General features: G+C 40.4%; 1 protein-coding gene across 5 annotated transcripts; it reads right to left on the bottom strand.

The window, feature by feature from the left end:
- Nucleotides 1-1,706: 1,706 nt before the first annotated feature.
- BDNF (brain derived neurotrophic factor) lies at nucleotides 1,707-54,367 on the bottom strand. Of its 5 annotated transcripts, none has more exons than XR_011969278.1 (2): nucleotides 46,612-46,724; nucleotides 1,707-2,125 (listed from the first exon to the last, which is right to left on the bottom strand). XR_011969278.1 is itself a non-coding variant. In XM_072619290.1 (2 exons), exon 2 carries the CDS (start codon nucleotides 6,086-6,088, stop codon nucleotides 5,348-5,350), a length of 741 nt encoding a protein of 246 aa, XP_072475391.1. In that variant the 5' UTR covers nucleotides 6,089-6,109; nucleotides 54,062-54,367; the 3' UTR covers nucleotides 5,026-5,347. The 5 variants fall into 5 exon arrangements, 4 of the variants coding, with proteins under 4 accessions (XP_072475391.1, XP_072475389.1, XP_072475388.1 ...); XM_072619290.1 differs by lacking the exons at nucleotides 1,707-2,125; nucleotides 46,612-46,724 and adding exons at nucleotides 5,026-6,109; nucleotides 54,062-54,367; XM_072619288.1 differs by lacking the exons at nucleotides 1,707-2,125; nucleotides 46,612-46,724 and adding exons at nucleotides 5,026-6,109; nucleotides 52,571-53,092.
- Between the last annotated feature and the right edge of the window lie 67,529 nt (nucleotides 54,368-121,896).

The following is a 121,896-nucleotide window of genomic DNA, read 5'->3' as shown; positions in this document are numbered from 1 at the left end:
GATAGAGTCTTTTGAAAATGCACCAGTGTAAGGTGGGCATCCTCCAAATGCTTTTGAGAAAACCAGTCATGAGTAAATCGGAGAAGGCTAAACACAGGAGTTGGTAGAATCATTTGGAGACAAGGGATATTCATGTTTATTTATGAGTCACTTTAGCCATCTTTGGTTACTTTTGATCTGTCCTTGCTCTGGAAGTGGGAGAAAGGGCTTGGTCTAACCCACCTGCATCATCAGGCACACATGGCTCTAAATTAAACCCTGCACTTTAGGAATATTTACTTCATGTTCTCTCCCCAAACTGAATTACTGGTCCAAGTGTCTCTCAAGTTAAACACTTCACTGAATCAGTCTATCTATTTCTAGAACCACAGGTTAAGAACCAACTTAACTTTAGTAGAAGACTACTCTGAAGTGGCCAGTAGCCACAGGGAACGTAGATCATCATGACAAAACCCACCAGATTCAAACAAATATCCAGGCACCACTAGATTGCTGGCAGAACTCAGAAATCGTGCAGAAATTGATCATGAAAAGCGGCCCCGCATTGGTGGATTCAGCGGCTACTTGAAAACACTTTTCTTTCTCTGACTTCATCTTCTGAAGAAAACGTCCTTGGATACCTCCCAAGCATTCTTAGTCTCAAGCAATTTGGACATCATGTTTCATTCTTTCTCCTCATTTCATTCTTTCAAAATACCTGTCTTCCTCTGCTGAGAGAAATAATCAACCTTGGCAAAAGTTTAGTGAAGATATGACTCACAAACTGGGCTGATATTATGATCAACTACTCAGAGACTTTCCTTTGTTTATAATATGTGGTAAATTTCTCATATGGATTAGAACCTAGTGATTAAGCTCTCTACTCTTCCATCTATATATAACACAATTTCAATGTTTGTTTTGACTTTCTCTATCCTTATTTATAAGACAATACAAGAGGGAACCATGTGTCTATATTTGAAGTAGAAATGATACATTGAACAGATATCTTTCACCATATTCTGGGAATAGATGGTTGGTATTCTAATGGGAAGTCCAAAGAGCAGGAACAAATTACTTTTTTTAATGGCCCTTTCTCTAATTTAAAACACTTCCATTTATTTCTCTAAGATTTAGTGATAACTGTAAACACTGACTAATTGCCCAGAGGCTTGGCAGCACTCACAGGGGCCCATCTTTTTAGAAATACTAGCAGTCTGTTAGATCATGGCTACTCCTGCCTTGGAGCCCTGCTCTACAGCACACAAATTAAATCACCATAATGGATATAAATAAATAAAGTCAATGGCACTGCTTTCAAACGAAGGGCACATGACTTGGTTCTAAATATTGAATTTGCGTCTCCATCTTTTAGCTATAGACTCTCCAAATACGCAGCAATTTGCTCTCATTACCTTCAAGTAAACCGACTTTGATTTTAACAGTTACTTTCTAATTGAATCGAGCCAGCCATGTTTGATTCATGAGTCTTATTGTTGCTAGGATACACGGTTTGGAATTAGATGAAAAGCCCTCACTCTAAAGGGGAAACTTTCAAAGCGTCAGTGGAAAATGACACTTGGTCTTCCATTCCTGATGACAGGTTTGATCTTAGGTCCTTACTGGAACCCTGAAGCTGAATGACCGCATTCCCCATTGCCTTCCCCTTGAAACAAAGCTTTTGCTGGGAGGGGATGTTTTATCCCTGAAACAAGTCAGATTGGTCGTAAAGCAATGGATACACCTCTTTATGTAAAATGTTTTCATGTTCGCTTTACAGTGAAGAGAAAAAAACCCACAACCCCCAGATTTTATGTATTTTGAAAATATATTTAAAAACATTAAAAATTTCTATATTTAAACATATATTATATGTTAATTAGTACACTTAAATAGAACTTGTATTTACAATAGGATTCTGATGCTTTTAAGTTTTAATGCCAATTTTTTCAATAACAGAATTATATAAATAGACTAAAAATACAATAAATATTTGTGTTTTACATGGTGAATAATATCTCTTTACCATAGAGAGAACAAGGCCACAGACATTTACTTACATTTTCAATGAGTATCACCATAACAAAGCTTTAGGCCCACTGCCTGCCATGCATGAAACACTTCTGCCACAAAGACCACGGCAAGACTTAAAAAAAAAAAAGCAAAAAGCAAAATGAAGAACAACACAGAGAGATCTTTTTTCCTTTTTAAAACAAAAATCTTTAACCAATTAAGACCACCAAGCCTGTGAGTATGATGCTTTAGCTTGGGGATGGGAAAGCCAGTCTGAACAAGGGTTGAATTTCTCCTGGCACTTTACAGAGAGGGTCAGTATCAATATGGTGAAAAATCCCAGGAGATTCTGCTGCCGAATATAAAGTGTGTTCCTTTGTTTTGTTCTCCCCGAGAGGAATTAGGAGGGAATTTCATGGACATCACAAAGTCTGAACAACAGTGTCAAAACGTCACGACAAAGATGCATTAAAAGGAAACCCACAAAGCAAATCTATGGTAAATAGGGTCTTGCAGAGACTTTGGAAGACCATTAACTTTCTTCTTTGAGGGCAGGTGTTTAGAAATATTATTCCTTATGACAAGTTATATTGAGATGAAGGAGAAAATGTATGTATGTGTGAAAAGATGGATGAGTGAATAGATAGACAGATGGATGAAAAGAAGGACGGATGGATGGATGGATAGATGGATGGATGGATGGATGGATGGATGGATGGATGGATGGGTGGATGGATGGATGGATGGATGGATGGATGGGTGGGTGGGTGGATGGGTGGATGGATGGATGGGTGGGTGGGTGGATGGGTGGATGGGTGGATGGGTGGATGGGTGGATGGGTGGATGGGTAGATGGATGGACATTTTCTTTGCGGGTATTCTTTCCATCTTTAAATTTGGACCTTAATTCCCAGTGCAGCTCCCTTTCTTGTCTATTTCTTACCACTACTAAAACAGAATAATACTTAGGTCTTTCTTGCAGGCAAGGATATCTTTTACACTATTATTCTCCTCCATGTCAGAGAATAGGATTTAGGGTCAGAAGATGGAAATGGATCCTAGCATTAAGTTTTATAGGATTTGGTTATTTAAAAGGCTAATGAGACACTAGCCTGAATTCCCAGTTCCTGAATTGGCTGTTGTATTAACTCACACTGAGTTAAGTAGGCTGAGTAGGCAGTGCTGATCTAGGGAATCCTCACTATTGACAGGAAAGTAGTAGGAACTGAGGGAGAGAAGCAGCATTAGTGGAGTAGAGCTCTAAGAACCTCTTTGAACCACTAGGAAGTATCAAAGTGTCAAAGTCATGTCAAAGTCTCTGGCTTCCTTTTGGAGGAGGCAGTGTTGTACAATGGGAAAAAGCACTGAACTTGGGGTCAGAACTGCATGTGAGGTCCTGGCTCTGCAACTTATTATCTGTATAGCCTTCAGCAACACAGTTTACCTTATAAACCTCAGTTTCTTTATCTAAAGAATGGGAAGGGGGCGGGGTTGAATAATATATTTGTACTCCTAATCTCACAGAGCTGTTTTAACAATCAAATGACGAGTGTAGTGTATTTGGTAAACCCTAAACTGCTACAGAAAAGTCAGTTATTGAGAGCCAAGCCCTTGGGCAACTGTCATTATTTGGGTCCCAGGTAGTTCTGCCTGAGTCTTCCTTGAGCAAACACATTGGAGAGCTATTATAAATATGGACTAGTGTTTTTTGCTGAATGAACCTGTTTTTAGAGGTGATCAGCCTCTCCTTGTAGCAAAACATTGTGTCTCTCTTTGCATCTAGTGAATTACAACACTACAACCAGATCTCAGAGTGAACGTCAGGCTCTCTGGGTTTTCCCAGAATAAAATTGATATTTGAGTGGTGGGGTGGGGGTGGGGAAGGAAGGGGGTGAAACTGCCTGAGCAAGGCCCTGTTGAGTAGGGACCTCTTAAACATAGTTAGATAATGTAGGCACTTGAAGCATGAGGTACAAACAACTCTGCCCGTTTTGTTCCAGAGGCATTCCTGGGGAGTTCTGGTTCTGCTCCTTTCTGAATGTCTCAAATGCCACATCTCCACCCTTGCCTAAATCCAAGTGACTGCTGCTGCATGCAGCTTGGGAATTCTTGCCTTACCAGCGGATCAACAACCTATCTGTTGGATGTATTTTCTCCACAGGTGAGATCATTCCCTTTATGGGGAACCTCTGATTGTACTGTTTTAATCACTAGGATTCCTGAATGTGTATCTCAAGAAGTACACTCCTTCTTTGGGCATTTTCTACTCCTACACCTGATCCTGAAAAAGTCTCCCAGTGTCCCACACATATAAGTCTTAGATTCCATTGGTTAGTTGTTTGTGTTGGAAAAGTTGTGCTTCTCCTTTCTTTGTGTGATGGACTTGGTCTGACAAGATACTGTCTTCACTTACATGCTTGCAACAGATTTTTCTTCTTTGGGAGGAAAAGACCAAGAGGTAATCCAAAAACTGGGTAAGGGTGATGGGAAGGTAACCAGGAAACCAGAAGTAAAAATGAATGTGCTGTAAGCAAACTTAGGCCTTTTGGAAAGAACTGGGCCCAGAGTATGAGAAGGATTTCCCAGAGGCCTATAAGGGGAAGATGAATATTCTCTTGCTGGGTTGCCTCTAGCTTTTTTTTCCCAATAGGGTGGTCTCTATAGCAAATACCTTTACAACATAGCACACAGAGTGGGGATTGCTCCTCTCCCCATTCCCTCCCCCAGTTCCCTCTGTGAGAACTTGAAAAAAACAAAAGAAACCCAATCCCTTCCCCCCCACCCCTGCCACCCTCCCCCCCCCCCCAAAAGCCAGGAAAGCTATGACAAACAGCACCTTGACATTGTTTTAATTCCAACGCTATCAGAAGTCAAAAGCATTAAAACAGAGAGGATACTAACAGGACTGAAGATACTTTACTGTCTAAAATGGAAACGGAATGTTCAGGTTCAAATTTCTGTGTCTGTATATGTGTGTGTGCATGTGTGTGCTTGTGTGTGCATTTTTTTCTGAAAGAGGACAGTTTATTATCAATTCACAATTAAAGCAGCATGCAATTTATTTATTTTTTTTCAACTTTTTTTTTAAACGTTTTCAATTCTTGGCAACGGCAACAAACCACAATGTTATCGAGGAATGGAATGCAGACTTTTTTTCAGTTGTGCGCAAATGACTCTGTTTCCCTTCAGGTCATGGATATGTTCAATAAATAGATTGTAGAACCACTGAACTGTATAAACTTCATTTATACATGCAGTCCATAAAATTATTTTTTCTTACTGAATAATTTACCCTGTTATGTATATATACAAATAGATAATTTTTGTCTCAATATAATCTATACAACATAAATCCACTATCTTCCCCTTTTAATGGTCAGTGTACATACACAAGAAGTGTCTATTCTGATGAACCTCCAGCCAACTCTCTTTTTATTATCCATGGTGAGAGCCCGTACGTAAGACTGGGTAGTTCGACACTGGGAATTCCAGTGCCTTTTGTCTATGCCTCTGCAACCCTCTTTTGTATAACCCATGGGATTACACTTGGTCTCGTAGAAGTATTGCTTCAGTTGGCCTTTCGGGACTGGGACCTTTTCAAGGACTGTGACCGTCCCGCCTGACATGTCCACTGCGGTCTTTTTATCTGCTGCCGTGACCCACTCGCTAATACTGTCACACACACTCAGCTCCCCCCGACGGGCAGGGTCAGAGTGGCGACGGACCCTCATGGACATGTTCGCCGCATCCAGGTAATTTTTGTATTCCTCAAGAAGAAAGAGCAGTGGGGGTTCCAAAGGCACTTGGCTGCTGAGCATGACCCTAGATGTGTACAAGTCGGCATCTTTATTTTCTTCCCTTGGCTGAACATTCTGGTCCCCATCTAGAAGCTCCTCTATCACATGTTCAAAAGTGTCAGCCAAGGATGTCAGTCCCCTTGAAGCAGCCTTGGGACCATTCAGACTCTCCAGAGTTCCATGGGTCCGCATACCCGGGTAGGCCAAGCTGCCTTGTCCTCGGACACTGGTTTCTTTCATGGGGGCAGCCTTCATGCAACCAAAGTATGAAATAACCATAGTAAGGAAAAGGATGGTCATCACTCTTCTCACCTGGTGGAACTGTGGGAACGAGACAGAAAAAAAAGGAAACGAGACGAGTTAAGGTTTTTGCTGGGACCCAATGTGGACGCATGGCCCTCGGCTGGCTCATGATTCAATGATGCTCTGCAGGGTCAGGGTTTATTTATGCCTTGGCGATAAACTCCAGCTGCTCACAGACACAAATTAATGTCAGTGGCCCATTATATTTAGTTTAATATAAAACAGAAACATGCAGTGTTTTCCCCAGGATTAGATCCTTGGCTGAAGGATAAACCCAAGATTGGACGGCTGCTAAGTAAGTAAAAAATGGGGTAAATGACGGTTCTCCCTTTCCCACCCTCTTATCCAGGGAGTGTCACTTTGTAGGCTCAATATTTAATGATCCCTCCTGGTGTTTCCGCTATAATAGGGATATCAGAAGTTACTAAGCAACAACTGTAAGTGTACTAGCGATGTTTTACTGCCTCTTGCTTTCAAGTCAGTGATATGCTGCTATCCTGGGGATATGAGATGGAAATAGCAGCGAGCCTCAGGGTCTTTCTGAGGGCTCTTCTAGAGACAATTCAGGCAGGCACAACAGGTAAATGGAGAGCTGTGAATTGGCTTCCCTGTTCCCAAACTTACTCTCTCATATGCCAGTTACCTTGAATTCTGGTCATTTAGCACTGGAAAACAAAACACAACAAAACTTTTAAAGACCACCTAGTCCATCTCCTTCATTTTAAGTGGTGAGAAAACTGGGATCCAAAGGTATGTGACACACCCAGGGTCACACAGCAGAACTGGATCTAGAACCCAAGTTGCCTGACCCCTCCTCCAAGGCTCTTCAATAGTCATAGAAATAGAAATCGATGTCTAGGTGGTGCTCTCCTTGCACCATCTCATTTGATCCTCACATCAATCTTGCTAGGTAACCATTTTACAGAAAAGAAAACCAAGGCTTAGACGGCATAAGTGGCCAGTCCAAAGTTACACCACCAATAGGTGTCAGAAGAGGGATTTGAAACTAGGGTCTTCCTGACTCTTAAGTCCAGCTCTCTATTGTCTCGACTGACTCATGCTGTTTCTCAAAGGGTTGCCTTGGTCATGATTTGGAATGCTGTGATGTATTCTACCCGAGGATTCTGATGAAACATCCCTTACACAGGCTGATATCACAATAGCAGTGTGTCTATGTCTGTGAGCCTGGAAGGAGCAGGATTCAGTAGAGATGCCTGATTTAGGAGTGGCCCAGGCTCTGCCTGGTATCCTCGAGGGGCCTGCTACCCATGGGAACTTGGGCCAGGAAGAAAGTTTCCTGCCTCTTGCTTTAAAGTTATAGTCTCTCTGCATCTTGGTTTTCTTATCTGTAAAGTAAGGGGGTGGATTGGAAGACCGCTTCCAGCCCTATAGTCCTATTCTATAGAACTTAGTGCCTTCTGAGGCAGCTCATACCCCTTGTGCTTAGCTAAAATGAGCAAATTTTTCTCAGACTAAGCTGAACTCTGCCTCTCTGAAACTTCTAATCATTGTTCCTACTGAGTCAAGAATAAGTCAAACTTGCTCCTCAATATGAAAACCCTTCTAATATTTGAACAAATGGTCACCACTAAGTCTTCTCAAGTTTTACATTCAAAGTTCAAGAATCTGATCTCAAATCTCATCTTTCCTTCTTATTGGCTGTGTTGTGTATTATGACCCTGGCCCCTTAATTTTCCTGGGTCTTAGTTCTCTCACCTGTAAAATGAGGGGTGAAGGAAACAAGCATTTAATGAAGCACCTACTATGCTACGTGCCTGAACCTCATACCTCATACCAATCCAGGTTTGACTCTCTGGGACCCCATTTAGGGTTTTCTTGGCAAAGACACTGGAATAACTTGCCATTTCCTTCTCCAGCTCATTTTACAGATGATGAAAATGAAGCAATTGGAGCTGAGTGACTTGTCTAAGGTCACACTAGTGTCTGAGATCAGATTTGAGTTCAGATCCTCCTGACTCTACTGCACCACCTAGCTACCCTCATCAACACTGCTAGACAGGTGCTATTATGACCATCCTCATTTTATAGTTGTGGGAACTGAGGTTAAGTGCCACTTGGCCAGGATCATACAGTTAACAAGTGTCTGAAGCTAGATTTGAACCCAAGTCTTTCTGACTATAGGCCCAGTATCCTGTCCACTGTACCAGCTCTTAGACTAGTTGACTCCTGAGATCTCTTCCAAATTCTAGATATAGATCTCTTCTAAAGCCATGATTCTGAAATATTTTTCTCTAAGGCTAAAACTCCCAGGACTTTCTACACCTTCTCATGTGGTATGCCCTCTAGAAAATCTCACCATCCTAGTCATACTTGTTTAGAGTGGATCTAGCTTGTCAAGGTATCTCCTACAATGCAGGACTCAAAACTTGACCCAGTGCTTCACAAAGAACTATCATTAAGAACAGACTTATCAACTTTCATACTCTGGACACCAGACGAATGCTAACACAGCTGGTTGCATTAGCTGCATGGTCAGGCTTAACATACTGTTGATGAACACTGCATGTATCGTGATACCCACAAATAAGTGGTCATTTTCATATATGCCATTGAGCTGTGACTCCCTCATCATCAGTTACTTCCTAATATTTTGCACCAATAAAGGCAAAAAAAGGTCAGGAACACCTTAGCAATGGTGTTTTTTGTTTGTAACTGATTTAATTAGGAAATCAGGGCTGGATAGGAACTCTTAGGTCATCTGGTCCATCTCCAACTGCCATTTTACAGATGGAAGGGACCTTGGAACCTTTCTAGTCCAACACTTTAACTTTACAGATGAGGAAACCAAAGCCCAAAGGGTTGGAATGACCCATTCAAGGTCTCCCATAAATGGTGAACAGGGCAGGATTTGAACCTGTTTTCTCTGACTGCAAAGGCAGTTCCACCCTCTGTGAATTTCTAAATTTCAACCACAGCTTCTAAAAAGCAGCAACATTTTGCTCATTTCTGCACAGCCAGCTAAGATTTATTTATATGCCTTTGAAGTTTTGGGGGAAGTCCCTTAGCAGCACACAACATTGCTTGTCCTTTCCCAGCTTGCCAGAGGGCTGCTCTAAGTTTGGATCCATGTCCTACAATCGTACTCTGGGAAGCCAATTAGACAAAAAGAGCGAGTGAAGAAAAAATAATTCTGCAAGACGGATACCAGATTAGCATCCTGCAGGGAAGGACATCAGACTTGCTGACCTGAAACACTGCGTCCATTAGTCATATTTAGAAGAGGCTTCCCTGGGTCCTGCCCTTTGACAGCATCATTCCTGCTTTTCACATCCACTGACAGATGACTTGAATAAAGTTGCATCCCAAGAGTTCACGGTAGCATAGGTCTGGAGCCAAATGAGATCTTTAAGGCCACCTAGGTCAAGCTTCTCATTTTGCAGGTGAGAAAGCTAAGATTCCCAAAGAGGATGAGTGATTTGCCTAAGAATTACATAGATTTATCAGATATAGCATTTGAATCTAGGGCTGCCACTTCCACAGCCAGATGAATCTTTTCCACTATTACCACGTTGCCTCCTCAGCATCTTATAAACTGATGGGAAATAAGATATAATCTGAGGATAATTCAAAGGATGCTAGCATTGGAAAACACCTTGGGCATCTGTCCAACCTCTTCATTGAACAGAAAGGGACCTGAGGCATGACTTATTTAACTTCATAGGGCAAATTAGTGGCAGAGCAGAGACTAGAAGCCAGGTTTCCTGACTCTTAGTTACCTCTCACCCCAGTTATAATAATAGCTTACTCACTGGTCTCCCCACTTCCAATCTTTTCACTTTCCAATCCATCCTCCACATAGCAGCCAAACTGACATCACTAAAGCACCATTACTTCCAGGTGAAGAAACTCCAGTGACACTCACCTTTAGGGTCAAAATCAAACTACTCAGTTTGGCACTTAAAGCCCTGTACCAGGAGTTGCCAAACAATGGCCTGCCACTTATTTTTTCACGGCCCATGAGCTAAAACCATTCTAAGCTTCTGGGACATATGAAAATAGGTGGTGGACTGAATTTGGCCCATTAATTGTGATTTGTTGATCCCAGACACATAGCACGTACTTGAACACTTGCTGATTGTCTAAATGATACAGCTAGTAGTGGTAGGGCTTCAACCTAGGTGTTTCTTACTCCAAGGCTCTAATAAAACCTTTACAGGCTTATTGAACAAAACTCTATTTCCTATATTCTATTCCAGCCAAGTCAGGCTTTTTTGGTTTTCTCTATATACAACATTCTGCCTCCTGTCTCCATGGGCGTTTGCATAAACTGTCTTCTGTGCTAGGGATGTACTCCCTTCTCACCTTTGCCTTGGAGAATCCCCCAAATTCTTCCAAGGCTCAGTTGGAGTGCCACCTCCTATAGAAAGCCTATCCTTCCCCTGGCAATTACTTTCTTTTGATTTTATATTTAATTTTCTGTATCTAAACTGTTTCCTTTCCTCACCCTTATCCTCTAATAAAATATAAGGTTCTTGTGGGGAAGGGTTATTTCATTTTTTTCTTTGGTTCCCTCATGTTTGGCACATAGTCTACAATTAAAGAATGCCTGCCCAATTGAACTGAATTGAATGAATCCAGTTCTCTTTCCATCAAATCTGCCATCCCATCCCTGAAACCTCATGGACCAACATGGTATAGTACCTCTAGTCAATGGGGGATGACGAAAAGTGGGAGACTCAGGCTAAGGATTGCTCTTCCCCCTTTCACAAATGACGACATCATGTCTTCAACCTTTAGGAAAACCACCTTATCATTACTAAGCATGCACCAATCTTCCCGTACATGTTGGTCTAACCTTGCACTGAGAATATGCTTGCACGGACTCCCTTGGATTTCACCATGGCCCAGTACTGCCATGTCCCTGGGAGGGGTGAATAGGTTTGGATGAAACAGGTCATCCCATATCCTGAGGGTCAGCCTTTGGGAAAGTGCTGCTACAGCTTGAGAAGGGCAGATTGATTTTTTTTAGGATGGAGGAATATTATGAACATTTTTTTCTCATTTTCTTGGCCTGAGGGCTAATTCACATTCAGATCGGTGTGAATATAAGAACATTTGGGTGAAGTTAAGGCTTCTGCTCCCAGTTAGTTTCCATTGGAGAACTTCACATCAATTGGAAACCCTTTTATGTTTGCATTCCATTTATTCTGTCTTCCAATTTAGTTGTCTTTTCTTTTATACCTCTCTCAAGGAATCAGTAAACACCCAATTAAGGATTTCTCTATCAGTTGCAATGTTTTAATCCAATCTGACAGATCAAGTACCTTTTATTTCCTTGAAAGTAATTTTGGACAGAGAGCCAGCCTTAGCCCCACTATTACTAGTTGTATCTGTCAGCCAGTCAACAAGTATTACAAAATGCTAACTACACGCCAAGCACTAAGCTAAATGCCAGGGATATATACCCTCAAGAAGTGTAATGGGAGAGACCACATGTTAATAATTAGGTGCATACAAAATATATTCAGAGTAGATGGAGGTAATCTAAAAAGAGGAGCCATTAGCAGCTGAGGGATTGAGAAGGACCTCCTGCAGAAGGTGGGTTTTGAAGGAAGTCAAGAAGTTGAAGAGCTAGATGTGAGCGGCCTGAGCATTCTGGATTTGGGGAACAACCAGTGCAAAATCAAGAAGGTGGCAAATGAAGTGACTAGTTTAAGGAACTGAATGTAGGCCAGTGCAGAGTGTATGGAAGGAGTTAAGGTGTAGGAGACCTGGCCAGTTAGGAAGGGGCCAGGTTATGAAAACTTTACATGCCAAACAAAGGACTCTTGATTTTTGATATTTGATGTTGGAGGTGATCAAAAAACACTGGAGTTTGAGTAAGAAGGTGCGTGCGTGTGTGTGTGTGTGTGTGTGTCTGTGTGTATCTGTGTGTGTCTGTGTGTGACAATGTCCTAGGCAACTGCTTTAAAAATGTAAGTTGCGAAACAGTTCCTGATTTGCTTTGCTAGAAAGACTTTCTTCACTAAGAGTCCCCTTCATTGATGGCATCACAGGTTTGTACCAAAATACAGAGACTTCTGAGCAAGATAGCTCTCAACCTTAGTTTGTTAAATTTATACTTTGACCGATCTGAGGGTTCTCTGTGTGGCTACACCTTCTTATCCAATGTGATTCTTGTCCATGTCTTTCCACAAATACTTCCTGGACACATTGAAAACCTTCCTCTTAGTCTTTTAATATAATGGGTCATACCAACATAGAAACTGGATTATCCATTTAAAGTCTCTAGTTCTCAATAGATGATTGGCCTGCATCCTTTTTGAGTCACACATATCTTTTACATGACTTCTCACATACTTGTCATTGCAGGTAACATGCTACAGTAAACCATAAATATTTATTTTGCCTGCCATTTTAATTCTTCCAATATCCAGCTGCTTCAAAATTTGTAACTGGAGAGTATAACCAGGGGGCAAACATTATTAAAGAAATGTATTAAAGAAAAGATAGGGGACAGTTTGGGATCATCAAAATCTTCCTGCTCAAATCTGGCCACAGTTTACTCTCCATTTGTAGTACCTATGCAAGATGCCCATGCTTATTAAAAAATACCAGATAAATTGCCCATTCAGTGATATCATAGTCTAGGCCAGGGGTTGACCAAATTGGTCCCATCTCTTGTTTTTATTTCTGAGCTTGTCTTTGAGCTAAGAATGGTTTACTTCCGGGTCATACAAAAACCAGGCACCGGGCCCAATCTGACCCATTGGACATGCTTTGCTGTTCCCTGGTCTTTTCTAGCATGGATGGTTAGACTAATCTTTTGCACATTTCTATGAATTTCATGGAGGAGTCTTTAAAGTGTTCTGGAACAGGAACCAGACCTGTGATTTCACTGCTTTGGGGCACCCTATCTTCCAATGTAAGTCAGCAGTTTCTCTGTATTTTGTAGTTTTTCCTTAAACAATGAGGAATTAAGTGACTTGTACAGGATCATCTAGAATATGTGAGAAGCAGGACTTGAATACAGGTTTTCCTGGTTCCAAAGATGACTCTCTATCCACTATGCCACACTACTTTCAAACACTGTGAACAGAAACATTTGTAGAATTTTGCTACCAACTGAAAAACCCTTCCTTTGTTTGGATTCTATTTTTTATATCCTCTATAATACTCAATTTTCTTTCTGTTTTACATATTTCCTAATGATAAGACTCAAAGAATCAATACATAAAATTTTTCATAGTTACATTTGACGTGATTTTAATGTATATGTTGAAGATACTTTGAGAAAAACCCTTGAGGTTCCATTTCATTGTGCCAAGTCAAATAATTTTCAAAGATAAATAAAAAACACAGAGGGATCTTTCTCTTCACCTCATAGTTGGACTATGTGGTTATAAAGATGTGATCTGTGGTAGAAAATTGTCTGTGAAATCCTGACTCCTCAAGTTTTCATCGAGGATACCATCAAAGCGTCCATAGACGCTTTTCAGAGTCCAAGTACAGAGGTAAGAAAGCAGGCATACAGGCTGGTAGATATGAATGCCTTCAAGCACATATCAATCATTTCTTTTTGATTAAAGTTGTCTACAATATTTTTCATTTTGAAAAATCATCTCTTCAAAATAGGCTAAACATTAGATTCCTTAGTAACTTTAAAATTATGTTGCCTCTAGCATGGATTTCCTCCTTTGGAAATTGGTTTCAAATCCAGTCAGTCTTTTGCATGTTTCAGGGATGGAGAACCTGTAGCTTCAAGGCCATATGTGGCCCTCTAGGTCCTCAAGAGCAGCCCTTTGACTGAATCCAGACTTCGCAGAACAAATCCTTTTATGAAGGATTTTATTAAGGACTCACTAATAGTGGATCAAACTCTTGCTCTGGTGTCAAAAAACCCCAGTTCTGTTCCTTATTACCTATGTTACCTTGAACAAGTCAACTAACCTCTTGGATCTCAGTGCCATCATCAGCTATAGAGGAAGGAGGCTACATTAGATGATCTCCACACCATGACCCTATGGTTCCTGACATCTTCTTCTTAAGTGCTAGGGCTATTTCCTCACATAATGAATCAGGTTCTGAGGTCCACCATTAAGGTTTTAAGTAATCTGGAAATCTGGATTAAAGATGGCATCCAGATGTAATTCGTATTTCTTCCCACTGCCCACCCTTAAATATGGATATTTTATAAGACTTTCTCCTTTTCTCTTTTTGAATGCTCTCCATTAGAGATCTCATCCATTTTCATAGTTTGGGCAATCACTTCCGTGTTGATAATTCCCAATTTTACATCTTCAGTCCTGGCCAGCCTCCCTCTCAAGCTCCAGTTCTGAATCTCTAATTGCCTACTAAACATTTCTAGCTAGAGATTTCACAGTCACCTTAGACTCAACATGTCTAAAATTAAGCTCATCATATTTCTCCAAAACTATTCTTCCTCTCAGCTCTCCTGTCTCTGCCAATGGAACCATCCAGTAACTCCCAGTAGCTAGCTGAGAACCTCTGACTCATTTCTCTCCTGTATCTTTGAGTCATTTCCTCTTCTCTCTCCATCTTTCTGCTACTGACCTTTTTCAGGCTCTCCTTTACCTCACATCATGAACACTGTAGGCATCTAATGAATGCTTGTTGACTGAATGATGCTTGGTTCTTTTAAACCATTTATTAGGCACTCAATATGATACAAAATCTTTTGCTAAAAGTTGGGATAACAAATCCTTTCAACCTCTTAAACATGAATAGTTTTTTTTTAAATCTTAGTTTAGAAAAGGACCAAAAAAACCCTGCAGACACACAATACTCCTAGGCCTTCATGAATCCATCTTCTGTATAGAAGCTGTCTTTATGACACAACACAGTACTGCTCACAGCAGCCCAATGGGAGTTTCAGAGAGTCGTCGAGAAAAGTGCTTACAGCCAAATGTGAAATTTCAAATCCTCTGACTTCCTTTTCCTTCCTTCCCTACTCTTTTCGATTAGTAAGCAGCCAATTCCCAAGAAAGTATGACCAATTAACTAACAGCCTCCATGACAACATCTGTCATATTCCCAAGTTCTACAGCAGGCTTCTTTGGCCTTCTGGATGGCCTACTTCACTACATCAAAAGAGATGAAAAAGATAAAGAAGAAAATCAGTATTATTAAATATATTATGAGTTAGTGGGATTTATCTATATCCATAGATTTATAATACTTTTATGTACATATAACTATCATTAGATACATGTAAGGGCAGAATTGACTCTTGAATTCTTTTAAAGTTGAAGGTGGCGCAATGGATAGAGTTTTGGGCCTAGAGTCTGGGAGACTCATCTTCATGAGTTCAAATCTGGCCTCAGATACTTATTAGCTGTGTGACCCTGGGCAAATCACTTAACCCTGTTTGCCTCAGTTTCCTCATCTGTAAAATAAGCAAGAGAAGGAAACAGTAAGCCACTCCAATACCTTTGCCAAGAAAACTCCGAAAAGGGTCACAAAGAATTGGACATGGTTGAACAATATCTAATCCATGAAGCCTTTCTTATCCCCTTGGTTGGTAATGAATGATCTCCCCTTACCCATCAGGTAGCATTTTGTTCTGTCAATCTCAAATGTACTTTTCCTCTAATGTTATACATTGTGTAGTACTGTGTTTATGTTCTACCTTCTTAATAGACTTTAAGTTTACTCCATTAAGAATTATTGGTTTAATTTTAACTTATTATCCCTCTGGTTCAATAACACTTTTTAAATACCTACTATGTGGAAGGCTTATACTGTGTCAGATGCTGAGGATGTAAAGACAGAGAACAAAATTGTTCCTGCCCTCCAGGAGCTGTGGTTTTACTAAAATATCTTACTAAATGACTTAACTGCCCCATACTTCGGTTTCTTCACCTCTAAAAGCTCTGCACACGGTAAGATTTTAACCTTTGGTTTAATATGGTCATTCAACTGATGACAGGCAGTCTGGATAGAAAGCTGGCCTGAGTCCAGGAAGACCTGGGTTCAAGTCCCCCCTCTGATATATCATGGCTGTGTGATTCTGGCTAAATCGCTTACTCTTTCCACGCCTTAGGAAACTCTTAAGACTCTGCAGGTGCTGAGTAGGTGTCAGCTTGCATCACCAGAGGAAGTTCCCTCATCTACAAGGTCCCTATGTCAAGGAAACTACAGATACAATCCAGATCCCCACTGAACAAATATTGAATTGAATCACAGAATTTCGGGGAGTTGGATGCAAGCTGAGAAGTCATCTAATTTAACTTGATCATTACTTCTCCTTCATTCTGTTCTACAAATAAAGAGACAACAATCTTGCCTACCATATACTATGGAGTTTCCATCCTTGGCTTATGCCACACTGAAAAAGGAAAAAAGGGGGGTATTATATAGAACTAAAACTAAAATCCAATGAAAGCTCCAAGAAAAGCTTAGCAGGAGACATCTGCACACCTCAGAGGATTCGCTGAAAACCTCCACTTGATAAGCAATCAGCCATATGTTGGTGTTCAAACTTTGGTACCTTAGGAATGCTCCCTTCCATGCATGCCTCACAGAATGAATTTCTACCACTGTCCTGCCACCTGATTTTCCCAGTCATTCTATGAGGTTGTCAGGGCAAGGATTGTTTTCTTCAAGATGAAGAAAGTAAAGGTCAAAGAGATGAGGCAATTTGCCCAAGATTACACAGTTAGGAAGAGGCCAGATGCTGCCTACATGAGAATGTGAGCTCATACGTGAAGGAACAATATGACTTTAACGGGCATGTGGGGTAGTGGATAGAGTGCTGGACTTGGGTTTGAGAAGAATTCCTTTTGACGCTTAGGAGTGCTGTGACTTAGGGTAAATGACTTAACTGCTCCAAGCCTCAGTTTCTTTATGTCTAAAGTAGAGGGGATAATTCTCGTGCTGCCTCTCCAGTATTGTTATGAGGTTCAGACTAAGTGATGCGTGTCAAGTGTTTCAAAGCATTAAAGCACTAAATATAGTTGCTATCATCACCATCATCATTATTCACTAGTCAGAGGACCTGGGTTCGACTCCTGATTCTGCCATTTACTCCTGTGCGACCTCAGGCCAGTCCCTTACTTCTCTAGGCCAGGGAAGGGTTTGGAATAGAGAAGTGCTATGGTCCTTGGTATAATAATAAAAAACCCCCCCCATCACTTTCATGTGTAAGAATCTTACCTCTCATGTTGATTATCTGCATGACCTTAGGTAATAATTAACCTTGCTAGGTCTCAGTTTCTTGATCTGTAAAAGAGGGCTCTAAGATCCTTAATCCATAAGCCACCTGGGGTAGTGGTCAGGGCAAGGGCTTGCATTAACTTGTCTCTCAGGATTGGGAAAGGGACTTGAATGGATTTCATTAACACAGAGAACTCTGAAATGAGAAAATCCCCAATGCGGGTTGGCACCTTTTCTGGAATGTGAAGTCTCAGTGAGTTGTCTTGAGCAGTGACTTGACTTGCCCAAGGTCAGATGTCTTAATCTTAGAACTTTCTTTGGGTTTTTGTTTTAGCTCTATGTAATTATATACATGTGTGTGTATATATATATGTGTGTGTATACACATACATACACCTGTATGTACATATGCATCTATATGTATGTGTGTGTTTACTGTGGTGTCGGCCAAGAATGGAAATCTCCATAGAGCTAGCATGGGTAGGTAGGATCTGAACTCCTATTTTGCAATCCTTGTCTGCCTCTCTCTCCACTATTCCCAGGAATAAATGACTGTAAAAACAGACAAGAGATTTAAAAAGCCCCCAAGCGAACCTCTCTCTCAAATGAAGCACATCATGTAAAATACAATTTAATGCAAGAAACGTAAAGACTCTTACTCAAAATAGGCTATAGATAGGTAGGTAGGTAGATGAATAGATAGATATACACACCTATATTTCCTATTTAAGAAGCCAGGTCCCCAATTAGTGAGAATAATGAATCCCTGAAACCGTAAGATTATTCGAATCTGTACTGTATATTTCCATCAATAGAACGAATCACTAGATTTTTCGTAATTACAATTTTGAAGAATGAAAATTTGAATACATGCAGCCACTTCACTGGGATTTATTATTTAATCGGGACCTCACTGAAGCATCATTATACTTCTGTATTACTCTGCAAATAGGCTACATGATTCAGAGACAAAGTGCCATGGCCAAAACCAAGAGTTTGAACAAAGCAGTAATCCATGTAATTCAGACCAAAGAAAGGGAAAGCCTGGTTTGTTTCTATCCACCAGGTAACCTACAGGTTATGTACACAAAGAAAGTGAAACAAAAGACCCAGATGCTCATGTACAAGGGCATAGCAAGCGAAAAGGACCGTGGAACCCCTAACTCATGACTGGAGGGCTCATCTAAATTGAATACACAAGCTAAGGACCTAACCTTTAGTTAGGTCAGTTTACACAGTTCAGCTGCACAAGGAGTCCTAGCTCGATTTACTCTCACAATTGCTCACTCTTCCATAGTTTTACAAAGCCTCATAGTCTTGTGAGGAAGGGAGGGCAAGTACCATCTTCACATTATACATAAGGAAACTGAGGCACCAAGGTGGGTCTTACCCAGGGTCACACAATTAATGAATGGCAGATGCAGGATTTGGTTTCCAAGACCAGGGCTGCTTATTCTACACTGCCTATCTTTACTCTCAAAGGTACTTTTAAGGAGCTTTTGGAGAGTTCTAGTCTCTTCCCTGAGCCCTAATGCAACAGCTGGGGCAGAGGTAATACAAAGGATAGAGTGTTGGGCCTGAACTCATCTTCCCAAATTCAAATCTGGCCTCAGAGACTTAGTAGCTGTGTAACCCTTGGCAAGTCATTTAATCCTGTTTGCCTCAGTTTTCCTCATCTGTAAAATAAGCTGGAAAAGGAAATGGCAAACCACTTCAGTATCTCTGCCAAGGAAACCCCAAAATGGCATTTTGAAGAGCCAGACGTGACTGAAAAAAATGACTAAACAACCCAAAATGCCTAGATAGGTCCAAACAAAAACTCTTTGTCTGGCATTTGAGACCTAACCATCATCTGGTTCTAACCTCCTTTTCCAGTCTTATTTCCCACTCCTCTTGCCCCTCCATGACTTCTTCTCTAGATGAATTGGACAACCACTAGCCAAACACTAGGGTCTTCCTATACTGCCCTGGGTCCTGGCATTTGTGAAGGTCATTCCCACATCTGGCATTGATTTTTTCCAATTTTAACCTGATGAAATCTTCCCTTGAGGCTCAGCTTAGAGCCACCTCCTTCACAAAGTCTTCCCTGACCCCCTCACTATCATTCTCTAATTCCACCCACCCCTGCCCCAGACCATGGCAAAGTGACGTCCATGCTCCAGAGTTAGGATCTGGTGACAAATCCCATTTCTGAAGCCTTTGCCTGTGTGATCCTGGGCAAATCACTTGGCTTATCTGGGTTTCAGTTTTCTGATATGTAAAATGAGGGGGAGTTTCAACTGGATGGCTTTTGGGGTACTTTCCAGAGATCTAAGCTACTATGACCTAGGTTACAATTCTAGCTATGCCATTCACTGGCTGTATGACCTTAACCCAAGAAACAACTTCTCTGGGCATCAGCTTATTCATCTGCAAAGGGATGAGGCGGGTTTGAACTAGATGACATCTTTGTTTCTGTTGACCTCTAAATTTATGGTATGCTCCTCCCATTGTCCTAAAGTCCTTTATCTGGAATTCTCATTTGCCCCTATCACATTTTACTTTGTGCCTTGCTTAGTTGTGTACATGCCAGAGTCAACTTATTCAACCATGAGCCCCTTGTGGGCAGCTCTGGTACTAAGCATTGGTTCAATGATACACTTAACCATGGGCAAATCACCTAATCTGTCTCAGTCTTCTCATCTATGAATTGCACTTGATGTCTTCTAAGGTCCGTTCTAGCTTTTGACCTATGATTTTAAGAATGAATCAAGAAATGTAAGAAAAGAGACTTAGCTGAAATAAAAAATCCCCAAAGTTTCATCAAGAAACAAATATTAAAAACAACAATAAAGACTCTGGGTTGTTGGGGTTTCTTAAGGGCCAGGATTCCTTGTGCCCTTCCCCATCTTCTTTGCCATTTTGAGAAATATTTTCAAAACAAACAGGTTCTTTAAGAAGATGTGTGTGCTAGGGGTAACTGCCCCTGAGTGGAGAAAAAGGGACCACAAACTCTCATTCTAATTATAGCTCCAAGTGAACTTTGATTCTACCGTTCAGCACTTTTCTTTCAAAGATCTCTAAATGCTTTACAAATATTAAGTAATTAAGACTCACAGGACCCTGGAGAGGCAGGTAACTATAATTATCCCTGCTCCACACAGGAGGAAGGAGAGGCCTACAGTTTTTAATCAACTTACCCCTCCTGCTGAGGCTCCCCTGACAGCACAAGGTCAAAACCCCAAATTCCATGGTACATTCATCCCGTTAGCTACCATTTTCCTCTATATTTCTGTACACTGGTCATTCTTGGTAAATATTTTGCATTCTGTATGGCTTGGATAGCCATGATGCTGTCTCCTTTCCCTTTATTTAGTTTTTTAATCTCACATTCTACTTCAAGTACAAGGAAAATGAGACATTTTTCATGCTGAATTGGATTCACATTAGGGAAAACAATGTAGTTGCCTTCAGAGTTGTGTGCTCATTTCAATGCCCATTCAGCCAGAACTAATGGCTCTGGTGACTAACAACCCCTCACAATGGAAAAGCCACATGGCTTTGAGGGGAGTGTTTTAAAAAGCAACTTTTCAAAAATAAAGCGGTTTGTAGATCCAGGATGGACATGGATGTGCTTCCTACAAAGGACAGTGCTTTGACAAAGAAGGCCATTAAAAAATACTCATAATTCTACCAGGTCTGCCTGGTTATTGTCATATACTTGGGTGTAGGACCAAATAAGGGCTCTCAGATATGATCTGGGAAGACAAATTCAGCTTTGTGTGTTGATTGGAAGTCTAGACAATCTAAGTTACTGGAATCTGAGAGAAGAACCAGGCACTGTGCTAAGTGCAAGGGATATAAATACAAGCAGGAGGAGCAGGAGGAGAAGGAGGAGGAGAGACAGTGCTTGCCCTCAAGGAACTCTCGTTCTCATGGGGAGACAAGATGCAGACAGGTAAATCACTTCTCTTACAATGATCCCATAAGAGCAGAAGTAGAAGTATCACCCTCTGTGTTTTAAAAATGAAGAACCAGACCCAGAAAGGTTAAGGGATTTGCAGAGGATGTCAGAGCTATTAAGTGTCAGGGCTGAGATTCAAATCCAGGTCTCTTGACTCCCAAGTCCATGACACTCAACAGTGGTGCAGTGGATAGAGCACCAGTGCAGGAGTCAGGAGGACCTGAGTTCAAATCTCACCTCAGGCACTTGACACTCACTAGCTGGGTGACCTTGGGCAAGTCACTTAACCCCAATTGCCTCATCCTGGGTCATCTCCAGTCATCCTGATGAATATCTGGTCACTGGATTCAGATGGCTCTGGAGGAGAAGTGAGGCTGGTGACCTGCACAGCCCTCCCTCACTCAAAACAAAGTCAAGTGCAAGTCATGTCATCATTTCTCTGATGGCATGGTCTTCTTTGGTAACGAAGGACGAACACGCACACACTCAACATATTTAGATTCATTTAAAAGTTCTTTTCTTACAACTTTTGAATTGTGTTCCTTAAAACTGATTGGATCTTTAGTGGCCCAACTTTTGAATTGCATTTATACCAGCCTACTAAATCCAGCATATTGTCTAATAGAGAAGACGCTGATGCTAAGGCAACAGCTACATTATCTAATTTAACCCAGGAAATTTCTCTTACTGAGGAGATCAAGGAAGGAACAAGTAAATAGCTCAAGATAAATAGCCCCTTGCAGTAAAGATTACAGAAGCAAAAGATACTGGGTCAAGGGTGACTACCTAGCATTTTTAGAGTTCATTTTGGGGAAAAACTTACTTTTTTTCTTCTACTTCCCTTATTCTGAACTCCAAAGCCATCCAACCACTTACAGGACATTAAGCTGAGTCTATCTGAGGGATACAAACATAGGCCTTCTCCTATTTTAGGACAGACATGATGTATGTATTTTCAAATTTACAGTCACCAGGTAGGGTCTTTTTTTCCCCTCTAATCTAAAGCTTCAAAGTTCAGCAATTTTCTGGCTGAAGTAAATTATTCATTAAACTGCAGCACTAATTGGCTGACTGATACTGCACCTAAGCTCAATTCATTATACAATAAAACCTCAGAGAGAGTGGGGTGTGAGGGGCAAGTAAAGTTCCCAGAGCTATAGCTGTGGTTAGGAAAAATTCCTTCCCCTGGTTCAAGGGCTCAAGACAACATAATGAGCTAAGAGGGGGAAGATCTTTCATACGGTGCAAGGTCTGGAGTGTGATAGAGTATTTTCAGCATGCAAAGAGCTGCTGAAGGAGGTAGGGTTCCACAGTTTAGCTTGGTCCAAAATAGTTTATTGGTAGATTTGTTCTAGGGGAACCTCTCCTCAATTTTATCATGGCAGTCAAAGAGACAATAGGATTCATTTTATGTAAACCAGGTTACCACCAACTCAGCTAAAGGATGCACATGCCCCATAAATTGTAGCAGAACTGCACAAATGATAAGTTTCATTAGACTAAATGGAATAATTCTCCTTCAAATCTGGATTTCCATTTATCTATTAAGTCTTCTCCTAGTGCTGGAAGGCATTTAAACAAGTTGTTGAGATAATATATGTGTGTGTGTGTATGTATTTTGTAAACTTTAAGGCACCATAGAAATGTCAAATTTTAACTTCTATTCTTTCCCTATATATACTTTATTGTTAAAAAGAGCTACTGCCACCAGATCTTAAATATTGTTGTATTTAGTAAATGTTTGTTGAACTAAATTAAAAATATAGGTAATAAAAACACAAGTAATAGGAGGTGCAGCTAGGTGTCATACTGAATACAGCACTGACTTGAAGTCAGGAAGACCCAAATTCAAATCCAATCTCAGTCACTTACTAGCTGAGTGACCCTGGGCAAGTCACTTGACCCAGTTTGCCTCAGTTTCCTCATCTGTAAAATGAACTGGAGAAGAAAATGGCAAACCCCTCCAGTATCTTTGCCAAGAAAATTCCAAATGGGGTCACAAAGAGTTGGATGCAAGTAAAAATGACTGAATGACAACAAATAAATAATGGCAACTACTATTTTTCAGTAATAATAACCACTTCATATAGGTTTTCAAAGGGTTAAAATGTAAATGACCAGCTACAAAAGGTGGGTATATCTTTCCAGGCAAACTAATATTACTTTTTCTTTTTCTTTCCTGGACCAGACTTACTTTTCATTGTTACAAGGGATTCCCTACCAAAAGCAAGAAAATGGTCTGCAACTTAGAATAGTGAGAGCTGCCCAGGGCAGGAAGAGGTTAGGTGACTTTTCCAGGGTCACAAAGCCAGTATGTCTAATGGGGGGAGGAGGCTTGGACTCAAGCCTGGCTCTCCATCCACTTAGCCTTACTGCCTCATTTGCTGTTTCTCTAGCACTTTTTCAGCCAAATATCCATAGTCTTTCCATGAGCTCATTATATCCTGAGATAGCAAAACTGAGAGACAGACGCAGGGGAAAGTGACTCATGAGCTCAGTGACCAATGTAGTTCTAATGTCTGTCCCTCTTCTGGACCCAGCAGATGCATCTGCCCTTACTCATTTTAATAAAAAAAAATTAAAAATAGAAACAACTTTTGGGAGCAGGATAAACAAATTTTAAAAATCAATTCAGTCTACATCGGGGTAGATGGAATCCAACAAATCTACCTTTTCAGGGGCATCTAAGATTCGGTTAATGTAGCATCAAAGGATTCCCAAGGGGCCAAAATGAGTTACAACTTCATGAAAAAGTAATAAAAATCTGCTGATGTGATGGAGGTGGTAATGGGTGATCTAGAGGTTGGGAAGGCAGAGTGTTAACGCATACGTTGAGCACTCTATACACACCTGTGATGTTGAGTAGGAGGAAAGGGCCCAAGTAACAAGCATTAGTTGGCCAAAGGTGCTAGAAACCCCTTTCTTTAGTGACTTCCTATTGCCTAGTACGTAAAGTTCCATTTGCCCAGCATTCAAGGCCCTCCAAAATCTTACCTTCTGAGGTCTTATCTCCTATTACCTTCCATCACACACTCTGCTCCAGTCAAGCCAGATTACTTCTTGCTCCCTGAAGACATCCAGATCTGACAGCTTTTTTGCCTTTGCTTAAACTGCTTCCTGTCCCTGAAATCTCTCTCCCTTTCCTTTGCCATTGGAATACCTCTGTATCTTTGCATAAACTGCTTAGGTATTACAGGCTCTCCCAGGTGGCTGGAGAGGGAGGACACCAGGCTTGAGACTAGCAGGGTATCACTTGTTTTCTTTTCCTTTTCACATCCCAAACTAGTTCTTTTTGTGTTTCTCATGTCCTGGATTCCCTGAATCATCTCTTCTCTCCTTAAGAGCTCATCCTGGACACTTTTTAATAGGTGTAGGAATGGAGCTAGGGATAGGGATTAGACCTTGGTAGAGAGGAGATCTAGATATGGATTCCTCTGTCAATGCAGATCAACATCCTGAAACTTCTAGTCTTAAAGGGTTGCACATTCCATTTTAATATCCAATTCAAATGCTACCTCCTCCATGAAACCTTTCCTGAGCCCCCATCAGTACTGTCCTCCCACCTCAGGCCAAACATAACACTTGGTTTGATACTTCGCTAATGAATCAGTCAATAAAACTTTATTAAGCACTTACTGTGTGCCAGGCACTGTACAAAGCACTAGAGATACAAAGAAAAGGAAAAGCAGTCTGCCCTCAAGGAGTTTCCATTCCAGTGGAAAAAGCAACATGTAAAATGGACCCATACAAGATATATATGAAGTAAATGAAAAAGAATCTCAGAGGAGAAGGTTCTAATAGCTAGGGGGGAATAGCTGAAGCTAGTATTTCAGCTAGGCTTAGAGGCACACACCTTAAATCCCTGCTACTGGGAAAGTTATGAGGAAGCTAGGTAGCTCAGTGGCTAGAACACTGAGCCTGGAATCAGGAAGACCTGAGTTCAAATCTGACCTCAGACACTTACTAGTTGTGAATTTGGACAGTCACTTAACTTAGCCTCTGTTTGCCTTAATCCACTGGAAAAGGAAATGCAACCACTCAAGTATCTCTGCCAAGAAACCCCCATGGACAATATTGGCATGTTATAATCTATAGGCTCACATAAAGTTGGATACAACTGGGGAGGCTAGCGGGTCACTTAAATCAGAGTTCTAAGCTGCAGTGACCTAAGCTGATTGGGGGAATCCATACTAAGTGTCACCTAGATGGTAAAAAGTGGGGAGGGTCCTAAGGCTGCCAAAGGAGTAGCAAACTAGCTCAAGTCAAAAATGGAGTAGGTCAAGACCCATGCCATTCAGTAGTGGTATGGGGCCCATGAATGGCCACTGTACTTCCAGCCTGGCTAAGATGGGGATAACCAATCTCAAGGAGTAAAAAAGTGGCATTTGAATTAATTCTTGAAAAAATAACCAAGGGACTGTAGGAAGGAGAGCATTCCAGGCATGGGCAGGAAATGGAGTATTGTGTTCCAGAAACAGTCGGCCATCTAATCCCCTTGTCCTGTATTATTTTGTATTCTAGACTGATTGGTTTTTTATCACCTTATTACACTCTAAGATTCTTAAGGAAAGAGATACCTTAGTTTTGCATCTCCCTGAGGGTCATCTAGTTTTCTTCTTGGAGTATTATATACATTTTGGGTTGTTTTTGCCACTGATTCTGTCTTTTTCATTAAACTAGTATACGAGGAATTGGAAAACTCTAAGGAGATTGTGATGCCACAACCTGGGGTCTATTGCCACCACCAAATTGTTGCATTATGTCTCTGTTGGCATAATGCAATATGCAGCCACATATGTTGTTTTTCTACCTCTACATCCATGGATTTGAGCTTCTGGAAGGAACTCATTTTCATGGGCTGATCATATTCCTCAATCCCAGACCAGAAAAGAATGGGTTGTAGCAATGTCAAGGAACCAAAAGAGGCTCCAATAAGGTAGGAGGTTTGCTGTTGGAGAGAGGGGAGGATCCTGGGACAGTGGAATCTTGGCATTGTGGGATTTCAAGGAACCAATAAGTTATCCAGTAAGAGACACGATATAATAACAGTAATAGTAATAACTGAATGTATAAAGCATTTTACGGTTTGCACACTTACATGTGTAGAGGTGCATCTTATTTTCCCCCAAGAATGTACTTTCCTTGAGGGTAGGGATTATTTCATTTTTTAAAATTTTGTATGCCCAGGGTTTGGCATACAGTAGGCATGTAGTAATTACTTGTTAACTGATTGATTTACAAAGAGCTTTACTGACATTATCTCATTTCAGCTTCATAACAACCCTGTGAGGGAGGCCCTACGGTATCTTTTTTTTTTAAAGGCCCCATTTTATATATTTTTTTTTTATTTTGTAATGTTTAACAATCACTGCCATACAATTGTGATTTTATCCCCCCCACCTACCCCCCACTCCCCCCTTCCCTCCCCACGACTGCATACAATTCTGTATAGGTTCTACATATACTTTCCTATTGAGTATATTTTCACTATAGTCATGCTATGTAGTCAGACTAAGATAAATGAAAGAAATCGTATAACAAATCAGAACATGATACACAAACACATACACATACACAAACATGATCTGCTACAATATGTGAGTGACTTCCATATTTCTCTCTCTGAGTGTGGCAGGCATTTTGCCTTGAGATCCTCCATTGGGATTTTTTTTTTTTTTTTGGTAAGAAGTTCTTGTGTTATTACACAAATCTAAGTCTACCAGAAAAAACTCTCACACACTGTGGTTGTTGCTGTGCATAAAGTTCTCCTGGTTCTGCTCCTTTCACTCAGCATCAGGTCATATAAGTCCTTCCAGGCCTCTCTGAAGTCTTCTTGTTCATCATTTCTTATGGCACAATAGTACTCCATTACATTCATATACCATAATTTATTCAGCCATTCCCCAATTGATGGACATCCCCTTGACTTCCAGTTTTTGGCTACTACATAGAGTGCTGCTATAAATATTTTTGTACATGTGGGACCCTTTCCCATTTTTATGATCTCTTGGGGATATAGTCCTAGTAGCGATATTGCTGGGTCAAAGGGTATGCACATTTTTGTAGCCCTTTGGGCATAGTTCCAAATTGCTCTCCAGAATGGTTGGATGCGCTCGCAGCTCCACCAACAATGAATTAGTGTTCCAACTTTCCCACATCCTCTCCAGCATTTATCATTTTCTTGTTCTGTCATGTTTGCCAATCTTATAGGTGTGATGTGGTACCTCAGAGTTGTTTTGATTTGCATCTCTCTAATCAATAGTGATTTAGAGCATTTTTTCATATGATTATAGATAGCTTTAATTTCTTCCTCTGAAAATTGCCTGTTCATATCCTTTGACCATTTATCAATTGGGGAATGACTTGTATGATTATACATTTGGATCAGTTCTCTATATATTCTAGAAATGAGGGAAAAGGCCCCATTTTAAAGTGAGGAAACAGAGGCTCAGAGGGTTTAAGCAACTTGCCTTGGGTGGCACAGCTTGTCTGAGGAAGCATAGGAAACCAGTGTTGTTTTTTTTTTTTTTGCCTCCAGGTTCAGTAAACTATTCATTTTGATTCCTTGAAAGTATTATTGTTAAATCACAGGATTGTAAAGTCCTAGATCTTGAGCTGGAATGAATTGTAGAGGACATCTATTTTTTTAAGCCCCTTCACTTTACAGATGAGGAAACAGGCCTGGGAAGTTTTTAACCAGAGGTGAGATTTAAATCCTGTCCCTGCCTCTAGAATCAATATTCTTTCCACTCAACCATCTAGGAGAGATTCAGAAGGCCTCAATTTCCATTTCCTCCTGCATCATCCCAAGTAATATAACTCCTCCTTGTCCCACCCCACCCTTCCCCATAGGCCAGCACCTGTACTATATCTAGGTGGAATGGAAAATAAGACACACCCCTTTAATGGATCTATTTTGAAAATGTGCCTGATCACCATCTTCAAAGGACCAGAACCCTCCAACAAACATGCTTTGAGCCTAAAAATGTAAGGCTGACTCACCCTTAAGGGGAGGGTACAGGGTACCCTATTAGGCAGTAACCTGCATAGCTGGGTTAGACCTAGGTTATAATGGGAATCCCCTTCAGGAAAGGAAGTTTGCCATTATGTGGGACTTGGGAGAGTGCCAAGCCAGCTACAAATTAAAAAAAAAAAAAAAGAAGTTAAGATCAGAGCGTCATGTTTCAGTCTTCTCTAGAGCTGGCCCCTTTCTGTCAACAAGTTGTCCTGAAATTGGTACTAGAAGATTTTAGGAGGTTCTGATGAGGTGGGCAGTGCCGCCCTGCTGTGTGAGCTCATTCTTCATTCCACACCAGGCTGTTAAACCATTTAAATGGCCACCACAGAAACACCTTCTCTTAATGGATAACAGAGCCTCTTTAAAAGGCATGCCCTTCCCAATTTTTCCAAAGGCTGGCTTCTCCAGGTTTCCATAGCCAATTTACTGCTGTGGTTAATTAGTTATCTCTGACAATTTCCATTGTAGAAAATATATCTGCACACAATTAGATCAACTTAAGGTGCAGACTGGCATGTCTCAACTTTATTTGGTCAGAAAATAGCTAAATGATGGAGTGGATTTTCCCTCCTGTTGAAGGGACACACCCACCAAAGAATGCACAAGATTATAATTCCAAAAGATAGGACAGGAAAGTTGTCAAGGGAGCCAATAAGAGAGGGAGGGAGAGAGGGAGGGACAGAGAGAGAGAGAGAGAGAGAGAGAGAGAGAGAGAGAGAGAGAGAGGGAGAGGGAGAGGGAGAGGGAGAGGGAGAGGGAGAGGGAGAGGGAGAGGGAGAGGGAGAGGGAGAGGGAGAGGGAGAGGGAGAGGGAGAGGGAGAGGGAGAGGGAGAGAATATAAAACAGACCATAGAGGAATTCCAGGGGGAAAATAAAATGAGTATGGAGGGGGTATTAGCTCCCGTTGCTCAACTTTATGAGACCATTTTCTGGGATCTGTTTGCTCAATTTTACTGAAACACAAAGGCACACACCATGGCTGTCCAGGTCCTGGTGTACTGTCTTACACAAGTGTGTGAGTAGATGCCAAAACGTGTCTGGACATGCAACCCTTTTTTTGTAGAGACTTAATGTTCCCTGAGCTAATGAGGATTAACCTTGTGAACACATGGAGGAAGCTGGTGGTTCAACATATCCATCAGTTGTCCTTGGGGTTATTTTTATATCCAATGTTGTAATTTCTCTTAATTACTGTAAAGCCCAGGAAAGTGCTCATTATTTGTAGCTAATGCAGGAGGGTAAACAATTAAATGCTCTCCCCAGTCCTTCCTTTGTCTACAGTTCTAGGGGCTTCAAGTTCTTCTGGGCAGCACAACTCACCAAACTTCCTGACACTTCGGATAACGAGCCATGTGGACCTTATTGACAAAACTGAGCTCCCACCCAGAACCACCTTGAGATGCAAGAAAAATAATAACATCTCAGGTGATAGAAGATAGCATATTGGATAACATCCATGTGGTTTCGTCCAGAATGGATGGATAGATAGATAATAGCTAGAAAGAAAGAAATGGAAGAAGGGAGAGAGACTGAGAAGGAAATATACTTGCAGGTCCCCACACACAACCTTCCATATCTTTGTATAGACTATTCTCCAACCCTGGAGTACATTCCCTTTGCCCCTTGACTTCTCACAATCTAGAGCTTCCTTCAAAGTTCAGTTCAAAACCTCCTCCCGATAATGAGGACTTTTCTGATCCCTCCAGGTATCAGTGCCTCCTCCCTACTAAAATTACTTTACTGTTTATGTATTCTGTGCATACAAATGGGTAGTGTGGGGGAGTGGATAGAGAGCTGCTCTTAAGAGTCTTTCTAGACCAGGGTTTGAATCCCTTAGGCACATACTGGCTATGTGATCCTGGTCAAATTACTTCGCCACTCAGTGTCTCAGTCAACTCTCTAAGTTTATTAATTGCAGAGCAGGTATTGATCTGCATTGGTAAAGAGTTTCCTCACAGGAAGGCAGTCATACCAACAAAATTATAGGTCCAGTCCAAATATAAACATAGACATTAAAATACATATGTATAGAAGGATAGGAAGAATGAAAGAAAAAAAGAAAAAGAAAGGAAGATGGGTGGATCAACGGATGGAAAGATTGATTAACAGATGATAGAAAGATAAAGAGAGAAGATAGATGACTGGATAGATGAGTAGGTGAGTGGATGGCTGGATAGATATAGAAAGATAATAGATAGGTGGATGGATGGATAGATAGATGATAGCTAGAAAGAAAGAAATGGACAAAGAGATAAAGGGAGGAAGGGAGAGAGACTGAGAAAAGGAGAAAGGGAGACACAAGGACAGGGAGGAAGGAAGACAAAGAGATACAGAAGGAAGAAGGAGAGAGAATTTACTTATATATGTACGTAGTATTACCCTCAGTAGAATGGAAGCTTTTTAGCCTCAGCGGCTATTTAATTTTGGTCTTTTGGTCTTCAGTGCCTAGTACTTAAAAATGTGAAAGATAGAAATCCCCAACTGGAGGCAGTCATGTGACCCTAAATGTGCTTGATAACAGCCAAGTGCCTCTTTTTTTTTGGAATACTAATTCTTCTAGATGCTACACTATTCTCCAGACCAACAACTTTATTTTGCACTAAGGGTCATTCTTGGTGCTGGAAAGACTTGAGTTCAAATTCTGTCTGTGACATACCAGCTGGGCATGTTACTTCAAACCTCAGTGTCTCAGGTAACTTTCTTAGCCTCTAAGCTACAGAGTGAGTTGCAATCTGATTTAGTGGAGGGTGTTTCCACATTGGGAACTCCTACCACCCAGATAAAATCACAGATTTGAACAAAACAAGAAGCCTTCAAAGATAGTTTGAACATCTGAGAGAAAGGAATAACAATAATGTTTCTTCCCTTTGCTGTTATAATGTAAAATTGTTGTATTATGGTATTATTTTTATCACCTTGTGTGCCTGTCCCTTACTTATTCATTTGGCCACATCCTAACACAAAGGCCACACACAGGAAGCTGTTGATTTCAACAGAGAGATAAAATGATTTGCCCTTGGTTACCAAAGATGGTGAACAATGGAGACAGAATTTGAACGGAGGTCTCTCAGGATTCTAAGTTTATCCTCCCACCTCTCATTAATCTTCAGGCATCTTCTTACTCATTCATCATCTTGGGCTCCAGCCATTTTCATCCTACTCCCCTCCTTCCGGCTCTTTCTTTCTTTCTCTAGCTTTGTGAATAATAATCAAATCCACACTAAAATCTGTTGACCCAGAGTTTATGCATCGTCTTGGTGACATCCCAACCAAGACACTTCTCCCGGGCTACCATGCTTAGATGGAGTTAGACTGGAAGGTCCTTGAGGGCAGGGATTGTCTTGCTTATGTATTTGTATCCCCAGTACTTAGCATAATGACAAATGCCATATGCTAAATAAACATTCCTTCCTCTCCTCCTTCCCCTCCTTCCTTCCTTCCTTCCTTCCTTCCTTCCTTCCTTCCTTCCTCCTTTGATATGTTAGCCCTTTGAGCTTCCTACTTCATCTCACAGGATCATCTTTGAGTCCATACCTATCCAAATATTGTAGGTGTGCACACACTGCTCTCAAGTAAGAGTGACTTTGCTAGGGATACACTCATTGTTATGCCATTATTATAATCATGTCATTAAAACTTTCCTTTGCACACAAAGCTTAGGTGCCACTGGCCTGGAGAACTGGATTCCTGGGCCACCCTTCCTATGACTCATCCTATTGGTCTTTTCATGAAAACACAAGACTGCATGGCTGAGTTCTGATCACAAATCAAGGACACCACTCACTGCCCCTTGGAACCCCACATTTTATCCCAAGAGGCATTTCAGACAGTTGATTCAAGAGTAAATAGCCTGGCATGGAAACTGGCAGGCAAACTTTCCTAGAAAAAATGCTAATGAAACAAACATGTCAAAGGTACAACAACAGTAAGGTGTAGAATTCAAGAAGCAGGATCCCCCCTTAACTGGACACTTGACCATTCACCTAACTGGTCCTTTAGGATCATAATATCATAGATCTGGAGCTCTCATGAACATAAGAGGCCACCTAGCCCACTCCTGTCATTTTATAGATAGGAGAATGAGATCAAAGTCACATGGTTACTAAGCACCTAAGGTGGAAAATGAACCCAGATCTTCTGGACTCCAAATCCAGTGCTCAGTCCACCACATCACACTTCTGTAGGAAAAACAAAGGAAAGACCAGCCCCTAAAAGCCAAACTGAGTTGACATGAGAAAAAAAATACCTTTGCTGAGATTTTGGTCATGTGAATCTGGTGGGGAGATGTCCACACAAATGGGAAAACACTTTCTTGGCACCCATGACTGGCCTTTCAGGGGAAGCAGGCTCCCAGGGCAGCAGCCACTGGGATGATCATGAGGAAGAAACTGGAAATGCCTGTTATGAAGGCCTTCACAGGTATTAACAAAAGAGAACGTCTATCTGTCAATGATGTGTCATGTAAGGTCCCCTCTGGCAGTTTATCTTGTGTGCGTGTTCAATTCAGGAAGGCTGTGTTGGACAAGGGAGGAGGAGGAGGAGGTCCTCAGGATGTAAAAGCCCACATTGGAAAATAAAGGCAGATATCGTGGGTTTGCCAAAGGCAGGGAGGTTGGGTAACCCTCAGCCTGACCTAGGAGGTCATGTTTTTCTCGGAAACTATACAAGATGGAATTTTTCCTGAACAGGATTCACTAGCCCTCACTTGGCAAGACTGAGATCCTGGGCTTGGCCTCCCAAAGTGGAATCACCGGAGTTATCTGAGGAACGCCCGAAATATGGTTTTGGACATGCTAAGATCCTATCATGACCATAAATCCTCTGATTGGCCCATGATAACCAACCTTACCATAATTACTCAGAAAACTCGTGGGTAGCTCACAAAAGAGAAGAAATTTTAACTTGACAATGTCACCACTCAAAGCTTTAATTGCATAGTGGGCTGATGAGCTTATCTTGTAAAGCCAAGCCCTAATTAAATAATTACAAATCATGGAAAGAATGAAAAGTCATAGATGGTAGAGCACAACCCCAATAGTCCAGGACGCAATGCCCAATTATACTGTCATTTTTGGTTAAATCCCTTAATCTCAGGCCCTGGGAACAATGTTAATTGCTTGAGAAGAATTGTGCAGACCTCCATCCCCCAAGGATTTCCCTTCTGTTCAGATGAATGCTGGTCTCCCTTTAGCTTCAGGGCTGATGGTTCTCTGAATAATGGATGCACTGTCAACTTTCCATTCCAGGTAATTCTACAAGTGGCAACTCGGGTTCATTTCATACATGTCACTAGATCCAGGGAAAGGCCATGGCACGGAGACATTATTTCCATCAGAACTGATGTCTGCACTGGCTTTTGGAATTGCCCCATATTTCCAGTGCAAGACCCAAAAGCAGCCAAGAGAGTGAGCTGCCATCACTGGTGCCACTGCACTGGCCTAGTCTGTCCCTAACCCTGACTCTGGTGCCTAAGCTTCTGGAAAATAAGAAGACCCCTTGTTCCCCTTCCCCTCACCCCCATTCTCATGATTGGATACAAGAGAGCTCAGTTTTTCTACACAATCTGTTTATGACGTGGGAAATCATAGGATAGGGCACCTTTGAGACCATCTTATACCTCCCGCTCCTCATTTTACACACCTCATTTTGAGGCAGCCAGATAGTGTAATGGCTAGAACGCTAGACTTTAAATCAGCAAAACCTGGATTCCCGATATGGCCTCAGATACTAATATGTGACTCTGGGCAAGTAAGTCACCTCACTTCCCTTCACCTCAGTTTCTTCATCTGTAAAATGGGGATAAAGACAGCATTGACTGGTAGAATTGTTGGGAGGATCAGAGGAGATAACACATTATGAACCTCTGAAAGTCTTAAAGTGCTCCATAAATGCCAGCAATGATCATTATCTCACTGGAAAGAGCTTGCCTGACCATTATCTCCTCTGACCCTCTGAAGAGGTAGGGAATGGCAGACTGGACCACCATTTATAGAGGGGGAAACCAACAGACCACTGCAAAGGAAGGCCAGAGCTGGAATTCTGCCCCAGATAATTACTAGCTGTGCAAACCTGGGTAAGTGACTTCACCTCTCTGAGCCTGGATGGAGATAGTAACAGTATCCACCTCATAAAGCTGTGAGGGTCAAATGAGATTTTATATATAGATACAGATAGATAGCTGGGTATGGAGAGATGTCCACGTCTAGATTTAGATCATAGATGTCTACAGTATTTGAACATAGATACAGACGTCTGTCTGCGTGACTGTGCTCAGTTGTTTCCAGTCATATCTGACTCTCTGCGACATGATTAGGGGTTTTCTTGGCAGAGATACAGGACTGGTTTGCCATTTCCTTCACCAGCTCATTTTACAGATGAGGAAACTGAGGCAAACAGGGTTAAATGACTTGCCCAGGGTCACACAGCCAGGAAGTATCTGAGATCAGATTTGAATTCAGGAAGATGAGTCTTCCCGACTCCAGCCCTGGCATTATATCTACTGCACCACCCGGCTGCCTCATCTGTCTATATCTATCTTCCTTCCTTTCTTTCTATTTATATCTATCTTTCTACCTATTTACATCTCTCTACATATATAATATGTATAGACAGATACATGTTATCTATCTATATCTCCATATAGGTATGTATAAATAGATGTCTATATAGCTATCTCTATACTTGTGTATAGATATATATGTTTAAGATGTAGACAGACATAGATGTATAATACACAAGACAATATATGTGTGTATATACACATGCATGCTTAGCACAATACTTGGCACTTAGTAGGTGCTTAATATTGATATGCATATATATTACATATATACACATGCATATGTATATGTAGCATAGGGCTATATGTGTGTATATATATGTGTAGGTGTGTGCACACACACAGTATTTTGCAAACCTTAAAACACTATCTAAGTGCTACTTATACTTATTCCAGATGAGAAACTGAAGCCTAGAGCGGTGAAATTATTCATCCAAGGCCCTGATATCTAGTAGCAGAGCCAGAATTTAAACTCAGGTCATCTGTGCTTGCTCCACGTTCTACAGGTGTGAACACAAAAGGCAGAGAGGGGAGAAGGCCTTCTTCTGGGGTACAGAGGGTGGCCCCCTCCTTTTACACAGCCATGGGCCATGGTGGGGGGCAGCTAGTACTTAATGAGTGGTATCTTTCTCCCCCATGAGGAGAATGGGGCTGGAACCACAGGAGGCAGAGGTGGGGGTGAGGGGATTATGCCCAATAAAACCACCCCCAGACCCTTTCCACTCTAGGTCACAGGGGCTGGCTATGCCTACGGCCCCAGGTGCCCGCTGCCCATGGGCTCTGGGGCTGTGGAGACTAGCCATCCCTGCACTCTTCTCCCATTTCCCCACACACCTTCAGATACACCCTGCTATCAAGTTTCCCTCCTGAGGACATTCCCCCAGAAGGAGACAACAGAACTCTAAAGGAAGACTCCTGCCCCTAGCTCTACCCACCAGGAGGCTTGGCAGTGCCTCCACTACTGCAGGGGAAGGGAACTCCACCTGGGAGCCTGCCCGGCCCAGGTGGGAGGATTCATACTGGATCCCAACCCAGGGTCAGGGAGGCTTGGGCTCCGCCAGAGCCACCTGCAGCTCTAAGAGGGAGGCCTGTGCTGCTCTCACATGAAGAGGGGCATGATCTGGGGTGGGGGGTGCCCCCAGAGACCCCAGTGGCCATGGAGGGAGGGGTGCTGCTTAGGAGGCCAGGGGCTGAAGAGGACCTCAAATATGGAATGCCTTTATTGGCTCCTGGCAGGACTTGCACACCCCCACCTGTCTCGCTGGTTTGTCTTGCTATCACAAGGGAGACTTGGAGACCCTTTGGGACAAGCCTCTTTTATCATCTCCCCTCTGCCCCAGCGGGGCATGTTGTTCAAAATAAACCGAAACAGAGGTACAGCCCCACCGCCCCGTGCAAGCCTTCACAGGTAGGACGGATAGGGCACCCCCAAATCACTCTGTAGCCAGGTTGGATCCTGAGCCAGGGGAATGAGGAGACAGGAGGGCTGCTGCCAATGCCCCTCCCCCCATGCATCATGGCTGCATCCAGGGGCTGACTCTGGGGTGGGGGTGGGGGTGGGGCGGGGTGGAGGGGGTGGAGGGCACGCTTGGCCAAGGTGCTGCATTGTGGCAGGGGCCCTGAGGTTGCCCGTTTAGAAGCCTCACCTGGAAACCAGAGAATTTGAAGAAGGTGAAAGTGACCAAGGCAAGGAGGCAGGAGGAGCTCAGGGATCCATCCATGGCCTGAGCCACTCAGGTGACCCACCTGGAGCAAAGCATGCTGGGACCCGGGAGCACTTGCCTGTAAAAGATGAGCCTGCCGCTGGGCCTCTGGGGCCCTGACTCTAGGGTCCAGGACCTTTCCAGGCCACTTGTCCATGTGACCAGGGTAAGCTGCTCCTTCCCTGGGCCTCACTCGCAACATTCGTACAACCAGAGGATCAGAATTTGCTGACCTCTAAAAGCCCTCCCAGCCAATAATTGATGATCCCGCATCTTGTTTTCAATTTAATTCAATTAAGCAAAACACTTACTAAACACCTACTATGTGTCGGCAACTGTATTAGATAGTAGAGATACAAATAAAAGTGCTATAGCTTGGACCACCAAGAAGATTATACTCTAGTCGGGGGAACCTCACACACATACATAAATAAATCTGAATTATACACAAAGTAATGCTTTTGGTGGGTGAAGTGGAAAAGGCAGGAGTAAAAACAATGATCAGGAAAGGCCTTGTGAGAAGGAAGAGGCATCTGAACACACTGGGGTGCGCTTTGCAATGAAAGTTTCCTTTTTATTATGAATTTAATTATTAACAAGCAAATTTTCTAAAATATAGAAAAGGAGGATGATATTTAAACCTGTGAACTTTTATTACGTATCATTTGAAGTTTTAAAACTGCTTATTAAATTTAGAAATAAGTCTCGAAGGGAGCTAGGAATCCCAAGGGGCAAAGAGAGCATTTCAGTATTGGGGGGCCAGGAAACAGCCTATTAAAGGCACAGAGATGAAAGACAGAAGGTCCCATCCCGGGAACAAGGAGGTCATTGGGGCCAAAATATATTTCACAGACTTAGAATCGGAAGGAACCTCTATTCCAACCCCCTCATTTTACGGAAACTGAGACTCAGGAAAGTTAAGTGACTTGTCCCAGGTCACCCAGGGAACAAGGAGCAGGGCCAGGCTTTGAACCCAAGCCTTGGGACTTTAAATTAGCATGCTTCCCAGAGTCCCCCCACTACCTTCTAAGGAATGATTTATATGGAATGTGGTAGACCATTTTAAAGGCTTACCCTATTTACAGAAACACAACAATAAATTCATGGGGAAGCTTTTAAATGTGTTTCTACACCAAAGGCATCTTAATTATAACTATTCGTTGTAATCCTTTGGCATTACAAGAAAACTACAGGATTCAGCTCCAGAAAGAAACAATACCCTCAACTTTCCATCAATGACTTTCATGGGAAAAGAATTTTCTGCCCTGATGCCCATCAGGGGCATACAATCAGACAACTCCACGGTCTTTTTTCTAGAGGCCAAAGATTCAGATTAGCCAAGCAGCTCCCAACATCAAAGATCTAATATCTCTTTTTAAAAAATAGAACACTTTTTTTTTAGTGAGCATAGAATGAAAGGACTGAAATAATTGGCTTTGGAGGGTATAGCAAGAAGGAAAGTGTGATAGAACTTATTTTGTTATTATAAAGTCATGCTGAAGGTCCTAACAAGCTGTGTTCTTACTCTCTATGGACTGGGTGAAAGGGAAACCTGGTTATTTTCTCCTTTGCTACTGGAAAACCCCAGCTCCAAATACTATCTGGATATTATTTCTGCATTCATGAAGTCATAAGTTTATAGATTTAGAGCATGAAGAGATCTTAGAGGTCATCTAGTCCAACAAGCTCATTTTACATAAAGGGAAACTGAGGCCCAGTTTCAATGGTTTAGTGACTTGTCCAAGAGGTAGTAAGGAGCCACACCTAGAATTCCTCAGGCTCCAAATTTAGTACTCTTTCCACTGCCTCATGCCACTTCCAAGAGGTACTATGTAAAACTAAAAAAGGCTATATGGGTTAATTTTAAAGGAAGACCAAGGAGAGGAGGATATAATCTCATCAAATGGCGAGTAAATTGCATGTCCATCGCTCCACTCATCTATTGGCACCTATGACCCAGAATGCCCCTTGAACAATTTATGAGGAGTATAATGTCAGCGGCTGGGTCTTATACACTGGCAGCCAAGTGACTCATCTACATTTACCTAGAACCGAACCTTGTTTCTGACTGGAGACCTTTAACCAGGTGTAGCCAACTTGCTGTTGGTATCTTTCTTATCTGCAGTATCTTTCTCATAAAGAAAATAAATAACTAAAAATCAACCGAATAGTAATTGAGTATTTATTATTCATCTATTCCAATGCAGGGTGTGTAGTGGGAAGAGACCTGATTTTGGAATTGGTTGACCTCTCTACTATTTTACTGGCCATGTGGTTTTAGGAAAGTTGTTGTTTTTTTTTTTGCCTCCGTTTCATCTATAAAAATGGAGCTAAATCTCTAAGATTCTTTCCATCTCTAAGTCCTATGGTTTTATGATTTCTGCCCTCAAGGAGCCTATGTGCTAGTTGGGGAGCTGGCTAACATGTGACAAGAACTAATGATACAAATTGGATTGTACTGAGTTGTACAATAGAAAAACTGTCAAGAGGGCAGAGGTCAAGAAGGGGAAATTAGTGAGGTCCTAAAAAGTCATGAAAGGGTTTTTGGAAAAAGCAGACCTTGAAAGATGGGTAGGATTTGGGGAGCTGGACAGACAAGGGGAAGTTATAAACAAACAAAACCAGAAAGGAGGTCATCTTCCAATGATTCTAATAAAACTGTATTCTGGAATTGCCCACAAGGATATAAGATGAACTGAGAATATTCTGATCGACACACGGAGTCTTAGAGACACACCTGAATTAGCATCCTTTCTATGAAATCTCCAAAATGAGGTTATCTCGCATCTGCTTGAGGGATTATTCTAATTTTGAGGACATTTTTCCTGACAGCAGGTCTAAATCTTTCTCTCTATAACTTGTACTCCTATATTTCTTCTTCCTCTCTAGGACCAAGCAGAATAAGTCTAATCTCTTCCACAGCGCAGCCTTTGGATGCTTGAAGATGGCCATCATGCGGGCCCTAAGTTTTCTCTTCTGTAGACGCCATGTCCCAGAGCAGAGGGCACTCTGCTTACTGACCCCATGAGCAGGAGTAACTTGTAAATATCCTTGCTTCCACAGACAGTGTCAAGAAGCCAGGTCATTTGGGCAGAGGAGGATTATTGTTCCTATAAATAAGTTTACACACAGGAAACTTACTCTAGTCAAAACCTGCTTTAGAAAGAAGGCAATAGGCTGAGATAATCATAACATTCTATATCTGGTATCCAGGGTTGGCGAACAGAGAAATCCCATTCCTTAACCCTTAGTTTGAAGAGTTCAAGTCCTGCCTGTAGACAGTATGCTTTCATGGAAGAACCCTGGGCCAAGTGACCTATTTCTGCCCCTAATTAGCTGAGGTGATTCACAGTGAGACCTCTCTGGGCCTTGGTATCCTTGTCTATAAAATGAGGATAATGTCAATCCTTACTTATCCAATTTATGCAGAGTCAGATAAGATGAGTATGAAAGTTTTTGGCAGAAAAAAATTGCAAATAACTCTCTTGGAATTCTCAACTCAGGCAGCTCTTGCTGTAGCCACTTTTGTAATGATGCCATCAACATAAACGGTTGCCCAGTCAACGTGCTCAAGTAAGCCATTATGGCAAACAAGTCCCCAACATTCAAAGCTTCCATTTGCAGACAAGGAAAAACCTAGAGATCAGGAAAAGCAGGCCAAGCTCTTGCAAGAGTACCCTGCCTTCTACCAGAGTGCACTGGATGCTGGCACGGTGTTCTTCTAATTGCTAAGATCATTTTCTCAGAAGATTATTCTTTAAGCAAGCTTCTTTCAGAGTCAGAATATGAATGGATAATGGAATCCGTGTAATGAGTAATCAATGAAGCACTATGTCTTCCAGTACTTAGAGGCAAATGAATCGAGAGAAGGGTTTGTAAACTTACGTGATGACACCTTGGCTTTTATTTTTTTTTATCTGAAAGCATTAAAATAGGAGAAGATAGAAAACATGCAAAGTATACCAAATGTCTGAAAATCCTACAGGGATCAGAGAGAGATAGAATATTGGCTTTGTTGGCACTGGATGCAGTGTACCATGAATGAGGCATAAGATTTCATAATGGATTACTGCAAGATGATGGGCCTCCCATGACCTTAGTTTGCCTCGTAGTGACTCGGTGGAGTTGGATACTCTCCAAATAATGTATAAAAAACCAAAACAAGTTAGGAACCATGTGAAGCTACTCATATTGCAACTCCTGTCTTCAAGAAGGAACCAGAAAAATAGAATCCCAAGAATAAAATAATGACATTGCAGCCCAAAGTAATACTCAGTTGGGAAGGGGGTACAGTCTACTTGGAATATGTTCTATAACAAAGAAACTTTTCAAGGAGAAGTCCACAGCTGAAGAACCAAAGGTGCTTGCAGGCATAAGGAACATGGCATCTTCCAGACTCAACTGTACAACTCCAACAAGACCCTAAAGCTCAAAAAGTCCATTTCTTCAGCAATCCCTGTACTTGAATCTGAACCTTCAGCTTTTGTCAGGCTCATGGTTCAGTAAAAATTTTAAAAAATGGGTCATTAAAAAAAGGAATTGCTTTTGGGAATCAACATGTATTTCTGCTTACAAGTATAGAAAAAAGTATAGTTAATGACTTTACTAAGAAACGGGAAGAATTTTATCAGCCAATTCACAAACTACCAATTTCTTGGATCCAAGACTCAAGGAAGAGATAGACTGACAAGGGATGATATTACTACCACTTTTCAATGAATTATAAAACAACACATTTATCATTATAGAACCTCAGAATCCTGGAAAGTACTTTACAAGCTGGATATTCCAACTCCTTACTAAAGGAATCCTTTGTAAAACATTTGTAACCCAAAACTGACTACTTCCTAAGATAGTCTGTTTCAGTGTTGGATAGCCCCAGCTATGAGAAAGTTCCTCTTTCCACTGATTCCATTTCAGTCCTGTCCATTAGGTCCAGTCCTCTGGAGCACCATAAGAGAAAGCTTGTTCTCTTTCCCAATGATAGTTGTTCAAACATTTGAAAGCAACAGTCATGGCTTGTATTATTTTCCTCTAGGTTATACAACTATTCTTAATATGGAACATGGTTTCTAGATCACTCACCATCTTGGTTACCTTTTTCTGGATATACTCCAGTTTTTCCATCTTAAAAATTTCCCTCTTGAAGCACAAGACCCCAAAACTTAACATAATATTCTAGATGTGGTCTGGTCAGAGTAGCATATGAGGCATATCTGTGCCTTGGGCTAGGTTTGACATTTGTGCCCCATGTATATTCTTGTCCAGTGGAGACTCTCAGCCTTTACTGTAAAACATTTGATGTGACTTAGGGTCCAGTAAACACCTATATTCCTTACAGAGAAGAATTTTCAAGTATAAGAGTGGTGTCAATTCTGCCTCTGACATTTGTGAGCTGTGTCACCATGGGTCAGTCCGAATTTAGCCCTTCTGAATTTGAGTTTTGACATTTGCAAAGTTGGGATAGTAATAGCACCTATCTCATGGAGGTTTGGGGAGGAGGGAATAAGATTATGATTGGATGTAAGCTCCTTGCGGATAGGGATTGTTTCATTTTTGTCTGCGTCACAGGGCTTGATAGTTCATAGAAGTTTGTTGCTTGATTAAAGTGCTTTGCAAATTTTAACTGGACACATGAATGCCACTAATTTTTATGTGTCCCTTATTCCAAATTTTTCCCTAAGGGGCTTTCTATTTTGTCTGTCTTATTCAAATTTCTACTAGGCACTACCCATATATACATGTGGTCCAAGATTGGAATAGTTTGGTTTTGTTTGTTTTATCTACTTTTTTTAACAGCTAACTGAGCTTAGAGTCAACAAAAACTTCTGAATGACTCTTAAACCATGTCTCTTCCATAACATAGTTGAGCAATTCATTTTTTGTACCTACATGTGGGAATTTACATTTATCCCTGCTAAAGTTCACCTTGTTGATTTTGTCCCAAGGTTTCTAGCCCATTTTTGTGTGTCCTGAGTCTGTTATTCAACATATTAGCTATCCATATGGCCTGGCTGTGTCACATTTTATATGAATGTCTGTACACTCTATAAGCATTCCAGTTGCTGATTAAAAGGCTGGCATTGGAAATGTACTTTCAGACATAGGCACAAGTTCGCTCTCATCTGCCTCTTCTCTGCATTCCTGAACTATACCCTGGCTAAAGGTCGCATTACTCTCTGGCCTGAATTATAAGAACCATTTAAATGTTCTCCCTATTGCCAGTCTTTCCCCTCATCTAACCACCTTTCACACAGTGATGAAAATAATCTTCCCAATGCATAGATCTGATTCTGTAAATCCCCAAATCTCAACACTGTTGTCTTCTGAGTAAAACTGGACTGCATCAGTCATCTCCAGCACAAAATCTATGATGCTACTTTTCTGATCTTAGTTTACTCTGTGGCTCTTTATTTCAGCCAAAGGAGCCTACTCATCATTCCCAGATCTGGTCCTATCCTCTCCCACTTGCACTGTTCCCCAAGTCTGAAATGAACTCCTTGAATTTTGCCTGGATTTATTCTTTACTCTTATCATAGCACAGATTTTGGGTGTGTGTGGTGGCTATGGGGTCATGGAAAGACCCATGGAAAGATCAAAACCAAAAGATCTGAGTTCAAATCTTGACTTAGTTACTTTACAGTATGCGTGTCCTTCGGCAAGCTACCTTCCATGTCTGGGTCTCAATATCTTTAACTGTAAATGAGTTGGGTTGATTAGATGACCTCAAAAGTCACTTCTAACTCAAAATCCTATGAACCTCTATGTAGTTAATATTACATTTCATGGCAAAGACTGTTAGCTCTTTGAAGATGAGTATCCTAATTACCCTTGGAGGGGAGGGAAGTGATCTAGATTTGTGATTTCATATATGAAACTTCCAGTGAGAAAAATCCTTCTTCCAATATAGTTTCAAAAGTGTCCAGTAATTTATAGTCTGAGGGAGTTGCCCAGGCCACAGAGAGGTTCAGTGATTTTTTGGATGGTTAAAGAACCAACCTATGTTGGAGGTAGGACCAGAGCCCAGGTGCTCCTGAAGGACTCCAGAGCTGATATTCTATCTCCTGTCCCATGCGTCCTCACATATACAGCACAGACCATAGGAGGTACCAGAAATGCTGCTTGAATTAATATGGAATCATCTTTATGCTAAGACTACAATCTGGGAGTTTGCCAATCATCCCCCTTCCATTAGCATGGTAGTAAAGTCTTGGATTTTCTAACGTTTCAAATGCTTCTACTCTCTGTACCGTAAGGAAGTAACTGGTCTATAGTTGGGAATTCACCAAATCAAGAAATATACTAGCAAGAAGATCATCTCCATGGGGGAACACGCCCACCTCATAGATCATTGAATCCCACCCCCTCATTGTACAGACCCAAGGACATTGTGACTTGTCCCAAGGTTGCATAGGTTGCATAGGTAGTTAGCACTGGAGGAATATACTAAGTCATCCATAGTGCCTGACTTGTAATTAAAAAAACCCAAACAAACACAACTATATGATTAATTAATAACTGTATTTGTTTTATAGTGTCAATGACTGGCCTTCCCCTCCCCCCAGCTTTTCTTAAACTTACAAAAATGCAAAGATACTAGAAGCTGGAAAGTTCAGCGGCTTAGGTCCATTTGTAACCAAAAAGTAAAAACTTTCAACTTTTAACTTTATTTTTTCTTTCTTGTCCAGACCTGTTATCTCAGTGGGAAACTCCCAGTGCACAATCTCCTTCCACCGAGGCAAACTGGAACCTTATCTCTAACTAACCTTTCACTTTCTCCAGACAATTCTTTAACAACAACAACCATAAAAATTATGCAACACATCATTGTCATTGATGTCTGAATGAAAAATAATTTAGAATTTCACATGCCAACCATGATGTTTCTTAGACAAAGAAAGTCACATATGATGCTTTTTTAATCTCAGTAAACTAACAGAATGACTGTACTTCATAAATGGGGCTGAGGAAAACGTATTGTATATATTTCCATTTCCCCTAAAACATATGGTTTCACCCCAACCTTCAAACACAGTTTGTTTGGGTTTTTTCTCTGTCGTGTTAACATTTTCAGAAATGTCAGTCCCCTGTGTAACAGCACTAAATCTGTAACCCCCGATCAAAGAGTGGCATTTTTTAGATCAAATATCTTTTTTGGGGGGTGGGTAAGAGAAGCTGGAACAGGCAAAAAAGATCTTTGTCTAGTACATGAGTACAGACATCTGAAACCATTTCTTTCTTGGTTATTAAATGCCTATGACATATATGAGACTTAATTTTATCCTTGTATTTTGAACAAGATCTGTGATTTCACTGGTATGGAAAACTCACTGTGTGAAAATTCCTTCTACAACTGCATACTGACAAGCCTTCTTAATCTTGAGGGCAGATCATAGACTCAGAGAATAAGATCCCAGATTTAGAGCTGGAAGGAATCTTGACTTTTATCAGGTCTCTTCCAACACTTCCATTACAAAGATGAGGAAATTGAGGTTTAGAATGTTTATATGATTTTCTCTAAGACACACAGGGAGTAACTTTCAGGGGTGAGATCTGAATCAGATCTGTGCTCTTACTACAATGCCTGATCCCCAGTTGCTAGTACTGTCCCAACAAACCTTATATTAATTATGTATATAATTATATCAAAGGTCTACGGTTGGAAGGGACCTCAAAGATCATCTGTTGAACTTTTTTGTGGGTTACAGACTCCTTTTGGGGTCTGATGAAGCCCTTCTCAGAATAAAGTTCTTAAATAATTACAAAAAGAAATTCTCAATTTCAATGAGAATGTAGTGAAAATTAAGGGTGAACTCCCCTCTCCCACACGGAAGTTCATGGACCCCCCCTGAGAGCCTCCTGACATAATGCAACCCCCACATTTTACACATAAAAAAATCAAGGGCCAAAGAAATGACTTGTCTAAGTTCACACAAGGAGTAAGGGTTAGAGTAGGGATCTATGTGCCAGACTGTAAACTCCCTGAAGGAAAAGACTTTCACTTTTGTCTTTGTATCTATGGCACCTAATATAGTGATAAGTGTATACAGCAGGTGCTGAATAAAGGCTGAAGAATCTATTCCCTGAGACACGAAGGAGATATTGTGTCTTGCCTAGGTTCAAATAGCCGGTATGTGTCACAGGTAGGATTTTAATTCACCTCCTCCATTAAACTGTGAGTCCTCTGAGAGGAGGGATTTTTTTTTTGTTTGCTGTTTTTGATCTCCCAGGATGTGCCCAATGCCTGGCACATGGTAGACACTTGTTTAGTACATGGTTATGGTAATCTGAAAACATTTCTTTATAATTTATGCTTGATAATAAATGCTTAATAAATATTTGTTGACCTGTTTTCCTGACTAATTCCAAGGTGTTCAGTGGTTCTCCATCCTAGAGACCACACTGCCTCTCCTTTTCATCCTTAGATCTTCTCAAATCATATCTTTTTGCCCCCTCAAGTTAAAAGTAAATTTTGGGAGCACAGAAACCCAAAAGTTTTCTCTCTTTCGCTTACTTGGTATTCCCCTACCTTAGAAAGCATTAAAAAAAATTCCTGAGGCAAATGACCGAAAGTGGAACCTTTCACCTTGCTATCTCCATAAATTTCCTTGGAAATAATAAAAGTAAAACCAAGGTCAGCCCCTAAGTAGCTGGCTGTACCTTTATGTTGAGGTAAGGGCTACATTCAAACCCCTCCAGAAAGTTCTGCAGGTAGATCACAGAGTTATAGGATCTCTCCTTCAACAGTCCAAATTCTTGAGAACACTCCCACATCCCCTCGTTCCCCAATGCAGAGAGATGCACTCTTCAACCCCACAAATGAACCAAAGAGAAAGCTACCTCGAAATCCTAAAGACTAAAGCATTGGGATCTGATTTGTCTTGAAGCTCTTGGCCTTGGGTTGGGTAAGTTGGGGTTTTCCTCCCTAGGTGGCACTAGTGTTCCAGTTTCTGGGATGTTGGGCAGAGGGCTTCTTTGATGAGGACTTACTTCTTCCATTTTCCTAGAGATTCCTTTTCCACAAACCTTCATTTCACCCGTAAATAACTTTAATTAAATGACAGCCTCTCTTCTAGGCTTTATGCTAATAAGCCCATTTAAAATTCAGGGTTGTTTCCATAACATTTCCAGGCACATCCCTAGAGGAATCAGAAATCCTACCTTAACTGCCCCACAGTGAGAAGTCATGCCTAGAACGCACAGAAGGTAATCATAAAATTTCCATCAGCCCAGAAAGTAAGATGAAAGCACACTCCGGAGTTACTAGGTTCTATGAGCTCTCAGATCAGTAGATGGTTACCATGGCAACAGAGGAAGCGTTCTTTTAAAATTAACTTCTTGGAGATGGGAGCTCCATAACACACAAAGAGTAGACTCTGGGGTTTCCAGCGAATATACTTCTTTTTATAGTTGTCAAGAAAGCTTGTAAATTAGCTTATTTTGCTCTAAGAAAAAAAGTCAACTCATCTGTTGGAACCCACCCTCAAAATTTACCTTGGCTATGAATGAGAGGCATCAGAACTGTGGTTTTATAATTTCTCGTCTTTCTTAAGGACATGGGTTCCAATTTGAGTTCTGACATTTAACTACCTTTGTGACCTGGGGCAAGTTATTTCCCTTCCTTGGGCCTCAGTTTCCTCACTTGTAAAATGAGGATATTGAACAAGATGGCATCTGAGATACCTTCTAGCTTTAAATCCATGATGTCATGATCTCTAAAGTCACTGAGATTTAGGTTTATGATCTTGTGACCTATCATGGGACTCATTTTTAAATGAAAGAAAACCAATAAACTCACTCTTACATTTGATGAAATGAGACTACCATCGGTTGAATTGAGAGATCAACTGCCGTTCTACAAATTGACTTCAAAGCCAACACATCCCTATTCATCAGTCAGTTGTTCATTTGTGATGGAATGATAATAATAACTGACCTGAAACATGCTTTAAAGTTTGCAAATTACTTTATCTACAATCTCATTTGAGATTCACAATGTAATGAAATGGGAACTCAGGCTATTAACACCATCAACAGTTTTAAAGATGAGGAACCAAACCTCAGAGAAGTTAAGTAACTTTTCCCCATAACCATCCAGCCAGAAACAAGGATTCTTGACTTTTCTGTGTGTGTGTGTGTGTGTGTGTGTGTGTGTGTGTGTGTGTGTGTGTGTGTGTGTGGTATGTGCATGCGTGTATCTGGAGTTCCAGAATTATGTTTGTTGCCTACATATATAATAACATGAAATGCTAAACTTCAATTAGAGGTTAGTGAAAATAAATTATAATTTCTATTTTCCTCATCCAAGTTTATAGACCTTCTGAAATCTATTCATGGATCCTTGGATCTATCCTATGGACCCTAGGTTAGGAACTCCTGACCTGTTGGAATTTATAGCCGAGTTTCTCCAACTCTCAATTCTGCTCCAGTTTGGAGGCTAATAACCAAGGTACATATTCATTAGCTGGTGTCCTAACTTTAATAATGACAATAGTCAGTATTTATATGGTACTTTTAGGTTTGCTTCATAAATATTATTTCATTTTATTTTAGCAACAACCCTGGGAGGTAGGTGCTATTATTCTCCTTATTTTACAGATGAGGAAACTAAAGCAGAGATAAGATGACTTGGGCAGGGTCATACAGCTTATTAGTTTATTTGATCTAAGCATTTCAAAAAATGAATGAGATATGTAACTTATAAAGTTGGGTTTCAAATTTTAAAATTCTGGGTCATAATGGAAATTTAAAAGGAAGTTGATTACTTACAGGCTCAAAAAATACCCATTTTCTTTTTCAGTTTCTGAATCTATTGGAGTTGAACCCCACATGGAAATGCATAAGGATTTAATTTATCAACATAATATATTGCTTAACTTTAGTCTGTACAAAACAGAATGAGTGAATGAATGGTGTAACCAATACGTCTGTTCGTTCACTTTTGAAGCACATCTGTATGTTGTTCATCCTAATAAAGAAAATTTATTACAATGGAAGTTAATGTTAGTTTTGTCATCCACATGTTTTCCACCTCAACTGAAAGTCTTCCTTGAAGCACCCTAGCTGAAAAGCTAAAATTGCAGTGAATTCTCTCCTTACTTCCTGTTTAAAATGCACTTCACAGTTTGAGATCACAGAGCCTGCCAGGGTCTGAATTGCTGCACTAGATGATTGAGAGTCTTTCAATTAAGCAGCAATTTTGCAATTAGTGGAAACTGAGTGCTCATAACAATCGCTTGAAAACAAGTCTAGACAAGTTAGTAATTACCCTATTAAAGGGATATATCCGCTTACACTTGAGCCTGGGCTGCTTCATGAAAACTGAAATCTTCCATGCAGGGAGATCTAAGCTGAAAATTACATTTTAGCCATTAAAATAAATCAATAGTACAGCTGTCTAAAAGAGGGGGAGCGACTTTCATTTTAAAAGGAATCCTAAGCTTGGCCACAGTGCCAAGTTCTACTATCACTGTTTACATACAGGAAGTCTGAATTTTGTCTTATTTCCTCTCTTGGTCTCCTAACAGCCTATGCACTGAAATTTCAGTATTATTATTATTTCTATGATAATGATGATGACACTTTTAAATTCTATTTCTGCTGATCTTGTTGACTGGAGAAATGAAGATATTGTCGCAACAAAAGTGGGAAGTTGTGTTCTGTTTCACAGTTTTACTACCTGCACAACTGCAGGTTGATTTTTTTTTTTTTGTTAAAACAAGAGCAATCACTTGTTTAAAGTTCTTAATATGAATGGAGAAAAACTGTAACCCTGCCCTTTGATTGAGTCCAGGTGAGCATGCTCAGTTTGCCGAGGGGGCTAACTATAAATGAGGACCGCTTCCCCTTGGAAAGGAAAAAGAATTATCAATCATTTTCTTTTGGTCACTGAAGAGCTTAGACGCTCAACTATTCCAGTAAGAAGAGAAGAGCCTACTTCCTAATGGCGCCCCCTATTAAGCTGGAAATCCAATCACTCATTGAAGGATTTCAGAAATGCACATTAGCTATAGTTAGTTTAAAAAACAAAACAAAACAAGACGGGAATGCAGACTTTCAGGGATGACATTTTAAAAATGAAAACTCTTTTCCTTTGTCATTATTACGTTTACGCAATTAACCTGCATTAACAAAACAACTCAAATGAATATTCAATCTTTCCATTCTCAGTTAATGACAATTTTCTGAATTGTTTTTGACTTAAAAGTAAAGCTGCCCATGTGTACTAGATTGAAAAGGGCATGTTAGGATAGATTTCTTGAATACCTTAGCAGTCAGGGGTTCAGATGTCCCACAGCTATTGATTTTATAATGGTAACAATCACCTGAACAAAAACAGGATTAAAAGTGTCTAACTTTTCTTTGAGTGAGGGGGGAAAAAGCTTTTGTAGATGTGTTTTACTTTTTAAAAATGTATTGCCTAAGGATGCATGCCACTGTTACAGTGGTCCTCCAAACAGGCAATCATCTGGAAATAATTCTGATTTGCTTAATGTGCTTAGAAAGATAATATGTTCTCTATAAAAATCTCAATCACCAGACAACAATAACCTGGGTATCTATTATTTTCTTGTTGCACTTATCTTTTTTTTTTCTTTTTTCACTTAAAACAAAAGGAGAAAAGGAGTAAGCCTTTAAGGTTCTGGAATTCCAGTTATGACAACCAACATGTTTTAAATTCCACTCCACGTTATGGTTACATTTCAACAAGTGTCTTTTTTCTTTTCGCTTACCTCTGCTGTTAATCCAGGGGTAAGTAAGCTACAAGCAACAGCAATTTTCCATTATTACATTTGCAAGATCAGACAATATGGTTTCAGTGAATGTTATACATAGACTCTAATGCACACCCTCTGCCAAAACTTCCTGGTGTAATTTCTACATGATATACGAGCTATAATAGCTTGAAGCTGGCCATGTCACATCCAAATAACCTTCAACCTAGGAAATTTTATGTTGCATAACGCAAACAATGAGAAACTCCCATGTTTATACAAATTACTTCTTTTATTATGCAGCAATAACAGAGGATGGAAAACAGACAAGATCAAATTTTAGGGCCAAGGGGAAAAAAAGGAAGCAAAGTTTTGACTCTACAAGTATAGATAGTCAATTTTGTTTTTTAGAAGAAAGGAAAAGAACATTATTTTAGAAGTTTTTGATTCTTAGGGTATCCTTCAGCTTCCCAGTTCCATTTTCACCCAGTTTAAAACCGATGTACCCCAATGTGTACAATTTTGCTTTCCGGAAAGAGGTACAGTACTAGGTGGATTAAGCTTCTGAAATAAACACTTAGAAATATGCTTTCTCTAGCTCTCAGCCAAGAACATTCCTTCACTCTTGTCAGAAAATGTTCACTGGTTACTGTTGATATGGAGGGGTGGGGTGGGGAGAGGGGGGCGAAGCTCCTTGGACCCTCTTACAAGTTCTATTACAACAAGGCACATGGGCTAAACCTGGCGAGCACCCTTTGAAGCCGTACGGCGATGGGGAAGCCAGGATTCTCTTCTAAATGCGTTCCAGACATCCCCGTACACGCATCAGAAGTCCTCCTGGGTGGACCACCTTGTTGGATCCAGCAGTATCATTCAGTGTATCCCACTTCCTCTTGGTCCTAGAGGTACCCTGCCCTAGGTGGCTCGTAACTCCAAAAGACGCCCGGGAACCCTGGCCAGCCTCCCCCTCCTCCGCTTCTCAAGGCAGCCTCGGGGATGGGGAGAGCCCTGGCCAGTCTCCTCTCCTCCCCCTCTCCGTCGTCGCAGCCCTGGGGGTGGAAGAGAAGCCCAAGGAGTTCCTCCCTCCCTCCCCCGGCCTGGAAGTTGAGCTTCGACTCTTTCCCGGCAGAGGGCACCCTATACCTTCCCTAGCTCCTCTGTCCCCCGCCACCCCCATCCCTCAATCACCCCCCCGCCCCCCGCCAGCTCTCCACCCCACCCACCCCAGCCGCTTGCGCCGCTCACTCCCCAGAGGCGCACACGCAGTCTCCCTGCTGCAGCACCCTCTTCGCTCCTTTCCCCGTCGCCCCAAGTACCCCCCGGGACCCCCTCCCAGTTCTAGCGGACTCCTCCTCTTCGCTCTTCCTTCTCCACTCCCATTCCGAGCCCAGCCACATCCCCTCCGCGCTCTGCTCCCGCTCACCCCCAAGTATCAGCCCTCGCTGTCCACCAAGTCGAAACTTTTGCGCCCCTTCTCTCTCCCCTCTCCCACACTTAGGAGACCGGACCGGGCCCAGGGGATTCGGAAGAGCTGGGACTGGACTTGTGAGCAAAGCCATCCTCGGGGGAGAAGGCAGAGGGGGTTAGGGAAGTTACTGTTGCCCAAATCCCGAGCCCCGCATCCCGGGGCGGGGCCAGGTGTGGACCGCCGGGGAGAGCTAAGTTTTGAAAGATACTTTCGCCCGGGACCTGTCAGTTTCAGTAGGGATTCAGCTTTCGGGAGACAGGTGACTGTAGCCCAGCTGGTCCCCCCTGGAGCGGGCCAGGGGATGAGGTGTAGGCCTGGCAGTTGAATGGAGGGGATGGGGTTCGAGAAGTGGGGCTAGTCCAGCTCTTAGCAAGGAAGGAGCCCCTCCTCATCTTCCAAGCCTTCATTTGGCCAGGCCAATAAGAAGCTGCAGACTGGGGCCCCCAATTCGCCCTCTGTCCCTTTGCAGACTCCTCAAGGGATACCCGAGGTCCCTCATCCCCTCAAAGTAGCCGGAGACCTCCCAAACCTCTTGCTCGCTTCTCCCCGGTCCCCTCCTCTCCCACACGCACGTCCCAGGTCCTCCAGATTCTCGCTGATTCCGTGCCCTCGCTCCTCAGTCCCTTCTAGGGCGCACTCTCCAAGTGCCCTCTCCCCGAGTCCAAGTCCCAGCAGCCAGCCCCCCAGTTTCCTTTGGGACACACACTTCGTTTGTCTGGGGACCAGAGGTCTCAGAACTTACTCCAACACTCTCACCCTCCTCGGGGGAGGGTCAGAGAGAAGAGCAAGTCGCCCCTTCCCCAACTTGGAGGCCCCTTAGCCCTGCGTTCGCGTTCCTCAACCCCGCGAAGAACTTTCCCGGGGGAATAGGGGCTGGTCCCCCACGGAAGCCCGTCCTGCCCACCCTGGCCCGGCTCGACTCCGAGGCTCTCCCTACCTTAGAGTCCACACAAAGCTGGTTGGGTCCCCTGCTCCGGGGAGTCACATCCTCCTCTTCCTCCTCCCCCCCTCCTCCTTTTCTTCCTTCTCCGCGCCCCGGAGCCCAGTCCGCGCCCCAGTCCCAGCCGCCGCCGGCACGACCAGCAGCAGCAGCTCAAGTGTCTCATCAAAGCTTCATGAGGGGGGTGGCGGGGGAGGAGGGAGGGCGGGCGGGAGATGGGGAGGGCGAGCCTGGCTCCCTCACCCCCCGGGATCCCGCGGCGGCCTCAGCTAGTGTGTGTGCGCGCGCGCGTGTGTGCGCGTATGTGTGTGCGCGCGTGTATGTGTGCGTGCGTGTGTGTGTGAGTGCGTGTGAGTGTGTGTGAAAGAGGGAAGGAGAGAGGGAGAGACAGACAAACGCCTGCCTTCAGCTTTTTGTCCGTCAGAAATTATTTAGGTCCCTCTCCCGTCTTCCATTGGTCAAACTAAGCCCAGGAGTAGCAGCGCCAGAGACACCAGCGCTGGGCCGGAGGCTTAAAGGGAAAGCGCCGTCTTTTTTCCTCCTGGGTCTCAGCCCCAGCCCCTGCCCCTGGTGAATTTCAGGACTAGTTTTTCCCACCCGAGGATCCAGGCACTAAGCATCCCTCCCGAAGGCAGCGGGTCTGGCCCTTACCAGTAGGTGTTGTGGGTCCCAGGCAGTGACAATCTCCCCCACCCCCACTGTGTCACCAGGACTTGACACATTTGGCTGAGACGCAGAGACTGAGCCCTTTAGCTTCGCTCCTCAAGGAAGCCCAAGAATGGGACGAGAGCTCCGAGCACCCCCGGACGGTGGGCTATGGGGAGAGTGGGGAGAAGGTTTCAGGGCCAAGCAGAATCCCAGCCCAGTGGGTCCGAAGAGACACTGGACGTGGGTAACTCACAGTTAAACCTAGTCTTCCTCTTTGTCCCTAATTCTGCAGAGCCTTGGGGGGGGGGGGGGGGGAGAATATGTGGAGAGGAGGGGTATAAGGGGTGGGGAAGAGAAAAACCAGGGAAGGAGGACCAGGGGAGCTTGAGCGTCGGCAGCTCTACTGACTGCTGGGACCCCCACTTTGCAACTTTGCTTTCCCTGTCCAAAGCAGACAAGCTGGGTGTGCGGATTCCCAGGAGAGGGGAGCCTGAGAAAGCCTCCCCTCTCAACCCCCACCGCCTTGCTCCCTGGTAGAAGGACCAGTGGGGACGTCCCTGGGGGATGTCCACAATCACTTCTCCCAAAGCGTGGCTAAGAGTGGTTTACTCGTTGTCTTAAACACCCGCCCGCTTAAATACAGTGCGCTCCTGACCTCTCCAGCGTTTGCCTAATAGGAATTTAATCAAGATAATAACAGCATTTTTTATTAATGAATGCCCCGGATAACATTACGCTAAGTTACTTTCTGGGGCCACGCAGCAGCCGGAGGCGTGACGGGCTCGGTCCTAAATCCACTCGCTGCGGAGACCTCACGGAAAGGAAAGGAAAACAACCCACCTTCTCAGTCACTACTTGTGAAAGTCAACATCGAGACAGCCACGCCTGGGGAGGGGGGAAACTCAGCCCGAAACTCCCAATTATCACTCCCTCCGCTTTCCCTCCGTCCAGATCAGTCTTTGGTGCCTGCCTGGGCTCCTTCTGTTCTGCAGCAAATCGATTAAATTATTGATAGTGGAAATTGAATGGTCCAGGTAATAATGGCATCCCCTGATTGAGTGGCTCCATTTGATCTTGGTAGAGGCAGAGAGATTTCATGCTAGCTCACTAGGGTTAGCGAGAGAGCTGGATCAGACCTCTCAGGCTCTGAATGGGAATGTGGGTGGGAATCCACGAGAGGGCTTCTCAATTGCCTTGACGTGCAATGTCATATGATACCTCCGCTGCCTCTAAATAGACACTCTCCTGCACGAATTACCAGAATCCAAATTCAGTGCATTGGGAAGGATGCATCTTTTATTAAAAAGAGTTCCGTTCCAGAGCATCGCATGCTTTTGCAGATGCTCTTTTCTCCCCGCCGTCCTACCAAATATGCATCAGGCCAGCCCTTTAGAAAACCCAGAGCAGCAAGAGAGATGAAAATTCCTCTGGAACCTTGCTTTTTGCTAGCTAGTTTGAAGAGCTTTGTGACTCTCTTCCACCGAGAAAGACATCAGTGCCGAGGTCAAAAGGGACCTAAGATGTCCAGATGTTCATTCAATTAAATCAACAAACATGTACTGAGTACCTACTACATTCCAGTCCCATTTTAGGCTCTGGGGATACAAAAACAATTGGAACAAACACACAAAACAACAAAAAGTCAGTCGCTACCCTCAAGGAGAGTACCTTCCTTCCTTTCTTTGGAAGAGCTAAAAATCCTTCTTTTAGCTACCTTTTTAAGCCAGATCCTTTGAGCCACCAAAAGCCTCACAGAACAAGTGCTCGGAGGATTATGTTCCATCAACCATTTGACAAATCTTTTCAAAGCCCCAGCCTTCGGTTCTCCTTAAAAGTGATCCTGTTCCCAATAGTTAAAACAATGTGGAAGCACAGGAGAGTGCTAGCTAGCTCTTCAGAGTGTTGGTAACGAATAATGCTCTAATAATTTCTCCAAGTTAGCCAAACTCAAACTGGTTAATGGTCAGTGAAGGGAAGGGCTTTTCAATGGACTCATTCTAATACAAGGCCTTCGGCATTTCAATGATAAAGCCAAGAGGAAGGTAGACTGTCTACCCCTACACCGGGTCAATGAACCTGCTCTCCTCCTAGCTATTTTGTTTTCTGGGTGTGTGATAGATAATTCAATATACCTCCCTGTTTAAGCTGGATCGAATGTGTGATTATTCAAATATATGCACAGATCCTCAGAGTATGTGTATGGCACATTTAGCTAGGTACCTATGTCAATATGACTGATCATACAACCAATACAGACAACCCAAAGCACCTAAGAGGAAGAGTTGATGTGGGCATATTGAATGCATTGTATAAATGCTTGCTACCCAGAGTGCTATAGGACAATGGCAGCAAGCCAGACATATTTTTCAAGTACATTTGGCCTTGGGTCCTAGTGGAGAATTCTAAATGCTATAGATTGTGAAAGTGATTTCATTGGCCATGGTTATAGGATTTACACTATGTAAGGTTTTCAAAGTCTATTTCACTTTTTGGGGGGATCAGGGATGGATAAATTCTGCTCTAGTACTTTAAAAAATTCATAAGCATAATTTATCCTGCCTTAAATATTAACTTCAAACATGCTTATAAATGAAGGATGCTAATGATCTTTAAGTCTAAATATCTCATTAGAAACATGAGATAGGTACTGGAGACTATTATCTTCACCATTTTACAGAGGGGAAAACTGAAGCAGAGACAACTTAAGTGACTTGCCTAAAGTCCCAGAACAAGTAGGTTTCCTAGGGAATATTTGAACCAAGATCTTCCTGATTACAGGCCCAGTATGAAAGAATCAGACATGACTGAAATGAATGAACAACAACCCCTAACCACTTGGTTATACTGCCATTCAAGTAGGTGAATGTGGGTCAGCTAGAAAGCTTGCTGGAGGTTCTCAGATGCTAGTCATTAGAAGTTAAACCAGCTGTTCCAATTACCTTGTATAGGTCAGTATCTCTGCTTTAGAAATACCATGTTCATTTCCCGAAGCCTGTCATGGTGACTGGAACCAGTACTCCCTTTCCATTCCTCTCCTGACCTCATGGGGACCATTTTGCATCTGCACTGCCCAGTGTATCCTGTGGTTTTACAGAGTGCAAGGCACAAACATACTTGTGATGAAATCGCCAGGAATAGTATGAATATTTAACCAACAAATGGGAAGTGACTTCCAATTCAAGTGAACATTACTCCGAGTCAGAAACTACCCCTGTGAAATCTCTGACATTTTCTCAGGGTCCCAGTCAGAGTGTATCAAGCTAAGAAGACAATTTACTTCAAACTATTTTCCCCCTGTTATTCCCTTGCCTTAATAGCAAATCTAAATTATATAAGGAGAACACAGAAATGCAAAGTTGGAAGGAATTTCAGTGGTCACCTGGACCAGTCCTTTTCTTAAAAAAACAAATTCCCTGCATAGCATCTCATAAAAATTCAAAAGCCAAAGCTCTCTTTAAACACCTTTGCAAAGGGGAACTCATAACTACCTCATGAGGCAGTCTGTTACATTTTGAGATTACACACATCATTGGAAAGCTCTTCTACACAAATAGCTTAAATTTTCTTCCTGCTGTGGTGTTTTCCATGACCCAGCAATTATTGAGACTATCTCCTCCTCAGTACTCTATTTATGTGTGTAGTGTAAACCCTGTAATTCCCTCAATGTAGGAAATTCCTGGTGTGAAAATGATTTGCACTGATGCAGATCCAGAGCTGGTGAAATTAGAAAATGTCTAGGGGTACTGAGAGTTTAAGTGACTTGCCCAAGGTTAACTAGTAAAGGTCAGTAATAAGACTTGAACACAGGCCTTTTCACTCCAAGACCAGTCCTTCTACCCACTGTACCACACTGGCAACTCTTGCATACCAGTCGTCCGCTTAATATATTCCAAGACCGCTTCTCTGTAGATAAAATTTAAAAGTCTGCATTTCAGTGTTCCCACAGATTCCTGAATAAGTATTCTTCCCCTTCCATTTTATCCTAGTGGTATCTATGAATTATATTTAAAGGTCCAAGATTAAACTTGTGACTGTCTTTTTGACCAGGATGTCAAGAAAGAAAAGCACAGATTTCCAGGTCTGCCTCTTCCAAGACTAGATACACGTATGTCTGATGATGGAGGCAAAGGTCTAAAAGTTATATTCTGTAAGTTTGCGGTCTCTAGATTCCCCCCTCAGTCAAAAGAGAGAAAGTGACATTTTAGTGCATTAAGGCAAACAGCTCTGAGGGAAGAGGATTTGATTCTTAATCATTTATCAAGATCTTGTAGGTTAAGCAAACAAACAAACAACTTTGCTTGTGGTTGAATCTTAATACTTGATGCTTAACATTCCTAAGCTGATGTTTCAGAAGAGCTAGAGTCAAGAAAAAACATTTTGGATTCTCATTTATGCTTGTCAGGAAATAGAAACGAATCCACATTGCACAAGTGGGAATAGTGGCAGGAGGCACCAATCTGACACCAACATATTTTTTTCTATTAATAATTTTAATTGGCTGAGGTCAGTCCCACTCTCACTACAAGCATTTGATGTTTAATTATGTTTATTCAAGTCGCCTAGTTACTCCAGCTCATGATCTCCCTTGTAGAAAAGGGAAAAAAAATTGGCCAGAATCAAATGGACTTGACTTCCAAAGATGCAGCAAAGCTGAGTAATTTACATGGAAGGAGTGAGTGAACACTTTCATTCCAGTTTAAGGTCTTTTCAAACTCTAGTTTCAAATTATTCGAAGTTAGAGTGTGTCATCCCTATATATCAGGGGAGGGAGTTGAGGTGGGGAGCATGCTTGTATGTAACCTATCAACGACACAGAAGAAACTGAATAGGGAGAATTCATTGGTCTCTTCACCAAGCTAGTTCATCGGTTCTCAAACTTTTCGGTTTCGGGACTTCTTTTCACTCTTAAAATTATTGAAATCTTCCCCAAAGAGCTTTTGTTTACCTAGGTTATATCTATTGATAATTATCATCTTAGAAATAATGATACCTTAGTATTATTGGGAAGATAGTTTTGACTTCGTAGACTCCTTAAAATGATCCCTGGCCAACTCTTGTAGAATTGTCATTTTCGTTCATAGGATCATAGAACTAGAGTTAGAAGGGTTCTTCAGGTCAGTCATCTAGTCCAACCTCAGTATTACAGATGAGGAAATTGAGGCCCAGAGTGGTCAAGTGACTTGCCCAAGGATACATAGCTAGCAAGTGCCAGATCTAAGATTTGAATTTTGGTTATATGACTACATTACAGTGCCTGAAACCTAAAATCGCTAGGTCAACTCATTTGGTGTGTCAGTTGGTGCTGCGCAACGTTTATGTTCTATTCTGTTGCAATAAATTTTTCTCTCCTTTTGTAACTATTATTTTTTTCTCTTAGTCTTTTAAACCATCAAGTCACTTGTGTGGGTCTTTATAGCAGAATAGGATTGTTATGTTTTTATTTTTTCTTCTTTCCACACAATCTAATTCAAGAGAGATAAAGTCTGAGGTGGGTATGGGTGGGGAGAAGGTCACACACCCCAAGCCACCAAGAGGTGGCATTGACCAAGGAAAACAGCTGTTCTAAACCAGAGAAAACCTGCCAAGATAATGAAATAGAGCCCTGGGAGTGAAAAACTGTGAGACTGATAACCCCCTCTTTGTGCCCAAAGGCACAATATGAACTCACTTTTCCATCATTCTTTAAGGTTTATAAAGTCCTCTTCACAATTACCCTGCTAGAAGGGAAACTATGTTTATTTTCATTTTATAGATTTTCAAAGAATCCTCCAGGTTGAACTGGAAGTGATCCAAGATCCAGACTCATTCAAAAACCTCAGGGACTCGTCTCTCATATGCTTTTATGACTTTGTTTTATCCACCTGGAGTGGCCAACTAGTCCAACCCAACCTTGACATTTTACAAATGAGAAAACTAAAGTCCAGGAAGCTTAAGTGAGGTCACAGATGTAATTGTCAGAGGTGGGATTTGAACTCAGGTCTTCTAATTCCCAGAGCCAGTACTCTTTTCATAGTACCATTTTTTCACTGAAATGCAGAGAAAATAAGTGACTTTCCTAGGATTGCCTAGATAGTAACTGATGAGTCCAGGATTCAAATCCAGGGCTTCTCACCCAATTGTCTTTCAAGAAAAGTAGAGTATGAAAAAAGGATAAAATAAAGGGGAAGGTGGGAGTACTCATAGCCTAAGTAAATAAAATATCCTAGAAACACTAGGTAGGAAAGTAGAATGATGGCCTTGAAAAAAAATATCAAGATACGTTATGTAGATCATCTCCCTATTCTCAGGTCTACTGTACTAGACCAAAGAAGGGACCTTGTACAGTTGGATAACCCCATAAAAAATAAATGTGTGTATACATACATGTATGTGTGTATACATACATGTATGTATACACACATACCCCCATACATATAACATACATGCATATGTATATAATTGATGTATTTTTCTTGCTTAAAATTTGTTTCTATCTTATTTCATCTTGTTCTAGTAAGGACAAATAGCTGGTTATTGACTTCCTCCTATATGTAAGGATCATTATGAAGTCACTTCTCAATTATCTCTTGGTGCCAGAGACCAGATTCCACAACCTTTGTTCATAACTTTCTATTTCCAACCCATTAATCATTTTCATGGTTGTTTCCTGAACTAGCTCCAAGTTCTCCATAGTCTTCTGAAAATATGGAGCCAAGAACTGGATGTGTACATGAAATCACCCAAGCCTAAAGCAGTTTGGGGAATTGCAAATGATCTAAATACAACTGTGGGAAAGTCAAAAGAGATTGATATTTCCAGAACAGTGATAATTATTCCTCTACCTAGGAACTTGAAATCTCATATTGGAAAAGTTGGAAGGGAAACTAGAAGTACTATTTAAAAAGAAAAAAAGTATTCTGAATGTCCTTGATGACAAAGTTTTGAGGATTTAGCCTGACAGAGGAATGCCAGATCATCGGAGATGGAGTTAGAAGACCTAAGTTCAAGGACCCACTAGCTTTGTAACCCTGGCTAAGACATTTCACCTATCTCGGTGAAGATTCCTCATCCAGGACTTAGATTCCTCATCTGTAGAATGAGTTGATTGATCTCAATGATCTCTAAGATTCCTTCCCACTTTACCACTGTGAGATTTCAAATAATAATCTATTTCATGACACCAAATACACATTGGGGTTTTTTGGACATTTTCCTCAGTGAGGTACAAAAGAGTGACTGTGATCCTTTCATGGATTTGTGTGTGATCTCATGTGGGCATTTCCTCTGTCCATATAAAATTCTGTGGAATTCTTGTGCACATCCTTCCCTTAATCTTCCACAGGAGGTCCATTTAACATGCAGGGGACCTTCCTGTAGATTTCTTTAAATTGAATAGATAGCAATGGAGCACATGGTTTATTAATCTAATTCACTCATTCTTGACAAATGCCTACCTTCTTTTCCAGGCACACATCTCATGAAGTTATCTTTTATACCACTTCTTTGTGGGTGATTGCTGCTGTCTATTGATGCACACCATGAATTTTTCTACTGTGTTCTGGGCACTCAAAACTTTAGCTTTTCAGAGATGGAGGTATTCCATAGCATTACTAAAAGGATATATTTTTTTAAATGAAGCTTTGTTTTAAGAAGAAACTTGGGGTATTAAAAGTATGTAAAAGTGTGATTTCCTAGGGGCAATCCAATCTAGTCAGTTTCTGCTATTAAATTTTGGACCCGTATCATTGCCCGTGTACAGTATTTGTCCAGGATTTATACTCTATTAGACTAGTTCTTTAAATTGTCCATTCAACTACAAGCAATATTCTGGAAAATAAGCATTTTTTTGTCTGCTTGATTTTTCCTGGATGTTGAACTATTTGGGGTGATGATGGACATCTTTAAGATGTTCTGCAATATTCTAGGGGGGTAATTTCATGTCTATGACTAGGAGAATCTGAGAGAATTCACCTTCTAATGAGACTCCTTCTTCCATTCCCAGTGATTTGTATGGACCAGATTCAGTGATAATAATGATAATAACTCACATTTATTCAATATTTTATAATTACAAAGGGTTTTGGATACACCAACTCATTTTACCTTCACAACAACACTGCCAAAGTAGGGAGGGCAAGTATTAGGTATTATCTTCTCCCATTAAAATATAAACTAATTGAAGGGAACTCTTGTTTGCCTAATTTGTATCCCTAGCATTTAGCATAGCACCTGGCACCTAGTAAGCAATTAAATGTTCTCTCTGTCTCTGTTTCTGTGTCTCTGTCTGTCTGTTTGTCTCTGCCCCCCTCTCTCTCACATTTGCATTTACCCTCCTCCACCATCCTGCTCTTAACTCCCATGCCCCTCACATATAAGTACTATTCAGGAACACAAACTGATTTAACTGAATAAAAGTGTCAAAACAGGCATATTCAGGTCTTAGAATGTCAAATAATCACTTTTTCTACATGGTCCACTTTGTAGTCATGCCTGTGTGATGACAGCAGAATCAGACATAACTACAAGATTTGGGCAGTCTAATTTGACATGATCAACTAGCAGACACCCAGAAATACCATTCTTGATACTTGGGAGCTACTCTAATGAACTGTGGCAAATCATACCCCTGTTCAATTAATGGGAAACATTCTGAACATCCAAAGGTGCTATGGTTTCCTGGATATGGTAGAACTCCAGTAGCTGTGAATTCCATTACCATTTTGACTGGGTCAAGTTAAAATCAGGTCAGACCTTAAAGAAAATCAGATGGTATCCAAAAAAGAAAATGAAAAATAACTCATTAATCACCCTATAGAATATAAAATTTGGAAGGTACCTTAGAACTCATCTAGCCTAAGCTATTCCCTTGAAAAGTATGGGAAAGTTATCAACCCAAGGTAACAAGGCAAGTGATCAAGAAAGGACAAGAACTCAAGTTTTCTGACTCAAAGTTTCATGCTTTTGCCATTGTACCAATTTCCTACCTATCTTTTTGCATATACTTTTTGGAACTCTGTAAGAGATTTTGCATTCAGAAGACCTCTGAAGATGATTTGCCACAGGTACCTTCCGATGTCTTTATCAATGCTGGGCATCATGGACTAAGAATATGAATACAGTTAGAAGTTTAATGGGGTGATCATATTGGACCAGGTGGACAGGGTCAATGTGGTACTGCCAAGTCAGGTGGTGATGGTTGGGAAATGGTTGTGAAACTCTGGGCGGGGGTCATAAATTAAAATTTTGGCCTCCTTCATGATACATGTTACAGGGGAATCATAAGAGTTACAGCTAGAAGGGACTTCAGGGGTCATCCATTTTAACCTTTCCACTTTACAATATGAGGAAACTGATGCAAGAAACATCATAGACCTACAGAATCATAGACTTTGATCTAGAAGGGATCTTAGAGGTCACCTCAATCAATCCCTTTATTTTACCGACAAAGAAACTGAACCTCAGAGGAATTAAGTGCTTTACTCAAGGTCACAAAGGTATTATTGGGGGCAGAGTCAGGATTCAGGTTCAGACTCTCTAGTTAGAAAACAGTGTTCTTTTTATTGTCTCACACTGCCTTCTCTCTAGTACAAATGCTGTCTCCTCCTCACACACCCCGAGGAGCCCCCTTGCTCTGGCTGCTCTGGAAATAGCTCTGACGACAGGGAAGAGGCCTAAGGCTGGGCTTTCCCTTTTGGAATTCAGATGTTGTTCCTGTGACATTAATTAAACACAGTTCTAGAAACTAAACCCAGACCACAGTCAGACCTCCACTGTTCAATGCCCACTATTCCCAGCCAGCAAGACTTGCCTGAGTTAAATGAACTGAGATCCAACCCTTTTTTAAATAACATATTAAACAGAATGATTGTGGGTTAGAAATTATTAGTAATAGATTAGCGAACACATAAGTGTGTTTCTCTTAAGGCATTGGGACCATGAACCGAATCGTTTATTATCCACTGACACTTTAAATGAACCATTCCCATTACTGATATCCAAACCAAGTTAGAAATCTCCATTGTTTCAAGTCTACAATAATAATAATAACAGGTGACACTATTTTAACAGTTTACAATGACAAAGGACTGTACTATGTATCATCTCATTTGTTCTTCATAATAAAGTAGTCGTAGTCTAAGTACCATGAGACCTCATTTTATGAATGAGTGAATGAGAATCAGATTCACTAAGCAGTTTTCCCAGGGTCAGTGGACAAGCAAATGCAAAACTTAACTGGAACCCAGGTCTTTGACTCCAAATCCCATGTTCTTTCCACTATACCTACCACAGCTGTGCCATATTAGTCTTCTTGTAACAAATTCTGAATTGAGCCATCAGCTTCACGTGTTAAACATTATTTTCCAGAGCCATTATTTTAAAGCCAATTTCTGGGACTTAGGAATCCTAGGACTTTAGAACTGAAAGAGATTTTAGAACTCATGTAATTCACAGCACCTGTCCACATTGAACAGATGAGGGAACTAACACTATGTATGCTCCAGGTCAGACAAACAAGTAGTTGGCACAAACAAGATTTAAACCCAGGGCTCTGTCTTGAAGTTAAAGCTAAAATTCTCGTTACATTTATATGGGAGCCAGTTTCAAATGAAAAGATATTGAAATACGGTTCTGATGAATTATAGTTGTCTTTTTTTCTAGACTGATCATTTAGAGTGTAATATTTATTCCTTAAATTACTTTACATCTTGTTGCATTTATTTTTTTGCTCTTTATTCCTAAGAAATATTTTTAAATGTCCAGTTTTCAATGGTTTTCCAAGCTTATATATCTATGTTCTCCAATAGGCTTAGTGATTCTCACAAGAACTGAGATTCAAGATATGTAATAGCTGCATTAAGGCTCCTGGCATTTTGGAAGAGCTTAATAAATGCTTATTTATTGATTGTTACTAGGACCTTTCTTTTGGGTCCAACTTGTTATTTTATCAGTATGGGGAACTCCTGGTGAGGAATTTTCTTTACCAAGGCGGGTTAACATCTGCTTGGTAACTTGGAATCTCATAGGGTTTCCTGGGGGCAATGTGAGGTTAAGCCTCACAGGTGGTAGATGTTACAGATGGGACTTAAAACCAGGTCCTCCTGACTATGCTCTAGTTTTTATTTATTTACCAGTCCTTCTGTAAAGGGATCTCCCCCCTCCCAGAGCTTCGGTGACTTATCTTCCTTCAAATAGCTTAAAAACAGATCCCTCAGGGCCCTCAGAAATTGTCACCTCCTGCACAGCCCTCCTCGGTGTACACTTGGTCTGACAAAACACTTTCCACCCACCAACCTCCCACTATATCCTTGTTCTAGTCTACCAGATGTGTGTGTGTATAATATGTATATATGTATACACACATATGTATATTTATGTATATGTACCTTCAACTCATGGAATCTGATGGTCACTCAAGAAAAGAATCACTTACTCTGAGGGCAGTGGAGAGGTATGGGGTGGTGTGAGCATGGATGACAATACTTTTGAAACATGTGATTATAATGGAGGAGGAAAAGAGTAAAAAAGAAATATATAAAGGCAAAAAAAGTGAGAAGGGTTTTTTGCATGGCTAGAGCAAGAGATAAAACCTAACAGATAGCCTGCCCTCTAGATGGATGTCTACACAATGGCAAACAAAAGTCAAGAAAACCCTTAAAAATTGGGTAGCTCCCCTATGGCAAATGTACTTAAGGCAATGGAATTTATGGAAAAACATGGACAGAAGTCACACAAGTTAGAAAGGCATGGATGGGGGGTGATCTGCATTACTGAGGGGAGGGGAAATACCATATCACAGGATCACAAATTCAATAGGATATTTGAGCACAAGTAAAAAGAACTGGGAATTATTTTTAAAAGGAAATAAAGGACAGTGAGGTTCTGTGGTAGAAGGATCATTGGATTTGGAACCAGAATACCTGAGTTCAATGCTGCAATTTAGGAGCTCTGGAGCTTTAGACAAGTTACTTTACCTTTATGGGTATCAGTTTCCTCATCTATAAAACTGGGAGAATAAGGCTTGTAAATGATTATTAGGAAGATTGGCTTTATAATTGGAAAGTTTTATATAAATGCAAACTATGTAGTATTTTTCCTTCAACTTAAACGAGAGGACTTCTAAAGGAGAAACTTCACCTTGGGACTTTTTCCTCTAATGTTCTGACAATCACAGACTATTCAGTTCTAGTGTTGTAGATTTTCTTTATTTTTATTATGGTTATTCAGTCATGTCTGACTTTTTGTGATTCCAGTTGGGGCTTTCTTAGCAAAGACACTGTAGTGATTTGCTATTTCCTTCTCTAGCTCATTTTACAGATGAAGTAGCTGAGGCAAACAAGGTTAAGTGACTTGCCCAGAGTCATACACCTAGTAAGTGTCTAGGGATTTGAACTCAGCGAAAGGAGTCTTCCTGAGGTGCAGCACGCTATCCACTGTACCACCTAGCACACTATGATTTTCCTCACACGGATCATCTTATGCCACAAAAGTAGCTTTTATGACCCACTTAAGAAACTGGAATCAAATATGACACCTTTCCCACCAACCAAATGTATGGAATAATATAGGAAGCAATGATAACCTCCACTTAAAATTTCTTTTGTATTTCAGCTAATTCTTGGTATTCTTTCTAGAGTCTATGGAGTATTTAAAAAGTTTATAAGGTAATTAGGTTTCTTTCCATTTCTTGATACCTTTATTAATTGAGAAAGGGCTTATTTGCCTGCTGTTAACTCTTGGTTAATTTCAGTTAATAGTAGATTAATTTTTTAATTTAAAAAGTGGGACTTAAAAGAACTTAACTATCAGGATAAAAGGAATCCAGAACAAGGATGGCTTGAGCTATCAGGGAAAATGTTCATTACCCTTTATTCATTTCTGTCCTTAAAAGTGGTGTAACTAAAGTATTTCCCACTGATGTCATTAAGACATAACTATCCCTGCTGAGACCCCATTGGGACTCCAATATCCTTTTGCCATTCCTTTTCTACACCATCACCTGCTAATGTGTGACTGGGCATGTTCTTTTACATATCAGAACCCCTTCTAGGTTGAAGGTACTAGCATGATGACCAGCATTTGTACAGTGATTTAAGATTTGCAAAGTAATTTCATAGGTGTATTAATTTCATTCATGATCAAATAAATGCAGATGCTATTATTACCCACATTTTTAGATGAGGAAACTGAGGCATAGACAGGTTAAGTGCTTACTGAGGTTCACACAACTAGTTAGTATTTGGGATAGAATTTGAACTCAGATATAAGCACCTTACTCTATCTTCTAGTTGTCCTCTGAGCAAAAAATAACCCAAATAGCACAGAGAATGCATTTCTCCATAAATCAGTCATGTGAAAGGATCTCAACACCTTATTCCATTAACTCAAGAATTATTTATTAAGTGTCTACTGTGTGCTGAGCACTGTGCTAGTCATGAGATACTTTGGCTGCATCTCTGTTTCCAGTGAAGTGGGTATTCATGCCAACAAAGCAGAGCACAACCCATCCATACCCTCTCATTCAATGAATCTCTTCACAAGGGGGTCTACTCAATATGCCAAGGGGTATCCTCTAGAACAGGTGTTCTTAACCATTTTTATGTGACCCCCTTCAGGCAGTATGCTAACACCTATGGATCCCTTCTCAGAATAAAAATTTAAGACGTAAAATAAAATACATGGGATTGCAAAGGAAACCAATTATATTAAAATACAATTGTAAAAATAAATAAAGAACAAATCTAAGAGTTAACTGCTGCTCTAAAAGACCTCTTAACAACATGTAGATAACAAAAGGGCACACAGGTTCTTCATCATTTATCTCTTGCTCTTTCTACATGATCAGTCCATCTTTTATTCTGGGCATTCATGTTGCCTCTTCTCTTACATAGCTCTTTGAGTAAGATACAGCCATCAGCACAGTGTCCATGGGCCAACAGGAACATCCAAAGGCCACCAGTAAGGGAATTTTTTTTCTATTTGGATTCTTTGTTGGACAGCTCCCATGATGGGTCAAAAATCTCTGCGGAGCATGGGAGTCTTGGTTTTATGCCTAGCTTGACAGTAATAATCCAAGAGTCCATTCTCCTTCTCCCCCCTCCCCCCCATGGTATATCTTTCAAGAAATTGCATATGGCTTTTACCGATTCATTGTGCTGGGAAAGTGTCTTTATGGTAGCACATTGCTCTAAGGAGTTAAATGTTTTTTTCCCCTTCTATCCAATATGCTGTAAGCATAGTGAGATTAGGCATTCCCCATACCTTCCAATCAATTGAATAGGTATAAAAATGTGGTTTTCTAAAGAATTGGGGAAAGGAATGAGACCTATGATTTCATTGCTATTGAAAATTCCCAGAGTGAAGAAACTCCCTCAGCCAGTTCAGGTTGGTACTTTCTTTGCAATTTAGAGATTCAGGTCTTTGTGGCTTCAAAGTCAGCTCTGTCCATTATACCTTACTGATATAGAATATCATTAGAAAAAAAAACACACCTGCCTATCCTCTTCTTGTGGAATATAATCCTTTCTTCAAGGACATCTTATTTCAGGGGTTCTTAACCTGCCTTCCATGAACTTGTCCCCCTCCCCAATATTTTGAAAATTGCATTTTAATACAATTTTAAAAAATAATCCCATATATTTTATTTTATACATTCACAAATATTATTCTGAAAAAGGGGTCCATAGGCTTCACCTGATTGCCAAAGGGGCATCCATGACAAAAAAAGATTAAGAACTCCTGACCTACATGCATATATAGATTACTTTCATTAAAAATTTTGTATAGGTGAGAAAGGTGGGCATTTTGTTCATTTTGATATTCTCCTAGTGATACAATGTAAAAGATTAAATAAGATAGTCCCTGTTCTCATGGAACTTACACTCAAATCAGGGAACACAAGAAAAAATATAAAAGAAATTTGACCCAGAAGAGACCCAGATTAAAGCATGAGAGGGGTAGGAGGTATACATAAGAAAAATGAAAGATAATTCATAAATTATGAAAAGATTTTAATTTATTAAATGAAAGACTCCAAAACTATATCAAAGCCTGAAATCAGTAAAGGAAACAAAAGACTGAATATCTGCATTCTCCACGGTTTAGATATGAGCTACACATTAGTGGTAGTGCCCAACTTCATTTGTGCCATCCCAGGATTATGGACATATCTCTTTATGTTTGTAAACCACTTTTGTCTGGGCATTGCCCTAATGAAGGAATGAGGAGAAGGAGAATTCAGGAAGAAAACTACTAACTTGATGTACCTCTTTCCTTACCCATTAGTGCTCTACCAACTCTGAGTAAAGATTAAAGACTTTGGGGCTGCTCCAAAGTCTGAATTTGAGGAAAGAGGTCAAGAATGCAACAAGAAATATCTATTCTTCAGGGTTCCCACCCAGAAAAAGCTGATATTCCAGAGAAATTCCAAATTTGGAGTAGGGCTTCAGAAGAAGAGGCACTTTATTGAATAATGACTGCCAATAAATTTTAGAGTTGGGGTGTGTGTGTGTGTGTGTGTGTGTGTGCGTGTGTGTGTGTGTGTGTGTGTATTGTTCTACATATCCAAATACTTGAGCTGCAGATCAGTAAACAATATATCCACACTGGATGTTTTGGGAAGGCCCTTTCTCAGGTTATCACCCAGAGTATTACAGTCAATAACAATTTGGAAAGGATAAACTTAATGAAGTAATTTCCAAACACATGAAACTCTAATGTAAATACTTTATAATATTTGTTATTCCATAAATCTCAGAAATCAACCAAATCTGAACCTTCCTAAGCCAATTAATAAAATGTTACATCACTTATTATTTTAGTAAGTTCAAGTAAGTGGAGGGGGAGGGGGAACTTTAATCAAAAGGAATCCTGGTAGGAGAAACCTTCTGCATCACCTCCAGACTTTTCTTAGTTTATTGTTATTTATTATTATTACTATATAAAATGTAATAATATTATTATTATACTCTTTAAAGAATAAAGATAAATGGGTTTAAACACTTGAGTTAGTAAATGTAGACTTCTAAAGCCTTTCAGCTCTTAGGGAAGTCAAAGTAACTTGAAAAGTTACTAATGTTTATACAACTTTGAGTTCTGATAATTTCTCCTGGAGTTTAATTTAAGAATATTTACATCGATTTCCTGAAGGGTAGAGACTATTTTCATGTTGGTCTTTGGATCATTAGCTTGCTTGGTGCATAGGTGCTTACTAAATGTTTGCCAATTAATTGGTAAGAAGAAAATGGTAAATTGAGGCTGAAGCAGGAAGAATGATGTATACAAGGAGTCACTGAATCATTGAATTGGAGAGTTGAAAGGGACTTTAAATACCATCTAGCCCACATCCTACCTGAACAGGAATCCCCTTTTGGTCCCATCGGTAAATGTTCATCCAGTCAATCCAGTGAGGAACACAATGCCTCCAAAGCAAGTACATTTGATGCTTTGATAGTTTTAGTGATTAGGACATTCCCCCTTATATCACAATTAAACTTGTGTCTTTACAATTTTCACTCATCCTAACTCTGTATTCAAGCATAAAATAACACAGCTTTCCTATATTTGAAGATAGTTGTCATTCCTTGCCAAAGGCTCCTCTTCTCTAGACTAAATATCACTAGTTCTGTCAACTGACTCTTGCCATAGAATGGACACATGGCCCTTCACCATTCTGATTGTTGTTTTCTGGATGTTCTGCAGCTTATAAATGTATTCCAAAAATGTGATCCCTTAGACCTGAATACAGTCCTCCAGATGTATTATGAACAGGAAAGATTATTGTAAAATCATCACCTCCTTATTTCAGGATATTATACATTATATTTAGAATTCATGACCACCATATCACACTGTTGACTCTTACTGAGATTTAGATTCGCTGAAACTCTCAGACCATTTTCAGTTAATCATGTTTAGTTACATTTATTCCATCTTGTCCTTGTGAAATTGATTTTTTGAGACTATGTGAAAGTTTACATTTATTCCAATTAAATTTCAACTCAACCTAGTACTCTTGTCTGTTGAGATATGTTTTTGCAACTTATGATCAGTAGTATTAGCTAATCTTTCTGGATTTTTTTTTTTGTAAGTGACAAAGGTTATTAATGGGAAAACAGAGAGGCAAACTGGGTAGCTTTTTTTTTTTTTAGTATTATATACTGAACAAATGGTTGTTAATTGAATTATTCACTTTTTAGATAATCAGGAGATTGGAGCTAGAACAACCAATTTTAGGGCATCATCATTCCAAGGATAGACAAGTCCCATGACAACAATAAAGATAGGAGAGAACAAGAGTACTATACTCTTCAGTCCTTTGCCAATCAATGCCCTTTTCCTTAGTAGCTGTCACAAAGACAAAGCATTTGGTTTCACAGGAACTGTGAGTTTTTAAATCTCCTTTTGTCTATGGAAAGCACAGGAAGAGACACCTAATGGCTCCTATAAGAAAGTAATAATGCTGTACAACATTATTCCCTAGGTTGTCTGCCTTGTTATGTTTGGGGCAAAGGATCGGATATTTATTGTTTGAGAACTCTTCATGACCATAGACTGGATATTAAAGGCTGATCAAGTAGGTGATTTTTTCTTTCACTAAGCAGCATTCCCAGAGGGTTAATTCTGGCTTGGATATCCATGACAAATGTAATTTTGGGACTATAAATGTTTCAGTTGGCATAATAAATACAATTAGCTTTTGATTCTCTGCAGTTTTGGAGAACAAAGAGAACATAAAAGAAGGGAATATACAGATAGCCACCTAGAGATGTGAGTTAAATGCTGATATCTCAAGGGCCTTCAAGTCATATAGACTTCTTTTGTGATGGCAGCTATGCCTATAAGAACGTCTCCTAATGGAGGGATTTGGGAGTAGTTAGAGCCCAAGTGCAGACAGCAAAATGGCAGACTCTTGGTTTTGGAAGAGCCTTCAATGGCTAGATGGTGGCTCCTGAACAAAAGAGCCCTTCTATAATCTCTTTTCTTGAACACTCACAATGATGGGGACCTACCATCTCCTGGAACAGTCCAGCCCACATACGGAAAGTTCTGATAGTTTTTCCCAACCTAAACTAATCACATTAAACTAGATTTTTTTCCCCAACATCAACCCTCTGTTCCTGGTTCTTCCTTCTGGGGCCAAACAGAATCAATCTGATGCCACCTCTACCAAATATCCCTTCTGCTACTTGAAGACAGTTATTATGTCTCCCTCTCCCCCCAGTCTTCCTTTCTCCAGACTATATCCTCATTTCCTTTCATTTATCTTCATATGACATGAACTCAAGGACCTTTAATGTCCTAATTGCCCTCCTCTGAAGGGGCTCCAGCTTCTCAATATCTTTCCTAAAGTGTTTGAAGGGCATAGATAATCTATATACTGCACATGCTCCTGCCACTGAATAAACAAAGCATGTTGACAAAGCCCTCAGGGAGGATATTATCATTTGCGTTAACCCACAATGGCTTCAGAGACTCAAGTGGGAAGGGACTTTGGAAATCATCTAGTCTAATTCTCTAATTTTACTGATTAGGAAACTGAGACTCCTACCTGGAAGGAAATATAATGCCAAGAATGAATATTTCAAAAACAATGAACTCCAAGTTGCTTGCAGAGATCCACAGTCTGACCACCTTGAAGGAGTGATAGCAGTATCAGGAAATTGGGAGGGATAGTTAAAACACCAGGGGACAAAGCCAGAAGCCAAAAGGATCTTGGCAGGCTAGAACACTAGGTTGAATCTAGTAAAATGGAATCCAATAGGGATAAATGTAAAGACAATTAAAAAATATCAACACAAGTATAAGTTGGGGAAAGCATGAATAGATAGCAGTTATTTTGAAAAAGATCTAGGGGGCTTAGTGGACTGAGAGTTCAATATGAGTTACAGTGTGATGTGGCAATTCCAAAGCTAATTTGCTCTTGGGCTGCAGTAAGAGGACCCAAAACTTTCAGGAATAGACAAATGACAATCCTAGTGTATTCTGTCCTCATCAGACTTCCTCTGGAATATTATTTCAATTATGGGGACCACAGTTCAAGATGGACATTGATAAGTTGGAGAGCCAGTGAAAGGGAGGTATGATTACCGATTCAGAGGAGAAAAAGAACCTGAGGTTTATAGAAGTTAAATGATTGGATGGACAAAGTTATTAATAGAAAGAGTAGTCTAGAGGAAGGCAACAAGGATGGAGAAGAGTCTTGAGCCCATTCAATTCAAAGATTGGTTAAAGAAAGTAGAAGTGCTTAGCTTGCAAAAGAGAAGACCTAGAAACATGAAAACTCTCTTCAAGTATCTGAAGGGTAGTCTTGTGGAGGAAAGATTAGAGGGTCCCAGAGGGCAGTACCAGTAGCGGTGGGACAAGTGGCCAAGAGGTCAATTTAGGCTGATTCTAATTTGCCAGATAGAACTATCCCAAAGTAATATGGGTTGCTAATGAGATTTGATGGATGCTCCCTCCTTGGTGCTAAGAAAGTAGAGGTAGTCGTACTGAGTAAGGTAAGTTGTGGTGGGTATTACTTGAGGGGTATGGAATGGATTAGATGACTATTGAGATACCTTCTGAGGTCTTTTCCCATACATCCCTACTTTTCCTCTCCATCCATTTATGTTCAGAATACCCAACCACACTTTTAAGTGTTAAAAACCAAAGTTGTTAGCAATTGTTTCTCCTCTGCAGGCAGTGTCTCAGGGACAGGAAAGAAGACCCTAGACAGCTGACTATAGGAAAGTAGCAAATTTGCTGTGATTTTTATCTTGAGGGATTAATGAATCTTTGATTGGAATCACAGACTCATAGAAATTGAGAACTGGAAGGAATTTCCAAGGGTCATTTTTTCTACTTTGTATCTGAAGCAGGAATCTCCTCTACAAAAGCAATCACTAATGGTAATGATAATGTTAACACGTGCTTTGCATATACTATATTATTTGAGTCTCACAACAACCATGACAAGTGGTCATCCATTTCCCATCTGAAGACTTCAGGCCCAGGGAATCTGTTATTTCCCTAGGCAGCTCATTCTACTTCTAGATAATCCCAATGATTAAGAAAGCTTTTCCTTACATTCAACTGAAATTTGCCCCCAATGAATCCTTTACCCACTGGTCCTACTTTTGCCCTCTAGGACCAATTAGAATTGCTCAAATTTTTAATCATATAGAATTTTCTAGGCCTTGAGAGACAGGATGGGGTCATGGATGGGGAAAGGTCTGAGTCTGGATTTAAGAGGGATATGGATACTCCTTCTGATGTTTACTAGCATGAGTCAGCAGGTCATTTAACTTTTGTGAACTTCAGACTGCCCATATACTCCAAAGGAGCAATCGGACCTACCGCAAGTGGTTCCTGTGATGGCTAAAAGAGATACTGTATATGTAAAGTACTTTGCAAAATCTGAACCACTATATAAGGGTTTGGCTCTTATCATTTTTGACTTGGGCCCCAGGGCAGTCACTCTGGTCGCTACGAGAAGGATAATTCTATGTGGCTATGAGACTTCCTTTTTAATTGGTTTCTAATCCCCTTAAATTTTCAGAATTCATTTCCATTGTGAGTGTGAAGCATTAATTGACTACTGTTTGCAGAGTACTCTGCTAGGCTATGATAGAGGGCCCACAAAATTTAGGTTAGGTTGGCTATTGCTTCTCTGGTGTTCACTGTGGAATTGCTAAGCACTACAAGAAGGAGGTAACAAGGATGATGTAAACAAAAAAAGCACCCAACATTGAACTGGAAGTTTTGGGTTCTAGTTCCAATTCTGTCACTTACAAATTATGATATTTGAGGCAATTTATCAGAGCTGAATCTCAGTTTCTTCATCTGCAAAATAGGGGATTGATATGACTACTAATTACCCATCTCTCAGGTACTAACTCAGATATAGAATATTAAGTGCTATAGATGGGAACCATTACAATGTTGGCCTTCAAATTTTCTGTCCCTGGGGAAGAAAAACCCAAAGATCCAATTGGGCAACATGTTTCTCAAGAGGTTCTCAAGTGTCCCTAGCTTTATCCTGGTGGGGCTAAATAAAGGTGCCACTTGCTGTTAAACTGAGAAATAGCCTTTAAAGTTTTGGGAACATTTCAGTCTATATTTTGACATTTGTCTTAATTATAGAATTGAGAAAAGAAGGCTGTCATCCCCCTGGCTTCAGAAGTTATTTTAAAGATGGCATCTTTATAAAAGTCAATAGCTTCCTCTTGAAAGGGCATTCATGTCCCGAGTGGGTGGTTGTGTCGATTGTTTTGGAACCCCTGCAGTAAATCTAACCAGTCCTGGTGAATGGCTTGCAGGCTTTCTACACCCACATTTCTTCTTAATTATCTCCACCAACCTGAGTTAGTTAAGGACAGATCTATAGCATTTCCTGGATGTCAAAATACCCACACACCTTCTGCAGTCCTTGGGCTACCAGCCCCCCTTTCATGTTCCTCTTGGTTGGTCCATCTAATTATCTATCATCATGTCAGGTTCATACATTATTCATGAAGCCAAGGGAATTTCCAGACGCAGTACCTTGGGATTTAAAAGGAAACCTGTGTAATTAGGACTTCTGCCTGGCACCAAGGAAATAAACATGGAATTGGATCATGTGACTCCCATTCCCATTTCCCTATCAACAGTGAACTGGGTATTCTGGAATCATGGAGAAAGTTGAGTCTCACCAAATCATTGCTTCTCAGTAAACAACAGATTTAGCCTCTGGACGCTGGTCTCTTTTAGAGGGTGAAGCCATGGTTTTTCTTTTCTGCTATGTGCTACTCAAAGCAATAACAGGCAAGTGAAAAAGTTATAGCGCAGGGAATTGTGACTCAGTCAATGCTACCATCAAAGGTCAAGGTGAATCAGACCTTCCATGGCAACCAGGAGTTCTTTATCATGCATTTTTTTAATCATTGCAAAAAGATAGATAGCCTCTATCTTAGTTCAGGCTCTCATCAAAATCCTCCTAATTGTTCTTCTTGTTTCCATTATCTCTCTTCTCTGATCCATCCTTCATATAGTTGTCACACTGATATTACTAAGCTATAAATCGGGCTGTGCCATCTTCAATGGCTCCCTGTTGCCTCTAGGAGAAAATACAAAATCCTCAACCTGATATTTAAAGCTCTAAAGTCTAACTCCTATTCATTTTACCAAGTCTTATTTCAAATTGTTCCTCTTCGTATACTCATTGTTTTATTCAAACTGGCCTGTTAGCCATTGCATATTTTATTTCTCACCTCCTTACCCTTATAAAAGTCCTTTTGTGTGGAATGTACTCCCTCCTTACTCTATCTTTCCTCATCCCCCTAAACCATTAGTGCTGGTTTCCTCCGGTAAGTTACTTAGTATGTACTTTGGATTTACTTATTTATGTTCATATTGTATCCTGCCAATAGAAAGGAAGTTTCCCGAGGGAATGTCCTACTTTGTTTTTGTCATTGTATTAGCTAAGCATCTTAATGCCAACAAAATTCTAGGCATTTTCAAAAGATTCAACATCATATGTAGATATGGTTTTATCAGTAGAGATGAAAGCCAAGAAGATGCATAACCATCTGTTTCTCAGATGCCTTCTAAGGACCACTGGACATTTCCATCTGACATACAGCTGAAACCTCTTATATATGTTATTTCCCTTTATTAGAATGTGAACTCCTTGAAAGCAGAGTCTGTCTTGACTTTATCTTTAAATCCCCATCACTCGGCACAATGCTTTGTACAGAGTGTTTAATAAATGTTCTTTAATCCATCCATCCATCCATCCATCCATCCATCCATCCATCCATATTTATTGAATGGAATTGAAGTTAATTTCAAAGGTTCTCTCCCCAGGAGAAAATATAGAGAATGAAATAATTAGGTGGCTATATCCAACCCTTTAAAGCAACCCTAGTAGATCCTCTTTATGAAACTAATGGTAGGGCATAGAAAAGAGGAGAGGCAGGTATGGATCTACAACATACTATCTACATTTAGCAGAGGAAATGCCAACATCTATGAGCTCACAGACTCACTGGCATATTAGAGTTATCCTGTTAGTGCAAATATCACCAAACTGTCTAATAGAGAAACTGAGGATTAAAGAGGTGAAGTAATGTTTATAATACAGCTAGTTAGTAAGTGATAAAGGCAGAATTCATGAATTTAGGAAAGATCAGCGTTTGTTTGTTTGTTTTTTTCATTATGGAATGGTACTTTAGCACCATTTTCTACCAGTCTGTCCATTTGGTACACCTTGTGGCCTCTGAAAGAATCACAATTGTCTCAAAAGTAAGCAAATGTCCAGAGGCTAAGAGCCAGAGAGAAAGAAGGTTGAGAAAACAGAATGAAAACACTTTAATAGGAACTTTTCTACCACCTTATTCTTTGGTTCATAGGGATAGGTGTTGGAATTCAGGAAGACACAAAATTTGTTAACCTGGGTCAAATTCCTGGTTTCTCCTAGCTTCTAGTAACTAGAAGCAATGAGAAAAAGAAAGGGTGACTAGGAAGGAGGAAGAAGATAGGAGGCACTAATAAATATTGGCGCCTTCTTTCTGGGCTCAGGATGATCTTGTAGGTCCATAGTGTTTACAACTTATTTACAGCTTGCATTTCAAAAGAATTTAAATGAGGACAAGAGTTTGGAAATGTGTGTGTGTGTGTAATTGTATTCAGATGTTAGTGATCATGACATCATTCTTGATAGTTTCTTTAAGCACTCAATTTAGAAGACTCATAACAGACTCAGAACTTCCAGGTGGAGGTGGGGGACAAAAAGTTCAAGTTTTTCTTATCTGTTTCATAGTTCTAAGGACACAAGTCTACACAGAATTACAGAATGTCAGAGCTGGAAGAAACTTGAGAGAGAATCTGATCCACTTTCACCATTATACAGATTTAGAAACTGATGGTTAAATGCAGAAACAAAGCACCATCTCTTACCAGGCCCCAAGACCCAAACTAGTTTAAATATCATCCATACAGAAAGTGTGGTACAATGGAAAGCCTAATGGACTTGTCATCAATAGTCCTGAGTTCAAATTCTGACTCTGATACTTATTAACTGTGTGATCTTTCACCTTTCTGAGTCTCAGCTTTCTCATCTAGAAATCATCCATAATAATACTTGTATTATCTACTCAGAGGGTTTTGTCCAAAGTAAAGTGCTTTGACCAGTCCTAGATCAAATATTACTCAAGAGCGAGAAGAGACTCCACATTCTTAGAAATCTGACCAGTCTTGGACCAGTGAAAGAAAGCCATTTCTTTTTCACTATGATTCTAGGAATTCAACATTTTTCTTCTAAAGACTCTCCATGCACATTGCACACAGAGGTTAAAAGTCTCAATGCTTATTAAACTCAAAAAGGAAAAAAAAAGTATTAGGCAGCAGCTGAACAGAAGAGAAGAAAAGAATCTGGCAAAAGAAAGACCATTTGGGAGAGAGAAATCTGAGGTAGCAGTTGTAAAATTAAAATAGGCAAGTCATTAAATTATCCATAGTGGGAAAAAAAAGCTATAAAAATAGATATTTCTTGGCAAGTCAGTGCTGAACAGAAACAAATTTAGTTACGGAAGAAGCTAAGTTTTTAGTCAGATCAATTCAGTTCATATTTATCAGAATAATATGCATGGCTGGATCAGTTAGTTTTAAATAAAAGCTAATAAATCTTTATTGAGTTTTGATAGAAACCTATTTGAAAAGAAATATGCTCACTTAAAATATTTTTTTAGCTGACAGCATAGGAGCACATAAAAATGAATATCATCAGAGAATTTAGAACCAAGAGACCTTAGAGATCAGCTGTTCTGGCTCATTCATTCATTTTACAGGTGAAGAAACTGAGGCTCTTAAAAGTTATCGGACTTGCCTAACATCACACAGAAGACAAATAACAGTGTCTAGATTTGAACCCATATCATCTGAGTCCAAATCCATTGATATTTCTACTACATAAAACCCCTAAGCTGGTTAGTATATCTGTGTATTTTTACTATCAAGGTAATTAGTATTGTAAACTTTTCCATTAATTAGAGGTAAACTATCCAGTTCCTGTAATAGTTGGAACTCACCCTTCCCCCACCTCCCCTGTCCTACTACTGAATTAAAACTTCCGTTGGTGGAGAGGCAGGGGAAAGGAAATCAGGTGATCAACCCCCTTCCTTGTCAACACTTCTGGACGTGAGAGAGGAAGTTGAATCCGCAGGATGGAAAACGAAGGCCGTGCTTACCTGTGAATTTCACTTCTGATTTATGTAGACATCTGATAAAATCTCTTTTAGCTCCCCACTCCTCCGCCCCCCAACCTTCCATGGAGAGTCATTCACTCCCCTTTCAGTACTTGTATGTGATCAGAAGGTCCTTAATTACCAGGGTTCTTTTTAGATTAGAAGGAGAATGTGAACCTCTAGAGATTATCTACATAAGCCTGAGCGGGGAGGGCGGGGGGAGTAAATTTAGGATGTGGGGGAGATATAGATACTCGAATCAAAACGGGCATATGCCAGTGGGGGCGCTAGACCAAACTAGCGTACATGAAAATATTCTCAAGGACTTAAAGAGAACTCCTTACTACGGTCGAAAGAGGAGAAAATGACTTTTTCTCCTTCCTCCAAGCCCCCCAAATCCCCAAACCATAACCCTCTCCTCTACCCTCTCTGATTAATTCCGGCCAGAATAACGAATATCTGTCTCCATTCGGGGAGAGGCGTATGACTCTAAAGAAAACAGTAAATATGTTAAGTGCACCATTTCTAAAGTCCTATTCGTGTCTGGTGAGACTTTTCCACGAAACCCTTGTTATCGCACCGTCCAAAGGTGTGCGCCTGAAAGAGGGTGACATGACACTTTTGAGGTTTATTTATGTTGTTAAGTATCTGGAGGTTCCAAGAATCAGGCTGTTCGGAAATTTCCCCTCCCTCCCAGGGACGGGAAGATCTCGACAATTTTCTCGGTTCAACTGTCAGATAAATTGGCAACTCTGCTAAAAGGATAGTACTCCCTTAATGATGCATTCATCCGAAACCCTAGCAACTGGATTAGGCAGAGGCTACGATTCGCTAACAGGGCAACAACGCACGCACCGGGAAGGGGAATTCTACAATTCAGAGTGACAGCTTTTCTCCCCCCTCCCCTCCATCAAGTCGTCTCGAAATGTCACAATATTTACACCTTTTCCTCCGTGAATTAGAACGTGGGGGTGGGGAAGGATGGGGAGGGAGAAGGAAAAATCCTACAGATTGCTGCCAGACAGCAAAGTGGGCTTTGCGCCTTTAAATTCTGCTCCCCCCTTCAAGCCTCCCCCGTACCCCCTCCCCCACCATCATGAGTTTTTTTTTTCCTTTCTGTTTTTCTTTCTGCAATAATTCTCCTGGTTCAGCGTTCAGCCCTGCAGATCCGTATTTAAAACAGCACCATCTGGAAAGGGTGGGTGGCGATGGTGATGGTGATGCGGGCGCCTCGGAGTTCCTTTGCAGCACGCTTGGAATTGCATCAGACTGATCAGAAGCCCTCCCTCTCCCTCCCCTCCTCCTCCTCCACCTCCCTTCTCTCTGCTCTTCCCTCCCCCCTCCTCGTCCTCCTCGTCCTCCTCCTACTCCCGCCCTCTCGCTCTCTTGCTCGCATGGCCCTCCCCTCCCTCCCTTTTCCCTGCCGTGGATGAGACAGAGAACGCGCCTCGGTCTCCGAACCATCCCGGCTCCATTCGCTGCCGGCTCGCTCCTCTGTGAAACCTTACTTGGCTTTTCCTTTGTGTGTGTGGAGAGCAGCCTATGACTGTCATCTGATCCTGACACTTGATGGGTTTTTTTTTCCTCTCTTTTTAATAAATCATTTCCACACTAGCCTGGCGCGCCCAGCAGATCCCTCCCTTTGGCAGGCGGGCAGGAGGGCAGCTGGGCTGGCTTGCTTTCTTTTCTCCCCCCACCCCCTACCCCAGAGCCCCCAGGCCTGGTAGTTTCGAAAACAGATTTTCTTCTCGCCATTTCGAGGTCTCTTGGTGGCCCAGCTCCCCTCCCCCTTTCCCAGTCCCCTCCCCTCTAGTCGCCCTTTCGGTTAATTAAAGGGTGCAGTTCCAAGAAGGCGAGGTGGGGAAGCTGGGGAGAGCAGTGAGGGCGAGAAGTAGCTTTGGCATAGGAAGGCAGTGCTGCGGCCGGCCGGCCAGAGCTCAGAACAAAGGCGTGGGGGTGGGGAAGGAAGCCCCTGGGACTCCGGGCTGGAGCAAGGCGGAGAAGCGCCCGCGCCCCAGCTTCAGGAAGAGGGGCGGTGGACCGACCCTACAACTACTAGTTGTGGCCGCCTGGCTAGAGAAGACCCGGAGATGGAGAAGAAAAGGAGGAGGTGTGGGGAGCAGCAGGAGAAAGAAGGGGGTGGGCCAGGCCAGGCCAAGGGGCCCCAGCTTTGGGCGGGGGCGGACAGCGGCAACCTCGGCTCTCTTGGCTTCCTGCAGCCCGGCGCCTGCCGCGCCAGAGAGGTTGCCATCGGGACGCGACCTCGCCAGTTCAAAGCGACTGGAGTGCCCAGTTGATTGGTAGCTCCCAGAATCTGCCCGCTCCGGAGCCACCCAAGTCCTCTCCTCCTCGTCCTCTTCCTCCTACCCCAGCGGCCCCACAAACAACCTTCCTGCCTCTTCCTCCCTCCGCCAGACCCACCCCCGCTTCCCGCGATCTCTGCTTTCCAGTCCGGGAATTTACCTTCTCCTCTTAAATGGGGCCCCCCTTTCCCTGAGGTACACGAATTAATTCGGACCTGGGTTAAAGAGGACTCGCTCGCGAGGAGACATCCGGCAAGGCAGAAGAGGCAAGCTCTGTATCGGTGGCTCCCCTTTCTTTTGAGCAACCGCAAGCCCTCTAATTAAGTGACAGGAACTTAAAAGGAAAGGAAGAAACACCCAGAGAAACGAGAGAGAAGCGAAGGAGAGGAAGAGATTGCGGGATGTGTTGCGGTGGGGGGGGGGGGGGGGAGGAGGAATGGGAAAGGGAGGGGCGGAGGAGAGAGAGAGAGAGAGAGAGAGAGAGAGAGAGAGAGAGAGAGAGAGAGAGAGAGAGAGAATTTCTATCCAAGGAATATCTCCTTTAAGACGCTGGAGACCCCAAACTGAAATACCTGTGAGGAGCGAAGCCTTAAACTGCTGACTTCCCAGAGCTTATTTTTAGCTCCGAGACTAAATATTATTAGCTTCATTTCTACGTAGGAAGAATCGAAGGAGAAAGAGAGAGAGAGAAAGAGAGAGAGAAAGAGAGAGAGAGGAGGGAGGGAGGGAGGGAGGGAGGGAGGGAGAGAGAGAGAGAGAGAGAGAGAGAGAGAGAGAGAGAGAGAGAGAGAGAGAGAGAAAATCGAAATTACCTTGATTCGATTTTTGAGTAGAGATTTAAGGTTGACACAGCCCCCTCCCCCACCACTACCCTTCTTTCACTACAATACACACCCTTTTTTTCTCCTTAATGACAGCAAAGTCAGATTTTAGGAAACTGAGTACTGGGCAAAATTCTCACATTCAGTAATAAATCTACTGTACACACACACACACACACACACACACACACACACACACACACACACAGACCGACGGAGAGAAAGGAAAGCTAGAGAAAGGTGAAGTAGAGAAAAAAATCTTACATTCGAATCAGACATCTGCAGCTCCAAGTTAACCAAACTCATTAAATCCGCAGAAAAAATCATGCATTTTTGCCTCCCTTCCCGCACAAGGACTGACACTCAGGGTAATCTGAACTCGACAAATAACGAGGAACAACCCCCACCCACGCTCTCCTCTTACCACCCCAACCCTCCGCCCCCCATGACCCCTCCTTTCCGGAAGAATGAGTGAATAGCTTCAAATTTTGGACGCAGGGGGTTATCATTCCCCTCCCCCCCACCCCCCGCCTCCCCACTCCCACCTCCTTGCTTACCTTATTCGCGGGAACACCACAATCAGTGGCTAGATCCTCCCGATAAACACTTGCATTTCCCAAAGTTAATACAGTATACCAACCCGGAGCTTGCAAAGAATCTATTCCAGCCCACACCGCTAGGAATTCAACTTCAGCGAGCTCAAGAGGGGCGACCAAAACTGGGGCTCGGTTTCGAAAGGCTCCAGCTCCCAAATCTAACTCTCTCCTCCAACCCTGATCTCTGTGTGAGTCGAGTCTCAGATAAGACGCTTTTTAAGGGCGACAGTTGGGCAGGCTCTACTCCGGGGTCGAAGCAACTACCTGGGGCACTTCCACCTCCAGTAAACCCATAGCCTCTGTCCAAGGTGCTGAAAGACTCATTTTCCAACGCTCCCAAAGACACACCCGGAGCAGTGGGAGGAAAGGGCTTCAATCTATACTTTAATTAAATGATACTTGATATCGCCCCTGCCGATCCCTTTCACTTCCTCACGCTTTGTCACGTGAAGATTGCCCTGCCAAAACCATCCTGCTAATAGCTGATCACATGTTGACGAGACCCTTTTCTCTGTGAGAGGATCACCGGTTTCATTACACTTCTGACTTATCTCTCCCACCCCCACCCTTTATCCCCCAAACTCCCACCTTCCATCTCATCCTTACCTTACTCCACTCCACCACACGCTCTAACCCCAGCATCTAAAGGAGCTATCATTTCTGATATGGGAATTAACCCCCTTGTAAATGTCAACTCTATGCCTACATATAAGTCATACAATATGCTATCTCACACACATACACCAACACACTAGTACGAAAAGAACTGAATGATAGCAGACCGTAAGAGAAGCATCACCATTGAACAGTCAATATACCCCCCCTCCATCTCCAGCTCCAAGTTTGTTCCACGCAGTTCTACGCTGCAGTGTTAAATCACAAATGATTTCAATTTAAGTTGCACTGTCTAAAACCCCATTCAACTGGCTGGAGTGCCTTTTATTCTTTGGCGTGTGCAGTGCTAGAAAGAGGAGCGTGATATGAGATCCTGTTGTTAAGCAACATGTCAGGATTTTGCAATTATCAGGCAGGGTTTTATTGGTACTCACCATTTTTCTTTGCTGTCCTGGAGACACAAGTGTCTTAAAATCCCGTCTCCCCAACAGATGCAGGAAGGTAATGTGTCTTGTTTGAAGTCATCATGTGAGAACTTCGGCTTTGCTCAGTGGATCGCCCACCACTTGGTGTGACTTATGAATCTAATAACCCTTTGCAATATCCGCAAGCTCAAACTCTTAACCACCTTGGTGCCTACAGAAGACAAAGCAACTGCCAGCGATTTTAAAAAACCTATAGATTTACGCAAACGCCTTAGCTCAGAGACACGTTTTCCTTTGAGTCCTTACGTGATTCTAATGAATGAGAGAGGTTACCAATGATTGTCCAACTGTCCTGGTATAAAGCAGGGCGTCAGGTCCTGCCTACCCACCTCCAATAAATAGACATTGGAACAGAAAGTTCCCAGGGAAAGTGAGTAGTTTCAGGACACCACACAAAATAAACTCAGACTCAACATCACTTCCTTTCCCACCTCTCGATTCACACCTGGGTTTCTGGCAAGCTGAGCTCCGCTTGGGGAGATTTCACGTTGCCAGGTAAGGAAACATTCGCCTTTAAAAAAAAAATGGTATGCTCTCTGGCTAAGGCAGGAAGACCGCTGGGGGACTTGTTGCATATCAAGGACAGCAGGCTACTGCTTAAAAGAAAGAGATGAAGGGGGGAGGGAAGTGGGGGAGGGGCAGATGAGGGGAGGGGGCGGGGGACAACGACGGGCGGTGAGTCTTCATGACCAATTCACTCTGAATCCCTGGATAAAAAAGAAACTTCTTAGAAAAGTTCATCTTCCTCCCCCTCCCTTCCCTCAAATGACTAAGGTTCTATTTGTCGAAAGCCCTGTTGTGATAGTGATAGATGAGCAGTTGGGAGTGTGTGGGGGGGTGTTAAGTGAATTCCTGCCTAATCACTGCGGTGAACCGACTCACAGCAGCAACGCACGGGGCCAGGTAACTTTTTGCTTCTCATCTTAAGGGACTTGGGACTCTATGACAGAGAGAAAGCCACTAGTTGCAAACGGGAGCCTGTGTGAGCCGAGCTCTCTAGCGGCTAAGTTGAATGAAGTTATGACTGCGTATGCGCTAATGGGCTATTGCTTCTCAAATGTGAGTAACAACTCCCGTGTAGCCAATTCGGTGTCGTGCGCCCGCCCGGGGTGGGAACGAGCAGAGCGCAGGAGAGGGGAGGGGAAGCAGCTCGGCGGCGCTCCGTCTTAGCATCACCCAGAGAAGCGTTCCTGCATCACTCTGTGTCTCCCCTGCTGCTGCTGGGCCGAGGAGACGCGCGCTGCTGGGAAGAAAGAGCCCTCGACATGCAGATATGGAGCTGAGATTGACTGGCGACGCCTGTGCGCCCTTCCTCCGGAAACCCAGCTGGTGCCTAGCGCGAGAGCGCGTCCTTGCGCCCAGCCAGGGAGAGGATGCGCAAGTGGAAAAGTTGACAGATCACGTGTTGGGAAAAAAGTAACTGAAAAGTGATAGGATGAACAACCATCAAAGGGGAAAGCCCTCCGTGTTTGAAATAAAGTCGAACCCTGAGGTGTGTGTGTGTGTGTGTGTGTGTGTGTGTGTGTGTGAGAGAGAGAGAGAAAGAGAGAGAGAGAGAGAGAGAGAGAGAGAGAGAGAGAGAGAGAGAGAGAGAGAGAGAGAGAGAGAGAGAGAGAGAGAGAGAAGGAAGAAAAAGCTGGGGGCTCGCTGCTGGGGAATCCAAGGAACTAAACGGCAGGAAATCAAGTCAAGAGAGAGGAACTCGGGGGCGGTCTGTTTCGTCGGACTTAGGAGGGACCCAACCTACAGAGTACTAATATATAAAACCTCGATAAAGAATCGCCACTTTCCCCACCCTGGGTACTGCAGACTTTACCAAACGCATCCCTGATTAGTGCAAACGTTGTTATGGAGATACTGTGAGGCCGGTATAAGAAATTGAAATGTCCAGCGCTGTCCCTATGCACTCTCCAGACATCAATACCATTGTCTCTTTCGACTCAGAGCTCCCAGGGGGCAATAGCTACTGCCATAGTAACTGCCCAGTGTAGAACTAACGCAGACGTCGATTCTGTGGCGAATGTTGCTTATCCAGTTGGGATGTTGGAGACCACTTAGCCAATCCTGATTCATTTTATTCCGGTCAAAAAAGATTTAACAGTAGTGTGTGTGTGTGTGTGTGTGCGTGTGTGTGTGTGTGTGTACACACACATATGCAAACAAATATATTATTTACAGGATCAGACTACTGTCCTAACAGATTCCATTAATACTGGAAGGGCATCATGGTCTCCTTGTACTACCCCCTTTCCAACCTCAATAACACAACCAGGGATATCTGCTACCTTGTTTCATCCTAGAAACAATAATTTGCTTGCTATTGTCATTAGTGATAGAAGTATATTCCATAGGGATGCCCCACTCAAATTGTTTCCAGAGTTCTCAGTTTATCTTCAGCTTCCACCAAAATGGGTAGAATTCCCTTCCCCACTCCCACCCTCACTCCAACTAAATTTCTATCCTTCCAAGTAAGCTAGGCATACCTGGGTGGCTCAGTGGTTTGCATTCTGCATCACTTTTTCTTTACTTCTCTGAAACAACCCTGGCATTCCCTGGTGCACCTATGCCTGGAAGGACCAGACACCACCAGAAATGACACTTTTGTCGATCCATGTATTAGCCAGCAGATGTTGCCCTAAGACTGGTACAGCTGGCACCTTCCTTGTTCTAAGGTCTTGGGGCACAACCATTGTGGGAAAATCTGATTTCCTGCTAATGCAACCCATAACACTGTTACCAAGCTACTGACAGATTCAGTGACTGCAAAGGAGTCTTCTGACTTAGAGCTGGCACAAAGACAGAACTAATTTATGAATGTACCTCTCTACTCATTTGTCACATAAGACACACATGACACATACCTGACTCATGTGCCAGATATATGCCCCATCAGTAGTATATCAGATTTTTCGCTGATGTTTCCTTTTCCTTTTCTCCAGAAAATTCTCATCTTATTTTAAAGCTAGATACTCTTGATCACTGACCAGGGGACCTGAGGATTCAGGACATGAATGATTGATGACTGATCTAATTTAGATAACTTATTGAAAATGAAAATATTACCCAAGGAATATCTTTGGCTATGACATCTTTCCCAATGCTACTATAAAAGTCAGCAACAAAGCCCACAAGAAGAAATTGCTAATTATCTGGAAAGAAAAGGTGTTTAAGATTCACTGGTTCTTCCTTAACTCTCAGTGTTCTTGGAAAGCGTCCTCTTCCATTGATGCATTATCGCTTTTCACAGCCCCTTATTCCTATCCACTAACTTTCATGTTACCTCTCCTTCCCTCTACAGAAACCTAGCATTCTAATTGAGGCAAAGACTCTCGTTGGTTCATTTGTAAAGACAGATGCTAAGCACTGTTACTTACTATAATTTTGTTCCTAGCCTGCTCTTGTTTCTGAGGTCATTGTATCTCCTTACAGTCATCTTTCTGTCGTAATTATCACACTTTATTAGGTTCATCTTACCCTCACTGTTCTTGGTGACCTTAATGTGAGTAGCTTTCAAACAAATAAAGCCTTCTCATTTAGTAACATCACCCAGTGCTACAAGCCTAATTTTAAAAAATGTGTATATGTGTGTGTATGCACACACACACACACAGAGCCATATTGTGATATTTTTCTCTACCTGGTCTTTCAAGCCGTGAATGACATAACCCTAGTTGACCTCTGTAGATGAGTTGCCAGAAACATATATAACTCCACCCCCAAATCTCGCTTCAAATGCTTCCCAATTGCTGCCTTTTCTGTGATGGATTCCACACAATATGACAAGAATTATTTTGGTGTAGACCTGTAAATTCATTGATAGGGGAAGCTCCTTGGTAAAGAAAGGACTTTAGCAAAGCAGCTTGCTAACTACGTGGCAACTTAAAGCCTAAGAGAGTTACCTGAGGATTCTGAAGTGTTATGATGCCAGGATGTCTCAGAGGCAGAACTTGAACTAAGGTTTTCATAACCTGGAGGACAGGGAGCCGTTTATCCACTATACCAGGTTGCTCTCAGTAGAAAAAGGAATCATAACAGCAATAGTATGAGTATTAATAAACATAATAGCTACAGACTATATAGTTTCTTGGAGTCATGAAGACCTGGATTCAAATTCTACATTTGTTATATAGTGACATCATGATCGTGGACAAGTTATTTAATCTCAAAGTGCTCTGGGAACTCTCTAAGAGTATAAATTACAGAAAGGCTGCAGCATAAGGGCGATCAGGTGGTGCAGTGGATAGTGAACTGGGCTTGGAGTCAGGAGGACCTGAGTTCAAATACAGAGTCAAACACTTACTAGATGTGTGACCCTGGGCAAGTCACCAGTCTCAATGTTCTTGTCTTAAAATGGGGATAATAGCCCCTATCTCTTAGATTTGTTGCAAGATCAAAATGAGATAATTATAAAGTGCTTAGCCTACTGCCTTGCACATAGTAGGCTCTATATAAATGCTATTATTATTGTTTTTGTTGTTATCTGAATTGGTAGAGAGTTTCCTCATCTGGGAACTTCCTATATTAGTGAAATCACAGATCAAGCCCATATTCCCATCCCTTTACAAGTGAAGAACTGGATAAGCCTCTAAGACACTAAGTTGTAGAGAAGATGTCCACCTGAATTTGTATAGGAAGTCTCTTCATCCAGGAAATTTTCATTACCAGTGAAATCACAGGTCCTGTAATGGTCTCTAACCGTAAAAGCAGTAGCTATAGTAATAAGTAAAAGTACACATTTCACATATAGATGGGGCTACAAACATAGACCTCAAAATATGCTTGAGATATTCAACAAGTAAACTGGATTGGAGCCAGAAAATTAAACAAAACTACTGTTGACCCACAATCACTCAGATGTAATATTGATCCATAAAAATTAAGGACAACATTTCAAATAGATGTTCCCATGCCAGCTACTCATAATTTCCAAACTATATGAAATTAAAAGCTTTCAAAATGTAGAGATGCAGTGGGAGAAATAAAAATTTTGTGGGAATGTGATGACTCATCATCTATGTCATCCTGACTAATGCTGTCGTTATCTTCAAGACTCTCGTAGTGAGCCTATAGAAGATAAGCTGACATTCTGATACTTATATTTAATTGCAAAAAGTACTTATTTTTCACATGAGCAATAATTGTCTGAACAATAAAAATAAAAAGAATAATGGATTAATGATATATTCCAGGAACATCTAGATCTGAACTTTATTGAAAAGATGACATAGACTGAACAAGTGGTGGCATATGAGTGTGATGAAATACCACTGTGTTATAACAAATGATGAGCTCAATGATCTTAGGAAAACACAGATAGATTTGTAGGAAATAATGAAGAGTGAAATGAGCAGGACCAAGAGAATATTATATATGGTAACAGCAATATTGTTTTGTTTTAAGAACAACTTTAAGTAATTTTGACTATTATAAATATCCAAATTAAGTACAAAGGACATATGAAGGAAGACACTATCTGCATCCAGAGAAAGAACTGATAAATTGAGTATGTATAGGATGATTTCACATATATGTATGTATATGTGTGTATATGTATGTATGTATATGTGTGTATATATGCATATATATGTGTTTGTGTGTGTATATATTTGTATCTAATGGCACCCCTCGCTAGGGTAGGGAAGAAAGGGGAAAAAAGGAAAAAAAGATATTTACATTATAACTATTATATATTTAAAAGGAATAGAAAGTTGTACATAATAGATTTGCAGTTTCATATCCAGTCATCTTTTTTAAAAAAATTATGTTGTGGAAATGCTTGTTTTATTCCATAAAATTAAAAACAAATTAAATAAAAAAATAAAGGATGAGATGAAGAAGATAATGATTACAATGTTGAGAGGTAGCAATTGTGCAGGGTAGTGGTTCTCAAATATTTTGGTCTCAGAAGCCTTTTACATTTAAAAAAACTATTGAGGATCCCCACAAGGAGCTTTTGTTTATGTGGGTTTGATTGATTGGCATTAATTCTGTTGGAAATGAAAATACCTTAATAGTAATGTGAAAATAGTTTTGATCTAGAGAATCTCCTGAAAGGGTCTCAGGAATCCCACTGGGTCCCCAGACCACATTTTGAGAAGCACTGGTGTAGTTGATAGAGAGCTGGTCTTGGAATCAAGAAAAAATTCAAATCTTGCATCTGATACATATTTGTTGTGTGACTCTAGGCAAGTAACTTTTTCAGTGACACAGAAAAATCTGCAAGGCCTCAAGTTACAGAACAAGTTCTTTTTTCATTAGTACAACATATTTCCTCACTAGGAGTCCCCTACACCAATGAAATTACAGATCTAGTAAAAAAAGAAATTGCATTTATATAGTGGCTCAAGGTTTATAAAACACTTTCAATATACCATTACACTGAGTTCTCACAACTACCTTCCATTATTCCCATTTATTATTTCCCCCAATGGAATAAGGAGAGAAAGATAGGAAGAAAATATTCAAAAATCAAGGAAAAGCAAAGATTACATCTTAGAATTTATGAAGAAGGGGCATTTCAATGACCAAAGCTCAAACCAAAATCAGATATCAGAAGTGAAAGATGCATTTCTGGTCTTAAGAAATCCCAAACATGCCAAAATAATAGACCTTACAAATGGAAATCTGGTTCTTTACATTTGTAAAATGAAATTCAGAAAGTAATCCAGGTCATATCAGAGCAGGTATCTTTGTCCTTTAAAAAAGTTTTTTTTTCCAGGTATATTTATTCTAAAATGTCAGTTGTTAAAAGTTGGAGGTTCTGAACCTTCTTCAAAATAATTCAAATAGCAGAAATTCTATAGAATTTACCCGGAGGAATTCAGACTATTTTGTATTTCTTTGTTGTCTTCATTCCTTTTACTGTAATTCCCGAAACCATAACCAGATATCCTCTTCAACTTTTGTGTAGATTTGTCCAAAGTTGCATCTGAGAATCAGTGGATGGTTTTACTGAATACTGCACAAATCAGGAGATTGCTGATTCATTTAGGGGGAGATTTCAGAAATATATAGGGAGAATGTCTTCTTTCCACTCAGGTTTATTTACTTCAATAGGTTTAGATAGGAGATCCATAAATGTCTCCTAATAGTGCTCAAGCATTAAAAAGAGCTTTTGAAGACCTCTTCAGCATTTTAAGGGTTCATGATTTAATCAATGTGAGCATCCTTTCCACCCACATTGATTACAATACCCTCTGTGAGTGGCCTTCAAGAGTCGCTGTGGTCCAAAGACTCTTGACCCTGAAGCCAACACAGGTGATGAACTCCTCTGAACTTAGATTGGTCCTTGAACAAAAGACATATAGTCTTTTACAAGGCCTATGCTTAAAGTCTTCCTATACTGGAAAGAAACAGAGTTTGTACTCTACTGACCTGGTCTTTGAGGATCCAGGGACATCTTCGTACTTATCTAATCCAATGCAATCAATAGCTAGATCAACAATCATTTATTTTTATGTGAGGCACTGGAGGAAGATATCAGTGAAGCATCAAAGAAAACAGAGCATGAAAAGGAATTTGTAGACTTTGAAAACTTGCAATTCTAAAGTTCTGTCAGTGACATAAGGAATGATTGCCCTTCCAGACTGGAAGGGCAACTGGATCATAGGCAGTTACAAGGCATAAGTAGAGAGTTAGTCTTGAAGGGTGGAAGACTTGAGTTGGAATTCAGCCTCAGATACAGCTAATTCTGTGACCCCGGGAAAATCACTTAATCTCTATGAGCCTCAGTTTCCTCCTATGTGAAATGGGGATAATATTAGCATTTCCTGGGGTTGTTGTGAGGATCAAATGAGATAGCATATGCAAAGCACTTTGTGAATCCTAAAGTGCTAGCCATCATCATTATCATCATTATTTTTATAGGACGGATAGGCAACCAAGACAAAAAGTTTGGAAAGCTTTCTGAAAATCATTGTGATCAGGATGGCTGAAGCTTGCCAAAATATTTGTAAACATGTCTTAAAATGACCTAAGGAGCCTTTTCTCTACGCACTTAGCTACCTCAGTAAAGAAAGTTCTAGAAGCACCGTTGAGAAACAAGTTAATGGGGATAGTTGGAAAAGCAAAAATTTGATTTCTGATGACATTCTTAAAATCTTAACTCCATTTCTTGAAAATCAGAAAACCACATAATGAGGATGAAGCAAAATCAGACACACAGAGTATTGACCATGAGCTATGTGAATGCTACCAAATTTTGTTATGAAAGAAAAATAGTGAGTGCCTACTATATACATTCTTTTAAATATCACTAAAAAAATTTTCACAGTCATGTCCTATTATATATTCTACATACACATGGGCTTCTCCTTCGTGATAACACACACACACACACACACACACACACACACACACACACGGCAAGACTGACTAACAAAACAGACAGCTCATATAACATTGTATACCTGTAGTCCCCCACCCTTCTACCATGAGGAGAGAAATGTGTTTGCTCACCCATTCTCTGCAACCAGTATTAATTTTTTACAATTGATCTGTTTATCTACCTTTAAAGTATTGTTTTCATTTTTATTTTTGTAGCCATTGGGTATATTCATCTCTTGGTTCTGTTTTCTTCACTTCACATCAGTTCATGCAAGTCTTCCTATGCTTCTCTGAATTTATATCTGTTGTTTCTCGTGGCACAACAATATTCCATCACACACATATACTGCAATTGGTTCGAGGAATCCTGACTTTGTTTCCAGGCTTTGTTTTTTTTTAACCAGTTTGCTTCCTGCTATTTTTGAGAAATGGTACAAGAGGAAGCAACGGGATATCCAGTTTTTAAAGGGAAAGGAATGTTTGCTTGAAGGAGGTAGGTAGGGTAATATAGTGGAAAGAGCTTTGGATATTGGATCATGAGACCTCAGAGCAAATAATTTTTGCTCTGTTACTTATTATCTGGGTAATCTCAAACAAATAACTTCACTTTCTTGAATTTCAGTATCCTCACCTGTAAAATGAAGCTAGTCATACTTGTCCTGATTTTCCCAAAGTCTTGGGAAGAGTGCTTTGTTAATAGTAAAGTGCTATATAAATGTGAGTTATTGCTATTATGAATAACCAGAAAAATACAAACATGGTTAGGTATAACCCAATATTGGTAGAAGGTACAAAATTGAAAGGGACAGAAAATAAAATTCTCTGAGATGTATATAGCATAGGATAATGGAAAGATAAGTGAAGTGACACAGGGAAAATAAAAAGGAAGGAAACAAGTGTTTGTGCCAGGCATTGTGTTAATCCCTCTACAAATATTATCTCATTTGATACAATAACTCTGAAAGGTAAGTGCTATTATTATCAACATTTTACGGTTGAGCAAGCTGAGGGAGGCAGAAATCAAGTATCTTGTCTAGTGTCACACAGCTAGTCACTGTCTGAGGCTGAATTTGACCTCAGGTATTCCTGACTCCAGGTCCAGTGCTCTACCACTGTTCCACTTTGATGCCCCTTGATAGAGAGCAAACAGTGTTGTGGAATAGGATGTATTCTTGGAACCTCCTATGCCTATAAAATCTGCAGAAGAAAATTTGTTTAGAATTACTGTTTTGCTTTTCATGTTTGTGATTATTTGCTTTCACCATAGTATTTTGCCTGCATTATAGTTATATCAGTTGATTATGTATAGTTTTGTTATTAGTTATTTGCATATACATTAGTTGTTTGCATATACATTCTGTATATTTTGTTATTTTGAAGGCCCAATGATATTATCATTACTCTAATTTTGCTCACTTTTATGCATATTTGTTTGTATTCCATAGCACATATGTTGTTGTGATATTTGTATGCATTATGTCTTACATGGAATTTAGACTTGTAGTCATTGGGACTGTCTCTCATTGTTGTGTATTTGTTATGAATGGTACCCTAAGGTGAGTACCTGGAATAATGGATTAATCATCCTTGTTCTGTTAAGCTCTGATATTTATTTTGTTGCTGTGAAATAGGATTGTGAATGCCAGGTATGCCTCAGATGATTTTGCAAGGGACTAAAATTTCTATACTCCGGGGATGAATGTCATTGGATATTAGACTTCATTACTGATCTGGAAAAGTCTCTGAAACCTAACTCTATAAAGTATGGGAAATGTAGTCCTGGACAGAAAGTATTATTTTTCTCCATTTCACGGAGAAGATAGTACATATATAATATGTATATATATATATATATATATATATATACATACATACATAATATGTATATGTATATGTACATATATATAAAACTTCAATTATTTCTTTTTAACATTCATTTTTTAAAATCTTGAGTTCCAAATTCTCTTCCTTCCTCCACTCCCTCCTTCATGCATTGAGAAGCCAAACAATATGATACATGTTGTGCAAAACATATTTCTCTACTACCCATGTTGAAAAAAAAGTTAAAAAAAATAAAATGAAAAAAGTATGCTTCTATCTACACTGAGTTCTTCAGTTCTCTTTCCAAAAGTAGATAGCATTTTTCATCATGAATCCTTTGGAATTGTCTTAGATCATTGTATTAATCAGAGCAGCTAAGTCTTTCACAATTGATTACTGTTAAAATAGTGTTATTACTGTGTACAATGCTTTCCTGGTTCTGCTCACTTCACTTTGCATTATTTCTTATAAGTCTTCTTAGTCATAGGGGAGATACTTTTGAAAGAGTTTGTTCACATACAGTGGATTGGAAGGAGATAGAAAGTAAGAGTCTGCACATGAAGTTCAATTGGAGTTCATATTTGGATAGGAGCACATGTAGTTAGAGTGGCATAAAGTTGGTCAGAGACCAAGATGGAAGCTTTTGTAAGATTTTTGTGATGTAACCTCAGAGGCCAAAGTCTGAGTGCTGCAGCTTTGACTCTAGTAGCCAAAACTTCTGCTTATTATGAAAAAAATGATGGGGAGTCTGGAATGGATAGAGGCTTCAGGCTATTGTCATTCCTCTGAGATAGTTTTAAGGACAGTGGAAGATCTAACTCTCCTCTCCTTGCTCATTTTTTGCCTGCAACTGGCAGGCATTTTTGTACATGGTTTCTCTATTTCTTTAACCTGTTTCTAATTTCCCACTTGCTTCATATAAAACTATGGCCATTCATTACTTCTTTGTTATTTGTTATATTCAATCATTAACATGAGGGCTACAAGGGAAGAACTAGTGCATAGCTTATAGCAGAAAAATAAAGAAAGAGAATGTACTTTGTCTGTCTGACTGTCAAGGCATCAGGGAAAGGAAGGTTCTCAAAGGAGCATCACAGCTTCATCTCAAAGTGGATAATCTCAACATTAGCCAAAATGAACAAATAACAACTGAAATGATTCTGGGAAAAGATCTGCTTCTAATGCTAAGTCTAATAGGAAAAATATGTAACCTAAACACAAATCCATTTTTCACCCTTATGATCTCTTATATATCATTATTGTCTCTAGGAACTCATTTTCTCAAGATTGCATCAACTTTCAAACTCACACATCCTCAGTCCCCACCCTAGCCCTGGACCCCTCACTTCTTTTAGCTGTAGAGAGTAGATGTTGAAACTCCTCCAAGATCCTCATTTAATGTGGGGGTTTAGTGCAGTTACCTCATTATTTCCCACCCAACTGCTGGTTTTCATCATGCCCTCATACCCACTACCCTTCCTCACTCCACCTTTTCAGCTTCTTTTCATGTATTTTTTCCCCCATTAGATTGTGATCTCCTTGAAGATCCTTTTACCTTTCTTTCTATCCCCAGTACTTAGTACAGTCTACCAGCACCTTGCAAGGAAACTGAATTGCTTTCATTCAACCTGTCTTAGCAAGATTCTAAAGATCATTTGGCAGGATAAGGTACCAGACACTGAGGTCCTCACTTGAACTAAACTGACAAGCATTCAAAGTATGCTTCAGAGAGCACAACTCCGATGGGTTGGCCACGATGTTAGAATGCAAAATGTACGCTTGCCAAAAAGACTGTTTTATGGAGGACTGTTTTATGGAGAACTCACATGGGGCAGGTGATCACATGGTGGTCAGAAGAAGTGATGCAAGGATACTCTCAAGAACTTTGGATTTAATTGTGCAACATGGGAGACACTGGCACAAGACCTCTCAGCATGGCATGCCCACATCAGAAAGGGTGCTGTGCTCTGCGAGCAAAGCAGAATTGAGGCAGCACAAAGGAAACATAGGATGCACAAATTTGGAGTATCCACCTCAAATATCCACAAGGACTATCTGTGTCCAATCTGTGGTGGAGCATTCTGAGCTCATATTGGTCTAATCAGCCACAGTCGGACATGCTGAACCTTGATTTTATCATGGTGATGTCATTTTGCTCCTCTTCTAGAATGAGACAACAACCAACAACCTATACTAAACCCTTAATAAACGTTTATTTACTGATTGAAATAATTTTTTAAACTCACTGAAATGTAGGGATCTTGAACCTGGCTGACATTTTCCGATTAATATAGTCAGTCATATTGACCACAGTTTGGACTGGGGATTATATAATTCTGGATTTGTGAAAAAAAGATATTATAGATCTTATAATATGACTTTCTCTTTTGATAAATAATGACACTGGCAGCTGACTGTAAGTCACACTCTGGCCATAGTATGCTCTTTCCAATACTTGGATAGATCTATAATCTCATTTATATGGATATTTCCCCCACCAATCTGTATATCAACCCCTTTACTACTCCTGTTACTCTCCATATCTTTCCTTAATTTATATAATGGTAACATTATATAGAAAAACAATCTTGAAGAACTTTAGAACTTTGATTAAACAGTGATATACCATGAGTCCAAAAAAAAAAAAAAAAAGACAAAAAAGACCAGCTATCTCCTTAAAGAGAGGTGATGAGTCTAAAATACGGAAATATATTTTAGGACATTGCTAATGGAAAAACTTGTTTTGGCAGACTATATATATATATGTGGTTTTATTTTTTAGTTCTCTATCTTTGATCTATCCTATCTTTGTTTTCTCAGTGGAGGGAATAGATTTTTTTTAATGCTTCATTTAAAATATTTAAAAATAATAATAGCTGACATTTATTTTTGCCCTTTAAATTTTGCAAAGCCCTTTACATACATTATATCATTTAATTGTCATGACAGCCCTCTAAGAGAAGTACTATAGACACAATCAAATGCTCCCTGATGTTCGTGGGGCAAAGTATCAGAGAGCTACCAAATCATCCAAATGAACCTAGGTCATCCCAGGAATGCCTTATCCTTACAGACTTACCTAATAGTGGAAGATTGATCTCTGGCCAAAGGCAAGTACCAAGTGAAGTGATGGCATGGATGCCCGGGAGAGGGAAAACACAAATGTACATTTCTCCAGTCAGCCTTCCCAGGGGTTAGTGCCACCCTTGGGGTTCCCAACAATCCAGCCATGCCTGCTCAGAATCCTAGAGGCTTCACTTGTTCCCATTCCTTCTCTAAAAGTGATCAAAATTGCCATGAGGTTGCATAATAGTAGCCAGCATATGAATGTTGATAGCAAGTCCCATTCTTCCTTGTTTTCCTGTGTTCTACTATGTCATATATAGGATAGGGACTGAACTTGGGATTTCATTGGTGTACCTAGGGAACTCCCGGACAAGGAAACTACCACTATTGGTATAGCTTTCCACCTTCTCTTCAACTTATAATTTTAGAGGGTTGTCGAGAGAACTGAGCAGTTGAGTAACTTTTCCAGGGTCATATAGTCAGTGTGTCAGAAGCAGAATCTGAATCCAGATAATCGTGGTTTTTAGACTGTTCTCTATTCAGTATATTATACATTGACTTTCAGTGATGTAATGCAGCTTCACTGTGGATGGCTGGACACTATGCCTTGCCAAAATGCTTAGTCAGCTCACAGTTCTAACTTTCTTGCCACCTCTTTCCAGGATGCTGACACGCTGAGAGAATTTTGTGAGTCCCCAATTGCCATCTATCCAGATCTCCCACTACTTAGTTCTGGCCTTAATTCATTGTTCATCTATAACAATTACGAATAATTATTGTTCATCATTGATTAATGAGGATTATCTGTCCAAGATATCCATAGTAGGGATTAATTCAATAAATTACCCATTCCAGTATGTATTATAATCTGGGCACTCTATCATGTAATATGTAACATAATATACAATATATAAACTATAATATATAGTATATGTCATATCATGTAATATATAATCATATTGATTGGACAAATCTCTTTTAAAGAATTATGGGATTCTTTGGGGGGTATTTTTTAGTGTTCTGTGATCTAGTACAATCAGTATGATGCCATCTGAATAGGAACATTTGGCAAACATCACTATTGATAGCAACTCCACCTAGTTGGACTCAAGGCAAGATATTCTCCATGATACTAATCAACCTCATAGACAGACATATTTTATGTTTGATGTTTACTTGATGTTGATAATCGGTGGAATGTTTAATAGAGGTAAACTGATACTCACACTTATCATAGATTTTAACATACACAAGGGAGACCATTTATTGCAAAGTTGCCTCTAAGGTGGTAGTTTGTTTTTCTAAATCAATTGCTCTTATTAACACATGACAAAATAAATAAATACAGTGGCATCTTATACTTCCTCTTAGTCAGTTGTGTGACTGAAGATGGGATCTGGTGTAGGAAATAATGTTTTCCTTTAGTATACTTTTGGTTCATGAATAGACTATATCATAAAGATGAGGAAATGGGCGTCTGGGTCAAAAGGTAGTGATGTCATCTTGGACTCTTGTTTTAGGCATTAATGCAAACTGTAATTACAAACTAATTGCTATTTTGCATCGGCAGAGGGAGTCTCCTCTTGTCTGGATCAAAAAAAATCTCCAAATATCATTTTCTATTTTCCCTCCCATACATTAAAATATGCAATAATTATTTTTTCTTTCTTTTGGAATTTTCTACACACAGAGGTATATTTTGTACACATTTGGGCATATCCAACCTTTTCCTGAGTTGATGTTCTTAGAAGCCTTCTCCACTCCCACATCAGATACTGTGGTTGTATAATAGAAATATGCTATTTCCCTTATAGTTTCTGATGACAATAAGTTGCTATAGAAGTACCTACAAATCTGTTATTTTTCATGCCTATTTCTTATCTTCATCTTGGTTTTCTCTATAAATGTTCTCTGGATGATCTAACTTAGCTGTATTTCATACCCAACTTTGTATGCACACATAGTTTGATGTAGTTTGCAGTCTCCTTAATATATATTTTTTTTGTTTTGCAACTGTTTTGTGAAGTGATATTGTATATAATACTATATCATTCTTCTTTGTAACATTCTATAAATGCCCAGGTCCTAAACTGATCTGCTCTTGGTATCATGTCACTTTGGTTGGCAAAAGGATCAATATTTTTATGAAGTGGTTCTTGGACTCTTGGCCTCTTCATTATGGAAACTTCTTGACACCTGCTGAACTTCTCTAATATATAGTGGTAGAGTCAATGTCTTAACTTTTGTCCATTTCTTATTTTACAGAGGTGGAATATTATTTAAATAGGTCAAGGTTAAGCTATTGTCATGGCATACAGTGCCTTCTCATCTTTATTCTTTCTTCTTATTTGGTGTTTGCACTAATGAGTTGAGGATTTGACTACTGATAATGGGCTGATTCTGAAATTAACTGCAAGGTAATAGTTGTTTCTTCTTTGTTGAGATATAGTCAGTTTTTAATTGTTGGAGTAGCTGAGGAAGATGGGAATATTAATATACTGTGGGTGGAGGTGTGAATTGGTATAGCCATTCTAGAAAACAACCTATGCTACTAAAATTACTAACTGCACATATCCTTTGACCTAGTAATACCAGTACTAAGCCTATATACTAGAGCAAATTTTAAAAAAAGATGAAAGGGAATCACATATAAAAAACATACTTCTAACAACTCTTTGTGGTGGCAAAGAACTAGAAACTAAGGAGGTGCCCATCTATTGGGGAAGGACTAAACAAATAATGGTATATAAATATAATAGGATTTTTGTTGTTGTTTGGTCATGTCTGACTCTGTGACTCCATTTGGTGTTTTCTTGGCAAAGATCTTGGACTGGTTTGCCATTTCCTTCTCTAGCTCATTTTACAAATGAGGAAACTAGAGCAAACAAGGTTAAGTAACTTGCCCAGGGTCACAGAGCTAGTAAGTGTCTGAGGCCAGATTTGAATTCAGGAAGATGAGTCTCTCTGACTCTAGGCCCCAAACTCTATCCTCTGTATCACCTCGTTGCCTCATATAGTGGAATACTATTGTGCTATAAGAAATAATGAAATTAATGGTTTCAGAGAAACCTTAGAAGATTTTACAAATTATTACAGAATCAAGTGAGGAAAATCTAGAGAATAATTTATACTATAAAGAAAATTCTTGTAAAAACAAACAACTATAAAATAATTAAGAATTTTGTTCACATAACCAACCATACTTCCAGAGGAACAGTGATGAAGAATACCACCCAGATAGAGAAGTGATATGCTAAATATCTGGAGTGAGATACACGTTTTTGGACATATGCAAAGAGGGAATTAATTTTGCTTAATGATGCATATTATAAGAATTTTATTTTTATTGTTTTTCAGTGAAGGAAAACAGGGAGAGGAGGAAAAAAGAATAAATGCTTATTAACTGAAAAAAAGAAAGGTATTTTCAACTTGAAAAAATAGAACAGTGAAAAAAGATATAGTTAACTTGAATTTGTTGTGGTTTTGTTTGTTGCTTATAAAGTTCAGCAATTTTCAGTTTTCTTCTTGAAGAAAAAGTTCATAAACTACAGTCATGAGACTTTTAGTAGTCTCAAAGCTTTTGGCCCCTTTCACTTTATTTTTTGCACGGAACCAACTTTCCCAATGTAATTTTTCTTTTCTTCTCCAATTTCCATCTTTGCTTTGAAATCCCCAAGTATCCAGCTCTATGCTGACTTCATTTAAAGACCCATCATATTCATCATAGGCTCACCATTTTTCACTTCTACAACCATGAATGAAGCAAATGTTGACACATAAGTTGCCATGACTTTCATGCCTATTTACTCTTCCTCATCATGAGCACTGCAAGGTGAGGAGATGATGTAGCTCAAAGTAAGATGTCCTGTTATCTTTGGATAGATGATGAAATCAGTTCCATCAAGTTCTTTGAGTTTCCAGGGATGACATAGGAGCTCTATTGCTATTTAGTTGTAACTCCCTTATGGTTTCATGTATGGCAAAAATGTCAAAATATGGTTTCATTCCTCCAGTAGTGTGTCAGCTCATTGGCCCTTGGACAAAGATCTCAAGTCAAGAGCACCAACATGTTCGTAGACAGTGGAATACCTGTATGCTTCTTATTAGTCCCCTCTCTCTCCTTTCTCATTATCATACTTTTATCTATGATTCATCAGAAGAGATCCACACAAGACCAAATGCTGTTTTATATTTTTGAATCATGGATAACTATTGCCAAAACAATTCATCACCTACTGATCGGACTTCTGCTTCTCCATCATTGTCTAGGCTGATCCTTGGACAGAAGACATGGTTTTTCACTAGACCTTATACTTGGTCATAACATATATACTAGAAAAAGATAAAAATCATTCTAGAATGTATTGGCTACAGGGTGAAACTGAATAGAAATCAGGAGAAATTATTCTAGTAATATAAAAAGGACTGGTTAAGTCATAGTATGATATAAGTACTGAGCTCATTCTCGGTTCCTTTCTATAAATAGGATATTGTCGAGATAGAAAAGGCACAGCAGAAGGAAACCAGAATGACAGAGGGATTTGGGGAATTTGCTTATGCTGAAAGGTTAAGGAAACTAGGTCTGTTTTCTTTTGTAAGAAGCAGAAAAGATGGGACTTTACCGAGATGACATAATTCCAAAATGAATGGAAATAATGGGATATGGCAGGACTACCTGAGCTCATGTCACAGTCAGCAACCAAAGGAGACTTGTGTTAAGGAATGGGGACCATAAAGTTTGCTGTCTTTTTTTCTGCAGTGCCCCAGCCTTCTAATGTTCCCATTTGCAAACTTCCATGGACAACAAGAAAGTGGATCTCTCAGAAGAAATGAGAGAAAGCAACAGGGACCTTGCGTCTTCCTCTGCATCTTCATTTACAAAGTTTCCAAAGTGGAATTCTATTAATCCTCTGCATTCAGTAAAGCAAGGGATGAACTTTACCAAGAGTCCCAAGACTGAAGCCAAATGTCTACAGCTCTGATTCTATTATACGGTGTTGCAATTTCCATTTTAATCAAAGTGATGTTTTCATCAGCAGAATTAATTTCTAATAACCTCTTACTACTTCTAATAAAACATCCAATGACAAGCAAGGTTCTGACCACGTGTCGTAAAGGGAAGAGTTTGGACTTGAATCAGGAAGAGAGTTCAAAGTCTTCCTCAGTTACGCGATGTGTGATATGAACATTCCTAGCCTCAGTTTCTCCATCTATAAAGGGGCAAGGATAAGGGCTTGATCTGTAATTTCACTGATACAAGGAATTTCCAGATGAGGAAACTTTCTGCACCAATGCATGTCAACACCTTCCCTGCAACTTACAGTCTTAGAAAGTTGCCTGGAGCACGAAGAGGATAAGCAACTTGTCCAGGGTCATATGTGTCAGAGGCAGAACTGGAATCTAAATCTTCTTGGTTCTAAGAACAATTCACTCTTCCTCATTTATAACATTGAATAATAGCATCTGCCTCACAAGATAGTCATGAGGATAAAATGAGATAGCACATACAAAGTCCTCTGGAACCCTTAAAGTGTTATATGAACGTCAGCTATTATTTTTATTATTATTATAAAATAAACAATCTGAGTCTCAGTTTCCTCATCTATACATGAGGATAAAATACCTTTAGAAGATATCTCACATGGCTGTTATAAATATCAAATGAGTTTATAAATGGACAAAACTTTGTAAATCTTGAAATGTGATATAAATGACAATCGTCATCATTGTCATCATCATCCTCATCCTCATCCTCCTCATCCTCATTTTTCAATCTCACCTTACATTGTTACACTTATAACCCCGGTCTTTGCTATGGTACCTGGCACTCAGTATATACTTTTCACTTATTTCTCCACATGGAGTGGACTCCTGGTGGAAGATTTATGGAAAGAAATAGTATGAGAAGGCATCATTGGAGGGAGTCTCCAAGTCATTGAGATCACAGATCCAAGGAATCATTGAAGTGTTATTTCATAGAAAGTGCAGACCAAATAGAGGTAACATAGCTCAATAATTTTGACATTTTCAGAAAACCTGGATCATTTCATTTTGGGCCAGACTTACATTCTAACTTCATTAATGTCTGGAACACAGAGCAGGACTGAAGCCAGGAGCGTTGAACTCTGAACATCCTCAGTGCAAAAGATGCTTGAACAAGTTATCTGTTGCGCCACTCTGGAGAATGCCTACCTCTTTCCTCTGAGTCCTGTTGCCTGGGACAAGAAAATAGCTGATGTTTTGTAGAATGGAATCCTATTTAGAAAAAAAGCCCACCTGTGCACAGGCTCTCCTTGGGACCCTGGGAGCCACAAATCAATGATGGGGTGAACACTTCAAATTAGGGCATGTTAACATGATGACTCAGAATCTCTGAATGGGTCTGAGGTTACAAATCATCGTGGAGATGTTCTCAAAGTCCTGACAGTTCTATGTGAAAGAAGAAACAAGAAAATTGCAGTCTTCAATATTACTGTGGTTCAGAGTCTAAAGAGTGACCCAAACATCAGAAATGTCAGCCAAGAAATGGGGAAGGAAAGGAGCAGGCCAAAGAGGGAGACTTGGATAAACACTAGCCAGCAAAACCACTCCAAATGGGAGGTTGCCAAGAGCCTGAAAAAGAAAAGAATGAAAGGGGGTGTAGTGAGAATGGGAGTGGGGGATCTGAGAGACAACTTTACTTTCTGGAAATCAATGGCCATTTCTATTGCATTTTGAGTACAATAATCAAATTAATGGGATATTAAATGTTTTATAAACTGTTAAACAAATACTTGTGATCATGTTAATAACGCCTCAAACTATATTCTTAATTCATCTCACCCTTCAACTGAGCCATTTTGTAACAAGAGAAGGCTCTAGGGCTTATGGTAAAATCTGTGTTTATCTGTATGGCATAGGAAGCATTGTCTAAAAAAGGATCTTGCCCCCAAATCAAATCCAGGGAGAAGACCCCATTCATCTGCTATGGTTCCTAACACTTCATCATTAGGGATTCCCTCTAGAGTGAGACCTTTTAAACAACAGGTATGCACACAGGAGGGATGATGTTTAATAATAATTGAAAATTTGTTAACTCTTTATGGTTACTACAGGTGAGGCAGGGACGACAGTAGAAAGAACACTAGTTTTGAAGGAAGAGGACCTGGATGGGATTCAGACTCTGACACTTACTACCTTTGAGACCCCCAGGAGGGCCTCCATTTCTTCATCTGTAAAATGAGGGGGTTGGACTTGTCTCTTCCATATCTGAGTCTGATCCTATAACTGTCAGAAATTATATCATTGAATGTTAGAGCTTGAAGGAACTTTGGTGAGGACCTCATCCAATCCACTTATTTTGTAAAGGAAGCCGACAGTCAGAGAAAGGACATAATTTGCTCAGGGTCTCAAAGGGAGAGTTAAAGGCAACCTAGTCTCCTTGTAATGCCTTGAGATAATAAAAGAAAGGGGTAGATAGGTTCTAAGGGTCAATCAGGATGGAGAAAGATTCAGAGCAGAAACTTGGTGAGCATAGTCTGGATATGGAGAGAAAACTAAGGAGTCCTAGGGGGGTACCATGAGGGGTATTGGCACCTAAATAGGGTGTTTTGAAAGACAGCTCCAAAAGGGTGTGGGAGGCCTTTAAAGACAAATCTGGCCTCTTTTGAAGTTTTGCCAAAGGCTTGCTGTAAGATAGGATTTCTATGGGACATTTTGGAGCTAGGAGAGAACCACCATGCCTTCATATAGAGACCATGTGAAAAGAACATTGCATCAGAAATTACTAGCCCCATCTCTGTCATTGACTTGCTGTATGGCCTTTGACAAGCAAGCCTCTAACTGGGCCTCAGTTTCCTTAGCTGTCCAAAGGGAGGGTAAGACTGGATGATCTTTAAGGGCTCTTCCGGCTCCATGAATCTATGTCCATTGGCTCAATGAACTAACAAAATCTCTGGACCCTGTTCTTCCAGGTTGGACTCTAGAGTTAGAAAAAGAGGTGGAATCTAATCTGGAGACCTTGCATTCATTAATGAAGCCTGTGGTATTTTCTGGAAGCATCAGATATTAGCTTGACCAAATTCCAGCACAGATAATTGCATTCTGCCAACTTAAATTCCCTTTGGAGTTTCAACTGGATGTGAGGTAGGTCATCCTTCCTCTCCCAAATTGCTTTGCCGAGCTATTCTGTGTGATTTCACAAAAGCAGCTCAGCCTTGGGGAAGGTATGGTGCTCTTTCTTGTAAGTGGGTGTGGATTTGTTCTGCTGGATGGGAATAATTATTTTTAATGGTTAAAATGTTGAAGATCCATTGTTCTCCTTCATGGGTTCCATGTACTATCTGAACTAATTTACCGGCATATTCCTATATTGATGTTCCACGTCTTTGGGAAGCTGTCCCTCATTCCTGAAAGGCACTTCCTTCTCCTCAGATCTCTGGTTTTTTTATGAATCCCCACCAACAGGAAGCCTTCCCAGATCCTCTTAACTCAGAGTGTTTTCTACCTCCCCAAATAACCATATTTATACTTAGTTGTTGAAACATTACATTTTCCCGGTAGAATGTTAACAAGGGTCATAGCTATTTTTGACTTTGTCTTTGTACCTCCAATGCCTAACACAAGGCCTTGTGTGGAGTTGATGCTAATTAAGTGTTTGTTGGATTGGGTTGTCTCTCTGGGTGAACTGATTCTACTGAAAATAGTTTCCAACTTTATTGTTTGCAAAAGAAAAATAAAGACTGAGAGTATAGCATTGAATAAAAAGAAGATTTTCCAGTAACTGTACTCATCTCTATCATATGATCGGAGGCAGATTGTAGTATAGTGGATTAGGAGAAAAGTCTTGGCATCATAAAGACCTAGGTTCAGAATGATATCTGACATACTGGCTATATGACCTTAAGCAAGTCACTTAAACTCTGTGTGCCTGTTTCCTTAATTGCAAGAGGAAAATAATCACACTTACCTCTCAGGGTTGCAGTAAGGATCAAATGCAATAGTAATTGTAAAGTGTTTAGTACAGTACTTGGCAAATAGTAAGTGCTAGGGAAATTAGCTAACATTATTTTTTTTTATTTTTTATTTTTTTTTATTTTGTAATGTTTAACAATCACTGCCATACAATTGTGATTTTATCCCCCCCCTACCCCCCACTCCCCCCCTCCCTCCCCACGACTGCATACAATTCTGTATAGATTCTACATATACTTTCCTATTGAGTATATTTTCACTATAGTCATGCTATGTAGTCAGACTAAGATAAATGAAAGAAATCGTATAACAAATCAGAACATGATACACAAACACATACACATACACAAACATGATCTGCTACAATATGTGAGTGACTTCCATATTTCTCTCTCTGAGTGTGGCAGGCATTTTGACTTGAGATCCTCCATTGGGATTTTTTTTTTTTTTTGGTAAGAAGTTCTTGTGTTATTGCAAAAATCTAAGTCTACCAGAAAAAACTCTCACACACTGTGGTTGTTGCTGTGCATAAAGTTCTCCTGGTTCTGCTCCTTTCACTCAGCATCAGGTCATATAAGTCCTTCCAGGCCTCTCTGAAGTCTTCTTGTTCATCATTTCTTATGGCACAATAGTACTCCATTACATTCATATACCATAATTTATTCAGCCATTCCCCAATTGATGGACATCCCCTTGACTTCCAGTTTTTGGCAACTACATAGAGTGCTGCTATAAATATTTTTGTACATGTGGGACCCTTTCCCATTTTTATGATCTCTTGGGGATATAGTCCTAGTAGCGATATTGCTGGGTCAAAGGGTATGCACATTTTGGTAGCCCTTTGGGCATAGTTCCAAATTAGCTAACATTATTAAGTTGTTATACCTCTTAGCACTGCAGGCAACTCTCAGAAAGTACAAACTACAGACCAAGTCTTGATGAGATGTAAGCGCCTTGAGGGCAGGGACTATTTCTTTTATATCTTGTATCAACACAGGACCAGGCATACACCAGATGCTTAATAAATTCTTCTTCCCTGGTTGATTAATGTGTTTTGGTAGGTAGGGTTTCCTACACCAACGAAACCACCGTCCAGGACTAACTCCTTTTCTCTCAAATCCAAGGTTATTGTATGAAGATAAAAATCCTTTTTTGATTAAAAGGATATTAAAAGTGACCTAAAAATCTAATCCTTCCTTAGGAGAAAAAGTTGGAAAGACAGCTCACCTGGGAGTTGGGCAATTTGACATACAGCTACTGAGAGGAGTGATCTTGGCAAATCAGTTCACCTCTCTAAGACTCAGTTTCTTTGTAAACTGAGAAGATTGGTTGGTTTTGGGTTACTAATCTTTTTTTTAATGTCATGGACTTTTTTTAACAGGCTGATGAAATCCTTTCTCCAATATGTTTTTAAATACATTACATTTAATGTATTGCAAATGAAGCTAATTAGATTGAAACTGAGATATCAACTTTTAAAAAAAAGTTCTCAGACTCTCAGATGGATATTTGGTCTAGATAATCTCTAAGGTTCCTTCTTGCATAGACATTTTAAATGTCTTCTCATTCTCATGTTCTATGTTCTGACCTTTATCCTCAAGTTCCTTCCTAATAAAGTATTCTGTGATTCTATTATGAGGGGTGGACAAGTTCTGCTCTGAGCGATTGCTTCAAGCACAAGGCTTATGAGGCCCTTCATGCCATTGCAATGCCTTTCAAACTGGAGGAGAGTCACCCAAGTAGGGATGGGTTTTGGAAACAAGAGTACCATGTCAAAATTGGGTTCATAATTATCATGACTCTCTGTTTTCTTTGTCACTGTGCTCATTCAGAGCAGGACTGATGGCTTGCAACTGGCTGTTACATTAGGTTGCTGCGAGAAATTTCTGAAATTCCATTTGCTTAATATCTGGAAGGTAATTTAACCCATTTTATGAGGCTTTATTTCATTAGAGGTTTCTATAATGGGCTTGCAGATGACTGCCTTTCCAAGGCTATCACAGCATCCCTTTCCTAATAATGATGAAATTTACTCCATTCCTTTGATGTTTGTGTTAATTGCTGTCTATTGTAATATTTAAATTCAGAGTGAGAATGAGCTGCTTCCTTGGAACTGTTTTTTGAAAAGGAGATAAGTTATGTACTTTTCAGCCTTAGTCATAAAGATCAAAAAAAAACTTAATCAAGAATCCAGGTCTGCAAAGCTCTGGTTATGGTTTATTAACTGCTCTATTTTAAAAAGAATTTTTATTGGTATCTTTCATTCTTACAGCACCGATATTTTCCCCACTATTCCTCCTTCCCTTTTATTCTTACATCACCTAAATTTCTCCCCTGATTCCTCTCCCTTCTCACTGATCAACAAAAACAATCCCTGCATTGGGAAAAAAGCAGAAAATATGTGCGTTGTTTGGCATCCAGAGTCCTCCCACTTCTGCTAAGCAGTGGGGGAAGATGTCTTCTCATGGCTCTTCTTGGAGGCCATGTTTGTTCCTGGTGATTCTGCCACAGTCCCTTTAGACTGTTTTTGTTATGGCTGTTCTTTCCTTTTACATTGTAGCAGTCTTGGTTGTCTTGCTTCATGCATCTCTGTAGTTACTGTATTTATCATTTCTTAGAACAGAGGAATATTTCATTATATCTGTGTACCATAACTTGTTTAGCCTTTCCCCAGTTGATGGACATCTTTGTTTTCAATTCTTTGTTTTCACAAAAAGTACTGCTATACACATTTTGGAGACATTCTACCTTTCAGTGACATCCTTGGGGGTATATGCCTAATAAAGCAACCTCTGGGTCAAATGGACATTCTAACCACTTTACTTTCATAATTCCAGATTGCTTTCCAAAATACAGCTCCACCAACAATGCACTGAGATGCGTTCTCACAATCTCTCCAATATTAACTCTCTCCTTCCTCACCTTTTCCAGTTTGCTAGGTACGAGGTAAAACTTCAGGGTTATTATGAACGCCTCTCTAATTGATAGATGATTTATTTTGTGCAGAGAAACAGGATGGTTTAGTTAATAGAGAGTGGACTTTATAGTCAGAAGTTCAAGTCTTGCCTCTGACATTTACTGTCTGTGTGACCAGAAGCAAGTCACTTAATATCTCAGTACCACTTTCTAAGACATTACAAAGACATGATTACAAAGACATTATAGATTTGCATGGAGTGGGGAAGACCCAATTTTGGGAGTTTCCCATGTGTTCTAGACCTCAGAGTTCTAGAACACAGAAAAGATTTCTAGATATAGCAACTATTTCCCCTTAAAACAGGAAGACTAAAACTCCTGGGGCAAAAGGACATTACTTGAAAGACATTCATGAGGGTCATTTCAAGAGGAAAGAGTTTTGCCCCGCAGTCAGAGCCTACCTTTACTATCTGTGTGACCTTGGAAAGTGACTTAATTTCTCTAGAACCCAGATTCTTCACCTATGAAGTAAGAGGGGGAGGGAATATGCATTCATATAGCACCTACTATGTGCCAAGCACCTTATAAATAGTATCTCATTTGAATCTCACAACAATTCTTCTAGGTAGGAGTCAGAGGTTGAATGACTTGTCCAGGGTCACACAAGTAGTGTCTGAGGCCAGATTTGAACTCAGGTCCTCCTGATTCCAGGCCCAGAGCTCCATTTATTGAGCCTCCCTCAAAGTAAGAGTGTTGGCTTAGATGGCTCCTGGATCCCTTCAAGGTCTAGGTTTGTGATCCTATGACCCAGTTCTAGAGTTCTGAAATTTGCTCAGTTGAATAGGCCAAGACTTAGGGGTTGCTACTTAAATAAAAAGCAGGGAGTCACTTTAGAGCCCTAAATTAATGATTATTATTATTATTGATGGGAGCATGTAATGTTAAGGAGAGTTAAAGGTCTTCTCCCGCCCATTAATAGGTCTCAGATGGAGCCTATTAAGGGAAGATTGATTAGGGGAAGTTTGTTTTGTAGGAAGGCCCACACTTTTTGTTAATTAGTGATGCACTGGGTCACAAGAGTTGCGATGCCCTCTGGCTCTGAGGTGAAGTTTTGCTTTGGGAGCTTACTCTTTGAAAGAAGTTTCATGTGCCAGATGAAACTCTGGGTAGCCATTAAGGAGCACACGCTTTGAAAACCCAGATGTTGCTGCTTCCGTCTCTGGTAACTATGTATGTATGTAATGGTCAGACAGTTGGATCTGTCTGTTGATCTGTGATGTATGTAATGCTTATGTCAGACAATTAGAAGCTCTGTCTGTTGGTCTTTATCTCTCTGCTTTTATTTTCTCTGTTAGAATATATGATTAAAGTAGATTGTTGACCCCTCAAAAGTTGCTTTCCTTTTAGAGAAGCAGATCCAAGAACCTGTGCAGTAGGTCCCCCTGGGTGTGTCAGGGTGCTTGCTGCTGCAGAGCAACATAGAACAGTAGTGTCAAACTGAAATAGAAATGGGGGCCACTAAACCATTCATAAGGGTCCCTGTGGGCTGTATATTGATTTAGAAAACTACAGATCAATATTATTTATGTGTTATCGTATTTTTATTTTTTTGTTAAATATTTCACAATTACGCTTTCATCTGGTTCAGGCTGCATGTTTGACACATCTGACACAGAAAGAGCCACTCACAATGTGCATTTTTTTGTTGTGTTCCTTTGTGCTCCATTTTGATAAGGATTTTGTTTCATGACTGAGTTGATTAAGTGTCTGTACTAATCCCAGGGTTATGAACTATGGAGATCCCTGACAATGTTTAGGGGCAGTTAGGTGGTGTGGTGGACAGAGCACTGGGCCTGGAATTAGGAAGATTTATCTTCCTGAGTTCAAATCTGGCCTCAGACACTTACTAGCCATGTGATCCTGGGCAAATCACTTCACTCTGCTTACCTCAGTTTCCTCATCTGTAGAATGAGCTGGAGAAGGAAATGGCAAACTGCTCCAGTCTCTTTGTGGAGAAAACCCTAAATGAGGTCATGAAGGGTCAGACATGACTGAAAATGATTAAACAACAAAGACAGAACTTAATTCAGCAGCGTAGAATCAAGTAACGGCAACAACTAATTAGCAAGAAAAGGGAAGCTGTCAAATGTTGGGCTTCGCGTCACTGAAGATGTGCCCCAGTCAGAACAAGTCCAGAGGTCAAGTCATCACCGGGTAACATGCTTGTGACTCTGTGCTTGAGAAGATTATGTGTGTCATTCCAAAAAAGTACAGTGGGAATGGAAAAGGCATTGGGATACACGTAGCAGGACCTCAAAAATGCAGGATGAAGGATGATGGTGGGGGAAGCTGATGATTCCAGTAGAAAGAAATGCATTGATCACTCAAATATGAAGCTTAAAAAGAAGTATCACACAAATACATAAGCCCAAGGGCCATTCCCCTGGTAGATACACGTCTGTCTGTCATCTATCTATCATCTATCTATCTATCTATCTATCTATCTATCTATCTATCTATCTATCATTCATCTATCTATCTGTCTGTCTATCTGTCTCTCTATCCACATACACATACACATATATGTACATGTATACATGCATATACTTACATATGTGTATATATTTATATGTATGTGTACATCTATCTACACACACACACACACGCACAAATGGTTCTCAAAGCAAGAATCGCTAACTATTTCAACAATAGGAAAGAATGTTTCAAATTCCCAATAATAAGAGGAATGCAAATCAAAATAGCTCTACCTCCTACTTGGCAAGTTGCTAGAATGGCCAAAGATGGAAATAGTCAATGTCAGAGGAGCTGGGGAAAGATAGGCACACCAAATACACTATTGGTAAAACTGTGAATTAGTTCAATCATTCTGAAAAGTAATTTGAAATCATGCTAAAAAATGACTAAAATGTCCATACCCTTAATCTAGAGGTCCTAATGCTAGGTATAGACTCCAAAGTAGATCAAATAAAGAAAGATCCCATATAGTAAAGTATTCATAGCTATGCTTTTTGTAGCAGTAAGGAACTAGAAACAAAGTAGGTGCCTATCAACTAAGGAGTGGCTAAATAAACCATGAGGTTCCATTATATAAATATAATGCAATATTACTGAACATGATGAACTTCAAGAACCATGAGAAAACTTATTGGACTTGATATGGAATGAAGCAAGCAGAAAATATACTTCATGTCCAGGGCAATGTAAATACATGCGAAAGAACAAAACTTCCACAAACGAACACTGTGTCATTATATTGATTAAGTTTGGCCCTGCAGAAGAGCTGAGATGAACCTCCTATGCTCTTTACAGAGGTGTACAATTATCTTTAGAGTACTAAAGAAGCCATCAGACACAGGGGACACGTTGTTTGGTTTTGTTGATCTGCTATTTTTCTTTCTTTTCTAATCTTTGTTAAAAGGTATGGCCTAATGGCAAGAGGAGGAAGACAGGAATATATTTTTTAGAATGATAGGGGTGGAAGTAGCTAGGTAGTGCAGAAGCTAGAGCACTGGCCCTGGAGTCAAGAGGATATGATCGTTCATCATTTCTCTTGGATCATCCAAAGATGATCCAATGGATGATCAATTCTCTTGGATGATGTCAAGCACCTTTACAAACTGTAAAACCACATAAATATTATTATTATGTCCTCCTTTATTTGTCTTCTTCCTATACCCATTACTATGCACAGTTACAGTATTTCCACATCTCCTCCACCACTCCACCTTCACTCTGTCCAAAGTGAGCTTGATGCTGCCTGGTTCACCCATAACTTCCTGTCTAGATTCTGCAGCCTTTTATCTTTGGTAGTAGCCATAATTCATAATTCTTACTCATTGTCTTCTTGTCCCTCTTCCCTACTCTAGTCCAACCCAGATAGTTAGTTTTCAATCCTCAGGATATAACCAAATTTCTCCCAAGCAAGGATTGGGGAGGGAATAGAAGAGAAACCCACTCAGCTTCCCTTAAACCACTAGGTGTTTTATCTGACTCTGTTTCCTTGGACATGAGACAGTTATTTCTCAGACCCAGACTACTCCAGCTATTAGCCAGTTTAAACCGTTGGCCACCATAACAAGAGGCAGGGAGTTGGAAGCCCTTCATAGGTAATCCAAAGGGCATCCTATTTTTTTTTAAATGGAAAGAAAAAATGTCTCTATAGAGAAACATTAGAGCATAATAGAAAAAGCTAAATTTGGAGTCAGAAAACCTGAGTTCACATCCCAGCTCTGCTTCTTTCTACTGTGTGGCCTTGGACAAATTATCTCTCTGTGCAAATAGCAAAATGAATGAGTTGGACAAGATGACCTCTATAATTCCTTCCAGCTCTGATTCAATGATCCTTTGAACCTCCTTCTTAGATTTCTAAGCATTAGGAAGAGCTGTGGATGGTGATGTGGAGGACACTCATTACTGAGGGTTATGAGCACAAGAAAAGTTCCAGAAGGTTCTACCATCCTGGAAAGGTTTTGAGATTGTAACCAGAGATGGACTGTATGCTTATATGCTGCCTCCTACAAGAAGAATTCTAATGGGAGACAATAATTTTGTCTTATGGAAAGAATTCAGGTTGAGTTCTTTTGCAGTAGCATGGTCTGGAAATGACCAGGAAGTGATATAGAGGCAAGATAAGGCCAAAACTCACCTATCCAACAGCCTAATCTTAATTCAGGCTAAATTTGTATTAGCCTGGCTCCTATCTAGCTCAAATTTTTATTGACCCAGTTCCCTCCCAGATAAACTGCTTTCTAGTTAAAATTTCCCCATCTTGTATTTGTGAAATTGACTTTTTGAACCCAAGTTTAAGATTTTACATTTATCCTTACTTGAACAATTCTCAAATGAAAATACCTTAGAAATATAAAGGTACACAAGGCTGAAACATAATGAAAGTGGGGAACTTGTCTCAAATCAATGCTCTTGGAGGATGTGGATCAAAGAAATCCAGGCACAAAAAAATAATCAAATTTATACCTGTGAGGATGGGGACAAACACATCAAAACCAGATCATTTTACTTTACATTCACTTACATAGAAACTTGTTGAGTTCTTCAACATTAATGAAAGAGAAAAGTCATTATTCTATAATTGGAGAATGTACTATTAAGATTAAAATATGACATTGGTTTTGAAATGTAAATAGTGCAATATCAAATAAATAGAATTTCATAAAAGAAATACAGAAGCCACCTCAAGCTAGTTTTCTCTTCAGATGATCATTTGGCTTGTCAGAAACAAACTCAAGAGGAAGAAAGAATGTGTCTTTTAAATGATTATGAACAGTAACCATCAGCAAAAATAAACATTCATAAGTAGGAGCAGGTGGTTTTCAGCAAATTGTTCTAGAGGATGGGGGAAATCCACTGAACAAAACCTAATGAGAGATGGGTCTCAATTGTCACAGCTAGAGTATCACTTGAAAAGACATAAGATTTACAGAAAAGTCAGAACTGGGAAAGGTTTTAGGGCTCACCTTGTCTAATCCCCTTCTATTGATAAAGAAATACACCTAGAAAGGGTGTAAGGAGACAAATTTAATTTTCTGTGTACTTGGGTTAATAACTTCCACTATAGTTCTACTTGAATACTTCATCTAGTTGTGGAAATGACACTGGGTTATTGAGAGTTATGAACACAAGAAAAATTTTAGAAGGTTCTACCATTCTGGAAAGGCTTTGCAAATGGATCCAGAGATGGACTGTTTGCTTATATGCTGCCTCCTACAGGAAATCTTTACCAATCCTTCTATCTTTTGGTTCCTTCCCATCTAAAGCTACCTTACAGCTATTTGGTTAAGTATCTTGGCTATCTATCTTTTTTTGTATCATCTTGACTATTTATGTATATTATATTATCTTCTCTGTTAGAGTATAAGCACCTTGAGGGCAGGAACTATTTTCACCTTTTCTTTGTAGTCCCAGTTCTTAGCCCAGTGTCTGTCACATAGTAAATGCTTACACTCCTCCCAATATCAAATTCCTCATCTGTAAGATGTGGATTATATCAGAGTTGTTGTAAAGATCAAACAAGGCAACACGTATAAAATATATGTGATATATGTTGTTTATCACATATATAAAAATATTTTGCAGATCTTAAAGTTCTACATAAACACTAGCTGTTATCATGATAAGGTGAGTGTTGTCCATGCACCAGCCTGGCTAAATTCAAAGCTGGGTTGTAGGGGAATGAATTTTTCAGGCACAGATCTTGAAACTCATCTATGAAGTTATAGAGAGGTGGCAATCTCTATCTGTGGAGAGAACACTTGACATTGACATGTCTGTGGACTACAAAACAGACTAGCATTGTGTCTGTATGAAAATTCAGGGTTTGACCTCTGTTCATGTCATAGGTAGATGCTAATCCCTCTGCCACTCTACAAATCAAAACAGAGAGCAGAGTCTACTCTTTCCATAGCTAGAGATCTCCTTGCCTTTTTTCTTAAGTCTCCCCAATTCCCTGTCACTCAGTAATGTTCAAAGCAGCAAGCAGGGGTACTTGCTATATCCAGTAGAATCAAATACAATTAAGGTAGGGTGGGGAAAGGTGTTTTTGCTTTAGAAGGTAGTTCCAAAGGGCAACAGACTAGAGTATGAGTCAGATGTTTGGACAGGACTTCAGGCTGTCTATGAGTTGGCAAAAGGTCTAGTCAACTCAGTCTATCAAGTTCTGATAGTCATTCCAAGGAGACGTTACACAATCCTGATTCTGACACATATATAGCTCTTTTACAAACCTGTCTTCGTACAGCATTTAATTTCTCTGGACACTCATGTTTTGTTGATGTTATTGACTTGTTTCAGTCATGTCCAACTTTTTGTGACCCCATTTGGGGTTTTCTTGGCAAAGATAATGGTTTGTCATTTCCTACTCCAACTCATATTACAGATGAGAAACTGAGGCAAACAGTGTTAAGTGACTTACACGGGGTCACACAACTAATAAGTGTCTGAGACTGGATTTGAACTCATGACTTCCTGACTCTAGGGTCAGTGCTCCGCCCATGGACTATGCCACCTAGATGCCCCATGACCCTTGTGTACTCTTCTATAAAATGGGGACAGTAATATTTTCACTAATTATTTAACAGAGTTCTTGTAAGAAAGGCACTTTATAAGTTGAAAAGTACTATAGAAATGACAGCTACTGTAAAGATGGTTATTATAATAGCTATTATTTTTATGATTTTCTCTTTTTTAATTTTTAAATTTATTTTTAGTTTGCAACATTCACTTTTATAATATTTTAAGCTCTAAATCCACCCCTTCCTCTCTTTTCCCCTCCCCAAGATGGCTTGCCATCTGATATAGGCTATACATGTTCAATCCTCAACTAAATTATAAACTCCTTTTTTTTATTTGCTCTTGGGGGCAGCAGAACAATGATTTGTCTATTTTTCTTCTTTCAAACCTTCCCATAGAGCCTGGAACAGTGCTGTTACACTTATCAAGTGCCCAACAAATATATGTCAGGGAAGATACTTATAAAAGCACATAGCCCAGTGCCTGGCACATTGCAGGCACTCTTTCTACCTTCCTTTTTCCTCCATGTTTATATCAAGCAAGAATACAACAAGGAGACATATACTCGACAAAGATGTTTTCCTCTATCAGCTTATTTTGGTGTAGAGCTCAAGTTAAAAAGGGATGTTTTGTAGATGGTAAGGTCTTCCCCAAGCTCCTGTTTGCACATGACTTTATGCCAATTGTGTCCAGCTTCCTAAGTGACGCCTTAATCCTTCAAGAGTTTGGCCATTAAACTGTATAGGAAAAACTAAGTGAATAAAGCTTGCTATTGTCTAGATTATGATAAGCTATTGGTTGGACAACCTATAGAGCTCATCGATCAGTACATATGGACAGGCGCTGCAAAGGGAAAATGAGGGGATCTCCAAATAGAATGGAAGGACCTCAAAGGGGTTGGATTGTCACATGGGAGTTATAAAGTTCTTTTAAAAACTGCAAGCTGCTTCCTGAAACAAAGGGCCACATTTTTACCACCAGAATTCTCCTGATGATGTGGAATGACTCATGGAATAACACTGTACTCTTGGAAGGATTGAAGTTGAGGATCATGCAAAAGGTCACGCATCTCATAAATTTAGAGCTAGGAGGAACTTCAGAGGTCATCTTGTCCAGCCCCCTCATTTTAGAGATGAGGAAATTCAGGAATGAACAAGAAGTAAGTATCCAAGGAAACTTAGGTCCTCTGACTCAAAGACCAGCAATCTTTCCACAGCATCAGAGGGAGAGGTTCATAAGTGGGAGTAAATAGGAAGTAATACATTGTGAAGTAGGGTTTTGCGGGAGAATCAGTGAAATGTATGATGCAAGCATATGGCACTTAGTGAAAAGGCTGGCACATAGTAAATACATAATGAATGTTTGTGGCCTTGATTGTAAAAGATTGGTTTGTGTGTTCCATTGGTATGTTTGGAATGTTAAGACTAATCAAAGAAGAGCCCCACACATTGAATGGACACCTCATAGGGAGAACATGATTTGCACAGAATGGGCAGGCATGGAGAGCTTGTGATCTGCACTGCTGAAAGTAATGACCACATTGATAAGATCATAGACCCGTTGGTGTGCTGGAATAAGAGACTGATTCAAGTGGAGTTACTTTCCAATATGCCTAATTATGTTAAGGAAAACAGTTAAGCCTAGACAGAAAAGCAGACCACCAGGACAATCTCCCTTGGCACAAAAGATGTGCTCTTGAAGACTTGTGTGGATGAACACTTACTGTTCACCTACTATGCACTAAATCCAAGTCTGATAAGTTGAATCCTGTTTTCATTGTATTAGGAAAGAAGGCTGTTTAAAAGGTTTGTAGGATTTTTTTTAAGAAGTAAAGAATCATACCGTAAAGCTAATTGTCATTTAATTCTAGACCATTTTTCTGCATATCGGGCTTTCTTTGAGCAAGGCTAACCATCAGGTCCAAATTCAGCTGCCTTTACTCATGGAGAAATAGAAGATGGTAGGGGGGAAGGGGATGTATGTAAATTTTATATAGGAGAAAGGTTTCAGTTTGTTAACCTTGATTAGCAGTAATTATTAGAGATCTGGAAAGATCTTTATAAAAGTGCTGACAGTACAATGATTCATGTGGTGTCGAATAACTGGACATAGAATAATTAGTGTGTGTGTGTGTGTGTTTGGGGAGCGGAAGTCAGAGAACAGTCCAACCATATGTCCCACCACAAAAGTTGTGATCCAATCTTAACCCTCAAAAAAGGGATGGGGGAAATGGTGGGCTTAGGAGAGAGGGGTATCATGGCAACTAGACCCTTGTGGTAGCAGCTACAGATAGGGATGTTTGTACTCCAGCTGCATTCAGAGCAGGAGAGGGGAAATACAACTGTTGTTCCCGTTGTGGATGAAAGGGAAGTTGTATCAGGGAAAAGGGAGTCACACAATGAGACCCGTGTGTGTGTGTGTGTGTGTGTGTGTGTGTGTGTGTATGTGTAGGGAGGTTAATGGAAGTTGCATCAGTCAGTACCAAGGAAGACCTGAAGGAAAGCAGTGGATGGTAGTCATTGTAGGGGGAAGAGTGTCTTCCTGGGGTGTATATATGCCCTAATGAGTAGGAAATATATTTCTCCATCTAAAGAACCCTGCTTGTCTCAGTTTAGTTATAGCTTCTTGGAAAACTATTAGTACTAAAAATGGACTCATAGAAAATAACAGGAATACCGACCATATGGTGTTGAGACAATATCCATGGAAAAGGATAATTATGTAGCATTTTACAGCAGATGTCTTCATCCAGGTTGATGGGCTTTTTCTTGGATGGTCTTCAGCTAAGGAAATCCTGAGAAGTTGTTCCCAGACTCAGGTACCACCTTCTGCGTGAAGTATTCCAACTGCTAGTGATTTACTTTCCCTACCCCATTATTTTGTATATGTTATCAGTGGGTCTTGTATATATCCTATGTATTACAGGCATGGCCGCAACTTCGACTCTCCCCAAGATCTCTCTCCCTAGACTGAGGCTAGTTTCATCACCACCACCTGTACCTTATTTGGTAGGTTGGGATAACTCCCCAGGGAGTGGTCATGCAACTACTGCTTTATAATTCTCTGTGAATGTTCACATTCTAGATCATAGGCCCCCACCAGTGTATTTCCTATTAATCAATTAGCCTTCAATACTCAACCTTAACCAAAATGTTTACTGAAAATGTAAAACAAACATGATATTTACATGATATTCCCTCCAAAACATCAGTTGCATTCTTGTATCAAAGTACACAGTGTCCACAAGAAGAGTGGGCACATAACGAAAGACTCAGGGGAGTAAATGAGACTCGTAGGGAACACATGTGGCCAGAGCAGCTCTTAGCTCTGAAACTGTGGACTTTGGTGTCTTCCTTCTGCGTCATGAACTGTCTATAAAGGTTCCTTGATGAACAATAATAATAGTTAATTTTTATTTAGCACTTACTATGAGATATATGAAATCCACTGTGCTAAACACTTTATAATGATCATCTCATTTGAGTCTCACAGCAAGCCTGGGAGGTAGATGGAAAATATCATCCCCATTTTACAAATGAGGAAACTGAGGCAAACTGAGCTTAAGTGATTTGCCCAGAGTCACACAGCTGGTAAACATCTGAGGCCAGATTTGAACTCAAGGCTTCCTGACTCCAGACCAAGTGCCCCAACCACTGAACTACCACCAGTTGCCTACAAATGAACGTAGCTTCTGCGTTAAATATTGTTTCCACTGCTAAGCTGAGCTGATCCACACTGCCACCAGAATAGATCATGGGATCACAGAAATAGAGTTGAGAGCCATGCTTGAGGACACATTTTCCAACCCTTGCATTTGACAAATAAGAAAACTGAGACCCAGAGAAAGGAAACTTGTGCAGATAGTGTTACAGGTGGAATTTGAACCACATCCTCTGAATCTAAATCCACACTCTTTCAACGGTATCATGCCATCTCTTTGGATCTCTTAGAATTCAAGGCCTAGCATTATAGAGGCCAGCAGTGGCTTTACCATTCCCCCATCAAATTGAATATTTATAGTTTTCTCTAGGCTGTCAAATCAACCCACTTGTCCTTTCAAACATGGCCCTTGATCAATTTGCTAACACAATTTCTCCTATGTAGAAATTCCTTACTAGGAAAAAAAAACAGTTAGTTGCATGAACTTAGGCTAGGACAAACAAGTGGAGATGAGACAGAAATGTCCAGGGGGATTCTTCTATTGGCCAACTACAATATTTGATTATTGCTAGCATTACAGCAATAGAATGTGTATGATATGAATTGGTTATATTAAAATCTGTAACTTTATCTATGAATAATCCCTGATGCTCCCCTTTTCTATTGTCTATTGCCATCAACACATAGGATTGAATTATCCCCTGAGGAGCAGAGGGGAAGTACAGAGTGAAAGAAAAGGTATAATTAAAAAGAGCAAAATTGATCCAATTCTTTTCTTTTTCGAGGATTCAGGGGAGGAGGGAGAGAAAGAGTGACAGAAAAATGGTCGTTCTCCGTACAATCAATTCTTGGAAAAATAGAATAAAATCACCTCCCCCCCACAAACACATACCAGTTGTAATTAGATGGACTTAAATGAAAATGTTGGGTAGTCTGGTGTAATAGCAAATGAATTGGCTTTGGGCAAGTCTCTGAAATTCCACCTTCCTCAGTTTCTTCATTTATACAATTAGGGAGTTGAAATGGATTCTCTCTGAGGTACCTTGAGGCTCTGAATCTATGATCTTATCATCAGATCCGTAGTCTATTCGTTTGAACCTAAGAACCCTGCTTAAATGAATGAATAATTGCAGTTTAGCAAGGGCTTCTTCAAGGGTAGTCTTATTATTTTAATAAAGTGTTGTTGGTTGATTGATCTCCAAGGCACTTTCTAGCTCTAGATTTGACATTTGTAGGGCATGCTTCAAGGTTTGCAAGGCACTTTACAAACATTAGCTCATTTGATTCTCATGATAAATATGTAAAGTGCATTCTACCAGTAGGATTATCAAACCCATCTCTGTCTAGGGAGAAAGGGGGAAAGAGCATTTGCTGCTCCCCTCTGCCTTTAAGAAAAGAAAAAGAGGAAGCTTTCAAAATAGAAAATCTAGGACTGATTTAGAATTTTCCCAAATATCATTTGCTGTTTCCATCCTTTCTCAAAATTCCCATTTTCTTCAAAGGAATGAGGAGAAAGAGAGAGAGATTTCATTACATGAAACAAGACAAGAAAATTGCTGAGACAAGGGAAGGAAAGGAAAGGGCATAATGGGGGATATAGCACCTACTATGTGTAAATAAAAGAATGTTCTTCAGAGATCAATCACAGCCAATTGATAAGCATTTATGAAGTATTTACTATATGCTAGGCACTTGGGAATACAGACAGAAGTATTAACAGTCCCTGCCCTCAAGGACATTACATCCTTACAGTGGAGACACATAGCTATATGGATATATGTTAGATTTATACCAAATGGACACACAGCAATCTTGCCCAAGAATGCCCTAGTAGCTGGGAGAATAAGAAGATGAAGGTCCTTGTGCTGATGATTAAAGGAAAGGGGGTCTTCCCAGGTAGAGATAAGGAGAGGAAGCATTCTAGAGCTCTCATTTTGTAAGGTAGGACCAGCCTCAAGAACACTAAATTGCTAATCCACAGTGTGTGGAGTCTCTATTTCTCTAGTCTAAAGGTAAGACTTAGTTGAAAGCCTGGGGCAGGTCTAAACCTGCAGGTGAGATTGAAGAGGTCCAATCTATGTGAATTAGAGGGAATGGGTGCTTTGTGTGTTATTACAAAGGTTCGTTTGTGGTAGTGCCAAACATCAGATACAATATGCTGCACTATTAAATGTAACGGGAGAAAGAAAACCTACAAGGAAGCAGAGACAGACAGCTTTCAACATAATGCACAGTATTTAATATATAGGCTTTTTGGAAATGAAAAGTCATTGCTAGGTATTCTGAATCCTCTCCTATGTGTTGCTGTGCACATGACATTTTTTCTTATTTTTATTTGTTTAATATTTAAGTATATAATGTTTCCTTTTCTTATTATGTATTTAAGTATTAGTATTTGTCAAAAATTTAAAACAAAAAAAAGAATAAATGACAACTATTATTACCAGCTCAGAAATTTACACTCTGGCTTACATGTTCTACTAGGTGTAGAAATAACAGTAGCTTACATTTGGCACTTTTTTCACAACAGCTTTGTGAGATACTTTGTGAGATACATCTCTTGATGTTATAGAAAATCCTGAATTTCCCCCCTTGTTGAAAGTCTCTTCCAGAGTAATATTATAAGTAGTATATAGGATCTTGATGGGGAGGGAAAGGCCCATTAGAAAGGGGAAAGGACTTCTTGACTGATTAAGGATTCAAGTTCAAGTCTTTTCTGTGTTCTTTACTTTGTAAAGGAAAATCTATTTTACGTTTGATATATTGTGAGCCTGCATGTTTGTAAGAGGAGCTTATGGCCAGCCACCCATTTGAAAATGCTATCTATTGACACTCCCAGTCTTTATCTAGGTAGGGATAGATGAGCCAAAGAGAGAGGTATACATGCAGG

Source organism: Notamacropus eugenii, chromosome 6, assembly GCF_028372415.1.
Source record: "Notamacropus eugenii isolate mMacEug1 chromosome 6, mMacEug1.pri_v2, whole genome shotgun sequence".
NCBI classification, from domain to species: domain Eukaryota; kingdom Metazoa; phylum Chordata; class Mammalia; order Diprotodontia; family Macropodidae; genus Notamacropus; species Notamacropus eugenii.
Note: the sequence above shows the minus strand (reverse complement) of the source record. Positions and strands in the feature narration are given on the sequence as shown.

Bases quoted from the DNA above. Each gene is read 5' to 3' on its own strand.
- BDNF (XM_072619287.1), bottom strand. From the start codon at position 46,638: ATGACTTCTCACTGTGGGGCAGTTAAG. The intron at 6,110-46,611 runs GTAGGATTTCTG...TCGTTCCCACAG, and splicing joins CTCACTGTGGGGCAGTTAAG to TTCCACCAGGTGAGAAGAGT.